Consider the following 115,307-nt stretch of genomic DNA (forward strand, 5'->3'; position numbering starts at 1 on the left):
AACTTGCTTCATAGTAGGCTCCTTAGTACTCTAAAAATGAGGTAAATACAGACAGAGATGAACAGACGTGTAAAACCTAGTACATCCCACAATTCAGGAGGCCACTGCTGTTGTGATTTGGCACTATATAAACAAAATACAACTAAATTTTGGGTCAATTAATTTATGGTGGGCAAAATTTCTAAATATAAAGTTTTAATGTCACCTCTGTGATGAATATTCTATTTCTACCTCAGGAAAGAAGTGATTATTAGGCCTCACTGGTCCTCACTATGTTTACACAGCCTGTATAAAACACAGTGAGGACCAGTGAGGCCACCCTTCGGAAGCTCATTTCTGCCGCTTTTATCCATGATCATGTTCTTTCGGTCACTGCCCACAGCTGGTGACTGTAGGTGAGGGTAGGGACATAGATCGACCGGTAAATCGAGAGCTTTGCTTTTAATCTCAGCTCTCTCTTCACCACGACAGACTGAAGACATTTAAAGGTGAAATATCTAAGATGTGCTTTGTTGGACATCTGCAACGCCAACATCTCCTGTCACATTATAAAGCAGCTTAGTATAAGTGCAATCACATTCTTTCACCGTGCTTGTCTTTGCCTCAGTGCTTATGGATTCTCCTTCACATCCTTCTTTCATCTCATGACATTTTCTATTAAAAAGGGAATTTTTGGACTGTTCTGATGGAGCACCAGACTGTGCACTGAGTATAAAACAGGTAAAACTTCACCAAGCATGGGTTCATCACCCCAAGTGGCATTCTCACAGCCATCGGATCCTCAGGTATAACAAGAATTTCAGATCAGTGTTTTCAAGGTTGATCATGTGCATTAAAAACCAGACTCGGTTCCATTTTATTGATATGCTATATTTATCAATGTTCATTAAGACATTCTACAGCACAGAGCCATCGGTACATTCTGTATATTTCCATTGGAGTGAAAGTGTGTAAGTGACGCTCGAGCCAAAAGATGCAGCTTTAAAATTCAACAGACTTCAGCAGAATCAACAAAACACAGAACATTTCTTTTCCTTGAGAATACATTTGTGTGTATGTACAAATTTATCAAAAAACCACATTAAAAAGAAAAAAAAAATAATATCGTTTGAATCACAAATCAAGATGGAAAAAACGGAGGTAAAGAAGAGTAGACAGACGTGCTACATTCTTTCTAAAATGTTCAGATTTAAAATCACAACTCGTCAACAATTGTCAATAATTTCTCGTTCCTATGCCCCAAAATTCCTTTCACACTCCTTTTCGTATGAGAAAGTGTACACTGCTAGTTCTCTTCTTGATATATTATTAACATTCATTTCTGTGTGTGATGCTGACATTTCAAACATCATTCAAAAGTTAAGAAGTCACAGAAACCCTAAATTAAAACAAATAAATCATCATATAATACTGTTTAACATGGGAGTTTAAAATAAGCTTGATGCCACATTATTTTTCACCCAGAGCGTGGGCTGATTATTTCTCTGGATTGGCCTCTGGATGGCAGTACAGAACCACCTGGAGGACACGAGGGCGCCTGTGGTGTTTATAAGTTGCTAAACAGTTCATTCCTCTTGCTCCAGTCCATGGCCGGGGCCTTCTTGGCGCCACGCTTCTGCTGGGCTCTTTCTTTGGCCTGAGCTACTGTCAAGGCAAGACCCAGGCTGTCGATGGCTGGGGCCGGCTCTGACCTCGATGCTCTTTCAATCTAGGAACACACATATATTCAAACAAGTTTGTTTTTTTCTGAGCTTTAAAACTATTCCAAATCTTTCAGTGGCATAGAGACAGTACCTCTGAAGGCGAGGAGTTGTTTGTTGCTGCTGGTAGGGAGCTGCTGGAAGAGGCACTGGAGACTGAAGAGCTCGCAGATACTTTAGGCTTTGCATTTATCTGCCGAACACACCGCACACATTCAAAAGGGTCAATTCATCTAAAGTACAAAACACCTTCCAGAAAGCATCTCAGCTTCAAAGGACATCAACATCTGGATTATGCAGAATTAGACTCTTTTCAAACCCAGTGGAGACTCAAAGTTTAGAGGTAGCTCATTTCAACTAGCTGCTCATTATAAGCCTTTCTGAATTTCCAGAGAAAGGAAACTTCACAAAAAAAGCAAAAATAAAAGCTCACTTCTGAATATCCTCATTCAATGTTAGAGTCCAACACCTGTAGCTCAGGAGGTAGAGCAGGTTATCTACTGAATCAGATAGTTGGTGGTTCGATCCCTGGCTCCCCTAGTCTGCAAGCCAAATGTCCTTGGGCAAAATAACCCAAGGTTGCTCTCCGATGCATCCATTGGAGTATGAATAGTAGTTATAAAGCACTTCAAAGCATAGAAGACAGTGCTTTTGTCCATGGGTGAATGTTGTATAGAGGGGTTTGAGTACTTTAAGAGAGTATGAAAGCGGTATCTAAGACAGTCTGTGTTTTTACATCTAACAATCTAAAGGGAAGGGAGGGAAGTACAAGAATACAGACATGGTGTATTTCTTCTATGAGAGTCACACAAACATTTCTTTTTAATTATCAAGAGCAAATGTGCAGGCAGAGAGAGGGGAGTGTCACCAGCAGGGGGGGCTGGTCATTCAGAGGCTCAGTGTGAGCAGTAGACGGTTCAGGGATCGGCACATAGCCCTGCTCCTATCTAATATGTAGTGTGGAACTCACCTCATCTATGAAAATTTGGCCTCCAGTGTGGAAGCAGCTGTTTCTCTAAAAATAACCTCAGCCATGCTGCACATGAGCACAAGCCCTCTGCTGTAAGGTGTCTTCATCAGACGCCTCTAATAGTATTCTATTTGCACTAATGCCACTTAAAAGCCTTTTAGGTTACTGAATATCTAAGCAGGACTATTGGCCATCTGATGATAAAAGGCACACTGAAGGTCAGAGGTCAGGGTATGGATTCATGCCACCATGTTATGTAACAGTTGGTGAATGACTGATTGTTTGCTACAGAAGTCTGGCTGTATGTGAGAGTGTGTGAATGTTGCTTGTTAGTCAGCTCATTAGCATAATCCTCAAATTAAAGCCACTGCAATCCCATGATCTTCTACTCCTGTTGCCATGGTGAAAAGGTCAGCCACAATGTCACTAGAGGGACCAATCCACAATTCCCATGTTGTCACTGTGTGTGTGTGTGTGTGTGTGTGTGTGTGTGTGTGTGTGTATAGAGGTAGTGGGTGGTGTTTATTTTGATGACTGAGCCTATACTAATTAAAGGGGCATTGCACTGGTTTTCTTAAGCTGAGGAGAACTGAGTCTGCTACATTTTGAACTCTTTATGTGACATTTGTTACTGAAGTATATGTCACACAGCTGCATCCTGCTTCACTCTCTCGGGCAGCTTAGTGTTGTCTCTCCAATTGCAGAAGACTCGTTAATATTTAATTTAGAATGTAGTTTAATGTAGAAATTCAAAATCCTTTAAAATAACCCTACTATGAATACAGACATGTACAAAGCAGCACACATAACTGAAGTAATCCAAATAATCATGGGACAAAGAAGAAACAATCAGAGCTTTAAATGGAACTCAATGCAAAAGCATTTTAAAGTGCAGGACCACAGACGGCCACTAGGGGGCTATTTTCAGTTACTCCCTTATCACAAGTGGTCACCAGAGCTCTGCGTAGTCAATTTGGCAGATTTTTATGCCAGATGCAACCCCAAAAATGTCTCTGTCACTGGATTTAAACCGGCGAGCTTTCACTTGCCATCAAATATATGAACCACTGCACAGTACCAGTTTACTTCCATGAAGTACTAAATATATTTTGTTTATAACATTATGTGTATGTGATTTTTCTTTCAACTTTGGTTCTAATGGTTTGTGTGATGATGATCACTTTCAACATTATGCTATAATCAGCTAGATAGTAGACCTCAAAGACAGCATCCTTGGGGATGTGACTGGCTAAACTGTCTAGTCTGGAAGGATTGACAAACATCAATAACTTTGAGTCACATGCTCACTGGTTTCATTCATTAGTTTGTTGTCAGAACTTTGAAGTAGACAACACACTTTCTTACTGTTCTTTAGGTTGTTTAACTGTGATAATGATCTGTTCTTTTGGTAAATGTAGAAAAAAATAGCCTTTTAAAGGGCATCTAGTGGTGAGAACAAAAATTATTAGCATCCTATGCATTGTGCATCCTGCTTGTGTGTGCATGCAAGGGGTCCTTACCTTCTCTTCTGACATTGGGTCTGGAAGAGGTCCTTCAAGAACAAACAAAACAGAAAAAGTCCTCATTTCACTCTGACTGTTTCAAATAATTTTCCTCACAGTATTTTATGTTTTGTACTTCTGAATATTAAGGAAACATAGTAAAAAGTGTGGTACCACTGATGTGTTCCTCAGTGGGCATAACATTGCATTTCTGGAAGAATTCCTCTGCCTCAATGTCAACCACCAGTAGCCTAGTCTCGTCTCCTCCGGCCTTTATGGCTGCCACCACCTCTGAGTGCTGCATCCCAGCCACAGACATACCATTAACCTGAAGAGACAACAGGAGAAACTTAGGAAAGAGTTCTTATATTCTATAATGATCCATTTTCAATGTTTCTCTCCAGAGACCGAAAGTTATAGCATGGCCCATTTTACGAAAGCCTGCTTATTATTTTCTCAGTTAATGGTTTGGAGAACAACCTTATTTTTGTCTTTTTGATCATGATTTTTACGTGTTATAAATCAGTAAATAAGCAGAAACATTTTATTATGTCCAGCTTAAACACAAAGACTGAATAAATAGTGACACCATATAACCCAAGTGAAACAGAAATGATCTCAGTGTAAAATTGTTGCTCTCTAATTTTCTGTTATTGAGGGTTACACTTGGGTTGATGTTGGTGTTGGTGTCTCTGAGCACAGTCTCCAAAGCATGGAGGACAGTCCAGGAGACAGAAAGAGAGCCCAGCGTCAGTAGCCCTGTGTTAACTGCCTGGTATGGTGGACTAGGATTTGCCATAGAATACTAGAATTGAGAGGTCCCCCACTGTGCTTTTTACAGATGAGAGAGAGGTTCACCCTAAGCACATGTGACAAAAGTAGAAGTGTCTGGATAAATCACTGAGAATAATATGTTCAGGCGTAATGTTTGCGCCCAACATTCTGTGCATGGAATGTTCAAGCGGAATGTTTGTACCCAACATTCTGTGCATGGAATGTTTATACCCAACATTCTGTGCACGGAATGTTCAAGCGGAATGTTTGTACCCAACATTCTGTGCACGGAATGTTCGTGCCCAACATTCTGTGCACGGAATATTCGGGCGGAATGATCGTACCCAACATTCTGTGCACAGAATGTTCGTACCCAACATTCTGTGCACGGAATGTTCAAGCGGAATGTTTGTACCCAACATTCTGTGCACGGAATGTTCGTGCCCAACATTCTGTGCATGGAATCTTCGGGCAGAATGTTCGTACCCAACATTCTGTGCAGTGAATGTTTGGGCGGAATGATCGTACCCAACATTCTGTGCACAGAATGTTCGGGCGGAATGTTCGTGCCCAACATTCTGTGCATTGAATGTTCGGGCGGAATGTTCGTGCCCAACACTCTGTGCAGTGAATGTTCGGGCGGAATGATCGTACCCAACATTCTGTGCATTGAATGTTCGGGCGGAATGTTCGGAATGTTCTTTGATATGAGTAATGTGGGGAAACCAGGATAGTTTGTGATGCATTATCACACCAAGGAATTTTATCTCAGATACTCTGTCTAATTCAGTGTTATTTATTGTCAGTTTACTATTAGTAGAATATGTGCGATTCTCAAATATTATGAATTTTGTTTTACTCAGGTTCAGTGTTAATTTATTGTGGTCAAACCAGGTCTTCAGATTATTTAATTAATTTTCTAGTTCATTCATAAGTTGTTCCAAGTTACTTCCACAGCAAAGTAAGTTTGTATCATCCACAAATAATATTATTTTCAAAGACTTTGAAATTGCACATATCTCATTAATGTACAATATGAAAAGCAGCGGCCCCAAAACTGATCCTTGGGGAAACCCACACACAACGGGTTTCAGTTCTGACTATATGGCATGTATTTGGGTAAATTGTTTACGGTTTTTAAGGTAACTGTTAACCCATGATAATGCCACCCCTCTGACCCCCTATGTAAATAGTTTGTCAAGTAAAAGGTTGTGATCAACTGTATTGAATGCTTTCTTTAAATCTAAAAAAACTCTGACAGCATATTTTTTTTGTTTTCAATAGCAGTTGTTACTGTATCTATAAACTCCATTGAGGCATGCGTTGTGGTCCTTTTGGGTCTAATACTGCTGTTCATATAGTACATTGTTTTTTATGATAAAGTCATATAATCTATTGTAAAATATTTTTTCCAGTATCTTAGAGAACTGCGGTAGTAGAGAGATGGGCCGATAGTTTGTGAGAAGATGTTTATCTCCAGCTTTATATATTGGAACTACCTTTGCAATTTTCATCTTATCAGGATGTCATTACCTACATTTGTAATGACAGATTACAAATGTAGGTAAATGGTTTCACAATACATCCAAAAATATCTTTAATTAAGTGCATATCAATGCCATCACAGTCAGCTGATTTCTTGGAGGTAAAGGATGTAACTACATCCATAATTTCCTCTTCTTCTACTCCCCTCATAAACATTGAGTTTGCTACATTAATAGTTTTAGTTTTAGGAGGGTGCCCAGTTTTTACAATTTCTTTAGCCAAGCCAGGACCAACATGAAGAAAAAAGTAATTAAAACCATTTGCAATTTATTTTATGTCACTAATTGCTGTATTTTGTATTTGAAAGTTATTTGGATATTCCAATCCTTTAGTTCCACATGTTTTTCATATTTTTTTTATTTTCATCTAAAAGTTTACTGTAATAATTTCTTTTGCTGCTTCTCATGATCCCTATCAATTTATTCTTATACCTCTTATAAGTTTGTTCAGCTTCTATTGTTTTTTTCTTTAAAAATGTTTTATACAACAGATACTTTTTCTTGCATGCGTTCAGTATCCCCTTTGTTAGCCATGTTTTCGGTTTTCTTTGTTTTATTCACCAGGGGACAGTGTTTATTGTAAAGAGTTAATATTATTGATAAGAAGTTTTCATATGCCACGTCAACATCTTGAACATACATGTTACTCCAGTCTTGGTTGTTGAGCTCTTAAGGCGGCAAATTGCTTCTTGTGTTTTATGTCTAATTAATTTCTTATTAGGTTCACATCTGTTAATCCTAGCTCTATACTGTTGCAAAAACTGGTAGATGGTCACTTAAGTCATTTATTATTATTCCACTTTCAACATTCCTGTCAACAACAATAGTGAAAATATTATCGATAAGTGTAGCACTATGTGAGGTTATTCTTGTTGGACGGCAGCAAATTAAGGGATAAAGACTAATGCTGTACATTGTATGGACAAAATCAGTGATGGCACTGTTCACAGTTGGATTCAACAAATCTATATTGAAATCACCACATATAAATGTCATTTTCTTGTTGTTAATGGGATTGTACATCTTCAGCATTTCCTCTGTGAACATTTTTATACATGATCCAGGGGTCCTGTAGATACAGCTGATTTGCAGATTCTTTGACTTTTCAGCTTCTAGTTCAATAGCTATGCACTCCATTATGTTATCCAGTGCTAGTGACAGTTCACTGATGATTCTACATTTGTAATTATTATCAGTATTGAAGGCAACACCCCCTTCTCTTTTTTTATTTCTATTGATGCAATACATGTCATAGCCATCAATCTTCACTAAATTATGATCCCCATCTAACCAAGTCTCTGAAACTGCAATGACAGTGAATTTCTTAGAAAACTGTGCTAGACAGTCCAGGGTTTTTGAATGGTTTGAAATGAGGCTTCTACTATTAAAATGTATGATTGATATTACATTATCCATTATTATATTTTGATTAAACTGCTCATTTGTATAATACTCACATCTTCCATCAAACGATGTGGCATTCTTTGATTCCCAACATTTATCCATGTTATTTATTTTTGATTCTTTAAAAAAAGTTCTTTATTCAATGAATTTTTGAGTATAATGCATATATGAATTCGATTTAACTTTCAGTTTCAGTATCCTATTTTTACTATGCTCATTCTTTATTATTACAACGTTATTACTCACTTTTTATTACTCTTTATTTACTTCTAATGACAGAATGTTTCAACTTGACTTGGCGTGCTCAATGACAGCGACAGAATTTAGCCAGCTGATGCAGTTATTAAAACCAGCATGAAAACTAACCCTTTATTATAGTTTAGCAAATCGGAAACATGTACGTGTTTACCTAGATTGTGTGTGAGCTTTTACTATTGTCTGTTATCAAAGATATTGGTAATACTAACAAAGCAGAATGAAAAGCTACTGTTTATTTAACTAACTAAACAAACTGATTGGTTTACCTCATTGTTCTGCTATCAGAACTCCTTGTGAGTGCATAGCAGTTAGTACCAACCATTTTATGTCATCAATGACAATATCACAAAATCTCTGAAGTGCCCAAGAGAGTGTGTTGGTAGAACGTAGGGTAGATGCTATAAACAACTTCTTTTTGTCAAGTATGACTAACTATGTTAAAAGCATATTTCTTGGTTTGGAAATCTATACACTTATTTTCTTTATATTTCTCTTCATCATCCAGTCACTTGTTCCAGAAGGATTACATTCGCTAAGAAGTTTTTTGGTGCAGGTCGCTTAACGTGGAAAGAGGGTTCTTCTTCTCCACAATTGCCAAGTTATTGGTAAAAGGAGACTGATTGCTCGTGTTCTGTCTCTAAAATTGTGAGAATATACCTCATACCTTTAGATGAATGCTATTGTGAAATTGGAGCCACATAAATAAAACTGAATAAAATGAATCAGGATATTTAACACATGGTGGAGAGCATCATTCTTTTTTGTTGCATCCATCTAACAGTAAGTTAACCGGGTTACTTTGGCAAAGAGTTTGTTTGGACAAGTGGAAAAACTCAGATCCACTGTCTGTAGACTGTCACTGCCCATTCATACAGAGGACTACATATCAAGTCAGTGAACTGTCATGACAATGGAATGGACACCCTAAAGGAGATTAATGGCACTGGTGATAGCTAATGTTGTGTCTTACTACAAGGAGTGGTGTACAAGAATACTCCCAGAGTTGAAACTGATTAAGCACCCAGGGCGATAAGTCACTGAGGAATTTTTGTGGGAGGAAAATCGGAGAAGTTTCACAAGCTCCCACACAGGAACATCAGGAGATGGTACAGAACACTCTGCTTCAGAATCTTGACATGAACTTCCAGGACTGCCCACAAGACTCGGAGAAATTTCACTAAAATTTAGCTTTTAAATCTTTACAATATCCCAAATCTAGTCTCTCTATCCCATGGATGGGAGAAGCCAGAGTGGACTGTTTGAAAGCTTCTAATTCAGCTGACAGACATGTTAAGCAGATTAACTATAAGGGATTATTGTCTCTCACACACACTTAATGAGGCAGAGAATACCGATTTCTCCTTTACATCACATATAAACACAGAAGCTTCTTAATAGCTTGGCTTCTGCTAATATTTCATTCAGTTTCTCATTTGCACACTTATGTAATAGGATTATAGCTGATACATATATGGCTAACACATCTAAAACACACACACACTCATACTCACATAAAAGTTGTTTAACTTTCATTATAGTCACCTTAAGGCAACTGTTGCTGTATTTGGCACTTTTGAACCATAAAATGAGCCCTTTTAATCTGCGGTTGTGACTTTTTTTTTTGCACAAACTGGTTCTCCTTAAGATTGATTTTTTCAGACTTCCTAATATCCCATCTCAAAGAGCTTTATCACAATTTATCAAGTTTTCGACTGCAAATCCTTCCTGAGCTCACTGGTCATAAATGTTTTAATTTTGCACCAAAATTATTGTGTTAAAAATCTTTCTTCACCTAAAGTTATACTTCCATCACTATTATTTTCGAGATTCTTTCAATGTCACATTGTTTTCTCCTTCTTATTATTATTCTATATTGTCTTGTGTTCAATCCAACTTTGACCACAAATTAAAATTTGTGATCAAATTGTCTTTGATCTTCTTGGTTATTGTTGCTATTCAACATTAATAATAATAATAATAATAATAATAATAATAATAATAATGATAATAATAATAATAATACTGATTTTAAAAAATAATAATAATAACAACATATTTGGTTTCTTATTGTGTGACATTTTTAATGACAGGTGAAAAAAGCACTGGCCACAATACTGAACTGTGCCATCATCTCTTGTCGTTATGGGTGTCATTTATCAACTGCAACTGCTGTCAAAGCACAGGGATATCTGAAAAAGCGAGTGTGTGTGCTTGTGTGCGCGAGTGCACATACCTGGATGATCTTATCCTGCGGCCTGAGGCCGGCTCTCTGTGCTGGAGAGTCCTCATCTACAGCTCTGATGAACTGACCTGGTCTTGACTTCTCACTGTGCAGGTTAAAGCCGTAGCCACTGGGGCCCTTCTTCAAGTGGCAGAGACGAGGCCGGGGCCCATCTCTCTCCTCCTACACACGATCACACATGAAACTCAGTGTGAGAGTTCAGCCTAAAGTGTAACATTTTACTCTCATAACATACATATACACATTGGTGCTTGGTCAAAATTATTAATTAATCTAATTTTAAATATAATCCCGTCACAGTTATGAAGAAACCATAATTATAATACTCATAGCAAGACACAAAGTATTTAACATAATAATTTATACTTAAGACTATTTAAATAAAAACAATCACAGGTCATGATTCAAAACAGAAAATTAGGAGATACTGATAAAAACTAAAAACCAACATTACAATGATAAAATTATCAAAAAAATAAAAATGGTACCATTTCTAGCACATTCTCAAAGTCATGTACTATCATCTGCTTATTAGAAACACCAATTAACCCGACCCCACTAACTGCATATGTTTAGACTGTGGGAGGAAGCCAGAGAGGACCCACGCAAACATGGGGAGAACACGCACAGAAAGATCAAACCCAGGACCTTGTTGCTGTGAGGCAACAGTGCTAATTTACACAGCTCCACCGCTGCACAACTTGATATTTAAAAAAATAGATAAATAATAATATTACATTTTAACATTTAGTACAATGCCAATTCTTTCTTATATATAATTTTAGCATTCTGACCTAATTTTTTTATGAAAGCTATACATCAGTCTAGCGCACAGGTGACACTCTTAAATCTTGTTATTCATTGCAGAGAATCAGTAAAAGCAGAATGCAGGAAATCATCTATTTGTGATTAGAGTATGTGATGAGGTTTATGGCTTATTTCAACCTGAGACGCCACATCACCACAGTTCCTACATGTTTGTTCTACACTGCAAGGTTTGGACATCATACAAAGTCCCTATTGACATATTGTAGACATGAAGCTTCTTCAAATAATATCAAATACATTAAATGTTCGTGCATATAATGAGGTAAGATTGGTAACTGAATGAAGCAGCAGCATCCTGGCTCTGCTGCTCAGGCTAATCCTGCTGTGACCTGTGCCTAGTTAAGTGTTTAATCCAACATATGTTCTTGTAATACTGTAATCACACATGTGCTCCTGTGCTGACATCATGAACTTTATCTTTATTATAAGGCTCTTGGAAATGATTATAGATTTTCCAATACCTCACTTTCTCTATTCTAAACATTCACTGTGATTAAACTTACAGACTTATTACTTATTTACTTAATTTTCAAAGTTTCTAATTATAACATAGGCCACAATTCCAACATATTAATTAAGAAAATCTTTTATATACTTAATTTAAACTAAATTATTCTAATTTAGAACTGTTGCTGGCCATGTCCACCCCTTTGTGACTACAGTGTCCCCATCCTTGCACCTCAGCGGAGACTTTGATACTGATGATATTTTATTACAGAGAACAGAGCATGTGTAGGTCTTATCACATCTATCTAACAGACTCCATTTTGTTATTTGTGATGTAAATAAAACATAAAATACTTCTCCTCACATACAACATCTCAATTAATCAGGCCCCATCTTACCTTGGAGACCTTATAATATCACATCCCCATGACCAATATTAACAGAGCACTTGGCTCTCAGACTGCAGGTTTACTTATGGTTCCTAGAGTAATTAAAAGTAGAATAGGAGGCAGAGCCTTCAGCTTTCAGGCCCTTCTTCTGTGGAATTTAAACTTTCTTCTTTGATAAACAGTTAGTGTATAGTTGGATCACGTGACCCTGAACCCTCTTTTAGTTATGCTGCAATAGGCCTAGGTTGTACTGAGTGTTCCAATGATGCACCGAGTGTTCCTTCTTCACTCACCTCTTTTCACTCTCATCTCTTTACACATAACTGCAAATTTAATCATTATTTATCATTTATCTCTGGCTTCTGTTTCATCTCCTTCGCCTCACCTCCAACCAGTCACAGTGGAGAGCCTTACCTGAGTGTGGTTGTACTGGAGATTTCTTTTTAAAAGGGAGTTTTTCCTTCCCACTGTCACCAAGCGATTGCTCCGTATTATTGTAGGGTGTTTATCTTACAATATAAAGCACCTTAAGGTGACTGTTGTAGTGCTTTGGAGCTAAATAAATAAAGTTGAATTGAACTGAATCTTCTGATGTCTTCTAGCAGGATATTGTGCCTTGTCAGAAACCTCAAGCTCAAACAAAACAAGTTGAGCACAATTGAGCACCTTTGGGATGTGGTGAAACGGCATGTTTGCACCATGCATGTGCAGCAAATAAAAATCTTTAGTAATTGTATTAACTTGTGCTCTTGCTCTTGACAAAGGCGGTCGCACTTTTCTCCTCTCCTCCTCCTCCTCCTCTCCCTTAGCTTCCCTGCTTAGCCTCTTGTGTCCTTGTATAGTCTCGTGTTTTTTGTATTACTTCTCCCTGGAACTCTCTCTCACAGTCTGTTCTCTAAAACCTAAAAGAGAATTATGGATTTGATCAACTGGTTTCTGAATGCAATTGACACCCTTTTCTCAACGAGAAGTTTGGGCTTGGGTGAGCCTGAGTGCTGAAGATATCTACTTATTCGGAACCATCTCGGCAGATATCTACCTATTCGGAACCATGGTAACAGGGTTCTGGCTGATCGGAGCTGGCTTGGCCCTGACTTACCGGAGAACTAAGGAAGCGGAACCGGCTGTTCAAACCCCCACAAGGGTGCCTGCTGGGATTGAAACGATGGGAAGAGGCGTGAGTTTCTCAAAATGGGCTCATTGAGTGCAGCACGGATAAGATCTTAGAAAGGCTTACGGCTGCCGTGAATACTCAGAATAAGATCTCTGAGTGCAGACTGGATTACATCTTGGAAGGGCTCGCTCGGCATAACATCTCTGAGCGTAAATTGGATGACATCTCGGGGAGCCACACTGTCGTGAGTTCTCAGAATCGGCTCTTTGGGCACAAGAATGACAACATCACAGAGCGCAAGTATGGCGAAGCTTGCGGCTCTCCAACGGGAGATTGAGAGACCAGTGTTGGACTGTAGAACTGCTTGGAAATTCATATGAGCTGTTCGCACTAAAGTAAAAAGCACCATCACTCATGCGGATACCCCTTCGGCGCCAGCTGCGGTTGCAAGGCTGGAGCTGAACAACAACACCCTGATAACGACTGTGTTTTGACTGTTCTTCCCTTTCTATGCAAGGCCACCTGGGTTGGCTGGAAGACTGTTTACTTAGCCTGGCAGGGCGAAGGACACTGTCTCAGCTGAACTCTGGAGATACACACACACACGCACATATATACACATGCAGACATACACTCATCCCCCTCCCCCTCCAAACGCCTTCGATGCTTATTCCCTTCCGATGCTGACGGTGGATCAAGGAGACCAGTGCATAGGCTGCAGGCCCGGATGTACTGTCTAAATTGGCTGTCTCTCACCCTTTACCCACCCCTGTTGCTTGTCATGTGTTTCTTTGGTGTATTAAGAGTTTTTTTTCGTGTGCTATGTGCAGAGGTGTTTTTTTTCTGTTCTCAAACTGATCTCCCTGTTGGAGCTCAGTCTGGGAGGAGTTATTTTTTTTTCTCCTTATCTTTCCTCATGTGGTGCATTTTCCATTGTTATACCTCTCTGACCTGTCTTCCCCATGTGATGTTTTTGTGTAATGTATGTATGGTCGGAGGGTAAGATGGCGCCGCCATTGCGTGCAATAGGTCGGCAGCCTTATGAAATTTCCCCTTGTGGGACTAATAAAGGTATATCACTTAAATCACTCACTTAAATCACTTAAATCACTTGTAATATGTCAACATGAACCAAAGTCTCTGAGGAATGAATGACCTGTATCCAACACACAATAAAAGCTGTTCTGAGGGTAAAACAGGCTCCAACCAGTACTAGCAAAATGTAACTACAGACAGACAGATCTCAACAGTGCATACTGAAAAGTTCCACCTTATTTTCTTTTCACAACAGAAAGTGGCTTCCATATGTAAGAGCCCTTTTAAAGTCAGCATGTGCATAGAGAACACCTGAGAATCCACATTAAAAAAGTACACCTGTTCCACCCCAGATCCATCCATCTCTTGTACTTCCACTACCTGATAAACGCCATCAACAGCTGTCTGTAAATTACTTCCTGCCAAGTGTCTTTTCAAGATCAAAGACTGCAGCCTCAGCACTGAATCAAGGCAGTGACACTGTGGATAATACACTGAAGCAGGGGTTTATATGAAATCAGGCCGGTTGATGATTGCTGAAAAATGATGGGTTGAGGTGATAGTCAGGTGCAACCTTTGGATGGAATCACACATTTATGACACAGTCTGTTAATGATGATAAGGATGACAAAATAACTGAGGTGGAAAGTTACACCACAGGAATGCTGCAAGCTACGGTTATATCACAAAGGCCGAATCACACCTTTGGATATAAGTACCCACCTAGAGCTGCAACAACCAGATAACAAATCAGTTGGCTGATATGGCACATAGTTTGATTTTAAAATAATTAATAAAGTTATTGTTGAAGGGGAAGCTACAACTGTTGCCTTATAGGATAAACAGTAAACTGAATTTTTACAAAAGGCAAAACTGGCATATTAGTTGAAAATATATTTGCAAAAACTGAACAAATCTGCATTTTATGAATATTCTGTGAGCAGCATTCTGTGACAATGGGTAATTTTCAGACACTGACATGGATAAATTTTATTTGCCTAAATAACAGTCAACAGGGCAATATTCTTTGGATTTTAATGCCCACAAACATCACATCAGTCTCATTTCAAATAGCAGGCAACTGCAGGTTTATATCAGGTAATAGACTAGCTGGTAGAGGCAGTGCACAGTTTAATCCGTTTACTGTACCACAGGTGAGCAGAGAATCAACCTATGGCAGAGCGGCACAGGAGGTGACCAGGAATAGACTGCCAGCCCTCATACTTCAGTCTTTCTGCTGACATCAGTGAATCTTCACAGCGAGGCGAAGAGAAACACAGGCTTCGACTTCGCCAGCCAGGCATGTGTTTGTCGTCAGACCACTTTTTGTTCTTAAATGTTCAATCCAGCCCTGCTGTTTCTGTCAAACTGGACTCTAAGAGGCCCAAAAAGCCCAAAGTCTGGGCGTGGTGACAACACTCAGCAGGGAGATGGAGGACGGAGAGCAGAAACTCAAAGTCAGGCTAGCTTTCCTTTAGATTAGACTCAAAATTGGATTGGACACTTTGTGCCTGGAATGAGTAAAATCCTCATCATTGTATTGTTTTCAAACTACTGGGTCTATTAGCAAACAGGTCAGCAGGTGTCTCTGCACTGTTTTTTCTCTCTCTCTCTCTGTATGAACAGGATGGAGACTGTTTGCTAAAGCAGGGAACTATGTAAATATAGACAGAAAAGTATATGAGAAGCACAGAGAATGTCATGTTATGAACTCCCTCAGCTTTTGTCTGATGTCTTTAGTGCATCTGAGCCCGACTCAACTTTTCAGATGATTTTGTTTCATGTGCAGGAAATACAGTATCAGCAAATTCGCACAGACACGTACGCACTCACACTGCAGTGACAGTGACATTTGTATGATAATAAAAGTGCTGGGTAAAGTCCAGCAGTGTCTCTTTTACACACACTGTTGCTAAACCAATCAGGATGCATTTTCATTATTCATTAGCTAACTAGTTACTGACCATTAAAAATGGGTTTCCATATCATAGAAAAGCTTAGGCAATTTTTTTTCCAATTTCTTAACACCAAAGGAGAAAAACTAAAGTTGCATCCATCGACTACTATTTACATTAGCCAGCAGGCTACTTGTAATGTTTAGATGCCTCAACCCAACTAACATTAGCATCTGCTGTGTCTTGTAAACTCAGTCATAATTTGCATAATACATCCATGCATAACTTCATTAAACATGTTATGTTCTGAACAGACTTTAAGTACACTGGCAGCATTAAAAATATACCATTTTTAGATTTAAAGAAATGTAATCTGTGCTAACAGAGCTCAGACAACACCTAAGGAAAACAATATTAAATGTGAGCAACAGGCAATACTTCCTTCATATCTCTAAGCTTAATTGGTTGGTTGTATTGTGTTGCTGATTGACAGGGGGTATGCATTGTACTGGTTGGTATCAGTGTGCATGTTTCATCTGCACATGTTACTTGTGATATAATCTAATTTTGTGCCTGCATAGAAACAATATCTGGTGTGTGACCTGCCATAAGCAGCTGCAGCGTAAACGTAGGATTACCCAGTGTTGGTGTGATGGTACAAGAGGCATGAGGCAGCCACGATAAAGATCCTCTAAGCTTGTTCAATATCAAAGGTTAATGGTTTTACAGCTGACTATAGTTAAACATCAAATCCTGTGCTTTAACCTGGTCATAATGACAGCTGGGAGAACCTTGTACCGAGGGAGTGAGTAATGTGAAAACTTTATGACCATCTATGCCACACAGATAAAAGATACTCTTCGAACAGGGTGTAAATGGAAATTCTGAACTGCACTAACCTGTGTCTGCAGAACTGTGCTTACCAGCTTTGTTAGTATTATGTAACCAACAGCCCCTCTTACCTCTGCTAACAGCAAGAGTTGAACAACTGATTGAACCAGGATTTAAACTTCTGTGGTTACAATGCAACCAACATTAGTGGTCTATGTTGTTGCTGGCACTTATGCTTGTGGTGGTGCGTTACAACTTACTTACCTTGTGGTCACATCCTGGTGTTCCACATGTAGTGTCAGCACATACAAACAAAAAAGGTCCCCAGTCTTTGCTGTGGTTTATTTGGGTTTGTTTTTTGGAGGCAAACACATTCATCCCCTAAGTTTTACCACTTCTTTGTGTGTCCATCACCTCCATTTTGACAGTTTCAACAATCTTCCTACAGGAATCTAATGACATTTGTGAATCCTTATATTGATGCTATGATTATTATTCCTTACATTGAGAGGATGATTGTTATTCTCTCACTTAAACTCAAAAACTGTGACAAAATATTATCCGGAAATTAAAGTAGTAATCAACAGTACTGAATAGGCCAATTAGCCACAGAAGCTGTGGGCTACGCTGACCTGACATGTAGTTGTATTGCTAGAGAAGTGCATGTGAGACTATGTTGTAGGTTATGGTGTAGGATTTCAAAGGGGTTTACAGTCTGTGTTTGTGCACTTTAGAAAAAAAGGAGTCAGTGTTTTAGTGCCTGATATCCAGTTATTTCAAACTGCTCAGCCACAAACTAACTTTACTTCCTGATATATGCACTAATATTTAGCTTTGCCTGAGAAGCTTATTCGCTTACATAATCAAAACCAATAATATATATGCCTTTGTACACAGCTTTATGGTTATCATTAACTGGCTGAGACAAAAAACAAACAGTGATGTTTCAGCACTATAGCAACTAGCTAAAAGGGCAGGAAGTGGTTTCTTCGCCTGTTCCACCCCAACAACTCTGCAGAGGAACCTGCTGTCTGTGTCAGTCTGTGTGTATATGAACACACATTTGCTCTGGGTGTATGTGTATATTTAGAAAATCCGCTATTGAAACTGTTGTTTTTGTCAAGACCAAGTATGTCCTTTACTTATTTTCTCTAGTGGCTAACTAACTTGCTTAGCTTTACATGGTAGCATGGTGTGAGCTCACAGGAATTAAAAACAAAAAAATTAAATATACAGTCCTATTAAAAAAGAAAGCTTTGATTGGATTCTATTTAGTCCTGTGAAAAACTGCACCCTGTGATTCAATAGCTTTTTGGGAGTTCATGGTCACCCAGTGACTGCTCAGTACCACTTCTGTGGCTACAAAACAAGCCTAAATCATCAGTCTCTACCATCATGCTTGACAAATGGTATAATGTGTCCGCACTGACAAGCTGTCAGTTTGTTTTTTGATACTGTTCATTAAGGTCAAACATGTCCACTTTGGTCTAAACCTGGTGTGTCCAACTCCAGGCCTCAAGGGTCAGTGTCCTCCAGGTTTTAGATGTGACCTTGATGCAACACCGCTGATTCAAATGGCTAAATGACCTCCTCAACATGTCTTGAAGTTCAACAGAGGCCTGGTAATGAACTAATCATTTGATTCAGGTGTGTTGACACAGGGTGAGATCTAAAACCTGCAGGACACTGGCCCTTGAGGCCCCGAGTTGGACATCCCTGGTCTAAACCATCTACAGTTGTTTATATGCTAAACTATGCTGCTATATTTTTTAGAAAGAAGCGTTCTGTCCTGGGAATTCTTACAAAAGAGCCACTTGTCCAGTCTTTTTCTATTTGTACTGTTATGAATTTTAACATGTAACATGCTAACTGAGGCCTTCAGAGTAGATCATGAGTTTTTCCAATTTCTCCAAGCATTGCTCAGTCTGACAGGTTAATTTAAGAGATTCATGGAGCTTCCACAAAAGGTGTAGTTTACTTGAGTATTACTGTCTCTCCCTTACTACCCCCCAGCTAATATCATCATACGAAACCTCGATGCACAGTTAAGTTGTGTGCCAAATCCAACTGAGCCAGTTCTTCAATGACTGTTACTACAGCTTTTTGTGGATGAACACATGCTTAGTTAAGAGTGGAATAAATTATTGATACTCCAATATACATATAGTATTGCTTTTATTTACGATAGATTAATAATTCTTTGCCACCAAATACTGATGTATTTATTAGTAGATCCAAGGGCTCTGAACAGCTGTAATTTCCCAAATGACTACTTCATCACTCCTCACAGTAGCACAAATCAAATGAAAGATGGAAAAGCAAAATTGTGTTAATGTTATAGCCCCAGCTGCTTTCACATCTGATGGATTGGATATGAGTTGGATCCTGACTCAAGGAGGTTTTCAGAGTAGGAACGTATATCTATCGATGACCAATTTTACCTAGCGACAGCAAACAACCACCTGGAACCACTTGATAACCAGTCGTAGAATACACATTTTCCCTACTGTCTCATGTGGACCAGGCTACTTTACCAGGCCTGTGTGACTGGGCCTTAGCAATTGATTTCATAGCATAAAACAGTAACCATTCATAACTGGTCAGGGAATACTCATTTTTCCTAGTAACCAGTGGTCGCCAGGTTATCATCAACTCATTTCTAGGCCTGTATGACAAGGGCATAACATGTAGGAAACAAAGCGCTTTCAATACGTTTGTTATTAATAGTCTTTGACTAAACTGAAAACTGTACTCTGATGATGATGATGCGTTCCTTGTCTGCTTCTCTTTTCATTCGTTTTGAGCACCATTTGTTGGTAACCTGTTACTAACCATGTTCTTAATATTGCTTCTTATAATTACTTGTCTCTTGTCAGTCAAACACTGGGGTAAAACTGAGAGCAGACAAAGGAGAAACTAGTTTCACTGTAATCAACAGCAGTATGCTACAAAGTATCAGTATTTTTCTGAACCATAAAAACTGCATTCACAACTTAACTTAATGTTAACTTGTTACCAATCAAATTATGAGGCACTGTTAGGCTGTCAGATGATTGAGAGAGCTTGGAGAGGAACTGAGAGTCTTTGAGTTAGTTAAGCCAATTGTTCTTTCTCTTTCTTAGATAGGCTAGCACAGCGGTCCCCAACCTTTTTTGCGCCACGGACCGGTTTATGTTCGACAATATTTTCAAGGACCGGCATTTAAGGTGTCACGGATAAATACAACAAAATAAAAACAGTACCAGTAGCAAAAAAAAGAACATTTATTCATAACACACGGGAAAAGAACCAGGGAAACAGAGTTAACAATAAAAATGATTAAAAAATAACGATAAACACTGATAGAAACCCTGAACATTTCACACCCGAGCCTCAACTCTCACGGCCCAGTACCAAACAACTCATGGACCGGTACCAAACGACTCATGGACCGGTACCGGCCCGTGGCCTGGGGGTTAGGGACCGCTGGGCTAGCAAATAAAGTTCTTCTGGGCAAATTTTATTATTTGGCTGAGGTGGAGCCAGCAGAATACCTTGTGAACCCATTTGTGGTTTTCCTAAAACATCCCATAGAAGGACACTCTGAGGGGGGCCCAGGGATTTATGGAAGAATTTGGACATCCTACCAGGAGCTGATGAAGGTGGTTGGGAAAAGCATTACTTTGCTAAACCACATGCCACCATCAACCAGATACAGATAAGCAGTAGCAACATATTTCAGTTTGAGCATGTTTTGGTCTATTCGCACACAGGCATCTCAGTCTGTTTTGTCATGCTGAATGCCCAATTTAGCTACTGCTGACTGATCAGAGCTGAAAGCAGGCTGAGCCCACAGCTTGATGACAAAGGAGCCCATATGTACCAAAGTATCAAAGCATTCAGAGTTGAAAAGAGGGAGAGATCTCAAAGACGCTTTCCTAATTGGTTGCAACAAATGTAATTATAATCTGTAATACCAAAAAGCCAGAGCAGTGGATATAAAAGGCTTCCTCCAGACAGCTTAACTATACAGTTCAGCCACAGCCTGAGCCAACAAAATGATGACAGAGGTGATAGCTGAAAGTCTCCAATACTTTGGAAGTGGGTCCTTAAATAGCCTACAAAATGAATGGCTGTCTCCATGTTCTTTAATGTTACAGATGAAGGAGAGAAGCTTGGATAATAAACAGAGTATTTTGTGTTTTCTAAACTTTGGGAATGTGCTCAGTCAGATGATACCAACAGCAGTTTAATGGAGTTTGTTTTGGATGGCAGTCCATACAAAGAATCCTGTGATAGAAAATTACTCCCCATGGCAAAGTATTGAAATTCTGGTCCCAATCACAAATTTATAACTTTAGTATACACTCTGCACAAGGAGAATCAAAATACTACACACACACGAGATGTTTTCTATGTTCTGCTGTTCCAGGAATAGCTGTGTATAAATATCCTAAGTCCTACCCATCACTTTTAACTGAAGTTGATAGGCAGCTTGGCTATTAGTAGTTATCAATCATTTTAAATTTTTCAAATAATAATAAGCATGTAGTAAGCCTTCAAAACAAGACAGTCCAAGTATGGTGGGTGGGTAACACAAAAATGAAGTGTTGTGTTTTATTTGGGCAGGACCTTAACATCACCTGTAAGGCTCTAGCTCCAGTTAAATGGGAGGCAGAGCCGTCAGCAATCAGGCTACTCTCCTGCGGAACCAGCTCTCAGTCTGGGTCGAGGAAAGAGAGACTCTCTCTACTTCAGGATTAGGCTTCAAACTTTTTGACAAAGCTTATAATCAGAGTTGGATCAAATGACCATCAATCATCCGTTAGTTATGCTCTTACAGGGTCAGAGCCACCAACGGTACTGTATGACAAAATTCATGTCAAATTGATGTCGTGTCCGCTGTCACCAACTGTTTCTCCAGGTTGTGAGTTGGTTGTTGTTGCCATTTAATGAAATATCAACACAGAAGCTTAGAGAGTCGGAGATTATACAGAGGGGGATACTGCAACAACCTGAAAAGACTTTGAAAAAAACATTAAAACAAAACAAAACAAAAATGTTGCAATTTCTTAGACTTCTCCTCAGTGCTGATGTTGCAGTATTGTCTGAGTAGTCATGTATTCAACCCAAGTACTGACCAACTGTAGAAAAAGGGTCTACCTGTGCCAAAACTGTGAGAATAAATAGCCATAGCCATAGGCTAAATGGATATGGCTATGTGATGACTATGTCTGTGCAAAGTAACCAACACAGCAGGTATACAGAGCCTTCAGATTGCAGAGGGATTTCCGAAAATGTACTGTGCAGTCCTTTTTCACTCCGTTCTTGTTAGCCTTCCCATATGTTTTTATACATCTTTTGCATGTACATAATTTTATCTACTGTCTCCAGTACTTTGCATTTTGTCCTGTTTGTCATTTTTTTGTTTGATAAAATGACTTCAACAGTCATTACACAAGAGAGATTACCTATCGAGTGGAGATAATAAAATTAGTAGGTGGTAAAACACCCATATGCCTATCACAATTATATCAGTATGAGAATATACTGTTTGTTGGTCGGCGTTTAAACTGCAGCAGAAATATCATAGACTTTGAGCTCATTATCTCATAATCTACTCACTATGCAACACTCACACTCCTATAAATGGTTCAGTGAAAGTTCAAAAATCCACCTATTAACAGACTCAGGGTTGTAGCACTAATAAAACAATGAGAAGAAAACTATAATCTTCAGTAGGCGGAGACTGTCCCACACACACACACACACACACACACACACACACACACAGCACAAGAAGTAAGGAAAGTAAGGAAAAGCAGCTGATTCTGAGGCAGTCAGGTGGGAGGCCCTCACTGATCTTTCTGGGAAAGGCCCAGTTACATTAAGATTCCACCTAAATTTTCCTTCAGAAATGACTTAAATGTTAAATCAATTAACAAAAACTAATGCTGATTATTATGAACGTTCTGCAGAGTTATTTAATCAAATGGAAAGGCTTAATTTTCCTATTGCTCTGATGGTCTGATCTGGTCACTCTATGAAAGTGTATGCATTTCAAGGTCAGTATGACACTCTTGTTGAGGTCTGAGAATCCTCTCTCATTTTCTTCCTGGCCCATAAGCCTTGTTCTCCACAGGCAATCACTGTGGACAAAGCCTCTTTTTGCTGCCGGGGATCTCTATGGTGACCAACAGACAACCTCAGTGTAGTGTGAAGACTCTGGACTCGAATGGTACATGCTAACATGCTCACTTAGGTTGTGCTTTTATGTGACATGAAAAAAAAATGTTTGCAGAACAAGAAGAAGACATCCAAGCATGTCATGGAATTTTAGGAAAACAGTGAAATCATGTAAAAGGAACTATCGTTTCACCACAAGCAAGGCTACCTAAGTGTATCCCACTGAATGGCCAATATCACACAATCAGACAAGCTCTGCCAAGTTTCCCATCAGGCAGGAATTTCGCTGATGGTTTGCAGCCAATACACACTTTACACATAGTGTAAAGTCAAGGGGCAAAGACACAGGCAGATAGAAATTCCGTGGCAAAAGGTGCAAACTTGGTTCACATGGAATGTAGAAATGCTGTATGTTTGATGAATGAGATACTTTTGCAACTTTAACAATAATGATTTAGAGGGCCACTGGAGTAACTTGTTAAATCATTGCCAAGTCCAAAGATTAGAAACTATGTTATAAAAATTGGGTGCAATGAATACTTTTGTGATAACAGATAACTAGTGGTATTGCACAAGCAAAAGGGAAAAGTACATTTGGAAGCTAACTTTAACAAACAATAAGCAATAAGTAAGAATTTACACAAGAATATCAAATTGACAGGGTTTCTGCAGTTGATTACAATTATGGTGGCAGTGGTTGCACCATGCAAAACACAGGACTCAGAAATTTGATAGTCAAGGCCAGCAACATCTAGCTCTTAACCTAATGTTATGTACCCCAGGAGCTAGCTTTGCAAACATTAGCGCAATGAGTGCTTGACATAATGGTCCTTAAACTGAGCTTTGCCTCTGAGTTTGGACAGCTAATCCGTTATCTATTTAAATAATAATTAAAAAAAAATTGTACTGTGTAACATTAGCTATTTGTTGCAGGTGGCCACGAGTGAGATTAGCTAACACTGCTAGTACATATCAAAAAGTTAGAGCAGCTAGCAGTTATTGCTGTGCAAAATATTAACTCACTATAGTTAGGAGTTACTACAATGGACATTCCATGCTCTGGTTGCTTATGTAACTGTTTATGTATTTCTCACCAGATTATGCTACAGTCAGCAATGTCCTTTGTTTCCACAAGTAGTCGCTTCGGTCACTCAGCTCAAAGATGAAGTTTGAATGAAGAATAAGTTCTATAGTGATGCTAGTCTCTTCCTACGTGAATCGGGTGTTCTGTGCTTCATGAGGCTAGCCTTTGACTAGGCCTTATTGTGTGAGAAACAAAGAACTTGTTTTAAAGGTAATTAATTATTCATTAAGTAGCAGAAAACATGAACACACTCTTGTTTTGTAAGCCCCCCCCCCTTATAACTTTCAACCTGCTTATAGTAAACACATTTTCCCCTTGCCCTGGAAATAAAAAAATCCACTTTTTCCTGAGAATCCTTAATAAAACTGCTTTCCATTCTGAGACCTGAACACAGCTTAACACCTCCACAATAAGGCTATTTTGCAACACTCTTACACAACATTTAAATCTGGGTCCAGACTTTGCACTGGCTAAACAGTTACATAGCAAACAAAATCTTGCCATGTTTGTGACCACTTCAAAGCATAACCTTATAAAATGCTTTCATAACTGACAGAAAATGCTCTGCCTTTCAAAGAGGCAGGATTGTGGTGAAAAAAATTAAAGAAAACATGTCAAAGTACTTCACCACTTAAGGTGACAGAAGGTCTCTGAACATTACCATTGCAGCAAATGACGTGACAAAAACTCTAACATACCTTAATATCCTGAGTGTTTGAGTAATAACCACATTATGTCAAGTCTCAGCTTTCAGTGAGATCATTTTAGATAATATTAAAAATGAAAAAGACACGCTCATTCTCAGCATGTGATTGTGACAAATTTCCTGGTCCAACGAGACAAACCTGACAAGGAATTCAGTACAGAAAGCAGACAGGCTCTGATACACATGACAAACATTCTGTTGTACGGGAATGAGTGTGTCACATCTCTGTCATAGATAGCAGTGGATATACTTTTATGTATTTTCATGAACTAAAATTGATTTATGCCAAAAACAACTTTTTTAAGATTAATGGAGTAATGAATAATAATAATAATGATACAAGAAATACAGCTCACTCCTAGTCAAGAAATTAACAGCTGACCATTTTGACGTTCGACCTTACAGTTCCAAGTGTCTACCCGTGTGGGTTTAATTAGAAAAGAAAAAACTAAAAACAACATTTTTTTTTTTAAAAAAGAAAGGAAAGTTCAGGGGTACATTAAATAAAGTTTAGTACTCACTTAAGTGAGTTACTGCGCTTTACTGTACCTTGGTGCTTGAGCTGACACTATGCCTCTCGGATCTCTCCGAGGAAGAATCCCCGTTCTCAAGCGGGGCAGGGGTGCCGTTGCTTTGAGTGTCCCCGCGGTCTGAGTCGCTGTCACTGCCTGGTATGGGAATTCCTTCTGTGACGAATTCTTTCCGGCACTGTAGGTTGTGTTTTTTCAGCAGCTCCGCGGTCTCGGGGTCCACCACAATAAGCTCTAAAGCCCCGGAGGTTGCCCGTATCTTGGCGACCACTTGCTGATGACTGTCCCCCTCCACGCTCTCCCCATTCACGAACATCAATCGGTCTCCAGCCAGGAGCCCGGCCTCGGAGGCGGGAGTGTCGGACTCCACGAGCCTGATGAACTGCCCGATCTTGCCCTTCTCTCCGTGCAGGTGGAACCCATACCCGCTGGGTCCTTTCTCCAACACACAAAGCCTGGGTCTAAGTTTTGACATGTTGGTGTTTTTTTAACCAACGAAAACTTTTAGCCCCACTATTCAAACAACTTTCAAACAGTGAGCTTACGAAAAGAAACAGACACCTGTTGCGCACAGTGACTTTGCTACAGTTCTACTTCCGTTGAACTGAGTCCCAGTGAGATTTCCGCTGCTAATGTTGCCTTTTGACTCGTTTCACAGATCCACCCCTGTGCACTATGTTGCAACGTCTGGGTTTTTTTTCCGATTCCAACCTAACACGGTCCTGTCTTCAGTGGCGCTACCACGAGTCAAGTTAACACATTCAAATGAACATCCGCCATCAGATTTTCAAAATAAAACTCAAAGCGTAAACTATTATTATAATCGTCATTATTATTATTATTATTATATTTTTTTTTTTTTATCAGATACACATTTTAGTAGGGTAATACATAGCATGTTTCAAAGACCAGATAACTGCAAGTATATGTTTAGTCCTTAGAGTGGTTCGTTTTCAGTGTTCACAAAAGATAATAGAAATGCTTTAAAAAATCAAATCAAATGTACCTCTAGCAGTCAACTGGTCAAATGAAAATACAAAATGCGGTTGTTTCCTGTAAGACTTTATCTGTACAGTCAAACACGCTAACTTAATAAATGTATTATTGAACCTGTATTTTTCTAGTACAGGGACCAATCATAATTTTAAAAGGTGGTGTTAGAAAACTGTTGAATTTCTTTATACAGTTTGAACATTTTAAATGTTTAGGGTAAATCAGCCTGATTGGATACTTTTACTGTTATATAGCCTATACAATATTCAGTCACAGTATTTAAATATAAAAATCATATGGTCTAACCAAACCTTACACAACGTCCAATCAAATTTTAAGAAAATTGTACGATATGAAATTATAAATTATATAAAACAATATAAATTAATAAGTAAATATTAAATGAAACCTTGCAATATGAGATAAAATGGGACAGCCTAAAAATGACCTAGCGTAGTTACTTGAAATCCTTTAAAAGCACAAATTCATACATTTAATAAAATACTATGAGATAAAATCTGGATGGTTTCATCCCATACTTGAGAAGTCTGAAAGTTTAAAGTAAGTATCCTACTTTCTCAACAAAATTCCTTTTCTTAAGTCCATCTGCTTAACAGGTGAAGTTTATGTTTCATTTGATCTGGACTGAATTTAGTGAGTAGATTATTTTAGCTGGACTAGAACGGCTATGACAACCTCTAGACAACCCATGCTTTTATTTTGAAGGTCAGGCATACAAACAGGAAATTAGTTTCTTTTTTTTATTCCTCTTGGATTTTTACAACTGTGCACCTGCAGTTGATAGTGATTCTGACAAACAGATCAAAGTAATGACGTTAGTTTTAGCAAACGTTTTGTTCAGTCCATCTGTCCTTGCTTGTTGTGACTTACTGCAACCAATTACCATCCTCTCTCTCTCTCTCTCTCTCTCTCTCACACACACACACACACCATTCCGGCTATGGTGGGTGTCTGCAGGGAAGAGAGCACCCCTGCAGGTAAAAATTATTTATTTATTTTTTATCCAGCATACAGCACATAAAACACTGCTTCTGGCAGTGGTGTGGTCAAAACAAAACAGCTGCTCAATGGACAAAAGGTCTTCTGACCACAATCTGAATAATTCCGAAGTATATCAAACCTGTCCAAACTTAGCAACACAGCAAACATACACTCATCAAGCAGTAATATTTGCAGAAGAGCATTGTAGACTACTGTCCAAAACAAATGTCACAAAAGCAACCTTTCCTTAACATATTAACTTGTGTTATTTAAAATATGTAACCTGGAGGGACAGACACAGAGAAAAATACCACTCACTACTTCCCCTCTTCTTTACGTAGCGGTTTGGCATTCTTCCGCTCGTTCTGGTTTTTCTGGTCAACAAAAACTTGTACTCCCACTCTTTTATTTCAGATTACAAAGGTTTTGGTAAAACTCCTGTATGTTCTGTACACAATGTCTCTAGCTTACAACGTTAGCGAATAACACAGTGTAGCATTAAGTAACATGCTACTGCCAGGAGATGAATGAAAACAGTTTGTTTTCCTCTTCACAGGAACCAAAACGTAATGCAGCTTTAACGCATTGATGTGAAAATATCTTTTGGAGGATCTAAATTCAGCCCTGAGCATTTAAAAACTGATTACCCAAATTTACTGTTGATATTAGTGTATTCTTATACAAAAATAAAAAGGGAGGCACTTTCAAATGCATGTTCAGCATGCATGTGCAACTGAGCTTTAAATTGGCCTGTAGAGCAAAAACAAACTATATAGAGTGCTAAAAACAAATTATTTATTTCAACTGACATATTCATCAGTTGACTTTTTCATTAATTCATTCTTAGAAAAATCAGATTATTCAAAGTACTGTGTATATCTTAAATAAACTGTAATTAGTTTTTCTAAGGCAACACGTTTGCATAATTTTTTTAAGTACTGGCAACTCATTAGATCTTACAGTGCTGAAATGGTCTCAGTGGAAAGATGGCTGTCAAGAGGCTCTTCTTAAGGAATGAAAACAAGAAGAAAAGGCTTACCTGTGCCAAATTACACAAGAACTTGAGTGAAAATCAGTGCTAACAGGTCTTATGCAGTGATAAATCCAAATTTGGCTCAATGACTAGCCAGTAGAGGTTGAGTTTCAACAGCCATCTGTAAGTGGAGACCTTTTCATGGTTTGGGGCTCTGTTTCACCCAGTGATGTTGGGGATATTGTCAAAACTTGATGAAATTATGGATGCAGATAAGTATGGTCAAAATTTGAACCAGCATTCAATACCATCTGGACAGCAGCAGATTGGTAATGGCCTAATTCTTCAGCATGACAATGATCCCAAACACACTCTACATACAATAAAAGCACACCTGGATAGAAAAACAGATAAGCACTTGGTTTGACCCCCCCCCGAGATGCTGCAACCATTACAAGGGTGACTCAAGGGTGCACAGTATAACACCATATCAAAATATTCACTGTGCTGTATGTACATAACGCTCCCCTAAATAACAGACAACAACTCAAGTACTTAGTATCAAATGTTTGCTCTTCACAGCAATCCTCCTCCCAGAGACACAGTTCACAGATGCATTGCTCTGCATGCCAATGTTTATTCTGCATGCCCCTAGTAGTTTAACTACCTTACATACGGTCTACAGTTAGTTTAGAAATACCAGTTAACCCAATATGCGTGAGAAAAATCATCACAGGCACAGGAGAACATGCAAACTCTACAGAGAATGATCCCAACCAGAGCTTGAACCAGTAACCTTGTTGTTGTGAGGCAAAAGCGCTAACCAGCCTAGCACCTTACTGTCCACATGTGAGGAAACAACAGAAAATATTAACAAAAATAACTGTTCAAAAGAAAAATGAATCACATAACTTCACCAAGGGAAAATACATTTTATATAGATAATTATAATTTATTATAATTACTTATTAACAGTGAGGCATAACACTGACATCAATTATATATCTGTGTTTTTAGTATGGTGCTAAGCTATGCAAAAATACATAAATAAATAAATAAATACAATTTAAAAAATAGAAGATGTGTGTTTAATCCAAATTAGTAAAAGTTCTCATGGTAACAGGCTAAGATACATTGTCTGTTAGCATGGTTCATGGTTTTTCTCAAGCAAATGAGAAAAACCACGTTATGGAATTGTAGGTGGTTTGTGACAGGGTCAGGCTAGCTGTTTGGTCCTGCTTCCAGATTGACTAACTCTTGACTGCAACTGCATTAACAAAACAAACACAAGAGACTAATATTGATCATTTAATTTAAAAATAAAGAAAAGGAAAATTGCCGGAGGGTATATTTTGTTACATATCAAATAAATAGCTATTCTTTCCTTGAATATACTTTAGAAAGCATCAGTAGTGCAAACTGATGTCTGAAGAGTTGGAGGTATTCAGCTAAAGAAAACTTGTGTGGGTCTGTAGCACGTTTAATCCACTGATGTATGTTTGGCTTTTAGTCTTGAATGAATGGCAGTGTAACATTTTGTGAGCAGCAGTGATACAGGGCTTCCTCCCACTCAGTAATGTGTCTCTGACAGTCTGTTCGCCCAGAGCTATGGGAGGAGGAGGAGTAGGGAGATAAGTTTTAAAAGTAGCTGCAGCAGCCTGACTTCTCCTTCTGTGCCTCAATATATTCATGTATCTGGAACTTGGGTTCACTGGGATGCTGGATGGCCCGATGCTTCAGCTCCCTGAAGAACAGAACAAGGCATATTTTAGAAGATAATACTGATATTGACAGAATTATTCTACTGTAAAGGATTCTGTATTGTGGTAAGAAAACCTTTAAATGGCAAGCACGGAACACTTGTACCATATAGCATCACGAAAACAGTAGTGAACTACTTATAGCTACTTATAGCTTCCAAGGGAAGAAGGGGACATAAAATTTGTGGGGATTAAGGATAAATCCCGAGCAATTAATACGTTTAATTATATAGTATTAAGGGGATTGAAACATTTCTTTATAATGAATCCTGGAAATTTCTGAAAATTACAAATTATGTTCAGCAACAATGTGAGATAAAATTGAGCAATTTACAAAAACAACCTCAAATTCAGTAGTAACAACTTTGCTACTATCTTGTGAAAAGTCAATAAGTGGCAGATAGATACAGAAGAAGAAAAGCAAAGCAAAACCAAATGATAATAATTTATCTTTGTTTAGTCCCATTACACGAGTTCTTGTTGGATCAAACAAGGACCATTTGAGGTTATACACATCTATAGTTTATGGACTGTTCTGGTGTCTGTGTCATACTTGGCCACAGCAGTGAAGGCCAGATCTACATTGACCCCTGTCTTGGCACTTGTCTCCATGAAAGGAACTGAATACTCCTGAACACACAAAGAGAGCACAACACAGTAAGTAGCAGATTAAATGCTACCAGTTGTGTTTTTAAAGCAGTAAATAAAAATACTCACTCTGGCCAGCCTCTCTCCTTCATCTCTCCTGATCGCTCGGTCACTGCTCATATCGGCCTGATAAACACACGTTACATTAGGATTTTAGGAAAGACTTGGTGCAGAAAAATAAACGCATTTAAACTACTAAGTGCAAAAACAATGTACATCTTGATACAGCTAATTGTTTAAAGCTGAACAAAACCATGCACAGGTATGAGTATGTACATTTTTAGACTTTATAATATACAAGATAATCAATCAGGCTATTTCTAAAGGCAAACATATCTTGTGGAATTTTCAGTGTTTGCTACCACTATTCAATGTTGAAGAGTAGAGCATGTAATAAAACTAGTAGTCTAACTCGTTTATAGTAGTTTGCTTGTAGTTCAGATACTTATACACAGAGTGATTGAAGTAGTTTTTTGTGTTTCTGTTTTTTGTGGGGACTTGTAAATATAATATATAACAAAATGTGATACAGCATCATATATGTTACATATAGCTTTTTTGAGTTTCATTACTACTAAGCTACCTACGATGTGGCGAAACTCACATTTTCATCATTGCATTCATATTCTTACATATATAACCTGACACTCGAACTCAAAGCAGCCCCATCAATTTGCTATAAATCTTTTAAAACTCTTTTAAATTATCTTTAAAATATCCCCTGATCCAGAAACCGCTCTTTCTTCAGCACAGATCACATCCTTCTTTTGCACTTTTTGCTCCACATGCTAAGCTTCTCAAACAATTTCCTCTTACCTTGTTGCCCAGCAACATGATGACTACATTGCTCTGTGCATACTCGTGGATCTCTGTTAACCATGCCTGAAGCAAGAGACATACAAACACACTCATACATAAATCTTTAACTGTAGCACATTTTCATATTTTCCCAGCGTGCAAACACAGACTTACTCTAATGTTGTCAAAAGATGATTTGCTGGTGATGTCATACAACAGGAGCAAAGCTTTGGAAAGAAAACCAACAAAAACTGAGTGCCAATGTAACACCTGTGATGCTGTGATATGGATTAGGGTTTGTATCGCCTCACCGTGTGCATCTCTGTAATACGCATGTGTCACACTTCTGAACCTTTCCTGTCCTGCTGTGTCCCATATCTGAAACAGAAAAGAACTGGCCTGTTTCCACTTGGCTACTTCTTATTTTTCACTTATAATGGTGATGCCCAAGAGGAAACCAGCCAGTACTCTAAAAATAGAGTGCTATTGTGTAAGCACATCAACTTTGCACTGGAACTGATTTACTTACTGACCTGCAGTTTGACCTTTACGTTATCCACAGTCACCACTTTATTCTGAGAGAGGCAGAAACAGAATAACAATACGAGCTGCTAGTAGGACAAATTAAAAATGCAAAGTACAAAGACAAGCTATCTATGTTTGTAGATAGTTTTGGCTTTATGTCTTCAGATTTTGAAATATATGTTTAATGAGAGAAGCAATGTACAACTACCTTAAACCTCCATTCCTTATAATGGTCAGCAGGGGGCGACTCATGTTGCAAAAATAAGTCACAATGTATAGAAACTTATGGGAAAGAAAACCCCCCCACTTGCTTCATTTAATACTATATTAAATAGTTGCAAACTTCAGAATTGTTTAAAATAAATGACCATATTGCCAACATATTTCTAAATTTCACCATTTAAGATTTCAGTGGGGTGGTTCTAATTACATTCTCATGTCATTAATGTAGATAGTATTAAAGATAGATGTAGCTTTAAGGCCTGGAAAGTGATACCTGTAGGTGCAAAGAGACATCTAAGTCCTATGACTATAAGGAAATGTTTCCCTGGCTCTGACATCCTATATTGAATAATCTGCTTGGCCCATTTTGTAAATTTTCATCAATCAAGTGATAAGTTTCACAAAGGAGGATACTCCCGGTGAATTACTTTTCAATTACAAGTCATTAGCCAATGAGAACCATCCCTTTCTCATCACATTGGGTTTCAAAACACCAAGACAGAAAGGGTCATCTTGAGGCTTGATAATAGGAACTTACAAACCAATGAGTGACGTTACAGTAGCTACTGCCTGTGGTCATTACAACCTCTCTTTCTGCATTGATTTTAATGGCACCGAGTGGCAAATGTGAATCATCAGCTTTTTATCAAAATGAGCCCATTCTAAAGAGTATTCATTTGCAGATTATACATATAAGATGTATAATCTGCATATATATATAAAACTGAGACAGACTGGTGACCTGTCCAGGGTGTACCCCACCTCTCACACAATGACATTTAGGTTGCCTCCTCCCACACTGCTAATGTCTGAAATGCCAGAGGCAAATTTAAAAACATGGATAAATAAAAGCCAGTCCAATTTCATTTCATTCCATGCACTCACTGTGAATCCGATGCCCACTGTGGCAGAGAACGAGCCAGGGATGAACTTGCCCTGATCAAACTGCACCAGCAGAGATGTCTTCCCCACACCACTGTCCCCAACCAGGATTGTCTGTAGGAAAACACATAAAATCCCACAGTTAAGTTTCTTACCTCTAAATATATGGTCTAAGTATATGGTAGAGGCATGAGGAGTAAGCTGTGGTGACCCTTAGTGATACGGGAGCAACAGGAAGTAGCCTGGCTGCAGTCTCAATTGGCCTTGAAAATCTCTTTATGGTTGAATACTTGCAATCATTTCATAATTTTCAGTTGTGAGTCAACAGCTGTGTCATGGTCGACATTTCTGTTTTCCAAGCAGCACAGATATTTTTCTTTTCTAAGAGCTTGGCAGTGTACCACTATTACCGCATGACTCACAAGCCAGAGGAGATAACCTTCAAGACAATGAAATCAATGAAAGGCAGCATTCACACATCCAACTTAGTCACCAGGACCATCGGTCAATATTTCATTGTCTACTGGGTTTTAATTTCAGTCACACCAGGGTACCCACCACCTCCACACCCACAAAGTGTCCTTCAACTGTGGCAGATTAAGTAAGTGCGACACAGTCAAGCTGTTCTCTGCTCTCTTAAAGGAGCGATCTAGGAGTTTTGATGCAGGCTATGTGGCTTTTATCTTGTGACAGCCAAATGACTACATTTTATCCTGTAGTGAAAGTCTAAATATTATTGCCAGAAGAAAAATGCAGTAAATAATGCAGTAAGCCACAAGAATGATGGATTTCTTCAATCATTATTTGTTTAAGGAAGGTAAAATGTGGTTAAGTTTGGGAAGAGACAACTAAAAGAAGGACTGTAGATTGTAAAGACAGGCAATGAAAAGACCTATGTTTGAATGTTTGTTCTTGAAAGCTTTAAAAATCGCAAGAAGGCTAAACCTACATTTTTTAAGCATAGGTTAGGGTATATTGGCTACATATAAGTTTTGAATAAAATATATGTAAATATTTTGGTAACCCTTTGCAAGGCAAAGGAAATACCATCTTTAAGAAACTCAGTGCCGAAATCAATGCCAATCTTTGTTCTTTGCCAAATTCACCTTCTTTCCTCACTGTGGCACCAGGGTAGTTCTTCATTTACACCCAAATGCATTTTATAGAGTGGCAGGTTGAGACAATAAAAATCTTGATTATGTTTACAGAAAGAAAGTTAGACATAAAAAATAGACTTCCATTCTTTAACTCTCATGAAAGAACCTTCATCTTCACACTCTTAGATTTCACCTTAATACACATTCAGTAATGTACTTTATGCACTAATTAGCTGCAGTTCCCATTAATCACTGGGGTAGAATACTAAAAGAGCCACTGGGCTGGAGCATCCACTACAGTTGCTTTATGATTCAAATGCAGATGTGCTGTCAGAAGTGGTCTTCACTTGATGTCTAGTAACAGTAACCATGGAAATTTAATAAAGTGGTCTTAAAAAGGCAACAAAACTTTCAACCAGTCCTGTCTTGATAAAACTCAGGAGTACTCATTGTGATTGAGACCAAATATTGTGTGAAAAGACAGTAAACATGATTAGCGCTCTTGGTCAGATATGCACAAGTAGGCCTGCCTTAAAATTGCACTGAATGACAAATGGCCCAGGGGTTAAAGCGCTGAGTTTTTGAGTGCTGCTTTCTTAATAGCAGGTGACTTTTCTGGTATGCTAAATTAATAGAAAGTCAGAACTCAAGTAGCCTTGTTCATCTTGTGGTTCATAAATTGGGATAGAATGCATAAATCTCCATGTGATGATGAGCAGTTTGTAGAGAACCAAGACAAATCAAGAAAAAAGTGAAGACATGACACTCATCAGATAAACCAGGCAGTGGTTGAACTCAATTTCGGGGTGGCACGGTGGTTAGCACTGCTGCTGCACAGCAAGAAGGTCCTGAGTTCAATTCCACCATCAGGCTGGGGTCTTTCTGTGTGGAGTTTGCATGTTCTCCCCGTGTTTGCGTTGGTTCCCTCCGGGTACTCCGGCTTCCTCCCACCGTCCAAAGACATGCAGCTTGTGGGGATAAGTTAATTGGATAATCGAAATTGTCACTAGGTGTGAATGTGAGTGTGAATGGTTGTCTGTCCCTGTGTGTTAGCCCTGTGACAGACTGGCGACCTGTCCAGGGTGTACCCCGCCTCTCGCCCTATGACAGCTGGGATAGGCTCCAGCGCCCCTGGAAAGGATAAGCGGAAGCGAACGGATTGATGGATAAATGAATAGAAAGCCAGAACTCAAGTAGCCTTGTTCATCTTGTGGTTCATAAATTGGGATAGAATGCATAAATCTCCATGTGATGATGAGCAGTTTGTAGAGAACCAAGACAAATCAAGAAAAAAGTGAAGATGTGACACTCATCAGATAAACCAGGCAGTGGTTGAACTCAATTTTGCCTCAAGGCTTTATGAATGATCAGGGATAAATAAAAGAAGTGGAGGGAATGGAGGAAAGGAAAGCTGAGAAGCTAAAGCAGCTTTTGTAGCCTCATTTGATCTCAGCATATGGAGGATTTTTAGAAAAGAGTCACATCCCAGTGTGCTGGATTAAATATGGATACTGCCTCAACAGTCATCCAATGAATCTTCATATCAGCTTTACTCAGGCATCACCAGCAAATTCACTTCCTTATTCTTCCTTTGAAATACACCTTGTACAGAGAGGTTTTATATGTATTCTGCTTTTCCAGTTTACTGTGTGCTGAAAGATGGGGAGCTGTAATAATGCTTTTTGGCAATAAATTTGATAGCTTTGAACAATCTGTTTATTTCTCCTTAAATAGTGCCACAAAAATGCATTTGCAGGTTGAGTAGCAGAGTTGAGTATGTGGGTTGTGTCCATCAAAAACCAAATCTTCTCTGCCAACGTCAAACAGATTATTGTGCTATTGACTCTTATTTTGAGTTTCTGGTACCCCAGGTGCTGATAATCAGGTACCCAGTTGGTGCCTGATTAGGGCTCTTTTTCTAAAGAGTGGAAGTCTACTCCTGATGGCTGTTGGTAAGACTGCAGGTTAAACTTTATAACATCTGCCATTACACCACTTCGTAGGGACATAGGAAGTTGTGTACTGGATATACCACATTTCACTGATCACATTAACATTAAGAAAAATATTTCAAGTTCACCACAGATGATATGAAAAACGACAGTTTAGCCTTCTTAGACTGTGAGATTTCCATCGGTAATGGGGACATTTAAAAGTTGATGTGTACCATAAACCTATGCATACGGATCATTATTTAGGGCTTGACTCTCATCATCCAGGCCCCATCTTATCTTAATGACCTTGTAGTACCATATCACCCTATTAGAGCACTTCGCTCTCGCTCTGCAGGCCTACTTGCTGTCCCTAGAGTATTTAAAAGTAGAATGGGAGGGAGAGCCTTCAGTTTTCAGGCCCCTCTTTGGTGGAACCAGCTTCCAGTTTAGATTCGGGAGACAGACACTATCTCTACTTTCAAGATTAGGCTTAAAAGTTTCCTTTTTGCTAAAGCATATAGTTAGGGCTGGACCAGGTGACCCTGAATCCTCCCTTAGTTATGCTGCAATAGACGTAGGCTGCCGGGGATTCCCATGATGCATTGAGTTTTTCCTTTCCAGTCACCTTTCTCACTCACTATGTGCTAATAGACCTCTCTGCATCGAATCATATCTGTTATTAATCTCTGTCTCTCTTCCACAGCATGTCTTTCATCCTGTTTTCCTTCTTTCACCCCAACCAGTCGCAGATGGCTGCCCCTCCCTGAGCCTGGTTCTGCCAGAGGTTTCTTCCTGTTAAAAGGGAGTTTTTCCTTCCCACTGTCGCCAAAGTGCTTGCTCATAGGGGGTCATATGATTGTTGGGTTTTTCTCTGTATTTATTATTGTGCGATCTATTGTACAATATAAAGCGCCTTGAGGCGACTTTTGTTGTGATTTGGCGCTATATAAATAAAATTGAATTGAATTGAATTGAATCCACTGAAGCACAAACTGGGTGTCATCAGGATGCTACAACGCAGAGCGAACACCATCCCCACAGATACAGACCATCTCTGAATCGAAGAGGGGGCCTAAGGGTACATCTTTCACCATCTTATAATGCTGTGATTGCAGCCATTCCCCAACTCTCTGCGAATGGTACTCATGGCCATTAATCAATGGTCTTTGATCGGTGGTTGTTGATCACATTAACAATCAAGAAACTGACCTAACAGTCCATTGTTCACCATTAATTCTAGTTTTTTCGGTCATTATGCACATGCACTGTTTATAAGATTGGGGAAACCTGCAGTCAGCTGAGACTGAAGAAGTCACTTGGATGAGTGATGAAACGTTTCTCCCACTGAAAACGCTACGTCTAGATGAACAGAATTAACTTTCTGGGGATGTGGAAGATACATCTGTCTTTTACATGCAGTCTGTGATCACATAAGCCACTGACTGCATCTAAATCTGAAGGCAATAATTTATTAAAATATTTTGATCTGATCCTGCTGTGATTCAGCTGCATTATTTTCCTCTTTACTGGACATAACTGAGAGTGTGCAACATAATGCCTCCATGTGTACATGTGAAGATGGAATTAGTGCTGAGAAAAAAAAAACATACTCATTGTACTCACTACACACGTTCATGTGGTGATGCTACCAAATTGTAGTTAGCCGAGAAGTGAGACTGTCTCATGAAACCCCTCTAGAGACAGGAGGTAATTAGGCGAATGCACCACAGATGTTTGGGAATTACACACTGATGATGTATATGTGTTGTAGTGCGAGAGAGAAAGAGGAATTAGATTTCTCTCATCTCTGTGGTTCACAGGCAGATTGCTAAGTGCCTGCAAATTTCCCTTCTTACTGTTCAAGGCTCAGTATGAGCTTCTGTGGAGGTTATTGAGGTAATAAGTATGGGATGTCTTTTTACAAGTCATTGGAGTAACAGCATTAGGGGATGGGGTGAATACAGTTCTCTGAAATGTCACTTTTCTCTTACTGGAGCATGTGCAATATTGACCAGAATGTAATTTAGCCCAACAGTTTCCATATTGCCACTGATTTAAGCTTTGATATACTGCACAGCTGGGGTTTGAAACCACAGAACAACAGGAGATAAAGTTACTGTTTCTGATACTAAAAGTCAATATGCACTGCACTCTATACAATCAAGTGTCTGGTTTTTTAGACAAATTAAAGTCCTGTAGTCCATCTTTTTAGCTCTGTTTTGGTCTGCCGCTATTAAGCTAAATGCTCAGCCAGCTAGTTGCTAATGATATCTGCTTTTTTGTGGTGGACAGGTAGCTGCTGTGGTTTTACTACACTTACAGACTTTCTTTAATGAAAAAATATGCTTTGAAGCTTTAAAAATGTGTCTTTTGCATAAGGGCCATGGAGAGAATGGAAAAAACAGGAAACCACTGAGAGATACAAAAGAATGCAATGTTTTTGTGGGTATTAATGTGAATTATTGGCAGTAGGAAAAATACAAAACCACTCTGTCTATAAAAACGTCTCTAAGCTAATCTTTCCAAAATATTACAAAAGCAGTTTTAGGTTGACTTTATTAAAAATGTCATCTGGGACAACTGTGGGTATTGAAGGGAGAATTAATAACAGAAAGGAATCCACAAACCAACTGTAACAATTTCAGCTTCATGTGTAAGTACTGGCCCTTACCAAAGAGCACTTAAAAAGCCATTTTTTGTTGTGTAATTAGAACTCCTCCAGGGAGGAAAAGGTGAGGCAGAGTGAAAGCCTGAGAAGAGTGAGTACAAAAGATAAGATAAACCTTTATTAGTCCTTTTATTATTTATATAATAATTGGCACAGGAAGGGCAAAAAGGTGAGACTGACTTTTTCAAGTTCACTTGAAATTACTCTTCTTGATTTGGACAGGAAGAACACGGTGTATTCCCCTTTCAGTGCACCTGCTTCCCTGACACTACAAGTCTGTGTGTGGTGTGTATATGTGTGAGCTGATATAACAGTCACATGTTAGAATTACATCTATCTTTGTGAGGACTCTCACTGCATTCCTTAGCCCTTTAGAGCTTAACAATGCCGAGTAACTCTACACACAAAATCCACCCCATGACAGTGATGATGGTTTTTGGAGTGTTTGGGAGTAAATTTATTAAAAATTAAATACTTAAAATATCTTTTTTACACAAGTATTCACAACCTTTTTTAAGATTGAAATTCATTTGAAATTATTAGGAAAATCACAAATGTTTCTGCATAAGGTCTTATACGGGGTGACCGTGGCTCAGATGGTTGGGAAGCGTATCTGCAACCGGAAGGTTGCCGGTTCGATCCCTGGGCTCTCTGTCCTGGTCGTTGTGTCCTTGGCCAAGACACTGTACCCTACCGCCTACTGGTGTTGGCCAGAGGGGCCGATGGCGCGATATGGCAGCCTCGCCTCTGTCAGTCTGCCCCAGGGCAGCTGTGGTTACAACAGTAGCTTTCCTCCACCAGTGTGTGAATGTGAGAGTGAATGAATAGTGGCATTGTAAAGCGCTTTGGGTGCCTTGAAAAGCGCTATATGAAATCCAATCCATTATTATTATTATTATTATTATAGCTGGCAGTGCACAGAATGTATTTGTAATGGCAGCGATTCAGACCACATGTGCATGTGTGTGCACATGCATGAGAATGGTAAAGAGCTACATCCAGACTTTTCTTAAAATAAAAATATGAAATATATATTAAATTAAAAAGTTATTTCATTTTCAATTTCACAAATTATTATTGTGTTGTTTGAACAATAATCGGCTGCTTCTCCAATAAGTTGCTCATCCAACAGACAAACTTCAACTACTGTCTTGAGCTACAGCTGCTGATGGTGCTTTTTCTGCTCTGCAGCCTCATTGAGCTCAGCATAGCGGTGGGTTCTGTTTAAAGTGGACCATCGCCTCAAATATTTAGAGCATAAAAAAGACTACTGTCACCAGCTACAGGTCAAGACAATGGCGTTGGAGTATCTCTTACTGCTGGAGACTTAGGACAGCTCAGTGACATTGAGGACCACCACAATAGCAACCTGATCAGCATGCCTGTAGCGAAACACCAGACAAAACAGGCAGGAGCTAGGTGGTTAGTGACAACTAAACTTACAAAAGAGGCACAAAAATGTTGTTCTGTGGTAAACAGATTGTTTATACAATGTATCTGGGTTCCCAGCCCAAGTCTATGTAGGGAAACTCTGAAATTCATTTAAAAGATAGGCTTGTCTGAGCCCGCCATCTTCAAAGAGGAAGCCTGGTCCTCCGTAATGCTGTCCATCACCGCGTCTGCACCCGGCTTGGCAGAGACATCAGTGCTTGGTGTGCTGCAGCAGTGCTTCCACCTAGGTCAGTCAATGGCAGGGCCAGGCCTGCTCTAATTCATTTCATGTTTAATTCTACCTTCCTTTAGGGTCTGCATTTTGGTCCCAACCAATCACATTCCACACTAACATGACACATACACATGCCTGTTGACTTCAAAGGGCTGAAGCAAATTGGATTCTGTTAATTTCCCAGAGACTCTCTCTATAACCTTAAACATAATCAGTGAATGCTTAACCTTGCCAATAACCCTGAACCTAAACCAAGGGTGCACCCAATTATCTGGGACATTTATGAGTGCAAACATAAATAAATAAGTAGCAAGATTATAATATGTTTCTAAGGCAATTAAATGGTAAATGGACTGGTTCTTATATAGCGCTTTTCTACTCTTACTGAGCACTCAAAGTGCTGTATACAACTCCTGCATTCACCCAATCATACCCATTCACACAAGCACTTTAACTAAGGTTTTTAGTGCTTCTATCTAGCATTCACTCGCATTCACATTCTGATGGATGCACCGGAGGGCAACATGGGGTTAGTATCTTGCCCAAGGATATTTGTCATGTAGACTTGAGGAGCCTGGGATCAAACCACCAACCTTCCGGTGAGTAGGTGACCACTCTACCACCGGAGCTGCAACCATCCCTGTAGCTCAGGTGGTAGGCAGCTAGTTAAAGGCAATACATTTTTGACTTTACCGGACAGTTTTATTTTAAAGTTTATGTCTTATCAGTTGAATCAGAGTATTGATGTGCTAATTCTGCTTAGTTGCTATATCTAAAAAGAGAGAATTAGAACATAGCAGGCTGAAGGCCAGATGCTTATCAGAAGAAAGATATGCCATTTGAATGACATGACTCCTCTAGACTGAAGGGAAATGGTTTCTGCAACACAACTCTGAAATACAATGTGACATTTTACTGAAGCCTAAAGGGAGCTCCTCTTTTATCCTTGTTCCGTCAACACTGAGGTCAAATGGGAGCACCAGGAGGGATTCACTGGAGTCTGCTCTTTAAATCCAGACATTAATGTAGCTGATTTAGCCTTAACTGCTTGCTGTGAGCGCAATAGGTTTTTGAATGACAAATGGCTATACTGTACAGTTTTTGTGACAACAGTCAAAACAGGATCACGTTCACTCTGACATTTTAGTGTGTTTGTGTATGAGTTATGGAATTTAAGGTGTCAGAAATAAATTAGTGTATTTACTGTTGTATTTATGGGTTATTTGAGCTTCAGGTCGCAGTAAGGAGAAAGTGTAAGTGTACTTGTCAATTACAATCTGAGTTTGAAATGTGATTTTATTCTACAGCACTTTTTGTTGATAAATGTGAGCATTGCTTTGGGAATTTGGCGTTTGGTTAAGACATTTTTTCAAAGAAAGTGACCTCTTTTAAAGCTTTCCTGTCCTGACAACAGGAAGTAATCAGCTCATATGTGAAGAGGGACCTTCTTGTAAGCTGACAGCTCATCTCAGCAGGAATTCTGTGATTTGACACACATTAGGGCTGGAAACAGACCAACTATAAATTGCATCCGAGTGTAAATCAGCACCACGTGAGCGCAAATCCGGTCAAGGACCGGGATGCTGCGGGGTTTAGAAGCGTTTCCTCACATTTCACCAGTAATAAACAAGAAGAAATAAACAAGAAGAAAAATCACGTGAAAAAAAAACGCCCAGCGTTTAAATGGTACAAGTAAATGCATAAAAGTGCTCCTGACTATGAAACCTGTTGTTGTATCATGATGACCACATGGTCGTACCTTGTGCACCAACTCCTCGTCATATGTTGGAGGTGGTGGAGTCATTGCCTGGCTCTCGGTTGTCTCTCTGGATCCGTAAGTACTGTCTGGTTGGATCTCTGGGTAAGCAGTGGTGTAGTATGCCGAGATCGGCTCCATTGACTCCATCCGCTCCATCCTGAGAGTCCTTCACTTCGCAGGCTTCTTTATGAAAGAGTCGAGGATTGCGGAGGAAATAAATAAAAAGCTGGTAAAGCTCGCACTCTCGCTTCAGCCGACCCGTCCTCTCCTTCGTCTCACAGCCCTCAGCTCGCTTTCTTCTCTCCTCCTCTCTTCTCCGACAGTCCACGCTGTTTAACAGGCTCCTCCTTTACAGTGAATCACAGTCTGTGGGCTTCTGCCTACATCAATCCACATGATGGTATGTCGTGATCATTCACGCACATCACGCTGCATGAGTGGTCGGAGGATGGACCGAGAAGGATTGAATGGCTGTCACTTTTTTTGTTGTGGTTTTTCTTTCAAGAGTTCAGATATTCGTTCTACATCATTTATTTTACCCAATGGTTTTGATCTCTGTGTATATTTCCAAAACAATCATATTATACATCATTTAAAAAACGGAGACGAATGTATGTTCAGTTTAATTATAGTTGTTTTAGTAGAAATAACAATAACACAGGATAAGATAAGAAATGGTTTATTTGGGAAATTCTGTTAAAGTAGTTGAAAATTATTATTATTGTTATTATTATTCATTCATTTCCTTTCATCCCTTATGAAAGGAGAGGAGGAAATGCCATCCCATAATTCATTGTGATGGTCCCTGAGTTCATTTATGAAAACAATCAACATAATAAATGATTCTGTGCAGAACATGTAAATGTTAGTTGTAACTCCTGAAAAAAACCCTACTTGTTGAGATGTTGTCTGCCCTGAAGAACATAAATCTATATAAAGGTTAATTATAATCAATTAATAATGTTTGTTTTTGTATTGTAGGCTTTAGGATTATTCAGTTCAGTTCAGTGAGTGTTATTGCATTTATAGAAATCCTAGGGAGGAGGAAATGATCACAACAGGTGGGGCAAATTATTGTGATAGTGCATATTGCAAATTTTCTGTAATATCACCAGCATTCTGCCCAGAGTGGCACATATTAGCAGCTCAAAATTCAGCAGACCTGATGAAGAAATGTAAGGAAGGGAGTGGAAGGCCTACTAGCCAAATAATCCAGTGTAAATTCAGGTTTCAACATATGTTTCCCTCTGAAAACAGCATGAGAGGAGAATAAAGGAGAATCAATATGCTTTTGATTTAAGGGCTAACCTTTCTGATATAATCAATGGGCACAGTGCAAAAGGTTCTGTGTAATTTATCCAGAGGAGGGCTTTATTATTTCAATAAGGAGAGGCCATTAGAAAGAATGAACATGATTTATTGATGTAGAGAATTTAGATAGAGGTATTTGGTGGTTAGACTCCAATGGCCTGACTCAGTGGAACAGAACCCCAGGTGTGATAGGGATTAGAGGAGGACCCCCCAGAGTCTGGACGCTGGTGGTGGAGATGAAGACAGTGGCTTAGATGGAGCCTGAGTGATGAGAGGTGGTGATGAGGAGGAGGTGGGTTGCACGAAGGCATCTGCAAAGGAGAATGACAGATCCGCAGTGAGATTCAAAGTATGTGGCACGAATGCTGATTGGCCTGAAAAAGGCCGGGAGAAGATGATTGGACTAGACCAGGGATGTCACAAACAGCTTGACAGCGTGGGAAAGTGGATGTGATGTGAAGTTTAGATTTAGTTGGCAACACCAGGGAGCGGACAGATGTGAGACCATAGAACTTCGCTATTATACTTTGCATAAGGTTCATTACAAACTGTTCCACTGTATGAAACCGAAGTGTGTGTGGAACAGCTGACCTGTATGATATGCAGAACAAAAAATTACATTATTTACCGTCACATGACAAGCTGTCTCTGTTGTTGACATTTATGTGTGAGCCTTTTTAATAGCACATTGCAACACTCAGGCATTAACCTAACAGAGTAACATGGATTCATTAATAGTTGCATTTTCACTGACATTTCAATTTTATTTCAATTTTATTCAATAGATTCAACAGAGAGCAACTGCTCATTTTTTGCACACAGCTGAGAAAAAGACAGCTCAGTTCAGCTAATCTCTGTTCTGTGGTCTCCCCCTCTGGAGCTACAAACACCCCACAACAGTGGGAAGGAAAAACTTTTAAGTGGAAGAAACATACGGCAGAACTATTTTCAGGGAGAGGGCAGCCCTCATTGGTTGGGGGTAAGTGGGAGGAAGACAGGACAAAAGACAGACTGTAGCTCAGAAATTGATAAGTGATGTTTAAATGTAAGGTGGTGTATAAACACACAGTGATTGAAAAAAGGTGAGTGAAGAAGAAATACTCATGCATCATGGGAAGCTCCCAGTAGTCTAGACCAGCGGTCCCCAACCCCCGGGCCTCGGACCGGTACCGGTCCGTGAGTCGTTTGGTACCGGGCCGCGAGAGTTGAGGCTCAGGTGTGAAATGTATGGTTTTCAGGGTTTTTATCGGTTTTCAGCGTTATTTTGTTATCGTTTTTATCGTTAACTCGGTTTTCCTGGGTCTTTTCACGTGTGTTATGAATAAATCTTCTTTTTTCGGTACAGGCACTAGTTTTATTTTGTTGTATTTATCCGCGACACCTTATTGCCGGTCCGTGAAAATATTGTCGGGCATAAACCGGTCCGTGGTGCAAAAAAGGTTGGGGACCGCTAGTCTAGACCTACTACTAACCCTAGTAACTAAGGAAATGGTCAGGCTCAGCTGATCCAGCCCTAACTATATGCTTTATTCGAAAGGAAAGCTTTAAGCCTAATCTTAAAAGTAGGGAGGGTGTCTGTCCCCGAAATCTAAGCAGGGAGCTGGTTCCACAAAATTTATACTCTAGGAACCACAAGTAAGCCTGTATTCTGAGAGCCAGGTGCTCTATGTGATATGATACTATGAGGGCCTTAATATAAAATGGGGCCTGATTATGAAGATAGTGTTATGTTTACTGGTCAGTACTCAGAATATCTTTTTGTCTGGTTTTGTTTGTCTGAGTTTGGGTGGGGGTGGGGGGCATGTCTGACAGTTTTTCTAAACTTGTAAAATCTAGTTTACAACTTACTTCTTGAAAAGAAATAACCCTAATATCAGATCTCTGTTATGTTTCTGGATTTTTCCATGATTATTAAACAGTCTGTATGCAGAGGAGAGAAGAGGCTGCGCTGAAATCCCAACATTCTCTGTGTGTGTCAGGGATTGAGCAATTTATCAGTAAAAAAAAAGAGTAATAAAAATGGAAACTGAATATTTTTGAAGAACAAAACCAGTTTTGCCTCGCTGTGTTTAATAATTTGTTCTTTTTCCCGTGCGTAATGATGAGAACACATACATATGTTCTAAATATCCACCCCAAATGTCTGTTTCATTTCTTTCCCACAGATCTCAACCAAGAGCCATAGCATACGATTCACATCATTGTTAGGAAAATAGCCAAAATTGCTTCTAGGTCAGCCTTTACAACACTGAAATAATATTTTCACCTCCTCCTCCCTTATTTCCCAAGGGGTTGCCACAGCAGATGAATCCGTATGTTTGATTTTGCACCCTTGACTCAACCATGACACAACCCTTCCATTTATCTGGGTGTGGGATTAGCACTAAAAGCACACAAGCTTGATTCAGATTCTGATTCAGATTCAGAAGACTTTATTTATCTCCGAGGGGCAATTGAGAGACTGACCTTGCTGACCGTACATACAATACACAAACATCATATTGGGGAGACAGGTCAGGCTAGGTAGCTGGCCGGTCAGCCACACGAGCAGCGACCTGGAACCGAACAATGGAAAATACACAAGATCGGGAAAGACAAGGAGAAAAAAGAACTCCCCCCAGACCGAGCTCCAAGAGGGAGATCAGTTTGAGAACAGAAAAAAAACACCTCTGCGCATAGCACATGAAAAACTTTTAATACACCATAGAAACACATGACAAGCAACAGGGATGGGTAAAAGGTGAGAGACAGCCAGTGTAGACAGTGCATCTGGGCCTGCAGCATATGCGCTGGTCTCCTTGATCCACCGTCTGCATCGGGAGGGAATAAACGTCGAAGGCGTTTGGTGGGGGAAGGGGGATGAGTGTATATCTGCACGTGTATATATATGTGTGTGTGTGTGTGTGTGTGTGTAACCCTAACCCTGAAGCTGCTTTGGCATCACTGTGTATAACATTACAAAGTTTAAGGTAACAATACATTAATACAGTAATATAATCCGTCTTCTATATTACACGTTTACATAGCAGTGGGTTTCTTTTAATGCTTTCAGTTATTTTGGCTTATAATTTAAATCAAGTACTGTGAGATGTACAATTAATACATTTATGAAAACACAACATCTTTAAATATAAATGAAGAGAACTGGATCAAGTAAAATTTACAAGCAGAAGTCTGTAGGTTCATTATTGAGGAATTGTAAATAACTTGGTTGTACCAAATGGCTGTGTTCACTGCATGAACTATATTATATGTGCAGCTTGAAACAGCTGAAACAGTAACACCTTGTTGTTCTGTCTCTGTCCTAAACCTCTTTGTAGTGTTTTGTTTGGTGATTGTAGAAATGTTTAGCTTATTTTAGAGTTTAGACATGTAGGAATGTTTAGTTTGTTTTAGAGTTTAGAAATGTGTTAAGATAGAATGTAGAATTATGGTAGAGACACTGACACTGCCCTGGATATAAATAAAGGCCTGACTGTGTCATGAACTTAGGAGTAGATCTTAGGAGACCCTCCCCAGTTGAACTGTGAAAGTAAGACAAAGAGGAGTTAATGCTGAGTGGAAATTCCCCAGAGGATACCGGTGTGGGGGTCTCAACATTTGTAACTTGATAACTGTGGTCTGGAAGGGAGATGGGCTTTTATGACCCCTAGGAAGTCACGTACACAGAGACACACACACACAGTGCTTAAACTGTTACATTCACACATCCACATGCACACTCACTCACGTGCACTCACACATACACACAGGTACGCGCACACACAGGCACTCACGTGCTCGTGCATACACACAGACATACAGAGTTTCCAGCACACCATGGGGGATTTATGATGGGGTCGCCTCTATAAAGCTGGCTGTAACAGACAAAGGGGTGAAGATCTTTACAGAGGGACATCGGCCTCGTCTTCCCTTCTAGAAGTGCATGCTTAAATGAAGATGAATAAAGATGAATAAAGATTTTGTAAAAATGACTACTGGGTCCGGTGCCATCTCTGGAGGCCCGAGGAATAAAAAAGAACCGGGGTAAAACTGATTTCCCAACATGATCCTGATGGTGGTGGTGGTCATCTATAGAAAAGAACCTCTCTGTTGCGAATGTTGGTTAGATTGCACTTGAGTATAGAAGCAATTGCTTGTGATTGGGTGAATGAGGCATGTTGAATACTCTGGGAGAGTAGAGAAGGGCTATATAAGACTCAGTCCATTTACACTGCTATTTAGCTTCTCTTATGAAATAAGACAGAGGTTATTAAATTGGGCCTTAGATTAGGGCTTAGGAGGTTAGCACTGTCTAAATTCTTAGCATATAGACAAATAAACATTTATCTGGTGAAGAGTGAGTAGATAATGAGTAAAACAAACTAACCACTGTGGGTCCAAATCAAGCCATTACTTTGTAATAACTTTGTTAAATCTGCCTTCCCTTGAAGATCTTTCCCACCAAAACAGCAGGCATTCTTTGATCGGCATTGCCAACAATGAGCACAATTCTGCCCGGAACCTGAGAACTATTGGACCAAGGTAAGGATAGTCTGTGTGTGTCAAACTGAGCTTCCTAGAAGGCTGTTCATCATCGGGATACCAAATAACTATCACTTAGATGGACATTTCCCATCAATGACTTTCCATGAGCTTTTTCATAAGGAGGACAGGCAGAGACAGATCTAGAGCATGATCGGCCGGTACTATCCCCAAATTGTTCCCTCAAAGTTGGGAGCATGAAACTGTCCAAAATGTCTAGCAATGCTGAAGCATTAAGAGTTCCCTTCACTGGAACTAAGGGGCCGAGGCCAGCTCCTGAAAACAACCTTACATCATATTCCCACTTCCACCAAACTTTACACAAGTACCGTTCTCTTGACAACCGCCAAACCCAGACTCATTCCCCAGACTGCAAGACAGAGAAGCGTGATTTGTCACTCCAGAGTCCAGTGGTGGCATTACACTAGGGCATCTGACAGATGAGCAGTCATTGGATGTTCACCTGTCAAACCACACTTGGAAGGACAGCTGAAGACATACAATGACAGAGTCAATCATATGCAAGGCTCCAGAGGCCAACTTCCACTTAATGTACTGCACAGACCTCAAGGATTATGCTCTTTGAGGAGGCTCTTCATCAAGCCACGACAAGAGGGCACTTTCCATCTTTTGCAGCTGGTAGATTGACAACAGAGCCATCAGAGGAAAGAAAGGAGTTGTGGGAAGCAAGTACTTATGCTTTGAGACTGTTGATTGAGCTCTCTGATTCTCGAGTAATCTGATGATAATGACCATGACTCAAGCAGTACATTCCTTAATGATGTGAATGACTTTGTCATTGTCAGAATTGTCTATTCCTTTAACATCAGTTTCCAAATAGTAACTGTTCTGAGTTCACCAGTGACTGTTAGTCCCATTTGAAAGGAAGGTATGAATGCATGTTTGATCTTTAACTAGATCAAACATTTACCATAGAAATCAAAAACCACAGAGCATCTCAAAGATGCACTTTGAAACTTCCATGTTTTTACATATATTGAGAATGGTCCACACTGACCTGAGCTTTGGGTATTCAGAAACTCCAAGACTCTTTATTAGGAGGATCATCTATATTTTAAATCCATATACATATACAGTGCTATGCTTTAAAAAGTAAACTTCTCTGGTGCATTGTCAGAGTAAGCACTGGATACCAAAAGGTTGATTCTGTTCATCTGGAAGTAGCGTTTTCAGTGGGAGAAATGTTTCGTCACACATTGTCCCATATGACAGCATTGCAGCTCCTGTTCAGTGTACCACACATTACGCTCACTTGTTCGGAAACCTTAGAGCCAGATAAGCCCCTTCATGTGATTAGTAGTAACACCTATGTGAGAATGCTATTTGTGGACTTCAGCTCTGCCTTCAATACAGTTCAACCCCACAAACTGGTTAATAAACTAAGCAACTTAGGACTCAGCAGCTCACTGTGCAGCTGGATACTGGACTTCCTGAGCAACAGACCCCAGAACGTAAGAATGGGAGAGCACACCTCCTCCACCCTCATTCTGAATGTGGGTGTCCCACAGGGGTGTGTCCTCAGTCCCCTCTTATACTCACTTTTCACCCATGACTGTTCACCAATCCACACCAGTAACACCATTATAAAATTTGCTGATGACACCACTGTCATAGGACTGATCGACAACAACAATGATTCAGCCTACAGAGAGGAGGTTCAGCATCTGAAGCAATGGTGTGACGACAACAACCTGCATCTGAACACAGCCAAGACCAAGGAGATGGTAATCGACTTCAGAAGAACAAAGCGATCTGAGCACTCTACCCTCTACATTGATGGGGAGGAGGTAGAAAGGGTAGAAAGCTTTAAGTTCCTCGGAGTCCACATCTCGGCCGACCTTACCTGGTCCACAAACATCTCCCACCAGGTAGGGAAAGCACAACAAAGGCTGTACTTCCTCAGGAAACTACGTCAGGCCCAATTACCCCAAAGACTGCTAGTAAACTTCTACCGCTCCACCATTGAGAGCCTTCTGACTTACTGCTGCACACTCTGGTTCAACTGCTGCACTGCGGAGGACAAGAGGAAACTGCAGCGGGTGGTGAGGGCAGCAGAGCGGGCAATCGGCACTTCACTAACTCCCCTCAGAGACATCTATACTGGCAGACTTCAGCAGAAAGCCAGCATCATCATCAAAGACCCCTCGCACCCTGGACACTCATTTTTTTCCCCCCTTCCCTCTGGTAAACGCTACAGGTCCATCAGGTCGAAGACAAACAGACTCAACAGAAGTTTTTACCCACAGGCTGTCAAACATGCCCTACCTCCACCCTGATTGGAGGATAACTGCACTGCCAACACTCATGGACATTACACCTTATTTATAAATCGTATTTCTGTTTATACTTTAATGCAAACAACACCCTTACCTCTTTAAACTGTATTTATTATAACATTATTTAGTATAGTTCCAACAGCACCCCCTCCCCCCCTCCCCCCACTCAATGTGCAATATCATCCCCCCCACACACACTCAATGTGCAATATCACTGATCACACTGCACCTCTCAATGCACCTGCTAGTTAGATGGCATGTATGTGTATGTATATAGATGTAAGCGTGTATGTGGAAATATGTGTGTGTATGCATGTACGGATGCAAATATGTATATATACATATATGTATGTATGTGCGTGTATGTTTGCAGGTGTATGTATAACTTGTACATATCTTTCTTGTGTAAATGTAAATTTGTCATTGTGTAAATACGCTATTGTGTACTCCACACACATGGAGAGATGCCAAACTGCCTTTCACTGTTCTTGTAACAGTGACAATAAAAAGCTATTCTATTCTATTCTATTCTGTTCTATTCTATTCTTAGTGAAGCACTTATGTGGTCAAAAATGAAATGTAGGATATGAAGGTGCAGTGATAAGCAAGATATGGGATAATCAATTCAAAAAATGATCATTGGGCTGTCCTCCAATGAGTGTCGGGTATGCCCAGAACACCCTACCCAGGAAGTGCCCATAACCGGGCCATAATGGCATCATAATGGCAGCTGGCTTTTATGTGAAGGAATAACGGGTCTTGGCAAATGAGTTCACTCCTGATTCTCCTGACCCAATCCCACCTCTTGAAACTCAGCTGCAAACAATCCCAGTACGAGCTGGAAGGCACGCAATTCACAAAAAGTACAGATGAAATCCCGAGACCACCAAAGTGGAAGCCTTCTACCACTTGGCTACACCAGACAAAGCTCTAGGTGTGGGTGTAGTGAGTCCAACCTTAAAACTGAACAATGTTATTATTATGATGGAGGAAATGTCTTATTTTATAAGATTTAGAAACAAATATTAAAAGTATGAGGACAATACATTGTTTCATTAGTTCCTGTTTTCTTACTTTCCTGTAAATTAAGTATTGAATTGTTTATATATGTTTATGACTGCACATGGGTTTGATTAGGTGGATTATGTGTAGATGCTTGTAAGACTGTAAATGGGCTACAACAATAGTTAATCAGAATCAGAATATTTTATTAATCCCAGAGCAAATTATTTAAGCAAGAGAGTCTACATAAGCTTACATAATAATAAGCTCAATTATTATTGTTGTTATTGAAATCTGGTTCTTATTTTAATGTTGGAGCTGCCAAGACCACATAGAAGTTTCATGGATGTAAAAAAGGAGAATATGTAGAAGACTGGTGTGACAGAAGTCAGTGCAAGAATAGGGTGAGATCTGAGTCATCTGCTGTGACTCAGATTATCTGGTTTGGTTTGGAGATGGTGAAATTAACAAAAAGACACAAATAACAAGAGCCAGAACTAAAGGTGGCAGAGTTAATAAGGCAAGGTTCACATGGTTTGGACATGTGCACAGCGAAGACAGTGGATCTACTGGCCAACAGATGTTGAATATGGAGGAGGAAGACCTCAGCAAAAGTTAATAGATGTAGTGAGGAGGACTTGCAGGGTTGGTGTGACAGAAATGGAGGCAGATGATCTATTGTGGTGACCCCTAAAGGGAGCAGCTAAAAGAAGAAAAAAGTAAACTAGTTGTGCTATGTTGCATTGTCCATATTTATAACAGTTTGTACAGTCCGTGTGATATAGATGCACATTTATTTTGTACATTATCATGTGTTATTATTGTTATTATTATTATTGTTATTATTATGATTGTTATTATTATCATTATTATTATTATTATTATTATTATTTATACGGTTTGGCACTGGATTTAAAAATGCTTGGTGATGTCAAAGTGCCATTGAGGGAATAAATTCATCAGTTATTGAAGGACTGTGCAGGAAATGATACTGGTGGGGGGAGATCATTCTGGCTTAATTTCTTAATTGCTTATCCAGTTATGGGGAGGGCTATTGCAGCAGACACTGAGTATGACACAAAGTAGACAATAGGGCCAGTTTAGTATCACTAATTAAGTCAGAGTATGCCCAAAGGGGCAGCATGCAAACTCCACACAGCAAAGCCCCGGTTAAGGTTTGAGTCTAAAAGGTTCTTGCTGTGAAATGAGGGAGCTAATGACTGCAGCATTGTGTTCACTTATGAGATTAAATCAGTAATTTAAAAAAACCCACCTGCTCTGCTAATAAAATGCTTTCCCATAAGAGTGAACACCCCCCCCCAAAAAAAACAAACAAAAACATTTTCTGTAGGTAAGCAAAAGTTGATGCGTCAATAACTGGTTTACACAGTGATTTGTTCAATTTGGACCCTCGTGGGCATAAATCAAAGTACATGGAGAACAGATTACCTTGCGCACAGTCAAAATTATTTCACAAAAAGTTACCACTCCCAAAAATACTAGCCTCCATGACCATAATCATTGTCAGTCATTTAGTCTATTTGCTTCGGCCTGTTTGATAATGTTCACTGGAGGTACTTCTTCACTAGGAGTGATATATGTTTTGGGTTATTGTCATGTTGGAAGACAAAGTGGCCCAGACCCACTTTTCCTGAAACCTTATCATACTAAGGACATACTCCTTCAAGGACTTGAGCCTGGCTTTAATGTTTCTCTTCTGCAGAGGTTCTGCACTTTTTTCTTTCTGGAACCTCATGGTGCATTCCTGCGAAGGGTTCTAGTGATTGTCTTCTTTGACACTACAATCCCTGACTTGCAGAAGTCATTCATAGTTTTAGTTTTGAGTTTAATTTTAGTTAACTATAATAACCTTCTCACCAGTTGTTCAAATGGCTAAATTACCTCCTCAACATGTCTTGAAGTTCTGCAGAGGCCTGGTAATGAACTAATCATTTGATTCAGGTATGTTGACCCAGTGTGTTACCTAAAACCTGCAGGACTCAGGCCCTCGAGGCCTGGAGTTCGACACCCCTGGACTAGACTATATTCTCCCAGTATTTCACAGGCTTGTCTAAATGTTGTTCAGCAAGCTTTCAACCTGCTTTTTCTCATTAATGGAGTCTTGCATGGTGAGCATGCATACAAGCCATGGTGGTTGAGGTACTTATTCTTTTCTTTCTTTTTTTGCAATAAGGTTCCAAAGATTTTGAAAGTACTCATTGGTTTTACTCATCATGAAACCTTGGTAATGAGATACCTTATTAAGGCCATCACCTGGGACTGAACCAGCTGATATTAATTTGCACTAAGTAGCAGGATTGTTTTTTAATCACTGATAGATTTCAGCTGGTGTCATGACTTTTCACCCCTTCCTTTCTTTTTTCTATGTTTAATACACTTTCCCTGTGTCTTTTTTCATTATTAGACATAATTTATTGACACTTGTGGTTTGATTTCTTTGTATGATTGGAGCGGATAAACTGATACTGACATCTGGTGAGAATTTAATGTCATTAAAACCTTTAGAAATATATTTACTTAGAAAATTGGTAACATGTTCAATTACATGGTGTAAGGACTATAGGTGACCCTGTTGCACAACTATAACAATAGCAGCAGATCCCTCTGTCAGTAAACAGAAGCCTATTCACAATCAAAGAGTAAGGACAAATGCAGACAAGTTATATCTCCGTGCAATGTCTAGAAATAGATTTTTTGCCCCTTTAAAAAGTTACATGGGTACTTGTAGAGTGCTTTTCTACTCTGAAAACTCACAGCACTTAAACACAATAATGCTCTTGACACAACAATTCATTCAATGTAAGACTTACACATAGAAAACTTTAATACACTAAATATATGTATATTCAGTATGACAGCAATGATGCCTCAGTTCAGTGTGATGGGGATTCCTGTGTGAACTGAGTCCAGTTTACAATTATAATTTACTCTCTTCACTTTACTTGTCTCATACTGTACATTTATTTTCATCACACTTCCTGTATCATGGACTACTGGAATGACACCATGAAATATTGGATTCATACCATTTTTAACTCTCGTCTCCTTAAAGACTTATACCGAATGAAACAACAGATGTCTTTCTTCATTTGTGTTTTGTAAAGAAATTGTAAAATGCTGTGGGAGTTTGACCCAAACTTTTGTTTATAAGTCAGGCAGAGAGTTGTGTAACTCCAGGGATCCCAGGAAAGATCTTTGAGGTCAGCAGCCATCTTCTTGAGATCTCTGGAATCCAAGTCAGGGTGAATCCTAAACAATCCTGACCAACGTATGAATGAGCTCTATGTGCTCAGTTTTAGACCATGTCCACTAGCTTGAATTTGCCCTCCTGCTTGACTGGAAGGACATTGATGAAGGTCTTGTAGAGGACGGCTCCTCTTGGCAGCTTGGTGATGACCTGAGTAGCCTCTGGGCTCCGTGGTGATGGGACATAGACCTCCTTAGTGAACCTGACATAGCCATCCTCCAGAGCAAAGAGTGTCTTGTTGGTTCCCATTCCAACCTTCAGGGCAAGGAAAAAGGACCAGGAGTGAAACAAGATGAAAAGCAGTTACACCAGCTGTTCACTATCTGCCACAGCTCACAGTGCCACATGGAACTAACTGCTGACAGTGTGGTGTTAAGATGAAACTTTAAATTCTAGGCTGAAAGTCCATCACACCAACATTTCTGGATAGTGTGCAACTTACATGAGCTCCTGGGTGATACCGCATCAGCCTCTGTGTTGCAAGGATGTTACCAGCATGGACAAAGTTTCCTACCACACAGAAGAGGGGGAAAAAAAAAATTAAATTTCAGCCCCGACCTTTTATGCCAATTCTAGCTATTGTATACACTTCTTGCTTACACTATGAAAATTCAAATTCAGCAATGCCACCAGTTTTAGAAGCCATCATTACATACATGTGTCAAGTGTCTGTATTGCTGTATCACTGCATTCTTCTGAATTTCTCAGTCTGACAAATACTGCTCATATCATAATAACAAAAGCTAAACATAAAACCAATATAAACTAAACTGAATTGAGCAAACTCATTCAGGGAAAAAACAAAACAAAACACAAGCCAACATTAAAACTAAATGCTAATAAAAACTAATGGAAAGCACAAAAATACAATAACTGTCCCACATCCTCTTAAATTCACCTGTACATCCCAATACTGCAGGCTAGAACTGGTCCTAACTTGGAATACAAATATATGGCTATAATTGTTTGCTGTTACCATCCTGTTTCTTGAAGCCATATCTTTTTCCAGGGCTCTTTCCTCCGAGGTTCTTGCTGCTGCCGCCGGCCTTCTTAGACGCAAACCTCACCGAGTCCAGCAGAGAGAGCTGACCAGGTATCAACAAACCTGAAATCAGAAAAATAAGCGCGTTCACTTGAGCTTTTTTTTCGCTTTAAATCCTGTTTCAGCATGTGACACATTGTTTTTTTTTTTATCTATATGTAGGACATGATATTGCCCAATTATTATGCCCTGACTGTTACCTAGTTCTTCAATCAACACATAGGGTTAGCTTACAGTGAAAACGATCTACATTGCATTTATTGAGACGTGTCCCACATATCTTAAAGAAGCAGAACTGAGGAGAATCAATAAATTGCGACGACACTGTCAACAGTGAAGTGTACGTTAAAATTTTTAAAGAACAAATCCTATTCGCTCTTCATTTGATTTGCATCGTGACACTCAGCGCTACCTCGTATGGAGACAAGTTAGGACACAGTGGTTGCCAAGTTTCACTTCGACAGAAGCACTTGCTCAAAATTCAAAGCCACTCGGTGTTCGTGTGAGCAGTAATCTGTAATGTCCGTTTGAAAGTTTGCCGCACTCATTGAAATGTATGATACCTGTTCTGGACTTGACAATTAACGACACCAGCGCAGCCATCTTGAGCAATGTTGCCTACATCATTCACCCACGTCACATCCGTTTACCTTTGTTACGTTCACGTTCCTCAAGAAATACAGAAAAGTCCGTAATAGAAACCAAAATGCACTACTTCTTCTTCTGTTAAATGAACATATAAGTATACCTGTCGAACCTGCATTGCAGTTAAGATACGTGCTTTCAGTTGACAAATAAATGCCTTTGTTTGTTTGTATATATGTTAAATAAAGGCTTGTTGGGAAAACCCCCCCAAAACAACTTATTCTTCTTCCTTCTGTTATTTCTGTTGGCGGTTTGCAAACAACGAAACGGTGCATTACCGCCACCATTTGGTATGGAGTGTGGACCAAAATTACTAAAACCCCCCAAAACAAAACCCCATGGTGTCTTAAAGAGCACAATATGGCCTGCTGAGGCACTTCTTGAGCTCTTTTGAAATAAATCAACAAAGTCCAGTTTCATTTTCATGTAACCAAATTTTTGGATTAGCTGTCTTCTCTCAACCTCATATTTCCGACAATGCACTAAATCATGCTCTATGGTCTCATCTTCTCTATTGCCGTCATATTTTCCTGTATAATGCTATCCTATTAAAAATAATGTGCTGTTTAAACCAGTATGCCCAAGTCAAAGATGTGACACAAGGGTCTTCTCTCTGCTGTTCCTTCCTGTCCTTCTCCTCTCTCCTATTTTCCTTTGGATTTTGTAAAACCAACCTTCCTTTTCTTTTTTCATGCCATTGCTTTTTCCACCTTTTTTTCATTTTCTTATTATATGCCTTATTATTCTCTTTATATCTGTCCTGCTGACACTGAGTGACTTATTGTGGCTTTCTTTCCTGTTCTATCTGTCATTTCGGAATCAGAATCAGAGAGACTTTATTAATCCCAGAGGGCAATTGAGTTGTCATAGCAGCAAATATACAACAAAGATCAAGCGCTCACATAAAATGAGTGTACAAACAGCGATTTCCATCCATTCGCTTCCGCTTACAAACAGCACGGTGGCACGGTGGTTAGCACTGTTGCCGCACAGCAAGAAGGTCCTGAGTTCAATTCCACCATCAGGCTGGGGTCTTTCTGTGTGGAGTTTGCATGTTCTCCCCGTGTTTGCGTGGGTTCTCTCCGGGTACTCCGGCTTCCTCCCACCGTCCAAAGACATGCAGCTTGTGGGGATAGGTTAATTGGATAATCCAAATTGCCACTAGGTGTAAATGTGCGAGTGAATGTGAGTGTGAATGGTTGTCTGTCCTTGTGTGTTAACCCTGCGACAGACTGGCGACCTGTCCAGGGCGTACCCCGCCTCTCGCCCTATGACAGCTGGGATAGGCTCCAGCGACCCTGAACAAACAGCGATTTCATTTCCTTTAATTCTATAGTGTGCTGGTACCCACAAAAGTAACCCTAAGTCTCATCAAACTGACTCTGTAAAGTGTTTGATGAATCTGCATTGTATGTGAGTTTAAAATAAAACCCCCGTCCTTTTTCTTCTTTTCGAATAACGTGAAATCAACTGGGGCCTTAGGAGGTATCCATGGGGTTATAGTTGGTAATGGCACTGTCTGACTGATGCTGACCTGATCCAGATTAAATTAAGTTGCTTTCCTACTCACCGTCCAACCAAAGCTCTGTAGTCCTCTTTTCTCTATTTCCCAGCTAATCTTGGATGATCTTGTTCATGTCCCTGTAGATTTGCCCAGTAGTTGAGTGTTAGCTGCTCTCTTCGGATTTTATCCTGCTGAATTATATGCTATACACCTGTAATCTAATACCTAACTAATAGTAATATTTGACTGTCTGTTAAAAAGACAGACAAATACAAGTACAATTGACCATTTATACTAATTAATAAACCTTCTCTCCACATCATATGCTTTTTCTATATAAAAGAAAACTGCCAATACACTCTCTTTGTTTACCTGTGGCTTAAGGATGCTGGATCCATTGTACGTCTCCCTCTTCTAAAATCACTCTGATATTTCGACATAAATCCTTTATTTTCTATGTTTCTATGTTAGTCTTTCATTTTTCATTCTCTCCATTATTTTGCAGACATTAGATGTTAAAGTTATTGGTTTCCTGGTTTTGTATCATCCTTCCCTGGTTTACGTATCGGCATAATCATTGCCTCCTTCGGCTTCGTGGCAATTTCCCAAACTCCCAAACTCTATTATATAATTTTAATAAACCATTGTATAACAAACCTGATCCTTTGTCTTTGCAAATGGTTTATTCAAGAAATCCTTTGTGTCATTTTCTAGATCTGTAATGCCTTTACCTATTTACCCTTCGTCACTATTGTTATTTAAACTATGAACTTTAGCAAAACTTTAGCATAATGGAATTTCCCGGAGGAAACCACCCGAGGGATTAATAAAGTTTCATCTAATTTAATCTCTAAAAGTTTCTACTAGCACACCTGCCTTCTCTTCATCGTTCTCTGCTGCAGCTTCCCTGTCATTTTTAATGGTTCTTCTTGCATTAGCCTGTGACCTTTTATGTTCAATAATATTCTGAGAATTCTGATTCCTTTTTAATATCTTAAAAGCTTTATTTCAGCTCTTAATTGCTTTATCACATTCCTTTGTTCCCTCGGGTACAATCTTCTTTTTGCTCTTATCTTCTTTATACTCCGGTTTGCTGCTTCTTGAATAGCATTGCAGACAGAAGAATTTAAATCATCATTATTAACATTCATATAATTTTTTTTTGCATCTGCTGGTCACTAACAAGTCTAAATGTCTTCCAATCTGCAGAACTAAAACATCACTTTTTGTACACCGCCTGTATCACACTCCTCTGTAGTTCTGTCATTTCCTGCTGTTGTTTCTTTAACTACCTGCCATGAACAAACACATACCAGTGAACCTGATACTAATGTGAGATCAACTGGTTATTCTGTACCATTGTGAACACTGCTTCTCGTACCACTTCCATCATTTAGGCGTACCAGATTTTTAATCTTCTTTAATTCTTCAGTTACTGCTCCTTTTTGATTATAATGTTTTATTTCTGATGTAAGTGGCCTGAAATGTTGGGATATTAAAACAAAAAGATACAGACAAAACTGCTAATAAAAGACTTCCATCTCTAAGGATTTTAGATAGTGTGACCTCTCCTAACCTCTTTTTCAGTTCGTGCAAAAAAATTATTGGGCTTAACTGCACCCCACCATCCTCCTTGCTGAATTTTAGGATTATTTTAAACTCTTCTCTTTTAATATCTTTTCAGACTACACTACCTTTGTCTGAACTATTTTCCTGAACTATTATCCTCTAAATTTTTGTTTGCTGCTCTGTGTTTCTAATAAACTTCCATCCACTCTTCTGTTTCTCTCTCTTCGTGATTCTTTTTCACCATAGACCAGCATCAAGTCTCCCTAATCCATGTCGTCCTCATCCTCTACCTGAAATGCCATTCTAGTCCAGCCACACACCAGCTTATGCCAAGCGCAAAAGTCTGTGATCCAAATCAGGAGGTCGTATCGATCCAGTTATCGATACCAAAACTGGTATTGGCATTAGATCAACACTATTGCGATAGGATCAATACTTTGTTTCTGTCCTCGAAGTTCAGCAAATAGCCCACTGAATAGTGTTAAATCTATTATTTTTTAGGAAATGAAAAAAATACACCTCAAACATGGACTATGAAAAATATCTGAACCTTTTTGTGTTGACTGTCACAACTATTTTATTTATATCCTATAGCACATTTAAACAACAGAAGCTGACCCAACGTGCTTTAGAAACAGGCCTATTTACATTACAGGTCTCAAAGAACCCAAATTTTGAAATACATGAAAGTTGTGTTTTGTTGTGTTAACTAAGTATTGTAGAAATTAAAAATCAGAGTGATTTAGTGGTCGATGATGATTCATCTCATAATACACACTGCACTTCCCTACATAGGCTGCCTTTATAAGTTGAAAGTATCAGTTTCGGCAATACTGGCCCTGTATTTATTTGATATCGGATCGAAACCGACATTTTCAGCATCGCACAGCCCTAACGTAGTCCAAAAACCAAAAAAAACTATCAATCACTTTTGTTTGTAGTTTAAATCTCGCGCCGTCACGTTCTTTCCGCCTCCAAACCTCTCCTTCTAAATGCACTACTACTATCTCTACTACTGTTAGGGCCACATTAAAAAAAGTTAGTTTCTATTTTGGGATTAAGGTCGATATTTCGAGTTTAGAAACATTATTTGAAAAACATTATTTGAAAAAGTATTTTTTTCTTTCTTAACGTGGCCACAAGACCCGGCCTCAGTGTCCGCGGAAGTTTCAGAAAATCCTCGTCCTCCGGGAACCCGTGAATGCATCATTACCCGGGGAAATCAAACAAGTCTCGCAGTTCTCTGTGTTCGGGTAAATAAATAAATAATTTCGCGCGGTAGTTTGAAGTTAGAGCAAGTAGTTAATATTTTTTCTTATCTATGCTGCTTCTTTATTAACTACTTAATTACTACTGCCTTGTAATTTCAAAGAGTTAAGCGAACCGCAGTAAGTGACGCGTTAAGCTAGTTTGCTAACCTTCAGCTGATGCCTGCAGTCGGGTAATATGTGCTCGGGTTGTCCTTCCTGATCGTTTCTAAAAGAACATTAATGTCGTGCCAAACTCAATTTAAAAAGTAATTTCTTTATCGCCAGGTCCTGTTCGGTTAGACACAGCGTAGCTGGAAGTTGGATATTCAATTAAGTGAGAGAAGTCAATAACGTTACACCAAGCGACTCCTATAATTGGCCTTGCTTATCTTCTAACACCAGAAAACACTACGGTGGGCGGTAACAAGCACTGCGCACCGTTTATTCAAATAAGAATTTCACTGAAATAAGGCTTGCTGGTTGGACTGTGTTCAAGTCGAATTTACGAAAACGCCTTAACCTGTTGCTTTAGGTTTTGATTTTCAGGTTTACCTAATAATTTGTTAATTATTTAAGAAGCATAAAGACTTTTGTTTCAAATCTTGTTAAGTGATGATGCTGTTGTTGTTGTGTCACACAATATGTACAGTAACCTCCTTGGATATGTGAGCATGGGCAGCCAAAGTGACTGCACCAGTGACCCAGATGAGGAGCTTCCTGTGTTTGACTTCCTCCAGCCAGCCTCCCACAGACGTGCAGAGAAACCAGACTTTGATGGTTTTGATGCTGCAGCAGCAGCTGTCTCCTCCCCAGGGAGGGGGAGTGGTGGCGTGTGCATGGGAATGGCTAATGTAACGATAATCAGCAGCAGTTCCGATGATGATGATGCACCTTATGTTCCTTTAGCACAAAGAATCAAGGCAAGGCGAGACAATGTGATTAGCACCTCCTCCATCGTGACTAATGAGAATGATGCCGAGCACTGTTTGCCGCTCTGTCTGCCCAGCTCACAGTTTTCTGGCCAGAATGGCTTTTCAGAGTCAGAGTGCCCGCTCGGCTCACATCAGGTGAGAAAAATGGGCTGTGGACAGGAGCTTCCTCTGAACGGAGCAAGGAACACAGACACTTTTCCTTCCAAGAGGAAACTTGGCAAGCGAATGGTTGAGGAGATCCAGGTCTCCAGGGAGGTGGCTCTGAGTAAGAGGGAGGCTAAGAAGAGACAGCAGCCAGACAAGGATGTGCTCAGGGAGGAACGAGAGAGACAGAAAATGGAGAGGAAAGCTCTGGCAGAGGCTGCTAGGGCCCTGAGGCCAGAGGAATGTATCAAGCATATGGTGGTGGTGGTGGATCCAGGTAAAAAGAAAACATTAAATTATACTTGGCAATGTAGATAAATGCAGATCATTACAAATTTTATTTTAAACTGCACATGCAGCCAGTCTTTCATCTGCAGTATTATTGAAGTCATTAAATGTGCTAATTGTGGCTGTAATTGTGCTGAGTGTGTTTGTGTGTGCAGCTCTCCTACAGCTGGAAGGAGGCGGCACTTTGCTGGCCTCGTTACAGGCTCTGGGTTGTAGCTGCGCCATCAAGAAACAATCCCTCCCACGCAGTGTGAGCTGGATGAGAAGAGCTCCCTGTGCGCAGGTGATAAGACACATACAATATTTTTCTCTTTACCTCACTTTACTCAAAGTGAAGCAAGAATGTGAACTTGTCAAATTTGCCGTAATTGCCATAAATGAATGAAGTGGTTTCATGAGTGCTTATTTGGCAGTAACACCTTTTACTATCTTTGCCATGTTTCAGGCAGATGAAGGAGCATCTGTACCAGAGGCCTATGTTGTGATACAGATGACAGTGGAGGACTTCATTACTTTGATCCACAACTACGTTCAGGTTTGTTGTGGGTGCTGATGGTATGCTTGAAGGATCAACAGCAGAACCACTGCTTCTTCTACTGACTTCTGACTTCTTCTACTGTTTAGAAGAAGTCTAGATGAAGCATTACTGCATCTGATCAGAAACTAGGAGAGTTTAGGAACAACAGGAAGAGAACGAAGAAGGCAAAAGGCAAGCGCCGACTAGAAAATGACATTAGGCAATGTTAAAGGATTTATGTATTTTGGCCATTAGGGTAAAAAACCAAACAAATGATAAAAACCTACGTCGGTCCATTTAAAAAAAAAAAAAAAAAAAAAGTTCAGATGGTTCAAACCATAAAAATTCTCTGTGAGACAACAGTGCTAACCATAGAACAATAAAAAACACGAGGATGAGTGTGAAAATGTTTTGAGAAAAATATTTTATTCTTTTCTTATTTAAGAAGGTGAGTGACATACTTCCCTTGACCTACCTACAACCATTCATGTAAGCACTATTTAACTTTTTTCTCTGCTTTTTCTATCGCAGTGCTTTCTAACATTCACACACATTCATACTCCAATGCCTGCATTGGAACTTTGGGTTACTATCTTGCCCAAGGATATTTGGCATGGAGACTGGAACAGCAAGGGATTGAACCACCAACCTTCCGATTAGTAGCTTTATAGCTATCGCTAATTTCTACCCTTAGAAAACCAGTGGCACCTGCAGTGCACTAGCTCACAGCTAGTGTGAGCTTAAACATTGATGACATCCACATTTTGTACATCAACCAAGAAAATTAGATTATGCTAAACATGTACAAATGGTCAACTCCAAGCTAATGAATTCCCCTGAAAATGTAAATATGTTTAAAAAAATTACAAATAAGATAAGATAAGATAAGATAAGACTTTATTGATCCCACGACGGGGAAATTTTTGCGTCACCTCAGCTCAGGTACAGATATCAGAAGGAAATACAAAGAAAATACAAATAAGTACAATCAATGAAAAAAGTAAGATAATACACTATATACAATGGTAGCACACACAGTATAATACACTATATACAATGGTAGCATACACAGTATGTGATTATGGATATGGTTGGAAATATGGAAGACATAAACTATATCGCTTGATATAGCTATTGTACCACTACTATTCCTATTTATAGACATGTACACACACACATGTACACACTAAATATACATATGTATACATATACATACATATATACCTGCACATGTCCATACACATGGAAGGTCCATTATGCATGAAGTGGTGACCGTGGATGTTCACAGTGTCCAGTGACTTATGATATTGTGATTGAGGAGTTATAGAGTCTAACTGCTGTTGGGATGAATGATCTGCGAAAGCGCTCCTTCCTGCACCGAGGGTGTTTCAGTCTCTGACTAAAGGAGCTGCTCAGCCCACTCACATACTCATGCAGTGGGTGATGTGGGTTGTTCATGATGGATGTCAGCTTTACTAACATCCTCCTCTCGCCAACCACCCCCACAGACTCCAGGGGACATCCCAGCACGGAGCTAGACCTCCGCACCAGTTTGTCAATCTTGCTCCTGTCCCTGTCCGTGCATCCACTCCCCCAGCAGGCCACTGCATAGAAAAGGGCAGATGCTACCACAGTGTCATAGAATGTCCTTAACAGAGTCCTGCAGACTCCGAAGGACCTCAGTCTCCTCAGCAGGTGGAGTCGACTCTGGCCCTTCTTATACAGGATGTCTGTATTTGTAGTCCAGTCCAGTTTATTGTTGAGGTGAACACCCAGGTACTTATAAGAGTCCACTATCTCAATGTCTTTCCCTTGGATGCTCACTGGTGTTGTAGGGGGTGACTTCCTCCTGAAGTCTATGATCATCTCCTTTGTCTTGCCGGCGTTGATTTGGAGTACGTTGGTCTCACACCAGCCAACAAAGTCACTGATGACCCCCCTGTACTCCTGATCATTCCTGTCTGATACGCATCCAATGATGGCTGTATCATCCGAGAACTTCTGTAGATGGCAATCGTCCGAATTATAACAGAAGTCTGAAGTGTAAAGGCTGAACAGGAAAGGTGAGAGAACCGTGCCCTGTGGTGCTCCCGTGCTGCATATTACCACCTCGGACACACAGTCATGGAGCCTCACATACTGTGGTCTGTTGGTAAGGTAGTCAATGGTCCATGCAGTCAGCTGTTTGCCTACTCCGGCTCCCTCCAGCTTCCCTCTCAGTAGTGCAGGTTGGGTGGTGTTGAAAGCACTGGAGAAGTCAAAAAACATGATCCTCACAGTGCTCCCCGCCTGCTCTAGGTGAGAGAGGGATCGGTGTACCAGGTAGATGACAGCGTCATCCACCCCAATTCCAGAACGGTAGGCGAACTGCAAGGGGTCCATCACTGAGCCCACCAGTGGCCGAAGGTGGTGCAGGATGAGCCTTTCCATGGTCTTCATCAGATGAGAAGTCAAGGCAACAGGCCTGAAGTGGTTGGGCTCCCTGGGGTGTGGGATTTTTGCCACCGGAACCACACAGGAAGTCTTCCACAGTTCAGGAACCCTCTCCAGGCTCAGGCTCAGGTTGAAGATGTACAGGGCCACCTGACAGAGCTGGTCTGCACAGTCCCTGAGCAGTCTGGAGCAGATTCCATCCGGACGTGCTGCCTTCCTTGCCTTCGTCCTCTTGAGCTGATTTCTCACCTGATCAGCTGTGAAGTAGATGTGAGGCTGGGCTGGAGTGGGGGGTGGGGCTGGTTTTGTTGTGGGTACCATGGGTACCAATATAGTACCAAAAAAGACTTACTACATTTCTGAAACAGGTAGTTTTAGCAGTAACTTTTTAACAAACCTTACTAAGACTTGGGTAAATTATGTATTTGTAGCCAACTGTTTTCAGTAGTGGATTCATATATTTTTGGTGGTATAGAGTGATTTTTGTTGCAGAAAGACACTGAGATGAAAGGTGTTGTCTTATTTATGTTTTTTAAATAACATGTACAGCACTGGAGCTTCATGGCACAGAGAAATAATAGGTATGAGGCTTTCAATACACACAATTTATGATTGTGTGTATTGAATATATTGTAATTGTGAGTGTGGCGAAAAACTAACTCAGAAAATTGCTTATGCTGGACATGGCGAACAAGAAAATATGTTATTACATTTAAGAAATAAAGGTAAACATTTACATAATTTTCATTCTTTCTTGTCATTAGTTGCATAGTATAATTAATTTTAAGGAGTTCTAATTGCATATCAATAGAGTTAATTTTTTCCTAATATCTAGCTCCTTGTGTAATCCAGAATGAGAGGCATGGCAGATCAGACTGTGGGCCCACATTGACATCCTGGGTCCAGGAGCAGCAGAGGCGTCACCTTGGCAAGACCCTTAGCCTAGCAGTTATTGAGCTTGAGAAATACTTCAGGTAAGGATTTGAAGGTTGAGCTGTAGAACATTTTAAAGGATAATTTGGTTATTGTTGCTCTATAGCTTGTGCTATTGTTGTATTTAGCCACTCTATTAGCTCAGGATCCCTCGGAGTTTAATTAATTTAATTATGAAGTTCCACAGGGTTCTGTGGTAGGACCAGTTCTGTTTACATTACACATGCTTCCCTTAGGCAGTGTAATTAGAAAGCACAGCATACATTTTCACTCCTGTGCAGTTGACTCTATCTATCTATGAAACCAGATAACACAAACCAGTTAGATAAACTGCAGGAATGTCTTCATGACATAAGGACCTTGATGACCTAAAATGTTTTGCTTCTAAATTCAGCTGAGGTCAATGTACTCGGCCCAAAAATCTCAAAAATATGGTCTCTAACCAGGTGCTTACTATGGGATGGCATTACTTTGACCTCCAGTAACACTGTGAGGAATCTTGGAATTTTTTACCAGGATATGTCCTTCAATGCACATATTAAAGAAATATGTTTGACTTTCTTCCATTTGCAATATCTCTAAAATTAGAAACACCCTATTTCAAAGTGACACTAAAAAACTAGTTCATGCATTTATTACTTCTAGGATGGACTCCTGTAATTTGTTGTTATCAGGATGTTCTAAAAAACTCCCTGAAAAGCTTTCAGTTGATCCAAAATGACTGGGAAAGAGAGCATATTTCAGATCATGTTAGACTGGGGGCTTACTTATGATTCCCAGAAAATTTAAGTAAAAAGTAAGAAAGTAGAATGGGAGGCAGAGCCTTCAGCTTTTAGGCCCCTCTTCTGTGAGACCAGCTTCCAATTTAGATTCAGGAGACAGACACCTTCTCTCTACTTTTAATATTAGGCTTCAAACTTTCCTCTTTGATAAAGCATATATTTAAGGCTGGATCAGGTCACCCTGAATCCTCCCTTAGTTACACTGCAATAAGCCTAGGCTGCTGGGAGAGTTCCATGATGTACTGAGTGTTTATTCTTGAGTCACCTTTTTCACTCACTTTGTTTATACACCTCTCTGAATTTAATTATTAGTTATTATTAATCTCTGGCTGTCTTCCTCAGTGCATCTTTGTCCTGTCTTCCTTCTCTCACCCCAACCAGTCATGACAGATGGCCCCCCAATCCCTGAGCCTGGTTCTGCTGGAGGTTTCTTCCTGTTAAAAGGGAGTTTTTCCTTCCCACTGTCACCAAAGTGCCTGCTCATAGAGGGTCATATGATTGTTGGGATTTATCTGTATTTCTTTGCATTTTTGTCTTGTATTTGGGTCTTTGCCTTACAATATAAAATGCTTTGAGGCGACTGTTGTTGAATTGAATATATCACCAAATAGATAATCTCTCAGGCTTTATTACTTTTTTAAATTGTTCTTTCTCACTTTGAAAAACCCCCCTTTTTTTAATGATCACTGACAGAAACAACACCACCCAGTCATGAAAGCTCTTATTGAAACCTATTTGATGTAAAATGCAGAAGAAAACGACATTATCAAATGGCTCATTTTTTAAGTTGAATCATTTAAAAGCTCTATGACTTTGACTACATCAACACTTGTGGTGGTATCTGTTGCTCAGGAGGCAGAAGGTCAGCAGATTGATTCCACATGCCCAAGTGTCCTTGAGCTACATGCTCACCCCAGAGCAACGAACTGTGACTGTGTGGGTCTGTCAGTATGTGTGTGAATATGAATGTGGCTGGTGGTAAGAAGCACTTTGAATGCTCAATTAGAGCAGGAAAGCTGTATGTAAACACTAAAGTAACATCTGGAACTAAATAAAAAACTGAAAGATACTGAAATTGAAATGATAAATATTTACCAAAATTGGGAAATTAATGTGTTACAACTACCAATTAAATACAAAATACAAATAAACGAGTACCCCCAATTAATCAAAATCTAAAAATGATACAATAAGGAACTTAAATGTACAATCAATATATGGTATGAGGTGGTAAAGATTTTCTGTATCTATCTTTGCGACAACTGAGCTAAAACGTGTGAGAGAACGAGTTCAGCTGTATGTCCAGCAAGAAACGCAGAGAATGGTCTGTCCATTACACCGGTTTTATGGTCCTACAAAGGTGTGTCTTTGTGTAACTTGCACAGTAGTATAAAGTGCTCCATAAAGTGTTGAAAACAACAAGGCAAGGCACTCAGAAACTGCATAACCTTACGTAAACACATGGCTGTCTGAAAATATGGCAAGCATCACTGTGTAATCTGGAAAACCTCTGGTGGAAATACTGAGAGGAATAAGAGTGAAGAGAGTAAATGCATCAATGAAGGTCCTGAGCATTAATGTCTAAAATGACCAAAAATGTTTTTTCTCAAGATCACAGAAATCACAAAACCAGAAGCATTTTCGAGAGGCTGTTGCTGGGGAGGAGACGGGGGGAAGTAAAACCAAGAGGAGAAAGAAGAATGGTGGAGCTGGTGTACTGCCTGAGGTGTCGCGAGTTGACGTAGAGGAGGTAGGTTAGGTGGTTGACACAGGATAATTTATAATTATATAGAAAAAATAATGAGCTTTTGTATTAATTAAACAATCCCCACGCAACTGAATCAATATATCCCTTAAATATAATAGGGGATAATGTGTGAAAAATGAACGTACATGGCCATGTGTGGAAAAAGTGATTGCTACCCCTAAGAAATCACTTAAATGGAAACTGCATGACAAAGTGGAGTAGACCAAAAGATCCTAAAAAGCCAGACATCATGCCGTAATCCAAGGCAAGTCAGAAACAAATGAGAAATAAAGCCATTGAAATTCCAGTCTGGAAGTAATAAATGCATGAACTAGTTTTTCAGCATCACTCTGAGACAGGATATTTCTAATTTTAGCGATATTGTGCAAATGGAAGAAAGCAGTCTAACGTATTTGTTTAATATGTGCATTGAAGGACATATCCTGGTCAAAAATGACTCCCAGCTCCCTCACAGTGTTACTGGAGGCCAATGTAATGACATCCATATTAAGCATCTGGTATGATACCGTATGACTTTTAGGGCCGAGTACCATAACCTCAGGGTTATCGGAATTTAGAAGCAGGAAATTAGAGGCCATCCAGGTCTTTATGTCTCTAAGACACTCTTGCAGTTTAACTAATTGGTGTGTGTTATCTGGCTTCATGGTTAAATAAAGTTGCCCTCTAATTAGGGATGGGTATCGAAAACCGGTTCTTGTTGAGAACCGGTTCCCACTGTTTCAATTCCTTGGAATCGTTTGCCATTTTTGCAAACGATTCCCTTATCGATTTCAGTCGCCCCGAATGACGTCACCACATTGCGGAGCGTCGGAGGGTACCTGGCAGGAAACACGGCGCCTAAGCGGCTCAAACGCTTAAAAGTTTGTTTATACTTTACGAGAACGAATGACAACAGGGCAACTTGCAATACTTGCAAAGTAGATATTTCATTAAGGGAGGAAACACTACGAATATGCAAAAGCATTCGCTCACAAAACCGCTCCGGACTCGTGAATCTCAACCCAGCAGCAGCAGCAGCGGTAACGTTTGCACGTCATCTCCCGTTAATGCGGCAGGTAAATAATCAACTAACAGTGCATATTATGTTAGCGCGATCTGCTTTATTACAAAACCTGCCATTACTGTGCATTTAGGTGACCATGATGAGACAGACAGACAGAGTCTGGCTGGCGCTCGCTGGCAGTTGTCGCTGCAGTCTACCGGTAGCGTCTCTTTTCAGGCCCGAATGTCACCGAGCAGTGACTAGTTTGTGGTCAAAACCTTGCAGCCATTTGCCACAGCAGATGGTAAGTGAATGTGTTTAATTGTAGGCAGGGACATTACTGGATATTCTTGTGTAATTGCTACAGAATAATTTATGTTATACTTTGTTATTGCTACAGAAGAATATTTATTTTATTATTTTACGTTTACAATTTTCCCCGGGGACCCTGTGACACCCCATTGAAGAGCCGTAGGCTGTGGATCTCTTAAGATCTCACTGTTGGGTTTGTAAGGCCATGTTACTCCTAAATTTCTATCTTGTTGAAAGAGAAGATATAAAACAGTTCTAAGCTAATCGACCTTAGTGTTCTCCTTTTTAAAAACAAGAATCGATAAGAGAATCGATAAAGAATCGAATCGTTAAACAGAATCGAAAATGGAATCGGAATCGTTAAAATCTTATCAATACCCATCCCTACCTCTAATGATACCTCTGCTAAGATAGGACTTCCTTTAACAGTCTTGATCAGTGATGAACAGTAAGATATTCTAGCTTTACTAGTTATCTGCTTTAATCTTTTAAATTAGGACTACGCTTCCTCCTCATTGTCATCCAGCCATCCTGTTTTCCTGGCTGCTCGGGACAATCTTCTGGGGGAGACGCTACCTTTGGTTGCACCGGCTACAGGGGCTTGCCTAACCTGCATTTTTCAAGGGTGTGAAGCTGGGTCTCAAATTCAGTGATATTGGCCTCCAGGACTGCAAACAGGCTACATTTATTACAAGTATCATTATTGCTACAGGAGACCAAGAAGTAAACTAAACATCTGACACAATGAGCAGGAAAGTGCAGGAGGAACAGGTGTAGAGGCCATGGTACTAGCGGGTTTGCTGTGAGCTAAGCTAAGCTAGTGAATCCCTAAATACACAGTGAGTGAATATTTTAAATTAAATAATTTAAAATTTAAAACTTCTTCCTGTGCTTTGGGTAAAGCATGTAAGGATGACACTGTGAAATAGGATGTTATCTAGTTTTTAATAAAACTGGCTATACAGATAAGCTACACAAAAACACCACTGTGTTGTAACAGGAAGTGATACTCTACCGCAGAGAGAGCCAACACCAAGCAGAGCGCCATCCAAAGGAATGTCAGGAGTGACTCACTGACAGCTATCGCAAACGCTTGATTGCAGTTGTTGCTGCTAAGGATGGTCCAACCAGTTATTAGGTTTAGGGGGCAGTCACTTTTTCACACAGTGCCGTGTAGGTCTGCCCCCCCCCCAACAATAAACACCTGCATTTTGTATTTATGTGTGCTATTTTTGTCTAATGTTGAAATTTTTTTAATGATGTGAATCATTAAGTGTGAGAAACATTAAAAAATTGAAATGAGGAAGGGGGCAAACACTTTTTCACACCACTGTAAGATGTTTATTTAGTTTTTTTTTATATCGGTCTACAATTTCAAGGATCTCTGGCTGCAGTGGCAAACATGTTGATTTATACTGAAGAGTCTGGTGTGTTTTCAAGGGACAAATTAAATCATGGTACTATTTTGCTTATGCTTATAGTGATTCATGTTTGTTTTCTGATATCCCTTCAGGCAATGGTGCATCTCCAGCTTCACACTGGTGTCTCAGTCTGCTTCTTTTGTACCTGGAGGGACTTCTCGGATCACATCACCATGACAACCAAAGCAGTTGCAGAGGCCCCTTTCAAGTGAGCAACTGTTTTTTTTTTTTTTTTTTTTTCTCTCTCATCACAGTTCAGCTTAACACCACCTCTGCCAGATCAAACAGTCATTTCCCATGTTTCCCTGTTTTTTCAGGAGAGAGAGGGAAAAGACTGGCTTTTCCTTCTACCTAGAGAGTGAGTGGGCAGGGGGCCAGCGGGTGGATAGAGGTGGTAAGGGTCTGCTGCAGGTGTGGAAGAGACAGATCCAGCAGTTCAACAGAGTGAGCCCAGACATGGCTGCTGCCATCTTGGCAGCTTATCCCTCTCCACAGCTGCTCAAGAAGGTACAAGCTTGATTATAGCAACAGCTTACTGACAAGGCCATGGTAAAGAATATATAATTCTGCCTTTCTGTTTTACTCCTGCTTCTGTTTGTAATTAGAACAGTTCTATCAGATTCTTCTAACACGAAAAAATATTTCCTATTCTTATGGCAACAAAAACCCCCGATTCACAGCTTGTAGGACTTAAAGGATCCACTGCTAACCTCTTATTGCGTTGCTCAGAACACCTTTGGTGGTGTTGCAGAGAATTAATTTAGGTTTATCACTGAAGTTCCATATAACGGAGCTCTGCTACGGTCTTTATGTTAAGGCAGGTTCACATTGGCTGCTTGAAAGTCAAACAATGTAATGTAATATTTGATAATTTTATTTACAGACTCTGAGGTTATTTTCTTTTTAACTTTTCTTTGATGGTTTGAAGTCCTTTACTTCTCTGGATTATCTTCACGTTTGTCATTCATTGATTTGAGTTATCTTTATTTAATATTAGAATTTGATCTTAAGGATTGAAATATGTTCAGTAGACAAAAATATAAAATATACAAAACCCCCCAACTTTTTCTGCATTACAGTAACAATCTTGTATATTTTTGATAAGCTACATACTTGATACTTGACCAGAGTTAGCAACTCCAAGTCTGAGGCCAGGCGTTCAAGTTGGGGATGGGTTGCTGCCTCAAGTGGAGCAAGTAAAGTGGGAGACGAGTGGAGTGGGACTCTGACAGATGGAGTGGCGCAGTTATGCAGGTGCTGTACTGGTCTGTTGTGCTGAAGAGACAGCTGAGCGTGACAGCAAAGCTTTTGATTTCAATAGCAAAATTCTGAAAATTTGGTACTATAGGAAGCAAATGTATCAAGGTTGTAATTCTTCCTGAACTCATGATAATTGCAGTCTCTTCATCTGTTTTTTAGTGCTGTCAGCGTTAATCTTGTTAATCTTGTTAACGGCGCTAACATGTTGTTGCCGTGCAGCCCCATGCACGGGGTGATCCGCGCTAACTCGCTAACGGAGATTTGCCGCGTTAATGCGGTTATGGCATCAACGTCATTTTAATGAGATTAATGCTGGCAGCAATACTGTTTTTACATGTTGATAAAAGATGGTGGCCATAAGAAAACTACAAATGGCACAGCAAAACTACATGGGGAAGATGGCCCAATGTAGTTTTTACCCCAACTTTTTGATATTAAAGGCATTAAGAGTTGGGTATGAAGGTATACTTTACATTTCTGGTATTGTGATGTTTTTAGTTCCTACCCTCACCTATCCTCAACCATGAGTGATTAAAAGAATAAAACACACACAAATGAACTTCCTCTGAGGTGTGTGTGTGGTCTCAGTCTTTAGGTGTATTTTTTACCAAATGGGTGTTTTTTAAAATCCACAAATATTTACCACAGCATGAAATGGTAGGGGACCAATAACTGGAATCATTAATAGTAATGTGCTTTCAGAAGTCCTACTGCTTGTTTTTATGTTCTGTCTCTGGCTTGTGAAGCCAATTTTGAATTATAGAGGCCCTATTATATGTATGGCAAAGTTGACATATCTTCTGTTGCAAACCACTTTCTCCCAGTTGTGCATCTCTTGTTTTTTTTGGAAGCTGGCGCGTTGTGCTGTCACTGCTACTGCTGGGTTGAAAACTTAGCGTATGAGCATGTTGTTTTTAATTTTTTACCATGATTTTATTGACTTACTTATGCTGAGAATCCAGTTCATCCAAGCATCTTAAATAGAATACAAAGCATTATTTTTCAAATCATGTTGATGTGTGATCACCTCTATTTGCTCTATCCTGCATAAATTTGTGTCGGCTTCGTCTTTTCATAGACTTTGCAAGCAAAACAATTACATACAAACTTCACTTTGTGTTTGGTCTGTGGACATCATTGAAGATGGCATGAAGAGCTTAGGCTTTTTATTACTTTATTTATCACAATGTTAACTGCAGCCTATAAGATTTCTCGGATGTGAGTCAACACATCACAAGGCACATCTGCAAACATGTCAGTTTATTTGTTAATACTTGATATTTCCTTGTCTGTTTGTAGGCTTACAACCTGTGCAGGACCAAACAAGAGAAGGTCTCTTTGCTCTCTGACCTACTGATCCGGAGAGGAGAAGGTGTCACTTCCACCACTCGTAGGATTGGTCCGGAGCTCTCCAGACGCATCTTCCTGACAATGAGCTCCTGTGATCCAGAACTGAGTCTAGACTCTAATCTCTGAAATTTGAATTTGATTTTGTGGCCCACCTGCTTTGAGTTGGACGTTTGTGGTCATATCTTTGAATTTAATACTATGTAATTAAAGTTCAGATTTTTAAAAATTTTATTTATGTATTAAAGTTTTATTTAAATAACAGTTTTGAAGACCAGTATAAGATATGCACATCAACCATACTTAATTGATTCTGGGGGAAATTGTGTTACAGCTCACATTAAGGGTTCGTGAGGTGACTGATTTGAATCTTTGGCACTGTTTTATTTACACATGTATTCCCTCCCTGCTTCATAGCATTGAAAGACACCTTCATTTGTGATAACTTTGAATCATTTGAAACACATGTTGAAATACCCGTCATCTCACTTCAAAGACCAAACCTGCCATATCAGTCTAAATCACGTTTCAAGTAGCTGTAACAGGACAACAAAATATTACACTAGAATGGCCATTAGTCACTTTGACCCCATCCAGCAGTGATACTAAAGGGGTCATTTCATGAATAAGTTCATTTTCATCAAATTTTAAGTAAGATTTAAATAGCCAACACATTTAAATCTAAATCTTATTTAATTATTACAGAATAAGAACTTTATGAAAAAAATACAAATTAATTTTGAATAATGGGTGGTATGAGAATAAAATAAAGAATGTATAAAAACAGTGCTAACTGAAATTGCTTGGACAACTGAGCTATATGAACATATAGCTATTAGCTATATGTTCAAACTGACTTCACTGCTGGCTACAAAAACGTAAGAAACACATTAAATATATTATTGGGAAGGCTCGTGGCTCAAGAGTTGGGAGCTTGCCTTGTAATCGGAAGGTTGCCGGTTCGAGCCCCGGCTCGGACAGTCTCGGTCGGTGTGTCCTTGGGCAAGACACTTCACCCGTTGCCTACTGGTGGTGGTCAGAGGGCCCGGTGGCGCCAGTGTCCGGCAGCCTCGCCTCTGTCAGTGCGCCCCAGGGTGGCTGTGGCTACAATGTAGCTTGCCATCACCAGTGTGTGAATGTGTGCGTGAATGGGTGAATGACTGGATATGTAAAGCGCTTTGGGGTCCTTAGGGACTAGTAAAGCGCTATATAAATACGGGCCATTTACCATTTACCATATTGTAAAATTCAAACAGTCACAATTTATATTCTCATCCACATCTGTTTCCAATCACTGGACCTTAAGCCTCACCCACAATGCTCAGGTGGCACGCCCCAACCGCAATGCCACAGACCACGCCCCACCACAATGACATTGACCAATCAGCTGAAAGGAAAAAATTTCTGGTCAAAATTCGTATTTGCAAGTTGAAACTCACAAGCGAGAGAACTTGAGTGCAGAGTTAAATGCTTTGTATCTGTCAACAGACCTTGACAAAAAAAATGTGTAACTTGTGTAATTTTTTCATTTTCAAACACAAATCTCTTTTAGACATACACAAATTCTTATCTATATATAAAAATTGTATCTGTAAACAGATCTTGACAAAATGCACAAAGACACAATTTTCAGATATTTTTGTTTACAAGGTCACAAAACTCAGTTCACAACTACACAGTCTGATTTACAAGTACAAAATATTTATGACCACAATTTGAGCCCATTATGTGTGAATAATGTAGAAGTTTGTGGAAAATTGTAGCTGACTAAATGTCACTAGTAGGGCATATCTTTGAGCCTTTGAAGCTTCAAGTGCTCTTTTGTTACAATGAGAAAGATGCAATGCTCTATCCAATGCTTCATCTGCCCATCTGTAGTCCAAGTGGATTTGAGGTGTTGCAAACACCTGTTTTCCCCTTTGTCTTCTCCAGGAATTTTGGGCATGAGAATCTGAACAGTATTTAAGGGTTCTGAGAGAGACCAAGGAATAAGTTGGGTGCGGGTAATGTGTGGAGATTTTGGGTGCGTTTGGTAATTGTAGGGTTCTACGGTCTTATTGCAAATGGGTTTACAGATGCTATTGGCTGATAGTTTAATTATAAATTGTAATATATAAATGGTTACAGGGCTTAAATGGCTTTTAGGAAGTTTGGAAATACCCCCAGCATGTTATGTAAAGTGTGGCTCATTAGCAGCAGGGTATAAAAGGCTGACAATTACCCAATTAGCGCTGTTTATATTTGCTGCTGATATAGGTCACTAGTGTTCCACAGAGCTGTTAAGGTTTGAAAATTAAAACTTTCATAAATAAAAATAATAAGACTTGGGTTGTACTAAATCCTGTCTCTGCCTGCAATAATTGTAGCCTGGCTGCTCGATGGCCATTCATCACACTAATATTTGTGGCATGCAATTTGGGAAAAAGTCTTATGCCTGTTGTGAAGCCCGTATTGGTTGCTTCTAGGAGTCAGGGGCAAATGCTATCAGAACGAGTGTGTAATTGTCATTTCGGATGGATGATTCGGAGCTGTTAGTGCAGTACCAAAAATTTTGTCTGTTACCTTAAACCCTTCACTCATCCCCATTTTCTCAGTGGTTCACACACAGCAAGTCACATTTCCCTCTAGAATCTGTAACAAAGCAGCCCATAAACTTACCATAAACTTCCACATGTGGATGGGAACCATACACTTATTAAGTAAATTCTAAATGAAGTCCACCAGATGACTGTAGATTTGAGGCACTTCTGCACTGGCTTCTGGAACCTATACATTTTCTATATATTGCAATGAAGAAATTATATCAATGTTTTTCTTTTGTTAAATAGGCGTTATACATTCACAACTATTTTATGAAATTACTATAAATGGATAGCCACACAACAGCCATCCCAGGTAGAGAGAGTAGCATTACAGGAGCAGGCTTTATGTATTTTCTTAAAGATAAACCACATTATTAATCCATTTCCTTTTCTGTACATCTAAATTTCATTTCAATTCAATTCAATTCAGTTCAATTCAATTCAATTTTATTTATATAGCGCCAAATCAAAACAAAAGGCGCCTCGAGGCGCCATGCAATGAAAGGCGCTTTCATTTCTTGCATGGCGTACTAAATGTGTGTGGACTATCACAACCATTTCCTCTAGTGAGTTTACACAGTAGGACCAAAAATGTATCGCAGACTGGGAGATCAGGAGGTCGAGTTATTGTCTCAGGATTTTTCTTGACATTCTTTGAATCAGGAATGTTTTATTACATTTTTCTTAAAGATAAAAAAGTAAAATAAAAAAGTTCTTGGACACAAACTTTCTCATGCTTCTATCAAGGACAACCAGGCAAGCTTTAAGAAACTTCTTCTAGCACTATTTTTCAACCCAGAGTAAACACTGTGAAATGCATCTGGTGGTTATTGAAAACCAAAATGTTTGCTAGGATGCTGGAATTTCACTTTACTCTTTGTTTTCTAAGTTTTTAAAGCTATAATTTATGGTCTTAGAATACTTGATGAAGATTTTATTGCATCTTTATCATTTAAAGTTTATTTTTCATTCCCACCCTTTTTCCTTTTCCTTCCTTGACAAAATGACCAAAGCAGTGTATGCCATAATAATGCAGTTAAATTAAGTCTCTGTGGCTCACTTTTAATTTGGTTTAATTAGCCATTATATGAAGTGCCTCATACCTTGTGTGTTTTAACCCTTGTCCAAATGAACCGCCTATGCGCTCTGTGTCTTTGCTCTCTGCTTTGTCTGTTCCTTGTGTGTTGAGTCTTGTTGTGTTGTTATAGTGTGAAGTGTTAAAAAGCCTCCACAAATGTGATCCACTTTGCTTTGCCATGCACACAATGCTCATTTTAGTCGCATTAGCAAGACTGGAACCTGACCAAGAAGTGATGACAAAGGAACAGAGGAAAAGACGGGGAAAGAGACTGATGGTTAACGAACTGTTTAATGGGTTTAAGTGATGAGCAGCATTCATCACTCCAGGTCCTGCATGCAGAGAGACACTTAGAGGTACAACAACTTAGGGGATAGGAGGTAGATTTCAGACTGACTCACACTGAAATATGCAGCATAGAGAGAAAATTGTGGTTTATTCATATCTTTGATAAAAGAATAAAGAACAGTAAGGGGCTGTGCAAGGTAAAAAAAAAAAAAAAGAAAGAAAGAAGAGAAGATTAAATAAAATGATAATAGGAAATAGGAATCTTTCAATATAAACATAAAAAAAAACTGGTTAGTGATGAAATGGATTAGGCTGCCATGTTGTTTTTTCTTTATTTATGTTTTTGTTTATTTTGTTTTGTTTTATTATTTTGGAGCCAGAATTGCTCATATTTGGAAAAATTGCTGGCGCGCTAACTTACCAGCTAAGGATAACAGGCAAAACAGATTATCTATCAGATAAATATGATTTTTAATTTTGATAAATTTTAAATATTAGCCAACGGGGATTGACTTCCTTTTGAGCCAGCTGTTTGAGGAACTGCTGTTTTTTGGCACTTTGCCTTCAAAGGCTGCCACTTGATGGGATAATTTTTTAATGACCATGAGTGGAGAGTTCGATAATTACAAGCATTGTCTTGAGTAGATGTATTCAGTTCCAGTGGCTATGATGGAGACAAAATATGATGCAGCCATTGTGGGAATACTAGACACCTACCTAGTGCAGTTTTAATTTAGGCAAGGATCAAAAAAACTGTTTGAGGATCAAAATAACTTTAACCTTTGACAGCCAATTTCTTATCATTTTATGCTTGAGTGGAAAGTGAACATGCCAGATGTAAAGTTCCCACTTGGCTGTCCTGAATTATCATATGCATGAAAAGGATAGACAAACAGACAAACAAACTGAAAACATAATGCCTCCAGGCATGGCTGTTGCTGGCATAAAGGCATAAAAATACAAATATCAAACAAATATGCGTAACAAACAAACCACTTGGACAGCAATTGATATCAACACACAGTGACTGGTGAGAAATTGAGGTGAAGCAATTTCTATGAATGGACATAAGTGATACACACATCATACCTACAGATGTGGGATATCTTGATTATGACAGATGTTTTGCAACAAAAAAATATTCCATTGCAAGCGACATTATGTGAAGTCTGTAAAATAATGTATTATTACTGTTACTAAATTAACATAAATGCAGCATTTTTCTGCTCTAGCTGGTTGAAGTAAAGCTACTTTTACTATTTTATACAGGTCCATCTTTTAATGTTAGTTCACCATATACTTTGCAGTATGCAGCATACTGCACTCATGTACTTAGAAATTAGGGCGTCCAATCTAATTTTCTGTGTGTGACTTTAAAGGCACAAATAGGATCAAACGAAATTCATCTACTTAGAAAAATGATAACGTTCACTGAGTACATAGTTCTGGAAAGCACAGGCAGACATGACAGGATGTAATCACCAGGGGGCAGACTTGTGCTCTGGCTCAGAATAGATGGGGGAGGGAGATAGAAAAACATCAGCATGTGTCAGGATTTTGAGGCTGGATAAATTATCAGGCAGGCAGAAAATGAATCCTGTAAACTAAAGGATGGGAAGAGGAAGATAAATATACACACAGAAAGCTACTGAAAATTTTGATAAATGGCTGAGATAAGTTTGGGAGGATTTCCTATATGCTAAGATAAGATTTCAGAGTGAAGGGCGTGTCAGTGTTTTATTCCTACATAGGATGTTGTCTGGTATATAAGTGGCTTTCACGGATTTTAGCAGTGGAGAACCTTGAAGAGAGAACTATGCATGTTCATAGTGTGCAGTAAGGAGGAAGTGTCATTGTGGATTAAGGTCATACAGGTTATTTAGCCCTGCTCTGTGCCTGATTAAAAATGTATGATCATGAATTGTGATAGAATGTCAGATTATCAAGGGGGCACTGTACTGTGTACTTGTGTGTTTGTGTATTTTCTGAATGTGTATAAAAATAAACCTGATATAGCAAAGAAACTGTGCCTAAAAAGCATTCATGATATAAATCATGGACATGTACACAACTTAACTTCAATTCATTTCACTTTACATAGCAATCACAAATCACAACAGCAGTTGCCTCAAGCCACTTTCTACTGTAAGGTAAAGACACTACAATAATACAGAGAGAACCACAACAATCAGATGACCCCCAATGAGCAAGCACTTACACTTATTGACAGTGGGAGGGTAAAACTCCCTTTTAACAGAAGAAACCTCTGCTATAACCAGGCTCAGGGAGAGGCAGCCATCTGTCACGACCAGTTAGAGGTGAGGGGAAGGAGACAGGATAACAAACATACTGTAGAAGAGAGCCAGAGATTAATGCTAATGATTAAATGCAGAGCTGTGCATAAAATCATAGAGAATAAAAAGAAGTACGTGAAGAAAAAACATTCTGTGCAACATGGGAAGTGCCCAGCAGCCTAGACCTATTGCAGCATAACTAAAGGAGCATTCAGATTCAACCCATCCACCTATAAGCTTTATCAAAAAGGAAAGGTTTAACTTAAACCTAATCTTAAAAGTAGATAGGGTGTCTGTCTTTCCTTCCCTCATTCACACACTTTTTCTGCTTTCTATTTAACATCCACACTCCAATGAATGCATCAGAGAGCAACCTCAGGTTGGTATCTTGCCCAAGAATAGTTGGTATGTAGACTGGAGTTGCCAGGGATCAAACCACCAACCTTCCAATTAGCAGGTGACTTGCTCTAGCTTGTCAGCTACAGCCACCCCTCAAAACTGGGAAATATCTTTTTCCCCAAGAAAGGGCAAATCAAGAAAAGTTTTGAGATATTTATATCAGATTTAACCAGTGACTTAACTTTAATTATTCCTGGCAACCACTGCAATTGAAGTTAATTTAGATAAGACTTCAAAAGAACTGCCCAGAGGCTTTTTAGCATAGCTACTTCTTGAAGGACTATGGAGGACTTTAGATATCATTCTTTCAGAACAATTCTTTACACCTGAAATAAACATCTAACAGGAACATAACTGGAAATGTCCCGCAGTTTGTGATCTAAAAACAAGTCTTAATGCAGCCATATTGAAATACCTCTCTGGTTCATGAGTGGCCTCATAATAGGAATGCAACATCTGTAGCCCCTTTCCTGACATTTGTGCATGTTGGCTCTTCATGTGCTGACAGTCCACTCCTTTTGCAGCTTGTGAATCAACATTTCTTGACAATCTTCTCAAGGCTGTGGTAATTGTGCGGCTTCTATTACTACGCTTGTCCCTCCCAGCCAACTTTTTATTAATATGATTTGATACAACACAGCCAGCCTTTTTACCAGTGACCTTCTGTAGCTTAACCTCCTTGTGTAGGTTCTTGATGATTCTTAAATATTCTAATAATAAATGAGATGCTTGTGATTATCATAAGCCAGAATCAAATTTCAAACCAAACACAAACAAAATCTTTTAAAAAAATAACTTTACATATAATAAATATTATCCTTTAGAAATAAATGAGCCTTTTCACAATAAGTTACAGTGAAGCATGCTGGGTGGATCATGTTCATTGGGGCTTCTCTAAAGCTGTGACAAGGAGACTTGTCTGATATGAGTGAAAAATGAATCCAGCCAGAAAAGAAGTTCTTAAAAAAAAAAAACTGCTCCAGAGTGCAATGACCTGAGACCGTGTTGATGGTTCAGCTTTCAGAATGACAAAGACCTTAAAAAGCCAACAGTGTGACTTCAGGACAAGTGTGTGACTGTCCCTGAGTGGCCCAGCTGAAGCCAAGACTTAAAAGCAGCAGAGTTTCTGTGGAGAGACATGAAGACAGCACTTCACAGATGCTTCCCATCAATTCTGACAAAACTTGACAGAATCTGCCAAAAAAAATGGGCTTAACTGTCCAAATCCAGGTGTTCCAAGCCTGTAGAGACTTACCCATGACTGGAAACATAAGGTTCTGAATGATTTTTCAGTTTTTGATTTTTTATAAATAAGCAAAGTTTAAAATAACACTTTGTTATAACAGGTTACTGAATGTCGACTGAAAATCCAATTTTATTAAGCATGCTAAAAGTGAATGGCTCTAAATACTTTCTGAAATGACTTACATTGAATAACAATAAGTGATGACTTGACATGAAACCTTCTGTTGCTAGGCAACAATTAGTGCCTGTGCAAAACGCCCAAAACTAAATCAAACAAGTGGCACAAGTTCCACTTTAGTGGACGAAGTTATAATAGATGTGTAGGTCATGTCAACCTGCACTTTTTTCTTTTTTTCTGCTGAAATTCAAAATTAGCACCATTTGTCTTTTTTGCTGTGAGACGTTCAGGAGACAATCTAGCACTAACTATCAAAATAGGTAGGCATCTATACTGTGCACATATATTTAAATAGCTCTCCAATCAAAATTTGTAGGCCCTACATTGTGCTACAAAGGTGGAGCCTTCCATTAATTGATTAATTGCCTCCTTTGAACCCCAGAGAAGAGAAGAAAACAACAAGAAGAGACAAACTGAGAAGAACAAAAAGAGAAACAGAAGAGACAAAGTGAAGGGAACTGTAGAGAGAGGGAGAGAGGAAGGATGGACAGATAGACGTACAGGTGTGGGGGAGGAGAAATTTATAGTTAAGTTATCACTTATTGCTGTATTGAGCAGACTCAGTGGAAACAACTGCTAGAAAAAGATTGATGTGAAATAATTAAGCGTATTTGTCAGAGTTTAGATCAATGCAAAGAGGCAAATCTTGAAAATTCCATTCCATAATACATTATTCAGTGTAGAGTACTGCAATTTTCACCACAAAGACAAGATGGACAGAAGGACAAGGAGAATAATCCATAGAGAAGTGGAAACCTGATATGCATTCTTTTTTCTCTGTATTATTGTAGGATCTTCCCCTTCAAATATAAAGCACTGTTGCTGTGATTTGGTGATATATAAATAAACCCAATTAAACTGAATTGAATTGAAATAGATATTGGAGTACCTCCTCTGAATGAAAATGTGATAATTTTTTATACATGCCATAATAACTGGAGAAGCTTTGTAAAGGCAGTAACGGCATCATTGTAACTGGTGAATTTAGCACAGTAATGCGCTACGTCACTGCCTTAATGAAAAACACAATGTAGCATATTACTAAGGCTCATGAGCCTTCCTCTGAGCAGTAGAATTGCCAGCTGGGGAATTTTCTCCATTGCCAAAAGTATAATGCTACGAAACAACTTGTATAACTTGACTTAACAAGACTTGCAAAACCAAAACTATCTCAAGTAGCATAAATCAGCTTTATCAGCCGAGAGTTATCAAAATAAATATAAAAACCATCTATGGGAGCTGCTGTAACAGGCTGTGACTCAGGATCATGATGGCAGGAGTGGGAACTTTCTGCTTTGTATCTATACATGTTTAAAAAGCACTTCTTGTTCCACCGAAGTGTATTTGACATCTGTAACGTTACTACACATATTGTTAGCTCAGATTTTATCCACAGTCTAATTTTTACTTTACAATGACATCTTTTTTTTTTCACCCAGACATCGTTTTTCATTAAAATTCATCTGACAGATTTACAAAATCAGATTGGTACTATTAGCATTCCATTACTCGTGACTATAAGTTTAGAAACCCTTCTTGACCCTAATTTAAATTCATATAATGTTAAATCATATTTGTCATCCTCTTGCTCTCTGTAGTCCTTTTCTGTTCAGGGATGCAGTTATGCTTAGAGAATTACCTTTCACTAGGAACAGGACTACTTGAAATACATGAGGAAGTTGCCCTCTGGCATTTTATCGGAGGTCAGCTTATACCCTTAAGTCATAATCTAAGCAGCAGCATTGGGGAATCTTAAATCTGGCCTTTGAGGAGCTGGTCTGCTGGTTACCATACATCCTGCCTCTGAAATCAGCAGTCAGAAAGCACATAAATTTACACTGGTCTACTCATTCTTCATCACCATGCTGTCTGATCCTCTTCTGTTTGCTTAGAATTCACAATACAAGCCCCCAGTGGAGAAACAGAACTTCATCAAAAATACACAAACAGTGCAGCTCTCAGGGGTTTGGGAATATCCCCAAAGAGGAAAGTAGAAGTTGGATACCCCTATTCCTCCTTCTGCTGTCTGCAGCTTCAGCACCAGCACTTAGCATTCACTCCACACGTATCGTTGGAGGCTAGGGCTCCCCCAGGGCACCTTTTTTAACATTCCCCTCAGCTGGGTCTTGGTTGCGTGATCCACACAAACAAATTGGGAATAGCCTTTGATTTAGTAGTTGAAAACACTCTCAGGGAGTTCACAGATAGACAAGGAGCATGATTGCTCCTTGCACGCTGGCAGACATGCACAAATAAATGGAAATAGGTGCAGATGTGAATGCATTTTACATACACATCCCCCGAGGTGAGGGCACGTGCATTTCCTTATTGTTGTACAGGCACACAGGCTGTCGTGCATCACCTTCTGGCTTGACTTCACCAGACTAACTACCATTCATAGAATTCTATTCAAATCAGCCACCACAGCTCCTTGAACATGAATTGTCCTGCTCCCTGCTGTCCTCAACATGCAGAGAGCGACAGGCCCTTGAAGTGTTGTGCAAAGGCTTCTCTCTATGTGGCTACCAGTTGCACTGCTGCTGGACGATGTCCCTTTATGCTGCTGTACAATAACACATGACAGGAAGGAGACAAGCGTCTTCTTCCTCACAGTGAGATAAAGAGACAGCACGAAAGAGTGACAGGTGGACAGAGAGAAAGAAGGAGAGGAAGAGGGAGAATTTGCGTGTCGTGTCATTCATCGTTGCTCCTATCCACTGGAATACCTCCCTGGTGAACCACACAAAAGAAAACACACAGAGGGAAAAACACAGGATTCATGGCTGAAGTGGTCCTCTGTGCTCTGATTAGATCCTCTGCAGTGTTTACAATGGTCCTGCTAGCTTCTGATAGTTTAACCACTGCATGGCACATATGAGTGGTGGATGATACATGCAGAAAGGAAGTTGAAAACATCAACATAATGAAATAACACACATGACATGACAAGGTCTACCAGGTAAACCACAACCCTAATCTAGGGTTAGTGTTTTGTATGGGTTAACATCCACTCCTTTTATAGATTTTTTGCCTATTAACAAACAAACAGAAAAGCTTTTAATAGAAAAATAATAAGTCAAAAACAGAAGAATTTATTTGAGAGGTAACACTTTCTGAAAATTTGTGAGCGTCTGACTCGAGACCAACCTTATGTCACCGGTGACTTGGCAGATTCTAAGGGGTTAATTAGGTAGCAAGAGTGTAAACAACGCATAAATGAAAAATATTTAATAACTTCATTCTTACCAAAATCAATTTACCCACTAATGGACATCTGATGGACACAATGCTAACAATTACATTAAAATAATAAACTTTCTTGGTAAATGGACTGGTTCTTATATAACGCTTTTCTACTCTATCTACTTTAGATAGAGTAGAAAAGTGCTTTGAGTGCTCTATCTGAGCACTCAAAGCACTTTATACAACTAATTCATTCACCCAATCACACCAGCACTTTTTCTAAACTGTTAATGCCTATCTAACATTCACACTTTGATCGGAGAGTTACCCTGAACAACCCCATGCTCAAGGATACTTGGCATGCAAGTATCTGTGGACTACGGGGAAGCCAGGAATCGAACCACCAACCTTCCAAGAAGTGGACCTGCGCTAACACCTGAGCTACAGCCACCCCTTCTTTTTCTAATCTTCTAGACTTGCTGACCTTCATGTCACTGGGTAACTGACTTGGATAGTTTAGTGGTTCTCGTTATACAGACTATAGTGAAAAGAAGACCTATGCTGCAGTAATATATATTTTAGTGGCATGGCTCAGTTAAGCCCCTCCATTATGCATTTTTGAAATAAAAGATGTGCTGCAAGGAAAGCAGAAGAAAGATCCCATCTATCTATCTATCTATCTATCTATCTATCTATCTATCTATCTATCTATCTATCTATCTATCTATCTATCTATCTATCTATCTATCTATCTATCTATCTATCTATCTATCTGTCTATCTATCTATCTATCTATCTGAGTGTGTGTGTGGGAGTTTAAAGTATCATAGCTTCTGACTGTAAACTGACATGTAGAGTATGCTGGCTTGCACCCCTCCTTCAGTTTAACATCTCTGTTTAGTCCCTGAAACTATTATGAGCCTAATGAGTCAGCAGCTTCTGTCCAGCAACCTTGCACAATGTTTCCGCTTCATATAAACTTGAATAAATGGTATGCTACCTTGGGCCCTTGTGTTACTCTATCAATGGTACCTCTCCTTCAGCCCATTTACTCCTTTGTCTCCACTCCATTACCCATGATGGAGTGAAAGATGCATCGCTCCAGTTGGCTGCTTTGTCAGCTGACAAACTCTGGTAAATAATGCCAAAGAAAATATTATATCAGAAATCATTCAGAGGATTCATACAGTTTAGATACCGTTCTCAAGTGTCATGTAGCAGGATAATCAAGCAAATGCAGACTTGTTTGTTGCTGTCGTTAAGTTAGGTAATGTCTCTGCTGGATAGAATTTGCTCATTTCTAGTTTTAAAAATCACGAGTGGGTGTATAAATAAAAGAAAGTGTGAAGCAATTTTCTTCTGCCCTGTCTGGCTGAGTGCTATGTGTGACCAGAGAGAGTAATGTGGATTGCCAGATAAAGTCAGGCTTCAGTGGCACTTTTGAAATGACCCAACCCTGATAGAAACGAAATGGCTGTGTAGCATGGAGAAGCTACCTCTCTCTGGGGTGACTGGAGACCTCCAATGATTCCTGTTTCCTTTATTTCTAATGCTGTTCATTGTTGGACAAACACATGAGATTATGGTAAACAAATGTAATAAATGCTCATTTTTGGCTGAGAGGTTTTTTGCTTTATGGTTTTTCTCCATTGGTTTGGCTCATTTCTTGAAACAGAAATTACATTCTCAAAATAACATGGACAAACCTCCAAACCTCTTGGCAAATGTTCACAACAGAATGGCATTTCTCATTCATTTCATCAAATGGCAAATGCCTTAGTACATGTCTCAATTGTCTCAGTGCATCTTTGCAAATGATTAAGTACAAGTAGCCTACAGTTATACAGTTAGCCCACATTTAGCACATTTTCCAAATGAATAGATCTTGTAGATCTAAACTGATTAGTTGATTCTCAGTCTAATGATCATTCTCTCCAAAACATGTCACCATGATTTCATTGTATAAGTACTCGCATGCACAACTGTCTGTTCAATTGTCAAAATTGGTCAAGAACATAATACCTCTGAACATGGATAGACAAGGCTAAGCAAACGGACAAGGGGAAGTTCTTCCTCAAAGAAGAGGAGGACTGAGAAGGCGTGGTGGAGGAATAGGGGGAAGAGGCCGAGGTGCGCGAAGACACTGTGCTGTCCCGAATGAAATTCGGGCCACAATTATAGACCATGTCATAAACCATGGCCTCACAATGGCAGAGGCAAGTCGTCGAGTGCAGCCTAATGTGCCTCGCTCTACAGTCTCCTCCATCATCCAAACCTTTCGCAGGGAAAACAGGTATGTACTCTATGTAATCTATGATGGAATTATATGTTGCATAGGACAGGGCACTGTGCGTGAGACAAAAAATGTATAACTTACTATAGAGATTTTGTGTGCATCTGCCTACAGTAGTAGGTCTACTGGTGGAGAGGACTAGTGGAATGTTTTGATACTAAATATGACGAGAAATATATTGAACAAATTACTGTAAACTATGGAATTACATAATTCATACAGTTTAGAGTAGTATTCCAGTCACTGTGCAATGTTGCATTAGGATTGTGGGGAAGTTACTGTGAGTAAAACAATAATACAATTACACTGGTAACCTACTGTATTCTGTTCCATGTGTAGGATTGGACGACAACCTCGCGTGGGTGGCAGAGGAAAACTGCTCAATGAACAACAGGAAAGAGATTTGTAACATGGTGATGGCAAATAATGCCATCACATTGAGACAGATCCGTGATGGCATCCTTCAGGACAATCATATATTCCAGAATATAAACACAATAAGCATCTCCACAATAGACCGGGTTTTGAAGGAGCATCAGATGACAATGAAACAAATCTACAGGGTACCATTTGAGAGGAACTCTGATAGAGTGAAGGAGCTGCGCTACCAGTATGTAAATGTAAGTCAGTTACTGGTTGTCTCTCATTATAACCTTACCTGTAATCACAGTAAGCAGTAGTTCACTTATTTGGTTTCAATACCTCCTGTACCTGATTTCAGAATCAGTTTACTGTATGATACAATTCTCATTATAATCCTTATTTTGTTGTCTCCCAATCAAATCTATCTAATACTGTAGGTTTTACTGTAACATCTCAGTGAGTCATTAGTATTTCCCACTCCCCTTTCTCTCAAATACCCCTGCAGTACTTCCTCATAGGCCTATCACTAGTTTAGAACCACTGGAGTAGTGGCCTGTAGTATATTGAACCTGTGGGGGAGAACATGTAATTGTCTAACTGTAGTATATGACTTCTGTATGACTGATTGTATGTTCTTTACTCTATTTTAGAGAATAATGGCATTGGAAGGACATGAGACCCCTCACATCCTGGTGTTCGTGGATGAAGCTGGCTTCAACCTGGCCAAGGGCCGAAGACGTGGCCGTAATATTATTGGCCACTGGGCCACAGTGGATGTCCCAGGTCAGCGAGGGGGCAATATAACTTTGTGTGCTGCCATTTCTGAAAATGGTGTGGCCACTCACATCCCCAGTCTTGGCCCATACAACACACACAAGCTCCTCATCTTCTTGGATCGCCTTTATACCGATTTTATCCCTGAACATGAGAGAGGTCTCATAGGGCCTCACCTACCCATTTATGTAATTGTGTGGGACAATGTCAATTTCCACCATAGCCCACTCATTAGGGGCTGGTTTGCAGCGCATCCAAGGATGGTCATGGGCTTCCTACCACCTTACTCTCCTTTCCTCAATCCGATAGAGGAGTTTTTCTCTGCTTGGAGGTGGAGAGTGTATGAGCATCATGCTCAGGATCAGCCGTCCCTCCTCCATGCTATGGACGCAGCGTGTGACGACATTACAGGAGATCAATGCAGGGGATGGTTGCGGCATGCACGCTGTTTCTTCCCTCATTGCATCGCAAGAGAAAGTATCCGCTGTGATGTGGATGAGAATCTGTGGCCAGACGGACAACAGCGTGTAAATAATCAGGAGGGTGAAGACAGTGGACAAGAGCGGGAGAATGAGTACAGCGACCACTGAATAAGTCCTGGTTTTTTGATTTTGTGTTCATACAATTTACTACTGTAATGTACATTTTCTTTTTACATTACACACCTTGGCGCATGTGATTAGAGGATCACCAGGGGGTCCTTTGTCCCTCCTTGGGGGGATTCTCCCACTGGGTTTAAATCTGGGACTCTCGGCCATTTGACCTTAGAACTGAAGAAGCTTCTCGGATGAGAGGTGAAACGTCTTCAAGCAACTTAAAGAAGTCCAGATGCTTTTCTTTGCAAACTCCTTTGACTGCGATGACCTGGATGACTGAGAACCTTCACAGACATTTTCCTTTTACATATGTATGGAGCTTTCTTTGCGTGTGAATAAAAAATGGTTATGATTTCCTTGGTAGTGTGAGTGCAATCTGTGATGTCAAACCTTGGAGGCTACTCTTTTCTGTTGTATATTGTTGGTCCTCTGCCATAGTGACAAAACATCTAAACATTTTGTATGGCAGTACTCACACAATGCCAAAGGGACGATGCATTTTGGGGGCACTGACTATTCAGATTAGAAAGAAATGTGGTTTTGACACATGAGTGAACTGTTTTAGGAGAGATATGAGCTTTTGCAGGTGGACCATGTTGTTGTGATCAACCATCCAGGTTTATTTTGACAAAAGCACCAAGAATGATGAGAATGTCCGATCTGTGTCGAGAAATGAGCCAAAGCTATTGAGAAGGATCTTTGCCATTTTGGAGACACTGACTGTTTAAATGAGAAAGGGATTTAGATTGAAGCCTGAGTGAACAGTTTTGGAAGAGATATGAGCTTTTGCAGGTGAGCTATAGTGTTGTGCTGAACTGTAAGAGTGTTTTGCCAAATGATCTTAGAGTTTTGAGAATGTAATCTCTGTTTCAAGAAATGAGCCAAACCAATGGAGAAAAACTGTAATTCATGTTTTCTAACACGTGGAAATTTATGGTACTGACTAATGGTGTTGGTCTTAATCCAAATTCTGCTCAGTCAAAATATGTATCTTTTTTTCTTCTTTTTTTTTTTTACAGCCATGCAAGTCTCAGGTTTTTATGCTATCCAAAACCCTGGTGGATCCAAATGGACCAGACTCACTCTTGCAATCAAAGGTGGATTCTAATTTAATTCTCTAATTTGGATCATGCCTAATTTTCCTCATGTCTACTCTGGTGAGGCTTGTGTACAGTCACTGTGTTCAATCATAAATTCCAGGCTCTGGCACACAAACCTTTATTAGGTAATCCTTTCAAATGGTGTTTTATCATCCATATTGCAGGCCTTTGGGAATGACCAATGAGCCCTGCCTTAATTCAAAATTTTCATTTCAAATTCAGTCACTGTTTGTGGACTATTCTTTTAGCCCATGTGAAAGTTTACTACTTTTGGAGCACCAAAGTAGAAGAAAATGATTGGTGCAAACTCCCTAATTCATTGTTTTTCCTTGGTTAAAGATGATCATGTGGCCTGGCCTCGAGATAAATATCTCAGAGATCTTGCTGCTATTTGGACACCATTTCTCATGTTGTTCAGCAAAATTACAGCTGATTAAGGTGGGGAATCGGGATCCTTTTGACTGTGTTTCTGTTTATCATCCACCTAGCCCAAACAGACCAAAGGATGCACACTAGAGCTTGTTTTTACTCTGGGTAAATATCAACATTTGATCGTATTTGTTTTTATTTCTAATAATCATTGTATTTTTCTCAACTTGTACTTTTCTCGGTCTTCTGTCTCCAGTTCACCCTGTGGTTAGTTCTTGTATCCTAAATGCTTCTACTGCTGTAAAACTTTCTGATGCTTTAATTTATTTATCCTCTCATAACAATGTTGATGACTTTAATAATCTGCTGCTGCTTACAGTACAGGCCTTCTTCCACTTCTCTTGCCTATGGTGTACCACAAAGTCCTGTTTTGAAGCCTTTATTGTTTCTGTTATATTTGCTCCCTTTTCAGCACTTTGAGCAGTTTTAAGAACATTATGCACATGACATTGAGTTATATATCTCTTTTAAGCCCCAAGAATGTTCTAAGCTACAGATTTTGCAGAGGTCCTAAGGCACTTTATTAAAGGCTGGATGGCTAATAACTTAATGGAAAAACAGAAGTCTTTGTTTGTGCCCCCAACCGATTTGTACCTAAGGTAATATAAACTCTAGGTCCCCTTGCCACATTTTCTAAATCTTCTATCAGGAACCTTGGGTTCAGTTGATGCAGGTTTCACTTTAGATGCTGATGTTAAATCTGGCTCACTCATGTTTTTATTGCTTAAGAAAAACTGCAAAGTTCAGTTCCATTATATCAAATTGTTTGTCATGCATTTTTCTCATCCTGCCTGGATTATTTTAATTCATTGTTTCCTGGTACAGGAAAGTACTGGCTTTTAAGCATAGTCCACAGATTCTCTACAGAGTTGGGGTCAGGGCTTTTGGAAGGCCATACCAGAAGCTTGCCTGCTTTATCCATTCTAAACCAGTTTGAGGTTTGTTCACGATCATTGTTCTGTAGGAAGACTCATTTATGTCAAACTTTCAGTTGTTTAGCTGTTGATCTTAGGTGGAGGTTGGAGGTAGTCCTTCATTATTCATCCACTTTTTGCAATGTACGAGTACCACTGACAGCAAACAACCTACCAACATGATGCTACCAGTATCCTTCAGTTCATTTCGTTTTATTGTCCCTTTTGGAAAACTTGGTTTACAAACAGGCTCCCAAAAACTATCAACAAAAAGAAGAAGAATATAAACAAAATTGAGCAGGTGACCATATGCCACATGGCCAGAGTGCAGTGGCCTGGATTTGAGTCTGACCTGCTCCACTGTCAAAAGGCAAAAATGCCCCAAACAAATATACAAGATTAAAAAGCAGATGAGAACAGATGAGAAAAGTTTTAGCAGAGAAAATTGTGTCAGAAAGGGCTGTGTCGGAAAAATTTTCTGACACAGCCCTTTCTGACACAATTTTCTCTGCTAAAACTTTTCTCATCTGTGATGTGTCGGAAGGTTTTCTGACACATCTTGAGGGCTCTGGGACACTTGGAATATTACATTGATTCCTGTCACAACCAACTATTTATGTCACTGAGTAAAATAAGAATTGAATCACCGAGCAAAACAGGGATGGAATCCTTGTTGGCAAGCAGTGGTAAGAGGTTTCTTGTAGTTGGTCACCAGTAGTTTGCATACATCTCAGGACCTCTTTGCAAAAACTCTCTGAAATCCTTTTGGTTTCTTGGCCGCTGCTCAGCAGTTTGAAACTTCAGCACAGTCCACAGATTTTCTTTGTGACTGAGTTCTGGAGACCGGCTAGGTTGCTCCATGACTTTAATGCGCTTCTTCTCTAGGTGTTCCTTAAATACTTCAAACAACAGGAGGAAAGACATCAAATTTAGATATAAAAGACACCAAACTAGAAAAAAGATTTTGGAAGAATAAATTAAGTTACCAGAAAGCACGTACACAATAAATCCTTCTGAAAAGGTGCTGTGTGATTTAAGAAAACAAATCCACGTTTTTGGGGTGGCTGTAGCTCAGGAAGTAGAGCAAGTCATCTAGTAATTGGAAGGCTGGTACAGTATTTTGAATGCTGGCTGCTAAAATATCCTTGGGCAAGATACTGAACCCCAAGTTGCTCTCAGACGCATCCATCAAAATGTAATTGTTAAATAGAAAGCACTTAGTAAGAAGGTGTGAATGTGGCAATTTGTATAGAAGGCTCAAATACAGTAAAAAAGCTCTATATATGAATCTTCCCATAATTCTGCAGTTGCAAAAAAATGTTTTATATAAAGTTCTATACCACTGACCATAACCCAAATCTGGAAGGTATTCACAGATTCACCTCATTTAATGGGCCAAGATGTTGGATAAACCCATATACTGCAGGAGAACTATTGTACACTCTTAATAAAATGTCCAATAACAAAGCACCTGGTCCAGATGGCTTTATTTTTTTCTGGCTGCCCCTCCCTCTCTTATTTATAAGAATGTTCAAAGAATTTATGACTACCTTCATAACTTCTCTTTCTGATCTTTCTATGAATACTGCAATGATCATCCTGCTGTTAAAATCAAATAAAGATCCTCGAGCACCCAATTACTTTCTCTCATAAATGCAGACATTAAAATTCTAAGCAAAGGTCATTCCAGAACTCATCTAACCTGACCAGACAGGTTTCTTTAAAGTGAACATGAAACACTAGATATATAAAGATTAATTTACATCATGGAGCCCTACTCTTAAAAAAACAAGTGAAAAAACAAAAAACACTCTCAAAGGGGCTGGGCTGAGTGGTCGGTTGCTGCTAGTAGACTTAATAGACTCTGGTGAACAACTGGTGCACCTGATTCAAACAAGCTCTCTCCCACACTGTCCTTATTTAATAAATGCTCTACAAACCCTAACATTACAGCTGACAGGTCAGTTTTCCCATTTCAGTTCAGCTATCAAACAATGAGGAACCACTTACTGCTTAAGAGACACAGAGTGAAAGTGGACAGTATATCACCATTTTTCTTTTCCTTTTTTTAAAACATAAAAACCTTGCTGTAGCCAAGGCCAGTACACAAGTGCCCCCCTTAGACTGTTTTTAGAGTTAGAGTTCTTAGAGTTCTTTTTTCCCTACAAACTAATATAAGTGGAAAACAAGGACTTACCAAGTCTACTGCAAATTTATTTATATAGAGAGAAAAAGAGGGTCTATGAGTTGAAAGAAGGAGTTGGAGGCCAAGGTAATCACAGACAACAAAAAACATGGTTTATTTTATTAATGTCATACTAACTAGAACTTAAAATAATCTCCAACCAGTAAATCTGGTGCATGTCTGTTGCTAAGCAACATACTATTTGGACACCCTACCCAATGGGAGTAATGCAATGACAAGGAGTCCTCCTCTCACATCCACACACAGTGCACACACTGCCTTGAATGGCCAAACAGCTCCTCTGGTTCTCCCCTTCTTCCTCTTTATAAACTATGCCCACGATTATGAACGGAAACACCTGCAGTTTGATGGAGGAAGACAAATTCTGCAGAGGAAGGGGAGAGCAACACGCACACACACAGCACCACTGCTGTAAAAACCACCATCCTGCTATCTGCTCCTCAGAATGGAGCTAGTAACTGATAATTGTTCACGCTTCATATTTTTACAGGATTTGAGCTCAGTGTAAGAATCCAGAGCTCTCCCCCTTGAGATTATTGTGAAAATATTAAATTTCTTCCAACAATAAACCCAAGATCGTTCTCAAATATCCTTAATATACCTATAAGGAAGTAATGTGTCTCTGCTGTATCGTAGGCTACGCAACACATTCCAGAACACTTTATATCACTCCCATGAAATCAGTTTAACACTCCTTTAGGAGTGCAAGTATCTGATAGTTTCTGCTGTAATAGGTGTATGATATCCTTCTATCAATTACTACCAGGGACTATAATTATGTATTATAATGGCTTTCAGAGAAAAGGCGACTGCAGGGACAGAAGGGGAGTAGTTTGCTCTGAGATGTATTTGAGCTGATCTCTAAAGCCTATATCTCTATTAACTGTGAGCTTCCTCAGTGGCACGACGAAAGATAAATGCTAATGGCATTTACAGACCTGACAAGTGATGACAAGGCTATCATAGCCTAGGTCAACACATGGACCTCTCTGATCTCTCAGGTACAGCATTTAACTCTTGACATAAAAACTTTATGATATTATTCACTTTAAAACCACGGTCAAATGTATACTGTTTGTATAATGTCTAATGCTTGTCTTTTGTGTGCGCTATAGTAAATCAATAAAATTTTGAAAATAAATTATTTGTTTATTTTACAAAGATATGGTAAAAGATTGTGGACAGAGACTAATCCTTGGATTACAGTTATGTTTGAAACCAAGTGTTTAATAGTTGTTTTCCTGCTTTTCATCCATTCAGCCTGCATCATAGGAAACAAACATCCTATTCTTTTGGTTGGTATCCTTGTGTGTTTGACCTGTCACAGACCTGAGGTTGTATGTAATAAATAAATAAATATGAGTAAAATTTGAATTACAAGTTTGCAGATATCAGTATACATGTGTAAATATCAACCTACAAACTTTTGAATAATTTTACTGTAACTCAAAATTTAAAATTTCACAAATGTGTGTGAGAATTTCAAGATACAATTTTTTCGACACATTCTCACTATTTCTACAAGCTCTCATATTCTGTATTTTACCTTCATAGTTTTCTGCTGCTCTCCCATCTTTCGCTTGATCATCCTCACCCCATGGAGCTCTACTCTGTGGGTGATGAGATTAGGAGGATAAATGATTTACTGACTTAATGTCTGTCACATGGACACACAGACAAAAACAAACGGAATTATGTCTGTGTTCAGTCAATTCAATTTATAACTTTTATGCAATATGTTCTTTCTGTGTGTTTGGCTGATGTTTTGTCTGTCCATTAAAATTAAACTATAATAAAAATACTGTTCATTTCTTTGTAAATGAGCAAACTTACAAATTCATCAGGGGATCAGGTCTAGGGGCTGAAAGGTAAGGGAACACATGGAAACTTTTTAACACAAAATAAGAAATGCAAAAATAATAAGAAAGATGCACAGTGTGAAAGGACAACTATATGATGAAATGCACAACAACAGAAATATAATGCCTAAAGCGACCCTAATGAAACAGAAAAAATGACAAAGATGCAAAAATGTCCTAATGAGAAACAACTGCAAAGATAGAAAATAAGCAAAGACGTGCCTTTACATCCAATTACAACAAAGTGACTGCATGACTTGTTGATTACAGCTACACTAACAGTGATCTAAATCACTCCTGCTGCTCAGCTGTACATTGGTTGTGAGCCAATTAATATCTGATGTCTCCACAACTTATATAAAAAGTCATAATCGCAATTAGAATACTTTTTATCACATTTCTCGCTTCTGCCATTTCTCGTTTTGATTTTTTGTGTCGTCATTTCAATCCTTGGCCGTCTTGCACTCTATTTTGTACACTCATTCCTGTGAATAAAATCATAATTTCAGCATGCTTTTACTTAACCTTTTTTGTCTTCCTGTGACCCTGCTACAACTACTTGGTGATCTACAGGTTAAGAAGTATTTTTTAGACTATAAAGAAGGACTCAATCAGAACATTAATTACAGGTAAAATGTTGAATAAACTAACCTTTTTCAGTTCACCACACAACCACTGTCTCAGCAGGCAGTATCAGGCAGAGCATTTTCATGGCAAATTGCCCTCGCTCCCCCTGTGCACAAAAACAGGTTAGAAGCTAAAGCATCTCAGCCAATTACCACTGCGCTGTCCTAAATTTCACAGGTTCACGCTGTGTGCTAATTTCACCCTTCAACTGACTTAATAGCCATGACTCAGTACCCTCACACTAATTTAATACTAAAAAGAGCTTTTGACCTATGTACTTGTGGTACTCATTATTCTGAATGGCTCCATTTATCTTGTCATTGGTCTGTTAACTCCAGGGGAATAAGCGAAGAGCACAGGCAGCATTTCACTAAAGATTTTTGACCTAGATGCTTATTGATTAGTTTTGCAATCACTGCCAACTGATTAGATGCTCCTTGACAGGTTAGTTTATTCCATTAGTTTATTCCATCCATCCATCCATCCATCCATCCATCCATCCATTTTCTTTCTCTTATCCAATTTAGGGCTATGAGGGGCTGGAGCTTATCCCACCTGGCAGTATGTGTCCCATACATCAAAGTTAAAGATGAAGGCTTTTAAGTACAAGTCATTGCTGACTGTGGTCAATACTCATGAACAGCTATTGACCCACTCGTTGCTCCTGAAAAGATTAAGTTGCTGCAAATGTCATCATAACTCTGAAGTGTCAAGTCTTGTAATGAGACCTTGTTCCATGAAGAAACATTAGTCAGAACTTCATAGGGGGATAGCAAAGGGAAAACAATGGTTTTCAAATTAGCTTTAAAAACATAATATACCATAATATAAAAAGAACTGTTACAGCTCAATAAGCATAATAAGCACACACAAAAACTAAAAAAACAAAACAGAACTGAAGAACATAAACGTTTTAAAAATGACTTTAAAAGTAAAAAAAAAAATTCATCTAAATTTGGACTTCAAGTATACTTATACTTATTTACTTAAAACTTTAAATGAAATGAAAATCGTCCAAAAAGATATTCCACAATTAACTATAAGTGATATTGTTGCATTTAGAAACCACTGTAACTCATCCAGGTATATACTGTGCATATACTGTGTGACATAGCGGTAAATAGGTTATGTGAGGAATTGAGGGGTTATTTTTCATTTATTTTTATTTTTCATTTATTTTCATTTTTATCAGTACATTTTACTATTTTCAGTTTCATTATTTTGTTATTGCTATTGCACCATAATCAAGTAACAAGCATTTGCATTGATGCATTTATTGGTATTACCTTAAAGTTTGCATTAATTTCAAGTTAATTTTTATTTACTTAATTTACTTTATTTACAGGTGTCAGTATAATTAAATGGGAATTTGTCATTGTAAGTGCACCTATGATTAGTTTACACACATGAGTTGTGGCTCAAAAAGTCGTCTCTTGAAGGTTACAAACTTTTGGTTAGCGTTATGATTAGCCAATCTACTGTGAGGATGACATGAGTTATTGAAGGATTGCACATGCTTACAATACATTTGTATTCTGTTTTTTATTATTTTTATCTATGTATACCTTTTATTAAGTTTTAAGTAGTGGTATTAGATTGAAACATTTGTTTAATACATTTTTATACATTTTACATACAAGTTAAGATCATCATACACAGGAGGGCCTCAGCCTGGTTACATAAGCAGAAAGGTCAAATGAGGTGCGAGGCGAAAGGAACACATGCACAGACATACACGCACCCACACGCGCACAGAGATAGTAGTGAGTTTATTTTTGTAGGGGAAAGGTTAAGCATGTTCGCTAGGCTTGTAGTTTTTCTGTGGGTGTACGTGATGGTTTGATGAAGGTACAGGATGTCTAACAGCTATGTTGGGGCGGTGATTGCGGGCCCTGCACTTGGATGAAGAGGGGAGCTCATGTTCTTTTAGAATGTGTCAAAAAGGTTAACTGGGGGGCTTGTGGTTTTGATTTTACGTATGCAAGTATTGTATCTGCTTAGTGCATGAAGGGGTGATGTATTCACCTGACCCTATAAAACCTTTGGTCTGTTCATTGTCAGGGAGACACACCTTTGATATTCTGCAGGGTGTGACTCCCACGTGTGTGCTTTTCATTAAAATCAACGCTTGAATTCATCTTCTGGACCAGTGTGGTTACTTGCATTCCTCCTGTGTTTTCTTCCCAATATTTTTGAACCCAACAGTTAGTAAGTCTACACTTCATAAAATTCACAGTGCGCATGCTTACTTTCTATACATGACAAAGTCTGAACATGCACAGAAAGCATTGCAGTGAACATCAAAGGCAACGTTTATATATTGATGCTGCCGGTCCTGTCCATAGGACAATACCAAACACATGAGTTGACATTTGTTACTTTTAGCTGTTCAAGGGAGTCGTAATATATAACACCATCTCTTTGGGTGTTCTTAGCACAAATAAGTTATGTGTATTTATATTGCACAACAGTACTAAATCATTTATTGTTCACATGAAATCCTCCAGACAGGATTTCTTCACCTTCTTTTGAGCTCTATCCTGTAGGAAAATCTAATCTAAAAATCTAAGTAGCTTTACTTGTGGCAGCAAAATCCACAAGGCCAGAAAGATATTCAAAGTGGATATCTTTGAATATCTTTGTACTAAAAGTATGGTTAAACCTGGCTAATGTGAGCTTGTTGCTCATTGTTAGGCAGCGGTGCTATTTTTGGGTCATTATGCAACTGTCCTGTTTATCAGGTTGGGGAAACCTGCTGAGACTCAAGAAGTCACTTTGATAAACTATTAAACATTTCTCCCACTGCATCCAGATGAACACAATGATCTTTCTGGAACAAATTCTGTATCTAATTGTAGTAGTAGTAGTCTCTACTAGATCCATCTCCTGAGATTCTTTAGCTGATATATACTGTGCTATGTTTATCTGTTGTCACCAACTAAGAAAGATGTGTTCCTGAGAGAATTTTTTCTGGTTCTAGAACAAAACACTTAGGTGCTGAAACTGAGCCAGGTCACTGTAGGTTTATCTGTACGAGTTACCCTTTTCCATATTATGTAGAGTTTTTAATCACCGTCAATATAAAAGTTTAAATTAGCACAACTTTCACTTCTCATCACTTAGAGAGGATATTAATTTTTGGGTTAATCCTTCATTTTCCATCTGCCATTCCCTTATTCTGCCATCTGCCACAGTGCGAAAATGAGCAGAGCAATGACCTTGTGATGTTTTGGGTTTCAAAGCATCAGATTCTCTGGCTAGTCCAACTGATTTCATATCTCCATGATGCCAATTACGACTGGCAGTCTCTGCATCGTTTGTTTACAGTCCTGCCAGCGGAGAATAGAATACAGTTTCACAGCAATATTGACCTGGGGACATATTACACAGATTTCTTAGCTGTTAAGTAACAATAGTAATTGCAGTTGGGATATGATTTACTTTGCAGGTTTACAGGTTTTACTGTGTTCTTATTCTACCTGAAGACATAAGACAAGAAATGTTTTCCAGAAAACCTGCTAGCCTGGATCTCATTTCATCAGGATTTTGATGGGGTACAAATGCAAATGACTAGGGATACTCCTTAAACAACACAAAAGGAATTATTAGAAGATTTACAGTTTTTTTGATTAATTCAATGAAGCAAGTATTGATGAAAGAATCATCTTATTGACTGAACCTTAGCTCCTTTATTCTACACTCAGCAAGTTTAAAGATTATTTAGAAGTGGGAATTTAGATTGACCAACATATTTAAATACAGTATTACAAGTCATCAAACAAATGCAGACAAACAAATAATAACTGCACTGCCATTGCCTATTGATTTTGCTTATCAGCTTGCACTACAATCAGCTGATTTCAGTTTGTTCGCCGGAGAAGGAAAATAGTGGTGCAGTCTACCTTGTGAACGTGGACATTAATTTTATGGAGTGGCTCAGGGGGTTGGGAAGCGCACCTGTAACCGGAAGGTCGCCGGTTCGATCCCTGGCCTTTCTGTCCTGGTCGTTGTGTCCTTGGGCAAGACACTTTACCCTACCGCCTACTGGTGTTGGCCAGAGGGGCCGATGGCGTGATATGGCAGTCTCGCCTCTGTCAGTCTGCCCCAGGGCAGCTGTGGCTACAACCGTAGCTTGCCTCCACCAGTGTATGAACGTGAGCGTGAATGAATAATGGCATTGTAAAGCGCTTTGGGTGCCTTGAAAAGCGCTATATAAATCCAATCCATTATTATTATTATTATTTTTATTTCACAAAAAGACAAGAGCACAGTCTGTCAACCAGTCTTGACAGACACACATTTACACCGCGCCAACAGCAAAACAAGAAAGGTATCCTTGCTACTTATATGGAACAGCAATTGTATTCCCTAATTCTGGCTCAGTGAAATAAGGTTGCAAAAATACACATTCATCCTTTGTTTAATGATTTAATATTCAGTTTCAAATCTTAATCTTTTTGCTTTATTTATTTATTTTATTTTATTATTCATGTTTTTGTCAGAGTGAGTATCATGCTAGAAAGGGGGTGAAGGCCAGGTTGGTGAAAGATGGCAGAAGAAGGCGGAGGAATAGAAAAACAAAGTGGACACAAAGAAAAAGAGAAAGTGATGAAGGATGAAGCCAACAGCATGTCGCTGCATCTCCAACTGCTGCATCTGTAACAAAACACACTAAAAAAATTAAAAAGTGTCTGAAAGACAAAACAAAGGGAGGTGAACAAACAGGTGTGTGCGTGAGAGTGACAGAGAGAGAAAGCGAGACAGAGACTGTGTGGGTCTGTGTATGAGCATTTTTCATGAATCACACCTAAAAATGAGGGTGAGAGACTGCAACAATGCAGTCTGGAGAGCCAGAGGCGAACAGGGAAAGACCCAGGAGATCTTGGCCCATCCACAGCCCCCGAAGAGTACTGAAGACCTGAACTCACACATCTCAATGACAACTGTGCGTCCACCGTAGCAGAGGGAAGAGGAAAGCCCCAGACCGAGCACCCACAGCGAAAGGGCAGGAATGCCAAAGAACCAGAGGCAGTGGGCAGCCGACCCTGGTACGAGCGAAGGACGAGGTCCAGGGATCCAGGTACCGCCCAACACCCAGTGGAGCCACCACTGCATGATAAAGATGCCCATGGCACCTCAGACCACAACCCCCAAGGGAGCAGGCCAGCAACCACAAGAAAAACGCCTAGCGGGGCAGGACCAAGCAAGGAGCAGCAGGGAGGGGAACCCCCCCCACCCTCAATAACAATGTTCCAGAAGGACCAAGGCTCAGCAATCCCAGACCCAGACAGAACCAGAACAGACCCAGGCAGACCCAGGCCCAGACACACACACACACGCAGAAAGTGATCATACACTGTTAAAAAAAAAATCCTAGAAAAACAGTAATATTCTGGCAGCTGGGGCGCCAAAATCATACCATAAAATAACAGAAAATAACTTTCTCATAAAAATACGGTTATTTCCAGTAATGACAATACAGTTTGTTGCCCTAATTTTACATGGGATTTTGCCCTTTTCACGTGCTTTTAAACATTAAATTAGGAACATGTTAATGTGATTAAACAATGAAATTACCTATAAACAAGGTCAATGAATGTGGCAATATGAATAATAATACTTAAATGTACAGAAATATACAGTTAACAGTTGGTTTAAATAATAATGGATTGCATGCCCTGGGACAGACTGACAGAGGCGAGGCTGCCATATCGCACCATCGGCCCCTCTGGCCATCACCAGTAGGTGAAGTGTCTTGACCAAGGACACAACGACCGAGAGTGTCCAAGCTGGGGCTCGAACCGGCAACCTTCTGATTACAATGCGAACTGCCAAATCTTGAGCCACGATCACCCTAAATAGCAATAATAATAATAATAATAATAATTATTATTATTATTGTTATTATTTGATGTAAAAAAAGTTTATGAGAATCATTTTATATATTTTTCCATAGCATTACATTTGAATTTAACAGTTCAATCTTTCAAATGACGGACACATATTTGTGAAATCATGATACATTTGTGAATGTATTTTAACAATCGAAATGTGCATATGTACAGACAAATACATTTAAAAAACAAGAAAATTATGTTTTATTACATTACAGTGATTTTACGTTAATTTACATTTGAAATGTGAAATCACAGTCTATTTATGTAAATTTAATGATATTCTAGGAGAACAGAACAAAACTGTAAAATACTTTTATATTAGGATTTTTTTTTACAGTGTACAGAAAAAAATTGCTGAGTGCCACTTACTACAGAGACAGATGATGATAAAATGTTAATAAAAAATCTCTAAAGAACATAAAAATATAACATCAAAATATCTATCCTTCTTATTATCAGGGTCACGGGAGGACTTGAGCCTATCCCATTCTATTCACATCATGACAGACGACCATTCGCACTCACACCTTTGGGCAACTTAGAAGGATCAATGAACCTTACCCCACTAAATGCATGAATTTTGGACTGTGGGAGGAAGCTGGAGTACCTGGAAACAAACCACACAAACCTGGGGAGAACATGCCAAATCCACACAGAAAGGCCACAGCCAGGACCTTCAGTGATAACCACCGGAACATTTTATGCACATTTCTATTTGGAGTATGGATGGATTGGAGGTTTTCTGCTTTACAAATAATGCTTTTTACAGGCCAACAAAATATATTGTAAAAAGGACAAGAGACAAATGTAACAGCAAATTGTTATTCTGGTGATTTAGCGCACAGAGCAGTAAAATAAACATTTTAATTCAAATTAATGATTTTATTGCTCAGTGTACTCTCTGTGCTGCTGTGTATTTCTATAGTGATTGATGCACATTAGAGCACTACAACTTTAAACTGGACCCATTTAAAAAATTAAAGCTTATTTTCCATAGCCTAATTAAAGAGATGTATAAATAGCTCTAGTTTCTCACAGGTCAAGGTGAAATGAATCTGAATGACTTAACAGGTGTTAGTGTGTGTTCTGTGTTCTTGTAGCTGCAATTCCAGCCGTGTGAAAGAGACTTAACAGCAAATTAGAATCAATCATTTAATCATTTTCTCCATTCCCAACTGAATACATGCAGATTCCTGTAACAATATGAAAAAAAGTTTGCGCCATTTGTTTTTTTTTTTTAGCATAGCTTGAAAGCTTGCACACATAAAACATGTTTTCTCAGCTTGTGCATATGTGAACATAGTAATCAAACTTAAGTGTTGAGTGAAACAAATGCACCAAGACCCTTTGGAGAAGGTGGTCTCGGTGGGGTTCCAAATGGTTCCTTGATCCAAAGCAACTACCTAGTGTATGTTGCAAGTTTAAGGTACATATGCTTTACGTTCTGAGCTGTAGCATAGTAATATTGATGTGCAAAGGTTAGCAAGTAGGGATGGGAATTTATAAGAAGTTAATGATTCCAATCCCATTATATCCTCTATTGATTCACATTCCTTCTTAGCCCAGCAGCCAGCATTCACTCAGATTTATTATCATTCTGGGTTCTTGGCTAGCTTAGCATTAGCATGCTGTCTGTGCAGGTGCTTGCAAAGTGCTGAAGTTGTGTTAGCAGGATGATGCGGTTGTTTCTGTCCTGGATACAGTTTGGACTTTACAATTGCGCTCTCGTCCTTTTGTGCAAGCAAATGTAAATTAAATATTCATATCCACAGTGTAGACTGCACAACTAATTTCCTCCTCTGGTACACAAAGTGAAATCAGCTGATTGTAGTACAAGTGGAAGTTGAACTGATAAGTGGGATTTATAGGTAGGCAGACTAACAATTCTAAATCACAGGGAATAGCAAGGCATCAACTGATTCCCACCAGAGTAAATGAACTATAGGCGTGTAAACACCCTTAGTATATGAACAAATTTGATATTAGGTCAGCAAGTACAATGTAGATGTCCTGTTTTAGAATCATATTAATACTTATACAACTTTTGTTAAACAGTTTTCTGGCAAAAAAAAAGATCAATAAAGTTGTGTTTAATAATCTATATTTATTACTGTGCTCGCTTGGGAAACCGAAAGATTTTAGACAGTATTGTCCTACTCTGCCTGTATAGGTCTAAGAGATCGTCACCACTTTGTGGAGACTTGATTGGTCAGTAGGTAGCGATTTCACAACTGTTGTTCTATAATTTGGAGCCTAATCCACTCCGGAGCAGGCTAGGTTCACAGCAAAGGTTACCATGGCAATACAGTGGTCCCTCGCGATAAAGTGGTTCACCTTTTGCCTTGCTGTTTCACTGATTTTTTAGGGGGCAATTTTGCATTTTAAATTTTTTTTTTTTTTTTACAGCGCATTGTGTTCTGCGTCCTGATTGTAGACCACTGTCAATCAATCTCCTCCGTGCCGTGTCTCCTGTACAGTACAGAATGCGTTCAGCTTGTCAAATTTACATAAAGCTTCAATCACTAGCAGTGTGACTCTGAAGTGCTGTACTGTATGTTTGTAAGTTTTCTCCCCAACAAACACAACAATGTCAACAAAACGTTTGGAACTGTCAAAGGCTCCTGCGGTAGCACCCAATAGGCAGAGGAAGATGCTAACCATCGCACAAAAAGTTGGGCTTCTGGACATGCTAAAGGAAGGTAGAGGTTACTGTATTTTTCAGACCATGAGGCACACTGGATCATAAGACGCATTAAAACAAAACTCAACTCATTCTTCTTGCTTCCTCTACTTCCGTACCATTGATTCATTAATGTTGAATTCTCTCATCGCTGCTCTATTCCCATGTTCTGGACCTGAAAACAGGGTTTGATCTTTGGTTTCATTCTATAATATTGGACTTATTTTTCTACGAATGTTTGAACTTTGAGAGTGTTTAAACAAGAGAGAAAAGTGTGAAAATGTTCATGCCTGTGTGAGAAAAGTGTATAAAATGTGTAGTGAGGGGTTTTACAGCCTTAAAACATCTATGCTAATTTTTAAAAAGTTGGTCTAAGAGATCGTCACTACTTTAAATACATTACACTTGTCACAATGATACATTTTGAATACATTTACAGCATGGGCAAAACATTTTTATAATTCAAATAAAAACCATGCTCCAACTATACACTTTGGCACAAGATACAATCAAGAAGTTGATAAGAGAGAGAACAGAGAAAATATGATGCTGAAGGCAGAGAAATGAGAAAGGTTTTGAAAGTCAACATAAGATGCAAAGATAAGGAATCATTGACCAATTAGCAGGTTTTGCCCTGCAAACAAATGAAAATAAACATAAATATCAGTCATGAGGACCTGCACAGTTTCACTCCTCAGTTTGTAGAACTTGTGAATTTGTAGAACTGTTAGTATAATTATATGTATGACCATGCAGGTGAACAAAAACACATGTTCTCTCTGGTCACATACTGATGCTTAGTCATTAGCCCCTTGATAACACTTTTTAAGTGAAGGGTTATCATTTTTAGTTTTTGGTCTTGTAGCAAAAACAAATAAAATCTGTAGTCTGCATTAGACAAATATATTTAATGTATTATTGTACAATCTACTGTGCAATATAAAGCGCCTTGAGGCGACTGTTGTTGTGATTTGGCGCTATATAAATAAAATTGAATTGAATTGAAATAATAGCCCTTTATTTTCAATGCACATGTACAACAAAATTATGATGTGTGTAGATGAGTCGAAACTATCATGGTTTATGATGGTTTATCATTGTTAAGAAATGTTCAAACGTAAGCTCGTCCCACAATGACACTAATATACTTTTGTTTTTTTTACTTATAATAACTTTCCAAATTCATTATAATCTTTGGGGGAATTTATCCAGCGGTGAGATGATAAATTAGAGTAAAAACATATCATTACTCTTTAGATTGACCTCCTTTCAGAGGTTTAATACTAATGACTGAGCTGTCAAGTTATGATGAAAATTATTACATTTTATCTATGACTTCAGTATACCACAATTTCAATTAAAGACAAACAAGCGTCCTGTCTAGAAAATGTGCCATAGCCTGAGATAAAATGTTGCTAAAAATAAAATGAAAAAATAATTTTGATCGGCTCAGTGTTTAGATTTACTGAATACAACACCATCACCAAATAAACCTACCAAAACTCATCATGGGAGTGTTAGTCTTTACCAGGATCAATTTCCCAGATGACTGGTGCCTGGCCGTTGGGCTGTTTGTGGATCAGGATTCTGTGACGAACAAGCTGATGAATTATTTCAGGCTCTGCTAGTCGGATAGTGGAGACGGGGTCAGACAGGACCAGAGAAGGTACATGTGTTTTAAGCATGTATTTCAAAAAGATATTTTCCCAGAGATGCACATGAAAAGATTTCTAAATTTGCTGGTTTCCTGCTGTCTTTTATAACTATCTCCTCTGCATGTGGGTAAGAAGTGCTCCCACTGATTTAATCAGTAATTAGGTAGCATTTTCTACCTGCTATCATTTTTACTAAATTACTTGCAATCCTTGATTTTAGTTTCATATTTTTTCCCCTCTACTTCCACCAAGTTTTAGTTTCTTATATAATGAGTGGAATTATTACACCTGTCCTTGCCTAAAAGGCTCGTTTGTTGGTGTTTGTGTGCTGCCAAAACTGTTTCAAGCCTTAGAGTAAGGGATTTTACAATCTAAAAATGTGCTTTTGTGACTTGAAAGTGTAAGGCCCATAAATGGGAATTCCATTGTGTCTCCCAGGCACTTATTACTGCTTTAAGGATTTCTTAGATGGACTTCCCTTAATTAGTAAAAGACCAGATAAACCCTACAACAGTAAATTATTATTAATTTAGTCTTATAATAAATTCTAATATTGGACAAAATAGTGGAATGCTAAATTAGTCATGTAATGCTGAAGAGCTTGGTTAGAGTAATGTGTAAGATGCATCCACAGAATGTAGGTGTGTGTTAAAGTCATTCTTATTGATAACTCTAACCCGATATCTAACAGAAAATCAAAATGATTTTCCCTGATTGAAAAGACAGTTAACAAAAATGTTGTATTCTGAAAGCATGGTTTAAGGTAGGGGGTTATCTTTGAATCTTTTTCAAGAGCTATAGTAAAGTGGAGTGATTCAGTTCCAAATGCAAGTGTTGAGTTTCACAATAAAATCATGTCATCTTGATGCTTAGACTTGATGCTTAAACTTAGGACAGCACTGACTGAATTTTATGACCAACTTCTAACAGCCTTTGTCTTGCCTTAATCTTGCAATTAAAATCAAACATTGAATATTATTGATTTTTTTATTCATGCGAATACTTGTGCAAATTAATTAAACCATGTGAACAGCCAGTTGTAATGATTTGTTTTTTTCTTTTGCCATGGAGTTGAATCCATAGGTTTTTTCTTGTAAATTTACATCATGAGCATGATATTAAATCCTCTCAAAAATAACTTAATCATGCCTTTGCAAATAGTGACCCTTCAAGTCCCCCAGTCTTTATGAGAGGCAAACAAACTCTATCCTGTTACAGATATTTTCAAAATCTCAAAGTACTCTAGTGTTTGCCAGGTATAATTTTAAGTAGACTAAATAGGCTGTCTTAAGTGAGCTACAATGTCCTTAATCATAATATAACACTTTTGATTCAGGAGGAATTTTAGCTTTAAGCACTACTATGAATAGGCCTGTATGAACAAGCAAACATCATTGCGACTGCTGCATTGCTCCGTGGCCAGAAGTCATTTTCAACTCAAGGCAAAAATTGCACTGTATTAATTAGGGGTGTTATTTCCATGTCCTCTTACCATTAGCTCATAGGGGCAAGCAGTGTTGGTCAAGTTACTTGAAAAAAGTAATCAGTAACTAATTACTGATTACTTCCCCCCAAAAGTAATCCCATTACTTTACCGATTACTTATTTTCAAAAGTAATTAATTACTTGGTTACTTAGTTACATTTTAAAAACACAATTTACAACCTGAATAGGTGATAAAGCGATAGATCTTTCAGCCCAATTCTACTTTTTCTGCATAATCCATCATACAAAATGTAATCAAATGGAAAAGTCTCTTTTTAAAACATGTTTTATTAGTTTTAGTCTTTTAACTTTATGCATCAAGCAAAAATTAAATTATATGCAACATTCTCTGACTGGAAGAAATTTCTTTAACATTTAAACCTATTTTCTGCACATTCCAGCACATAAAATAAAATATTTTTTGTGTGTGTTTACACTCACTCTTTCAAATAGATGCAAGTAAAACACAGCAGAAAATAAATAAAGTCAAAGACTAGTTGCTCTATTTTCACTTGTAAAGCAGGACTGGGGTAGGCGGAGGTTTGCCCTGGTGCAGGTGTGCCGCAGCGGTCAGTTGAAGACTCCGCGAGTTTCTCTGTGAATTTCCCATTACAGTCGTAGCGCACTCGCTGCTTGCTTGGAAGTTTAGGGGGGTTTTTTCGCTGTAAAAAGAAGTTTTCTTCCCACGCACAACGGACACTAATGTTTTTGTCACTTTTTATGGAATCAAACTCAAAATAAGGTCAGTACTTCCACGCTTTAAACGCTGCACGCTCATACTCTCTCCCGCACTCGATATATTATCCATTGTTGATCTGCAGACAGCTGTTGTCATGAACGTCGCACTCGCTTACGTCACTGTCATGAGACATTCTCGCAAAAAACTCACGGTTTTAGTAATGCAGTAACGCAGCGTTCCTACGGGAAAGTAACGGTAATCTAATTACCGTTTTTGCAATGTAATCCCTTACATTACTCATTACTTGAAAAAAGTAATCGGATTACAGTAACGCGTTACTTGTAACCAGTGTTGGGACTAACGCGTTATTAAGTAACGCGTTACAGTAACTACGTTATTATTGTGGTAACGAGCACGGTAACTAGTTATTATGCCAAAACCAGGAACGCGTTACTCGTTACTGGGATTTAGATAGGCTCGTTACTCGTTACTTCGTGTGGTGGATATCGCGGAGCTTCCACAGATTCAATAACATTAGCAAGTGGTGGAAGCCAGCAGGTGGATGAAGGAAAAGGGAGGCAAGAGGAGAGACCCGAAGCAGCCGCCGGTCCGCGTGTCAGGTGAACTGAACTTCAGGTAAGAAGTTATGACCTGCAGTCTATCGGAGTCAGATATAAACCAAGTTTAGGTGGAGTTTATTTTCGGTATGATGACTTTTTCGTACTGCGTGCTAGCTTGCATGACGGAGTTTCTATACAGCTGGGTGGGTGCTATGTTACTGATGTTGAACTTTATTTTGTTCATACGGTCAATTATTAGAGTTGCCAACCGTCCCCTAAAAAACAGAATCGTCTGGTATTCAGAGAAAATATTACGCGTTTGGTACTGAGGTGAAAAGCAACACAGTTTGTCCCGGACTTCAGCTACAATGAAAAAGACACAAAGCTGAAGCTGCACAGCTGCCTCTTCTTCTCTCATTCTCCCGTTTCTACTTCAATCACGAAACTGATCAATGATCAGCTGATCGGCTTTTCTCTCTTGTTTATTTATCGCCCACTTTGCGCCAGAAAGAGGAAACCAGCGGATGTCGCGTTAAACAACAGCAGCACGTTTAAGCTTGATCAGCTGTTGTTAGAATTTATTTAATATTAATTGCTAGTATCAGCTGATGTTTGCTGGAGCCACAGCTGTAAAGCTGCTGGTCATGATATCGGTTTGGATATGTGGTGAGAGGGAAACATGCAGATGAAACCAGGAGATGTTCTTACTGGATCATCAGAGCTGAACAGGTGATGTAGAAACAGGTTTACCTTTTAGGTGACATGAATGAGTTGAAGGGAAGTTATGAACTGTTTCTGAGAGACAAATAACACCAGGATCCTTTTCTAAGTAGCTGACAGCTGGTAACTGTGCAGGGGTGGATCTAGCAAAGTGTTGCCAGGGGGCCAGGTAGGGCATTAACAGGGAAAGGGGGGCACAAGGAAATACTTTTCTTTATTATTCTCATTTAAAATGTCTCGCTTTTAAAAAAAATAATTATCTGAGTCTTACAACAAACAATTGATAGATTGATACATATATACCATCAGAACAGTATACATCACTGTCACAACAGTGTTTGTTTTCATTCAAAGGCTTTATGATTTTTCCTATAATGGTGGGCCGGTCTCTAGTCAAAATGCCCAGGACTATTTTTTTGTCCCAGTCCAGCTCTGTATGCAGCTCATCTGCAGTCTGGTGTTACCTACATCTTCCTATTCAGAAGGCAGAATTTCCAAGTTCTGAGTACAATCTAAAGCACCACGACTGCAGTTTTTGTGTTGGATGTAAAAAGCAGGCTAGAATCATGGCGGCGGTCAACGACGGTCCAGGCGTGGGATTTCTCTCGTGGAAATGTGCACATTATTTTTCCCTTTCTATTGGTAGGTGGCACAGTGCACTTGTGGCAAGTAAGCAAGCTAGAAGACTGGCAATCTTGCTGGGTATCCAGTTACGGAAGCAACACATTAACAAGAGAATTCTGAGTAAAACCAAAGTTACTTTCCCTAGTAACTAGTTACTTTGAAAGTAACGAGTAACTTGAAGTAACTGAGTTACTTTTTTAGAGAAGTAACTAGTAATGTAACTAAGTTACTAATTTAAAGTAACTTACCCAACACTGCTTGTAACACATTACTGTAATCCGATTACTTTTTTCCCATCCCATCTCTGGTGGCAAGTGTGTCACGCAGAGAGGTGTGGTGAGGAAAACATCAGACATCACTCTGTCTTAACTGAAGTAGTTACTTTATTGCAGGGGTGTCGAAATCCAGGCCTCGAAGGCTGGAGTCCTGCAGGTTTTAGATAACACACTGGGTCATCATACCTGAATCAAATGATTAGTTCATTACCAGGCCTCTGGAGAACTTCAAGACATGTTGAGGAGGTAATTTAGCCATTTGAATAAGCTGTGTTGGATCAAGGACACATCTAAAACCTGCAGGACACCAGCCCTTGAGGCCTGGAGTTCGACAACTGTGTTTTATTGTCTCTTGCCAATCTCTTGCACATGACAGCAATTTCCCAAAATGGCTCCCCATCCATTTCCTGCCAGCTTTAAATACTCTGAGACCACGCCTTCTCAATTCAAACTGGCCTATAAAAGAGAAGCAACCAAGGTGGGCTTCCTTTTTGCAGGGAAAACAAGATGGCCACCATGGAGGCAACTGGCGAACACATTGCTGCATTAGTGTTTCCCAACAAAGTGTAAGGAGACTTTAGCATGTTATTGCAATGAGTTCACTAACTCAATAACCTTTATCTGATGCTGCTCCTGTGCGATGCTTTTGCCCAACATTCAGGTGAAGGAAAATGCTCACTCTTTATATGCACAGGTCTTCTGTTCAAGTGTCTAAACCCTTTTTATCTAAACGAAAGAGCGTATAAGTACCACAGTGACAGAAAAACAATGTTCTTCACCAGCACAGCTTGTAGAAAAATGACCCAAATCCACCCCACTGCATTGCACATTCACAGATGTTGACTCACTGAAGACTACTCAGGTGAACAATTTAAATGTGCAAACACAGTAATTGAAACGCCTGTCACTGAGGAATGTGTTTCTTAATTAATCATTTAATGCTCGTGTAACCTGCCCCACAGGGCATGCTTTACCTTTGAGAGAGAAGGTGTATGAGGAATGGTCCTACTGCACATGCAATATCAAAGCAGGCTGTCTTCTTCGTGATACAGAGTCAAGGCGCTTAAATTATTCAAAAATAGCAGGAGGGGAGGGCTTCTCTAAGGTCTCCCACTGTGCAAGCTCTGTAAAATCACTTAAAAGTGGAACAACACAACAGGCGCAAGCCAGAAGGAAAGGATTAAAAAAAGAGACAATTCTAATGCAACATCCATGCAGATATTTGACTTCAGACCCGACCAAGGTAACCATCATAATCTTGGTAAGGTATTTTTCTTGAGCTAAAGCTTGGGTAATTGAGAGTAACATTGTTCTGACCGTTAATATTTTAAAAAGCTTAATATGAGGCCCAGAGGTTATTTGTGTGTTAAACATTGCCAGCAGAGAATAACTAAAAAGAATAACAATGTGTTATCCAGCAATATCTTCCAAATGACTGCACTTAAATGCAAATGATTGTATATCACAGAGGGTTGTAAGACAAATGTTTAATTGTAAACAACAGTTTCTCTTTGAGACATTATATTAAAACTGCTTAAATGATAAGTGTTAGCAAAAGATCAAAGACATTCAAAGACATTCAAAGGATGCATACATAGAGGTGAGTAAGTGGCAGAAATTATGTTAAAGATATAAGTGGCAGACATTATGTTAAAGATATGGAGAAACAGGACTCTAAATGCTGTGTAACGGTTAAGCAAGCATTTTTAATGAATGGCATAGCTTTAAGCTACAAGCTAAACCACAAAAAGGTTGAAAATTCAACTCTGAAATTCAAGAACGATGTCAACATTTTTTTTCAACCAAGTTTCACACTTTTACTTTTTAGTGTCACTTTCACTCAGGTGGTTTTGAGTTCAACAAGAAAGCTTTGTGAATGGTTTATCATACGGCTGTTACTGAACGGATGCCTGCTGAGAAACTTCTTATTTAAATAAAGCCTTTGGCAAAAAGTGTCAATTTCTAGGAAACCCAGCCCTGATATTTATCTCATTAAAGTTACCTGGATGTAGAGAGGACAGGGCTTTCCATGTGTGCTTCAGGCTATGCTTTATTCACATCGCTGTGACCTTGGGACTCGAAGTCCATTAAATTGTGATTAGTTTTGATGTTATTCTGCTGACTCAACCAGATATGTGTACTAATATCCCTCGAAGAGGGGAAGCCTCAAAAATTCAATTCAGATTTTCATTGTTTCAGTATCAACATTAATATAAAAACCTGCCTAATGCAAAGGAAGGGATAGTATATTCTCAGGGTGATACTTCAATCAGTGGCCTCAGAGCCTCATTGCTTGTGTGACCCTGATGCACACAGACTTCTGGTTCTGTTGCTCAATACACCAGTCACTCCAGGTTAAAACAACTCCTGCCCACTCATGATTTGAGTGGAAGACCAAATGGAAGCTTCAATCAGGCATTAATACTAACATAAACTAATCTCTAAACTGGGACAAGCTGAAAACAGAATGACAGGGTGAAATGATTTTAAATTGCTGTCTGTTTCCACTAAAACTGTGCAGTCTTATTTACAAAATCCTCTTTTTAATCAGAAAAGAGGCCAGTATTTTATCTGTGCTATATGCATATGCAGTGATATGTAGTAATGCACAAAGCAATTTCCACAGCTTCTTTACATCACCTCATCCTCAGATGATCGAACACACCGGAGAGACCTCTGAATGCCACAACACTCTGACAACATCGACCCCGTCTTCATAGAGTTGGCCCCCTGTATGTCCAGCTGTGAAACCTCCTTGTGAGTAACTGGTGCGCCCAGCTGACAGACCAAACTCCCCGCAAGGTTGGAACTGGGCAATGTGCGATGTGCATTTGAATCTTCTGTGCTGGAGACGTGGTGACTTTGCGGGGGTCGAAAGCTTCAGGCTCAGGATTTGTGGGCGCCTGAAGAGCCTGTTTAAAGGTCTCTGATTGCTAAAACCAGAGGAAGAGGAGGAGACACCTTAGAGTGTTTCCCCTTTTGGCATATATGCTGTGCCAACAGCGAAGGTTAAATTCGATAGAAAAATCGCCTCATTTTTAGCTGACTTAAATGCAGGTAATTAGATAGATGAGGTGAAAACTTTACAAGATGTCTATCTGCATACACACATATACATATACAAGAAATGTTTTTACATGCACTCTCAGGTGATCGTATCATTTCTTTATTTTTGTTTTACTTTTTCTGATATATCATTGTCATTAATTTTTTGACAATGATAATTGGGAAATGAAAATAATATTTTGATTCATGATAACATGCACCACTATTCCAAGGTTAAAAAAAAGAAAAACATAACTTCAAGAAAAAAGGGAGTAAATATTGTAAAGTTGGAATAATGCATGATAGCCATTTTTCCTTTTGCATAATGATGACCTTCACCTTTTGAAAAAATAATGCATCCTACGATATAGATCCTGTGCAATGCAGATTGCAGTAGGGACAGTTAAAATATTAAGAAGCCACTAATGAGTGGTGAGTAAGAGAGAGACAGGGAGGGAAAGACATGTAGAAGTTGAAGACACTAGCTAAATCCGAAATGAGATATGTATATGTATATATATATATTGGAGGTACACCAGAGAGATAGAAGGCAGGAGAATAAACCAGCTGTTCTCCACAGAACCAGCAAAGGTGTACTCTCAGTGGCAAGGGAACAATAAGAGGACAGCACCACCAAGGCTGGAGACGGAGCAATACTGGAAGAGCATATGGGAGAAGGACGCAACCCATAACGGCAATGCTCAGTGGCTAGTGGATCTAAGGGCAGACCATAGCAACCTCCCTGAACAGGGTCCAGTAACCATCACGGTGGCAGACATCCAAGCAAGGTGGTATGAAGAGTTGGACAGCACCAGGCCCCGACATGGTTCACGCCTACTGGCTGAAGAAGCTGACTGCACTCCATGAGCGTCTGGCAGCACAAATGAACCAGCTGCTAGTTGGCGAGAGACACCCGGAATGGCTAACCAAAGGTCGGACGGTCCTGATCCCCAAGGACCCCAAGAAGGGACCGGTCCCATCCAACTACCGACCAATAACCTGCCTCAGTACTACGTGGAAGCTCCTGTCAGGCATCATATCGGCTAAGATGAACAGGCACATGGGTCAATACATGAGCGGGACACAGAAAGGGATTGGCAAGAATACCAGAGGCGCAAAACACCAGCTACTGGTAGACAGAACAGCCAGCCGAGACTGCAAGACCAGACTGACCAACCTGTGCACAGCCTGGATTGATTACAAGAAGGCCTATGACTCAATGCCCCACAGCTGGATACTGGAATGCCTAGAATTGTACAAGATCAACAGGACCCTAAGAGGCTTCATCAGGAACTCAATGGGGATGTGGCGTACAACACTAGAGGCCAATTCCAAGCCCATAGCACAAGTCACCATCAAGTGCGGGATCTACCAAGGAGATGCTCTGTCCCCACTGCTGTTCT

The 115,307-nt window shown here is 39.3% G+C and overlaps 5 protein-coding genes across 7 annotated transcripts; 2 read left to right on the top strand and 3 right to left on the bottom strand.

The window, feature by feature from the left end:
- Positions 1-849: 849 nt before the first annotated feature.
- Positions 850-26,147, bottom strand: nherf1a (NHERF family PDZ scaffold protein 1a). Its single transcript, XM_005447897.4, has 6 exons — positions 25,438-26,147; positions 10,386-10,556; positions 4,347-4,500; positions 4,191-4,222; positions 1,795-1,893; positions 850-1,708 (listed from the first exon to the last, which is right to left on the bottom strand). The coding sequence occupies exons 1-6, from the start codon at positions 25,891-25,893 to the stop codon at positions 1,547-1,549; spliced, it is 1,074 nt and encodes a 357-aa protein (XP_005447954.1). The 5' UTR covers positions 25,894-26,147; the 3' UTR covers positions 850-1,546.
- Positions 26,148-27,166: 1,019 nt separating this feature from the next.
- Positions 27,167-42,715, bottom strand: LOC100707685 (ras-related protein Rab-37). The gene is made up of 9 exons (XM_003438486.5): positions 42,346-42,715; positions 33,225-33,335; positions 32,126-32,167; positions 31,904-31,970; positions 31,767-31,819; positions 31,611-31,676; positions 30,864-30,920; positions 30,700-30,776; positions 27,167-30,130 (listed from the first exon to the last, which is right to left on the bottom strand). The coding sequence occupies exons 1-9, from the start codon at positions 42,499-42,501 to the stop codon at positions 30,025-30,027; spliced, it is 735 nt and encodes a 244-aa protein (XP_003438534.1). The 5' UTR covers positions 42,502-42,715; the 3' UTR covers positions 27,167-30,024.
- An 11,574-nt stretch (positions 42,716-54,289) lies between these two features.
- mrpl27 (mitochondrial ribosomal protein L27) lies at positions 54,290-56,474 on the bottom strand. 2 transcript variants are annotated; one of them, XR_001224763.1, is made up of 4 exons: positions 56,202-56,346; positions 55,724-55,852; positions 55,190-55,257; positions 54,290-55,002 (listed from the first exon to the last, which is right to left on the bottom strand). XR_001224763.1 is itself a non-coding variant. In XM_003438650.3 (4 exons), exons 1-4 carry the CDS (start codon positions 56,390-56,392, stop codon positions 54,796-54,798), a joined length of 444 nt encoding a protein of 147 aa, XP_003438698.1. In that variant the 5' UTR covers positions 56,393-56,474; the 3' UTR covers positions 54,290-54,795. The 2 variants fall into 2 exon arrangements, 1 of the variants encoding a protein (XP_003438698.1); XM_003438650.3 differs by lacking the exon at positions 56,202-56,346 and adding an exon at positions 56,353-56,474.
- Positions 56,475-60,618: 4,144 nt separating this feature from the next.
- eme1 (essential meiotic structure-specific endonuclease 1) lies at positions 60,619-74,110 on the top strand. 2 transcript variants are annotated; one of them, XM_003438485.5, is made up of 9 exons: positions 60,619-60,760; positions 61,407-62,110; positions 62,277-62,404; positions 62,567-62,656; positions 65,924-66,045; positions 68,398-68,536; positions 71,362-71,477; positions 71,587-71,776; positions 73,829-74,110. In XM_003438485.5, the coding sequence occupies exons 2-9, from the start codon at positions 61,429-61,431 to the stop codon at positions 74,003-74,005; spliced, it is 1,644 nt and encodes a 547-aa protein (XP_003438533.1). In that variant the 5' UTR covers positions 60,619-60,760; positions 61,407-61,428; the 3' UTR covers positions 74,006-74,110. The 2 variants fall into 2 exon arrangements, with proteins under 2 accessions (XP_003438533.1, XP_019217660.1); XM_019362115.2 differs by lacking the exon at positions 60,619-60,760 and adding an exon at positions 60,770-60,895.
- Positions 74,111-86,772: 12,662 nt separating this feature from the next.
- Positions 86,773-90,049, top strand: LOC102079752 (uncharacterized). The gene is made up of 4 exons (XM_019362227.2): positions 86,773-87,416; positions 87,756-88,036; positions 88,430-89,209; positions 89,457-90,049. The coding sequence occupies exons 1-3, from the start codon at positions 87,320-87,322 to the stop codon at positions 89,141-89,143; spliced, it is 1,092 nt and encodes a 363-aa protein (XP_019217772.1). The 5' UTR covers positions 86,773-87,319; the 3' UTR covers positions 89,144-89,209; positions 89,457-90,049.
- The last annotated feature ends 25,258 nt before the right edge of the window (positions 90,050-115,307 follow it).

This window comes from Oreochromis niloticus, linkage group LG8 (assembly GCF_001858045.2).
Source record: "Oreochromis niloticus isolate F11D_XX linkage group LG8, O_niloticus_UMD_NMBU, whole genome shotgun sequence".
NCBI lineage: Eukaryota > Metazoa > Chordata > Actinopteri > Cichliformes > Cichlidae > Oreochromis > Oreochromis niloticus.

Excerpts from the sequence above, each read along its gene's own strand:
- LOC100707685 (XM_003438486.5), bottom strand. The coding sequence starts at position 42,501 with ATGGAGCGGATGGAGTCAATGGAGCCGATCTCGGCATACTACACCACT. Across the intron at positions 31,677-31,766 it reads CATCTTTTGACAACATTAGA|GCATGGTTAACAGAGATCCA; the intron begins GTAAGTCTGTGT and ends CTCTTGCTTCAG. Across the intron at positions 30,777-30,863 it reads AAGGAGAGAGGCTGGCCAGA|GAGTATTCAGTTCCTTTCAT; the intron begins GTGAGTATTTTT and ends TTGTGTGTTCAG.
- LOC102079752 (XM_019362227.2), top strand. The coding sequence starts at position 87,320 with ATGGCCTCACAATGGCAGAGGCAAGTCGTCGAGTGCAGCCTAATGTGC. Across the intron at positions 87,417-87,755 it reads ACCTTTCGCAGGGAAAACAG|GATTGGACGACAACCTCGCG; the intron begins GTATGTACTCTA and ends TTCCATGTGTAG. Across the intron at positions 88,037-88,429 it reads TGCGCTACCAGTATGTAAAT|AGAATAATGGCATTGGAAGG; the intron begins GTAAGTCAGTTA and ends ACTCTATTTTAG.
- mrpl27 (XM_003438650.3), bottom strand. The coding sequence starts at position 56,392 with ATGGCTGCGCTGGTGTCGTTAATTGTCAAGTCCAGAACAG. Across the intron at positions 55,853-56,352 it reads AATTGTCAAGTCCAGAACAG|GTTTGTTGATACCTGGTCAG; the intron begins GTATCATACATT and ends TTCTGATTTCAG. Across the intron at positions 55,003-55,189 it reads GGTATCACCCAGGAGCTCAT|GTTGGAATGGGAACCAACAA; the intron begins GTAAGTTGCACA and ends CTTGCCCTGAAG.
- eme1 (XM_003438485.5), top strand. The coding sequence starts at position 61,429 with ATGGGCAGCCAAAGTGACTGCACCAGTGACCCAGATGAGGAGCTTCCT. Across the intron at positions 68,537-71,361 it reads CGCGAGTTGACGTAGAGGAG|GCAATGGTGCATCTCCAGCT; the intron begins GTAGGTTAGGTG and ends ATATCCCTTCAG. Across the intron at positions 71,478-71,586 it reads GTTGCAGAGGCCCCTTTCAA|GAGAGAGAGGGAAAAGACTG; the intron begins GTGAGCAACTGT and ends CTGTTTTTTCAG.
- nherf1a (XM_005447897.4), bottom strand. The coding sequence starts at position 25,893 with ATGTCAAAACTTAGACCCAGGCTTTGTGTGTTGGAGAAAGGACCCAGC. Across the intron at positions 4,223-4,346 it reads CACTGAGGAACACATCAGTG|GACCTCTTCCAGACCCAATG; the intron begins GTACCACACTTT and ends TTGTTCTTGAAG. Across the intron at positions 1,894-4,190 it reads ACCCAATGTCAGAAGAGAAG|ATAAATGCAAAGCCTAAAGT; the intron begins GTAAGGACCCCT and ends TGTGTTCGGCAG.